This window comes from Denticeps clupeoides, chromosome 3 (assembly GCF_900700375.1).
Source record: "Denticeps clupeoides chromosome 3, fDenClu1.1, whole genome shotgun sequence".
In the NCBI taxonomy this organism is placed as follows: domain Eukaryota; kingdom Metazoa; phylum Chordata; class Actinopteri; order Clupeiformes; family Denticipitidae; genus Denticeps; species Denticeps clupeoides.
The window spans coordinates 23,404,919-23,520,139 of NC_041709.1; the positions used below are offsets into that span (position 1 = coordinate 23,404,919).

At 43.1% G+C, this 115,221-nt stretch overlaps 16 protein-coding genes across 35 annotated transcripts; 5 read left to right on the forward strand and 11 right to left on the reverse strand.

Moving 5' to 3' along the window:
* Positions 1-206: 206 nt before the first annotated feature.
* tmprss6 (transmembrane serine protease 6) lies at positions 207-13,588 on the reverse strand. Of its 4 annotated transcripts, XM_028974453.1 has the most exons (19): positions 13,453-13,574; positions 12,683-12,731; positions 11,827-11,980; positions 11,597-11,739; positions 11,283-11,350; positions 9,871-10,058; positions 9,735-9,776; positions 9,089-9,293; positions 7,861-7,997; positions 6,572-6,684; positions 5,558-5,667; positions 5,307-5,449; positions 5,100-5,198; positions 4,701-4,814; positions 4,344-4,460; positions 3,665-3,833; positions 3,326-3,597; positions 2,185-2,321; positions 207-794 (listed from the first exon to the last, which is right to left on the reverse strand). In XM_028974453.1, exons 2-19 carry the CDS (start codon positions 12,683-12,685, stop codon positions 633-635), a joined length of 2,376 nt encoding a protein of 791 aa, XP_028830286.1. In that variant the 5' UTR covers positions 12,686-12,731; positions 13,453-13,574; the 3' UTR covers positions 207-632. The 4 variants fall into 4 exon arrangements, with proteins under 4 accessions (XP_028830286.1, XP_028830288.1, XP_028830285.1 ...); XM_028974455.1 differs by lacking the exon at positions 12,683-12,731 and having other exon boundaries at positions 207-660; positions 2,296-2,321; positions 13,453-13,588; XM_028974452.1 differs by lacking the exon at positions 12,683-12,731 and having other exon boundaries at positions 13,453-13,588.
* A 325-nt stretch (positions 13,589-13,913) lies between these two features.
* LOC114785156 (interleukin-2 receptor subunit beta) lies at positions 13,914-25,865 on the reverse strand. Of its 6 annotated transcripts, XM_028970970.1 has the most exons (11): positions 23,539-23,740; positions 19,924-19,980; positions 19,645-19,767; positions 18,281-18,463; positions 18,069-18,195; positions 17,910-17,976; positions 17,218-17,308; positions 17,006-17,130; positions 16,599-16,873; positions 16,376-16,460; positions 13,914-15,847 (listed from the first exon to the last, which is right to left on the reverse strand). In XM_028970970.1, exons 4-11 carry the CDS (start codon positions 18,357-18,359, stop codon positions 15,113-15,115), a joined length of 1,584 nt encoding a protein of 527 aa, XP_028826803.1. In that variant the 5' UTR covers positions 18,360-18,463; positions 19,645-19,767; positions 19,924-19,980; positions 23,539-23,740; the 3' UTR covers positions 13,914-15,112. The 6 variants fall into 6 exon arrangements, with proteins under 6 accessions (XP_028826803.1, XP_028826807.1, XP_028826805.1 ...); XM_028970974.1 differs by lacking the exons at positions 19,924-19,980; positions 23,539-23,740 and adding an exon at positions 25,617-25,865 and having other exon boundaries at positions 17,910-17,973; positions 18,075-18,195; XM_028970972.1 differs by lacking the exons at positions 19,924-19,980; positions 23,539-23,740 and adding an exon at positions 25,617-25,865 and having other exon boundaries at positions 18,075-18,195.
* Positions 25,866-26,241: 376 nt separating this feature from the next.
* On the reverse strand, positions 26,242-45,796 carry LOC114786282 (3-mercaptopyruvate sulfurtransferase-like). Of its 2 annotated transcripts, none has more exons than XM_028973273.1 (3): positions 45,773-45,796; positions 27,617-28,389; positions 26,242-27,145 (listed from the first exon to the last, which is right to left on the reverse strand). In XM_028973273.1, exons 2-3 carry the CDS (start codon positions 28,188-28,190, stop codon positions 26,847-26,849), a joined length of 873 nt encoding a protein of 290 aa, XP_028829106.1. In that variant the 5' UTR covers positions 28,191-28,389; positions 45,773-45,796; the 3' UTR covers positions 26,242-26,846. The 2 variants fall into 2 exon arrangements, with proteins under 2 accessions (XP_028829106.1, XP_028829108.1); XM_028973275.1 differs by lacking the exon at positions 45,773-45,796 and adding an exon at positions 28,581-28,599.
* rps19bp1 (ribosomal protein S19 binding protein 1) lies at positions 30,006-31,082 on the forward strand. The gene is made up of 3 exons (XM_028973276.1): positions 30,006-30,300; positions 30,396-30,493; positions 30,873-31,082. Exons 1-3 carry the CDS (start codon positions 30,060-30,062, stop codon positions 31,014-31,016), a joined length of 483 nt encoding a protein of 160 aa, XP_028829109.1. The 5' UTR covers positions 30,006-30,059; the 3' UTR covers positions 31,017-31,082.
* On the forward strand, positions 31,218-35,206 carry LOC114786278 (uncharacterized). 3 transcript variants are annotated; one of them, XM_028973267.1, is made up of 10 exons: positions 31,218-31,556; positions 31,650-31,757; positions 32,587-32,655; positions 32,742-32,807; positions 33,366-33,470; positions 33,664-33,798; positions 33,876-33,953; positions 34,043-34,082; positions 34,242-34,281; positions 34,365-35,206. In XM_028973267.1, the coding sequence occupies exons 1-10, from the start codon at positions 31,521-31,523 to the stop codon at positions 35,104-35,106; spliced, it is 1,419 nt and encodes a 472-aa protein (XP_028829100.1). In that variant the 5' UTR covers positions 31,218-31,520; the 3' UTR covers positions 35,107-35,206. The 3 variants fall into 3 exon arrangements, with proteins under 3 accessions (XP_028829100.1, XP_028829101.1, XP_028829102.1); XM_028973268.1 differs by having other exon boundaries at positions 34,242-34,275; XM_028973269.1 differs by having other exon boundaries at positions 31,218-31,405.
* Positions 36,011-38,534, forward strand: atf4a (activating transcription factor 4a). Its single transcript, XM_028973270.1, has 3 exons — positions 36,011-36,178; positions 36,806-37,219; positions 37,293-38,534. Exons 2-3 carry the CDS (start codon positions 36,916-36,918, stop codon positions 38,195-38,197), a joined length of 1,209 nt encoding a protein of 402 aa, XP_028829103.1. The 5' UTR covers positions 36,011-36,178; positions 36,806-36,915; the 3' UTR covers positions 38,198-38,534.
* LOC114786281 (uncharacterized) lies at positions 38,658-43,725 on the forward strand. Of its 2 annotated transcripts, none has more exons than XM_028973272.1 (2): positions 38,658-39,476; positions 41,885-43,725. In XM_028973272.1, the coding sequence occupies exon 2, from the start codon at positions 41,886-41,888 to the stop codon at positions 42,816-42,818; it is 933 nt and encodes a 310-aa protein (XP_028829105.1). In that variant the 5' UTR covers positions 38,658-39,476; position 41,885; the 3' UTR covers positions 42,819-43,725. The 2 variants fall into 2 exon arrangements, with proteins under 2 accessions (XP_028829105.1, XP_028829104.1); XM_028973271.1 differs by having other exon boundaries at positions 38,658-39,472.
* A 1,392-nt stretch (positions 45,797-47,188) lies between the features above and the next one.
* LOC114786909 (lysophosphatidic acid receptor 4) lies at positions 47,189-49,385 on the reverse strand. 2 transcript variants are annotated; one of them, XM_028974488.1, is made up of 2 exons: positions 49,318-49,385; positions 47,189-49,160 (listed from the first exon to the last, which is right to left on the reverse strand). In XM_028974488.1, the coding sequence occupies exon 2, from the start codon at positions 49,093-49,095 to the stop codon at positions 48,226-48,228; it is 870 nt and encodes a 289-aa protein (XP_028830321.1). In that variant the 5' UTR covers positions 49,096-49,160; positions 49,318-49,385; the 3' UTR covers positions 47,189-48,225. The 2 variants fall into 2 exon arrangements, with proteins under 2 accessions (XP_028830321.1, XP_028830322.1); XM_028974489.1 differs by having other exon boundaries at positions 47,189-49,087; positions 49,318-49,372.
* A 4,906-nt stretch (positions 49,386-54,291) lies between these two features.
* On the forward strand, positions 54,292-81,274 carry rbfox2 (RNA binding fox-1 homolog 2). 7 transcript variants are annotated; one of them, XR_003749056.1, is made up of 13 exons: positions 54,292-55,028; positions 60,714-60,764; positions 68,579-68,761; positions 68,838-68,996; positions 69,175-69,228; positions 70,096-70,188; positions 75,239-75,326; positions 75,416-75,484; positions 75,663-75,816; positions 76,282-76,324; positions 76,584-76,626; positions 78,989-79,086; positions 79,581-79,618. XR_003749056.1 is itself a non-coding variant. In XM_028971555.1 (13 exons), the coding sequence occupies exons 1-13, from the start codon at positions 54,813-54,815 to the stop codon at positions 79,783-79,785; spliced, it is 1,320 nt and encodes a 439-aa protein (XP_028827388.1). In that variant the 5' UTR covers positions 54,292-54,812; the 3' UTR covers positions 79,786-81,274. The 7 variants fall into 7 exon arrangements, 5 of the variants coding, with proteins under 5 accessions (XP_028827388.1, XP_028827386.1, XP_028827387.1 ...); XM_028971555.1 differs by lacking the exon at positions 76,584-76,626 and adding an exon at positions 79,741-81,274 and having other exon boundaries at positions 75,416-75,472; positions 79,581-79,659; XM_028971553.1 differs by lacking the exon at positions 76,584-76,626 and adding an exon at positions 79,741-81,274 and having other exon boundaries at positions 54,293-55,028; positions 79,581-79,659.
* Positions 81,275-81,638: 364 nt separating this feature from the next.
* LOC114785380 (retinal cone rhodopsin-sensitive cGMP 3',5'-cyclic phosphodiesterase subunit gamma-like) lies at positions 81,639-83,518 on the reverse strand. The gene is made up of 4 exons (XM_028971558.1): positions 83,385-83,518; positions 82,551-82,669; positions 82,341-82,381; positions 81,639-82,237 (listed from the first exon to the last, which is right to left on the reverse strand). The coding sequence occupies exons 2-4, from the start codon at positions 82,655-82,657 to the stop codon at positions 82,161-82,163; spliced, it is 225 nt and encodes a 74-aa protein (XP_028827391.1). The 5' UTR covers positions 82,658-82,669; positions 83,385-83,518; the 3' UTR covers positions 81,639-82,160.
* A 4,545-nt stretch (positions 83,519-88,063) lies between these two features.
* Positions 88,064-90,133, reverse strand: LOC114786417 (retinal rod rhodopsin-sensitive cGMP 3',5'-cyclic phosphodiesterase subunit gamma-like). Its single transcript, XM_028973533.1, has 4 exons — positions 89,999-90,133; positions 88,961-89,079; positions 88,510-88,550; positions 88,064-88,406 (listed from the first exon to the last, which is right to left on the reverse strand). The coding sequence occupies exons 2-4, from the start codon at positions 89,065-89,067 to the stop codon at positions 88,330-88,332; spliced, it is 225 nt and encodes a 74-aa protein (XP_028829366.1). The 5' UTR covers positions 89,068-89,079; positions 89,999-90,133; the 3' UTR covers positions 88,064-88,329.
* A 4,891-nt stretch (positions 90,134-95,024) lies between these two features.
* On the reverse strand, positions 95,025-96,843 carry LOC114786545 (retinal cone rhodopsin-sensitive cGMP 3',5'-cyclic phosphodiesterase subunit gamma-like). The gene is made up of 4 exons (XM_028973737.1): positions 96,691-96,843; positions 95,705-95,823; positions 95,495-95,535; positions 95,025-95,391 (listed from the first exon to the last, which is right to left on the reverse strand). The coding sequence occupies exons 2-4, from the start codon at positions 95,809-95,811 to the stop codon at positions 95,315-95,317; spliced, it is 225 nt and encodes a 74-aa protein (XP_028829570.1). The 5' UTR covers positions 95,812-95,823; positions 96,691-96,843; the 3' UTR covers positions 95,025-95,314.
* Positions 96,844-98,556: 1,713 nt separating this feature from the next.
* On the reverse strand, positions 98,557-100,374 carry LOC114786527 (retinal cone rhodopsin-sensitive cGMP 3',5'-cyclic phosphodiesterase subunit gamma-like). The gene is made up of 4 exons (XM_028973709.1): positions 100,222-100,374; positions 99,237-99,355; positions 99,027-99,067; positions 98,557-98,923 (listed from the first exon to the last, which is right to left on the reverse strand). The coding sequence occupies exons 2-4, from the start codon at positions 99,341-99,343 to the stop codon at positions 98,847-98,849; spliced, it is 225 nt and encodes a 74-aa protein (XP_028829542.1). The 5' UTR covers positions 99,344-99,355; positions 100,222-100,374; the 3' UTR covers positions 98,557-98,846.
* Positions 100,375-102,087: 1,713 nt separating this feature from the next.
* On the reverse strand, positions 102,088-103,905 carry LOC114786757 (retinal cone rhodopsin-sensitive cGMP 3',5'-cyclic phosphodiesterase subunit gamma-like). Its single transcript, XM_028974182.1, has 4 exons — positions 103,753-103,905; positions 102,768-102,886; positions 102,558-102,598; positions 102,088-102,454 (listed from the first exon to the last, which is right to left on the reverse strand). Exons 2-4 carry the CDS (start codon positions 102,872-102,874, stop codon positions 102,378-102,380), a joined length of 225 nt encoding a protein of 74 aa, XP_028830015.1. The 5' UTR covers positions 102,875-102,886; positions 103,753-103,905; the 3' UTR covers positions 102,088-102,377.
* A 1,713-nt stretch (positions 103,906-105,618) lies between these two features.
* Positions 105,619-107,446, reverse strand: LOC114786758 (retinal cone rhodopsin-sensitive cGMP 3',5'-cyclic phosphodiesterase subunit gamma-like). The gene is made up of 4 exons (XM_028974183.1): positions 107,295-107,446; positions 106,299-106,417; positions 106,089-106,129; positions 105,619-105,985 (listed from the first exon to the last, which is right to left on the reverse strand). Exons 2-4 carry the CDS (start codon positions 106,403-106,405, stop codon positions 105,909-105,911), a joined length of 225 nt encoding a protein of 74 aa, XP_028830016.1. The 5' UTR covers positions 106,406-106,417; positions 107,295-107,446; the 3' UTR covers positions 105,619-105,908.
* A 1,713-nt stretch (positions 107,447-109,159) lies between these two features.
* Positions 109,160-110,950, reverse strand: LOC114786756 (retinal cone rhodopsin-sensitive cGMP 3',5'-cyclic phosphodiesterase subunit gamma-like). Its single transcript, XM_028974181.1, has 4 exons — positions 110,795-110,950; positions 109,831-109,949; positions 109,630-109,670; positions 109,160-109,526 (listed from the first exon to the last, which is right to left on the reverse strand). Exons 2-4 carry the CDS (start codon positions 109,935-109,937, stop codon positions 109,450-109,452), a joined length of 225 nt encoding a protein of 74 aa, XP_028830014.1. The 5' UTR covers positions 109,938-109,949; positions 110,795-110,950; the 3' UTR covers positions 109,160-109,449.
* Positions 110,951-115,221: the final 4,271 nt, after the last annotated feature.

Genomic DNA, 115,221 nt, shown 5'->3' on the forward strand with positions numbered 1-115,221 from the left:
CTGCTGAGCAGCTCCTCCACCCTGGATTTCACTTCGGTTTCATACATAATTTGAGTTTCATAGAAAAGTTCTGCAAACCGGATTCATGGCACCGATGAACGAGGTCTCTGCATGTGAGAGAATCCATGCAGCTTCTTTTAATAAAAACTCACATTTGTCGTCATTTGTTCGCTGCAGGTTGGTTTTTAGGATCTGAATTGAACAGGTGAAAGTAGCACAAGGATTTACTTCCTCTTCATTTCATTGTAGCCCAGTGACTACCTGTTACTATGGTCAACAAGTATAGAACAATGATCCCAGAATTGAATTTACTACAGTGATCATGAAGAAAAGAACATCAGTATTATCATATACATCATCTGCATTCAAACAGGAATTAACTACTCATTTGGCCCAACATCCAAGTTGAATGAATATAATAAAATCACACATAAACACATAATTTTACATAAAAAAATTATTAATAAAAAAAATAATGTGAACTGTGACATATCAGTACTGTTTTCAGTCAGTGTTAAATGAAAAAATGAAATTACGAGAATATGAATTATTGAAATAATTCGCAACTTCTACATGTGGCTCAAGGGCCTAACGCTGGATATGTGCAGATGCTCTGCCAGAAACAGTGTCTTTCAGGTGGAGATGAGCTGCTTCATCCAGCTGGTGAATTTGGTTACGCGGGTGTAGACGCCGTAGTAGTCGGGCCGGGCGCAGCCCCTCCCCCAGCTCACCACGCCTGCCAGAAACCAGCGGCTGGACTGTTCCTGGCAAACCAGCGGACCGCCAGAATCGCCCTGATACAGAGATACAGAGAACAGCAGCAGGTTTCATTTCTGTTCCCTCATATCTATGCAATATAATCACCAAAACCTGTCTTCTCTGGAGTTAATTCAGACAAGATGTGGTGTGCATCCATAAAAAGGGGCCGAAACAGAGAAAAACATGAGAGTCAACGAACCAGTAAATGGACTATCCTGTAAAGGATGAAATGATTAATAAATGCAGACATGGACCATGATGCCATATCAGAATCATGGCAGAATTCTGTACTGAAGATCTATGTACCTGGGCCAATACCATTTACCATCTCACTGATGGCACCATGAACAAGAAGAGGGAAGAGATGGACTGGATCCAGCTTGACCAGAAAGGGGTCAGGAGGGACAATTATGGGCTGGGGTCACCACCATAGAACTGTTAAAAAGATTTCCAGAAATTGACACCAGCTTCTGGATACCACCTTCCTGGAGCAGAAGTACTGAATGAAGCTGGCATCATTCATGCTGCTGCAAGGCCATTACAGATTTTATGTCATGATCCAGTCCGGCAGGGGCTACTCCAGTTTCTGGGATTCGGACCAGAGTTTCATGTTGGTCCTGTGCTATTATATTTCCTATATATTGTTTTCATCTGTGTCTGATTGTATAAAGCTGCCCTATTGTGTCTGTTCGCAGTCTCCCCTGCCCTGTTCACCATGTATTAAAGCCCCGTTTAATGACGTTGTGCGTATAAGTCCTCTTTCCTCGCCATGTCCAGCCAGCGTGACACATTACAGCACAACCAATGATTCATTAATCAGGTAAAAAAATAAACCTTCCCTCAGAACTTCTTCAGATAAAACCCATTCTTAACATATCCTTTCCAGCCTCAAGAACAGCAACATGTGAACCATAGAAGCTCTTCAGGAAAACCTAGTTTTAAAGGTCCCTGACATAGAAATGTGTGAGATTATTTAACATTAATACGAGTTCCCCTATGGTTACTGTCTATGGTCCTGCAGTGGCTAGAAATGGCGATAGGTGTAAAGAGTGCTTTTAGCCATTCTTCTCCGCTGTTCAGAGAGCAACATCTCAGACAGTCAGATCTGTCCTCATAAGGTTACACAACGGCCTGTCGGTTCCAAACATTGTGGTGGGCGAGTGGTGTTGATGCCAACATTTATGCAAATGCCCCCTCAACTTCTATAGTCTGCTCTCCTCCTCGACCCGCCTCTCTCCTCCTCATTAACATTTAAAGCTACGGCGCATCCTGGGAAAATCTCATTGTGGGACTGGATCAAAGTGGCTGTAATTCGGCAATGTGGCTGAATTCCAGAAAGAGACTTCAGATACAGTATTAGGGGACCAGTAAGATCTATATAAAACCTTAAATGTTGTGCATGAGGTGAGAAGATGTCTCTATCACCTGACAAGCGTCTTTCTTTCCACTGCGGTATCCTGCGCAGAGCATTCTGGGAGTCACCATGTATCCATAGGAACGAATGCAAGCTTCCTGACTCACCAGCCGGACGTCCACCTTCTGTAAAATGTCACTGGGGACACCTGAGGTTCACAAGACATGAATATTATTTTAATGCACCTAGACTCAAGTTCCATTCTAAAGGACACCCAGGACGTCAGGACCTTGTTTGGCTTTCTGATCTGGGGAAGTGCTGACCAGAAGTCAGTTGTTGGGACTGTGACTCAGGCCTTCAACACTCTCTCAGTCTTGTCTGGTGGCCAAACAACAAATGGAATGCTGAATTTACAACTGGTAGTGACAGGGACGCTCCCGCAAGTGACACTCTTGCTCAGGGACACAATGGTAGTAAGTGGGGTTTGAACCTGTGCTCTTTTGGTTCATAGTCGTGGTGAAACCCGCTAGGCTACAACCACCCTAGACAGCACGGCCCACCAATGACAGCATGTCTGTATTTTAACAGAAGAAAGGCCGCCAGTCAGTGCCATGCTGCAGTAAGGAACCTGTCCTGAAGCTACAGAGACTTGCAGATGCTGCAAGCACCATCAGCCTGTGGTTACCGTCCTTGCCTCCCACTGAACCTTGTGGCTTTGAGATTAGCTGAGAACGGATGTGACTCTTGTTTTTGACTTACTTGGGCTCCAGGCTTAAAAATATTAATTGTGTTTTTATATCTTCTGTAAATTTAGAAGTCTGTTTTTTATTGCCAGAATGTGATAAAGGGTGTCTGTGTGAATATGCATAGTTAAGGGGTGGTTAGTGGGTAACACGCTCGCCTACGAACCAGAAGACCACAAAGTCAAAGGTTCAAACCCCACTTACTACCATTGTGTCCCTGAGCAAGACACTTAACCCATGTCTCCAGGGGGGGACTGTCCCTGTAAGTACTGATTGTAAATCGCTCTGGATAAGGGCGTCTGATAAATGTCACAAATGTAAATGTAATTATAAATATTTTACTGCGTGTTTGTGGCTTTATAGGTTTAGGCTTTGTTCCACAATGCTGGTTGGAGAATTATGATAGCCTAGCCCATTTCTTCTGAAATATCTAAAGAAGAATGAGTGTGTGTCCATGGTAACACCTTACCCCCTTCCCTCAGTGCCCCCCAGCCGGTGACCCAGCAGAGTAGGCCGGGCTCATGCTGGTGGGTAGGGGAGGGCAGGCAGATGGGCAGGGCCAGGGTCCCTGGGGAGACGGGCCGCTCCAACCGGAGCAGGGCCAGGTCGTAGTCGTGGGTTTCCGGGTCATAGTACTGGTGCAGCCGGATCTCAGACAGGCGTATGGCGTCCTCCGTCTGAGAGCTGCGGCTCAGGTGCAGCTTGCCCAGATACACCGTCCACAGTGGAGGGTCAAACAGACTGCAGGCACCAGACAGTCAAACATAGAAACAACGAATAAAACTGGACAGCGAGCTTGATTACTTACCGCTCATCATAGAAACAGTGGGCTGCAGAGACTACCCACTGGATGGAGACTAGCGCTCCACCACAGATGTGCTGACCTCTGACCTTCAGACTGGCCTGCCAAGGCCACTCCCCCTCTGAGGCATTAACACCACCCACTATGCGACTGGAGAACTGCCTGAGACCACAGTCTAGGAATGGACACACAAATGAGCCTCATTAATTTATTTATAACAAATTGCCTGTATGACATTTTTTGCCAGCCAAGATGGGTGCTAATACTTTAGTGCAGTGCCTCTCAAATAGGGGGGCGATGCCAGGGGAGCAAGTAACTTTTTTGCCGCAGGTAGTAAGTTTTTCTTTTTTGCACCGAGCAAGAGCAGAGGATATGTGAAGAGCTGTGAATAAACCCGCGGAGGTGGGGGTGGAGAGAATCTGAGATAATAAACATAAGTCTCCCGAAAGCTAAGACCAGAAAATATGACGATAATTGTATCTTAATATTAAAAGAACAAGATCACAGAAATGTACCTTATTAAGCCTATTAAATAGTAGTAGTAGTAATAATAATGATATGTTATCATTACGTTATGTTTATCAGTCTTCCTAGGGGGGAAGAACCCGTCGTAACAGAACCTCTCGTGCACTTCCTGGGTGCCCCCCTCCCTCATTCCAACTTTTTTAGGGTCATCACATCTCACCACAGTGCTTCTCATCAGAGGCATCTGGGCAGTCAGTTACAAGGTCACACTCGGGGTTGGGCTTCTTCAGACACGTTCCGTCTGCACATGTGTACGTCATGCTATTACACTTCACACCTACAAACACCCACACAGAGTGAGATCAGTTGAAGGCAGGTCACCTCATGTCCAACACAACAACAGCCGCATGTGGGTGATAGACAAAAGTGGACAGTGGACAAACATAACAAGTGACATTTCACCCGTTTAGACAGGAATTAGGAAATGAAGGCCAATTCAACACTGATGGACAGGTAGAGACAGTGAATCATCATTACAATGCAAATTATGGTTTTATAGTGTTTGTGTGGGTTATACCGTGTGTGCAATTATCCTCATCCATCCCATCAAGACAGTCCGGGTGCTCGTCACACACTTTGTAGTAGTCCACACACCGGCTGTCCTCTGGACACTGGTACTGCGCTACACAAACTAAACACAAATACAACATACAGGCACACACACACAGTCACTGAAGAAAAAACGGCACCTGAGTACCATCATTTAGGCTACATCTGGTCACGTGATGTCATAACTATGGCAGTGGGTTAAGGAAGTGATCTCCTAATCATAAAAATGGTGACTGATTTAAAATATTTAATGTGTTAAAATGAATCAACTGAAGTGGCGAACAATGTTTCATGCTCACTACAACATAGACACTTAGCCAATGTGTTCACATTCAGGAAAATGCAGAATGTAGTGAAGATACTTCACCGCAATTTCTCTCATCCAGGCCATTAGGACAGTCTTGGATGCCATCACAAGCCTGGACACAAAGTCCATTCACAGTGCAGAGGAACTGGCCTGGACATGCTGAAGCACACACACACAGTCAAAGCACAAAACATTAGTTAATATTTCATGTTTCATGAGATATATATGTGATTGTGTCTCATGTGTACTTATTTGTGAACAACTGACGCTCTGATTGGTTGAAGAGACTATAGTAAACTTGGAGTCCAGGGCTGGTCAAGGACACCTCTGATGACATGGCAACGGAGATGGATGGATAAAGGAGATACAGGCGCTCTGCATATGGCTGCCCACCACGAGTCCCACAGAGTCTAGACACCGGGGGGCGGGGGGTAACACACAACCCAGACGTCAGCAAAGATCAAAAACTTTCTGCTTCACCATAACCATGCTGAGGCGAGTTCTGGCATCTGGCACACCTGCGGTTCTGGATTACCCATAGTCCTTGGGTGCAGGCTTGGTTGTAGTTGGCCCGGCTCAACTCATAACCCTCAAAGTCCAGTGTCAGACCGTACTCCACAGATGGCACCTGGAACAGAGTCCAAAGTTCTGCAGGTACCAACAGCTTTTACTGAACTTATTACTGAACATAATTAGTATTTGTCGCATGCTAAGTCCTGGGTCTACAACCCACCCTGTCAGGATTGGCTCCAGGTGATCGCTACAGCTGAAGCCAGTTCTGACAGCTGTGAAAAGTATGTGACTCCGCCCCCTTCTGCAGCGGCGGCATTTTAGTGGACTCAGTTGAGTGAACTCTGTCATGAACTTGACTTTCCTTCTTTACATGGCAACCTTTTGAGTTCTGGCAACCACCACACACCTGCGAGCTAGTTTATGTTGTTCCCTATTTTTGTTTCACTGTTTTAGGTCATCGTGCCTTGTTTATTTGTGTTTAGTAATAAATCTATTTTCTAGTTTTTCTTTAAGCACAGCTAAAAATCCCCTGTTTTGCTAACATAGTTCCCATTTAATTAAGTATTATTGACAATCCAGATGTTTTGAAAAATTATGATCCAAATTCAGAGGAATGAGAAAGAGCTGGGCATGAAAACTGTCACAGTTCCACCTCCGTCATGTTCCACCTCCCCACCCACAGGGTGTGCTCGAACATGGAAGATGTGAATGTGGTGTCCGCTCTGCTCCCGATGCTTACAACCACCCTACCCACCGTGGTGTTCTGGACTTCGCTGTTGCTGACCCTCTTCTGAAGACTCCTCTCTCGCCTGCTGCCTTCCACTATCCACCAGCCATGGTAAAGACTAATCTCATGACCCCACAGCAGGTTCTCTGGGTCGTCACCCGCTGCTGCAAGCCTGCACTCCAGCTCTCCCTCAGCCATCACCCCTCCTTCCCTACTCCTCCTGCATCTCCCGCTTCAACAGTCATGTCTGCGAATGCCCCCCCACGTGACAAAGACCCATCTTGGTGCTCACAGTGAAGTGCCAGGTGCAGTTGGTGTTGGGTGGGTAGTAACTGGGGTAGAAGGGTGTCTGCAAGCTGCCCTGGATTCCTGTTACTGGCTGGAGCTCAACGTGGGAGGAGCATTCTGGAAAAGAGAAGAAATAACTAATTTTAGGTGATCTGTCCGAAATCATACATTTCTGAACTTTTCACACATATATAGTTATTGTGATATATTCTTTCAATTACATATTATTTTCTGGTTGAAAGCAATGTGATATGATCACCAAATAATTTTATAATCATTATGGATTGTGGGATTAATTTTGGACTCATGCCCTGATTAAATCTGTGCAAAAATACTGCATTAAATCGATTGCTGTCATTATGAACATGTTAATCACTGCTATTAGTTTTAAATAGTTTATGTTTGTTGATTCTACACTCACATGTACACATTACATCAAAGCTTAAGCGTGCACATGTCTGCATGCAGGGAGCACGGGAGCGGCAACCAACTTGCAACAATAGAGCCACCTGACGGCCATAAAATCAAAACGAGTGAATGTGAAGTGAGTGTCATTGTGAAACACTGCACTATAGCACACTGTGACACAACAAAATGTGTCCTGCTTTTAACCATCACCAGTGAGCAGTGGGCAGCCATGACAGGCGCCCGGGGAGCAGTGTGTGAAGACGGTACTTTGCTCAGTGGCACCAGCGGCATTCAAACCAGCAACCTTCTGATTACGGGGCCACTTCCTTAACAACTAAGCCACCACTGCCCCAGTGGCAAATTAGACTGGCATAAATTAATATTATTAGCCGTTCCTTTGATCCACACTTACAAAACTTTTTTTTTACTTTTTGACACAAGCAACGCAAAGTGACAGAACTTCTGTTTTAACCTGTTGTAGTCTTAAATATTGCAGATTAATTATTGCATTGTATCTACTGTCTGATATTTGGAGTTTTTCTGTTTACACAAAACAAGCAAGCAAGCAGATTCCACAATAAATCCTTTCACCTTTTAGAGATTGTTACATTTATTTGATGCCACAAGATCAATAATTAAAATAATTAACAGATTCATGATAGTATTCTTATTCCACAGACGTCCAGCACTGGCTATGTCTCTTGAATCTTTGCTTGCTTCTTTACAATCTTTCCATGTATTTTACAAAAACCGACACATCTCTTCCACGCATGTGTCATTCGATTTTTATCCTGAATCCCCGTGAGACGCGACTCTCCAGCTACAGGAGTCATGGCAGCAGGCGGCTCCAGGCAACCTTCTTGTCCCTGAGCTCAGCAGACCTACCAAGGAGAGGCCAGGCCTGAGCAGACAGTGAGAAGGGGTCTTGGTAGAAGTAGAGGCCCTGCTTCCACACCACCGTCATCCACTCAGCAGAAGACAGCAGCTTCACCACCTGCTCATGTCTGCTGCACCCGTAAAGACTGGGGGCGTGGTAAACATAGTGCAGTGTGGCAGGAGAAGAGAATAATAATTAGTCCAAGTCATCTGTTCACAACTTAGTAGAAACGTGTACAATTTACACACTGGTACAAATGTTACACAGTAAAAATTGTTATCATTATAATTATTCTATTTGGAATTGTATGAATTTTTGTGTGGAACAAGTTAATTTACCATCTCTAGGGATTGACTTTTTTTTATGTGTGCAAATAACCTCAACGTGTTATTACAAGGTTTTACACACACACACACACACACACACACACACACATGCATGCATATTGGTGAGTGCTGATAGGCTGGACTAAGCCCTGCACATTAATGCGTGAGAAAATCTGAGAAATTTTACAATTTAATGCACAAAATTATCTTATTTCAGATTTGATGCTTGCTACAGATCCCAAGATATTTGGGATATGGGCATGTTTACCATTGTAAACATGACATGACATATTTTTTGTTTTATCATGCACTACATGTTCTCTATATGTGGTGAAAGATCTGGACTGGTTTCTGGACATGGTCCTGGGCCAATTTAGTATTGATGAGTGATGCAGTGTCATCTGACGGCCCAAAGACCACAGGCATCCAATAAGACTTTGGTCTTGTCCCTTACACACAGATATATTGCAAGTTTATCAAAATCTTTTGATTATGTTTTCCACTGTAGATTATGAGATTTGCAAAGTCTTTGCAATTTGAGGTTGAGGAACATTGTATTCGACAATTTTTTTACAGAATAGTGAGCCTCTGCCCATTTTAATTTTGGTTTAACTTTTAACTTTTTGGGGGCCTACAGCAGGAATAAATTGCAAAATGATTGTTATGTTATCTCTGTTTTGTTGTGAATATATTGGCTAATGTGATTTGAAAGTCTTTTAGTTTTCATTTTAATTAAGGAACTTTGAATGCAAGCTTAAATCCGGATTGCATTTCCATGACTGTTATAGTCCTTGTAAAGGTTAGTAAAGGTGAAATTGCTTATATTTTGTTAGTTCTTGTCCCTGTTGAGCTTCATCATTTGAATGAAACAGCACACAAAAAAAAGCTCATAAAAAGCCTACAAACTCACGAAGTGATGAGGTGTGAGTCGGAAGGTGTGAGAGCATCGTAGACCGCCAGGCGATCGCGGCACTCCGGGAGGAGCCACTCTACGCGCAGCTCCAGCTGAGAGCCCTGGGGGGCCTGGAGGTGCCACAGGCAGGAGGACAGCTGTGTGTTGGGACCCCTAAGCTTCACCGGCTCTCTGGAGACCACAGACTGAAACCTGTAGCAGTCTGAGAAGGAGAACATCTCCACGGTAACACCACCTCAACAAATTCCCAGAGGGAGCGGCAGTGATTCAGCTCTTCTCCGAACACGGATCACAAAACAGTGAACAGCCACAAGATTACAACCACCAAGCACTTCACAAGACATCTGATGGTGTCCTCTGGTATCTGTATCTGGTAGCAAGACTTTCACTGGAGAACATGGGTCACATGACCAACAAGTTTGTGCTGCAGTAATCTCATATATCCAGAAAATCAGTGATCTAGAATTTACCTGTCAGTGGTCTAAATGTTCTGGCTGATCAATGGTCTACATGCTAGAGCCAGGAGCTCCCGAAACAATGAACCAATTCTAAATGAGATTATAAAGTTTCTATTTTGTTAGCACAAAAGTAGAAACTTGCAAAACAACTGAAAAAAGACAAGGACAAAGGAAAAAAATCCTACCAAAGGAAGCCTTCAAAAGCTCTAAAACCTTCACGTCAGATTCTGCAGAGGGAAATAAATGTGAGCAAAAGAAACGAAAGGAACCCAGGGCTAGCCGAGTAAAATGAAGATGAATGTGGGCGTGGCCACGTCTCACCGATGATGGAAATGGAAGGAAGGTGCAGCAGGTATCCTTCGAAACTGGCGGCCTCCTCGGACGCTCGGCTGGTGAAACCTGCCAGGTGTTTCTGCAGGCTGCTGTTCAGCCGACTCAGGGTCATCGTGGCAACATGGCTCTCCGGCACGGACAGTATCAGCCAGAAATGGGCCACCAGGCTGCCTTCCCTGCCATAGGCCAGCAGCGTCACTTAACATTTTTATGTTTTTATGTTTTAAGTTGTTAATAAACCAGAATCTTCAACTCCGCTTCATTTATTTATAAAGTGCATGTTGAACAGCATTACATGATTTTATTAAAGTCACCATACAGTATAAAACAGTATTCTGGGCAGAGGTGGACTGGTGAATTGTTCTACCAAGAGAAAAAAATCCCACAAAAAGCGATTTGTTCATTTCACGCCGTAAAGACGTCAGACCGTTGAATGGAAGTGGTACTGCTGAAGAACTACTTCTCAAAAAGCAGCTACTTAGGAGCAAGGGTGGGCGATATATAATACATGCTCCGAGTTTGTTCCACGTGCAATGTAGTAAATAGTAGTAACTGAGTACATCAAGTATAAATCCTAATCCTTTGCTTCTGATGTTCGCAAATTTGTGGAGATAAGTGAGATAAGTGGGTGGTAGTAACCTAGTGGGTAACACACTCGCCTATGAACCAGAAGACCTGGGTTCAAATCCCACTTACTACCATTGTCTCCCTGAGCAAGACACTTAACCCTAAGTTGCTCCGGGGGGGACTGTCCCTGTAACTACTGATTGTAAGTCGCTCTGAATAAGAGGGTCTAATAAATGCTGTAAATCTATCTAATAAATGCTGTAAATATAAGTGAGGGGAAAAACCCACATCTTCTTATACCTGGAGACGTCATCACAACATGGGCATCCTACACCCCTTTTTATGGCCGCAGTAACAGAATATTAATGATATGCTCCCAATTAGTATAGTGGAAAAGTCCAGATTCAAAAATCTCATAAGGACACTTGACCTAAAGTATCAACTTTCTGCTCGCAGTTGTTTTCGCTGATAAAGTTGTCCATTTCATTGATAGAAAATGTGGCCTTTTAATAAACCGCAGATCTGTGGTCCAGTAGAACCTGTGAACCTCATACATATTATACTGTTGTTTAAAATATACGCATTTACAAGGTTAAACGTTTTGTTAAATTCATTGTACTGGATTCATTTTATGCAATAAGTGGCTGAAGTTACCATTTATACAGTGAATTAGAGGAAATTTCAAGATATCGCCATATTTATCATATAATGCGATATTGCATAAAAATTTGAAAACACATTTTACTAATGCAGGCACACGTCTGGTTTGGATTATATCTTTCCTAGATAGACAGTCAGACAGACAGAGAGGATGAGGGGCAGGCCTCACTCACGTGAAAGCGAAAACGGTCGTGGAGTTGAAGTAACGTGCGACGTCGGTATTCTTCACAAGCTTTGTCACCTTATGTCCACAGCAGGAATTTAAACAAAGGTTAAAAATTCAGACAAGCCTTTACGAAAAAGTCACGGCCCAGTCTAAAATGCGATCTAATCACGGCTAACATCAACTATTTCCCTACGGTTTCTGCATAAAAAATGGAATATTTCAAAAGACAATGCAAACGAGAATCTCTATGTCAATCATGCCTACAGGCTCCGCCCCTTTCAAATCTTTCAAAAGACAGAGGAAGCCAGCGTCTCTACTCACCATGGCCTGGAAACTTCTGGCTTCATCCCGGAACTCTCTGGTTGTGTGTGAGGAGAGCCTGGTGGAGAAGTTCTTGTTGAGAACGCCGAGTGAGATGGTGTACCTCTGCTCCGTCCGCGACTCCAGCAACCACACCTTGTACTCTGTGGTGGAACAGCCAAGGACATTCATCTCATCGTCAACTACACACACACACGCATTACACACATAACCACACCCTCACATCTCACCTAGAAAATACCAAGCCAGCAGCCCGCCACCGGCCACCACCAGGAGAAGGAGGAGGGAGGAGGCCACCAGCAGCCACCTGGGGAAGACCTTTTTGTGGGGAGGGCCAGGAGGCTCTGGTTGGTCTGGCTGCACACATTCTGAGCAGAGTTCATTCTGTATGTAAATATGAAGGCATATTTCAAATCCTGACCCCAAATCTGCCAGCTCCAGCAGTCAAATATTTTCAATATTATCAGCCACACTTACTGACGTTCAGTTTGCACTGCATATATACGTAAAAATTAATGCCAAATGTATTTCTGTCTATCATTTCATATATCTATACATCTATATCTATCTACATACAGTACAGGCCAAAGGTTTGGACACACCTTCTCATTCAATGTCTTTTCTCTATTTTCATGACCATTTACATTGGTAGATTCACACTGAAGCACTCAAAATAGCCGCCCTTTGCTCTGATTACTGCTTTGCACACTCTTGGCATTCTCTCGATGAGCTTCAAGATGTCGTCACCTGAAATGCTTTTCCAACAGTCTTGAAGGAGTTCCCAGAGGTGTTTAGCACCTGTTGGCCCCTTTGTCTTCACTCTGGACCGCTCACCCCAAACCATCTTGACTGGATTCAGGTCCGGTGACTGTGGAGGTCAGGTCTCCACTTTTTGTTAAGTACATAACTCATAACTGTTAAGTTCATTCATAGTTTTGATGCCTTCAGTGAGAATCTACCAACGTAAATGGTCATGAAAATAAAGAAAACACATTGAATGAGAAGGTGTGTCCAAACTTTTGGCATGTACTGTACACACACACACACACACGAATACATATATATAACCACGCCCTCACATCTCACCATTTCATCTAAAACAGGGTGATAGTAGCCTAGTGTGTTAGACTCTTGCCTGTGAAGCAGAAGACCAAAGGCACAGGTTCAAATCCCACTCTTACCATTGTGTCCCTGAGCAAGACACTGGTTGTGTCTCCAGGTGGACTGTCCCTATAACTACTGATTGTAAGGCGCTCTGGATAAGGGCGTCTCCAAATGGAAATGTAAAAATAATCTGACAAAACTAAACAAGACAAAACTCAAAAAGAATAATAAGTGAACAACTTTAAGAGAACTTGAAAAAACAAACAAACAAACAAACAAACAATAAATCCTGTTCTCACTACAAATATGCTGTAAAAATAAAAAAAAATATGTTTTGTCAACTCCATATGATATGATGGAATTGACATTTAGGCTGACGGAGGTGACATAACTCAAATTTTTTTATGGTTAATTATCTTTCAAATGTTATAAATTGTAATTCCATTACAACTGAGGCTATCTACAAAAAATGTAAGTTGTCAGATTTCTAATGGTATTAATTTCCCACATTAAACGATATCAAGTTTTTTAATTGTACAGCTAAGAGTACAGCAAGTACATCTTGTATCTAATGCAACATAAAGCATGAAACGCTTCCTGTAATTTTCAGATAAACGCTGTCTAAGAAAAACAAGGCGTTCTGCGGTTCAAAATGTGTTTCCCCAGCACGACCGAAGACTAAAAGGTTCCTGTCCAGCCCCCGGACAGGAGCGTCTACATCACACGAGTCGCGGCCGTCGCGCAGGAGGGACCTGTCTGCTGTCTGCGGGATCCATGGCTCCTCATCTCAGCTCGTCTGGAGCCTCCGGCGCGGACATGTTCGCCGCCTGTGTTTGTCAGTCCGAAGGTCGCGCCGCTCCTCGGCGGAGTAACGGGACGCGATGCGCGCCACAGGTGGAGGAGCCGCGCATGCGCGATGCTGACTGCGAGTCGTCCGGATGTCGCTATTGGTCAGACGCTTAAAAATCGCATTGGTGCACGCGGGAGATCTTAGATCTATAGTTTTGAATTTATCTCATTCATGCAGTGAAGTTGCATAGTCTCACAATTTTTTTATTTTTATGGGCATTAAACACACAGAGGGTAAAATCCAAAAGGCTTAAAATCAAGATTGAGGCTACCTTACCTCTAAATTCATTTTATCATCTCTTCATTATTTCTATAGACAGACTGACAATTGAAAAAAAAAAACTGACCACAGTCTGAAGTGGGAGTTAAAAAACAAACAATGGAACTGTATCTGACCAAAGCACATCTCATGCTACACAAAATACACCTTATTAAAAGATACCAGCATATACAGTTACAGCATTTTAGCAGACGCCCCTTATCCAGAGCACCTTACAATCAGTAGATACAGGGACACTCCCACTGGAGACACTTGTTGTGACTTTGTGGTGTTCTTGTTCATAAGTGAGTGTGTGTCAACCATTCCCCTCGCTTCTTATTTTACAATAAGACACAGTAAAAATGTAAGATATTACGTTAAATTTAATGGATTTTAATTGATGGTTTTAAAATGTGTTGATTAGTTGATTTTCTGGTTTTTCTGTCCTGGGTCGGCAGCCAGGTGATACTGGAGGTTTCTCCTGAGTAACCACGCGTTTTATTACCTTGACTTGCTGAGCAGTTAGATGAGAGCTGCAGGATCAGTTCTTATAGCTTCTATATTCTCAGTCTGACCAGAACTTGAGCAGCAGATTACACGCATTCTGTAGCATCAGGGAACGTGGTTTTGACATTCTGTCATCCTTTTAAATATCCCTTAAAACATATCCCTTACTTCCTAAAATTCAAGCTACAAACAGACAGGAAATTAAATGAAAACCCCAACCTCAATAATAAAAATGAATGGAAATTTCCAAAACTGTGAAATTGCTTTTCTATTTGGGGCATAGCTCGGTGTAATAATTTGTGTAGGAAGAACAGGGAAGAACATCTTTCTCCAAAATCCCCACCAGAAAAGTCTGTCACAATGCACGGCATGCTGGGTTTTTTATAATAACTGTATGTTGGATGTTTTTTAAACAACCAAATGATAACATCCTGTCAACGTCCAGCAGTACGTCACAGTACATACACATGAATATTCAAATGAGAAAGCATGAGAAATGTCACAAGAACAAGTTTTACTTTTAGAAGAACTATTAGCAGGATAGCTTCACGTGATGAAAAAGACACAGGCCATGACATATATTTAACAAGAATGAAAAAATAACAGCATTAAGAGCAGTAACTACAACAAAGAGAAGAGTGGTTGACAACATCTTCACATGTTATGTGGTGAAGGTGATCGAACGCAACATAAATAATGTGCAGCTTCTGTATTTTTTACTTGGCAGATATGAAATAGCTATAATTGCATTAACTGTCTGAAGGTGAAGCGCCTGACAGTGGACCTCATTCACGCTTTCATTTCTGTACCGGCATGTAGCCATCACCAGAGGGCTCTAGAGGTTCTCCCATATACAAGAGAGCGGCATCCACCCCCAGCAATCTGCTGCAGAGAAGCGGGTCGAAGCTGAGCCCTGGGATGGGCAGGGTGGAGAAACAGGGTGGTGGGTTCTGGAGACAGAACTCTGGAGGAAACAGCTTTTTTGCTATGGTCTCAGAGCACATCTCGGAGACAGCCAGGGGCACCAGCTCTTTGAACCCCAGGCCATTGCCCTCCTGCTCTTCCTCCTCTTCCTCCCAGCTCTCCTTGTCTGTGGTTCCCCCAGAAAATCCAGAATCAGGACTCTGAGCCTCCACCCTCAGCTTCTCCAGGTCTTCATAGGACCAACAGGTCTGGATTGCGCCAACTACGGCCTTCATGTCAAAGCTGTGCTTTCCATTCCCATGGTCCAAAAACATGTCCATTTCCCTCTCTGTCCCTGAATTGCCTCCTAGGGGCTCGTGCGGTGAGGGACAAGGGTCAAGCTTGTCAAGGTCGGCACTGGTGGAAGTGTCCCGGGTGAAATATTGCATGTTGGAGAAGCTGCTGGAGGCGCCTTTGTCATGGTCCACTCTCAGCTGCTTCTTGCCGCTGACCTTCTGTACAGAGAGGCTACTGACGTCCATCACTTTGAAGACCTCCACAGGGTAGGTTGTCTCAAACACCAGTCCTGAGCCCAAGGACTTAACAGACATGATAGAACCAAGCCAAGACTAAAGTGGGATGAATAAAACAAAGATCGGCACGTTAGCACTTCACTCTAGTCACAGTAATGGGGACATTAATACTGCAGTCGAACAAACAGCAAGTGAGGACAGGAACTACCATCTCATCTCACAGTCTCCTGTACCATGCAGGCTCGAGTACTACAGTTCGAGAACCAACTGACTATTCTTATCTACAAGCAAGAATTGCTTGTGTACCTAAGATACAATGAATAATTCATTCAAGTCTAATAATGGCAATTATTGGGTTTTCAGAGCAGGGAATATGGCTGATATTTCACTCAAAAAGTGATTTATTCTTGTGTGACAGAATTACGTGGCATGTGGATCAAATTCAACAGAATCTGCATGTTGGTGTTGGTAGTGGGCTTCCCATTTTAAACTTTATTTTAAAAAAATAGTTAACGTTCATCTTCTGGGAGATAGAAATAATGTCTTAACAACAAATTGGGCTGGTTAGTTCCTCCTATCCAACATACATGTAACTAGCATGTACAGTCCTCAGTCACCTCTTACCTTCAAATTTCCACCGTGACCTGATTCCAAACCCTCAAAAAACTTTGATGGGTCAGGTATGTTTGAAGGCTTCGTTATGCCAACGCTGCAAAAGGAAATGGCAACATCAGCCATGGACAACATGTAGTGACTGACTCTCATTAATGCAGAAACTAAGAGACTGAAACTCCTTCACAGGCCCTGTTTAACAAGGTGCTATCATATCCTACATCAGCTCACTCACCAACAGGACCTCTTGAGCAGGATCAAAAACAAGAAGGTCAGAACCAGGAAGGAGCCTATCACACACACTCGAACAAGCCAGGAATCCGGATCCTCTGCAGGTCCAGGTCTTGGCGTTTGCCATGTGGTGACCTGGCTCCATTCGCTCCACTTTGGATCAGGGTAATTAGCCCCCTCTGGCCTGACTCGTACTCTAAACCAGTACTGCTTGCCTTTCCCCAGCAGGTCCTCAGGCAGCTCATATTGATTTTGGTTGATTGAAATGATCGTTTCATCCTTAAGTTTAAATAATACACAGTTATCAGTAAGGTCACCACAGTGATCAAAGAAGCCTACACAGATAGACATGGATATCAGAGTCTGATGTAAATGTACATTTAGGAGTCTAATCAAGTCCATTTCACTCACCTCCTTCTTCTCAGTGTCTCCGTACTGCAGCTCAAATGTCTTTTGGTCGACAAACGTTATGTCCGAAAAGTTCCAGGAAATTGTGGTGTTACTGATTTCTGGCTTCGTTGGCGCAGGCATTTTTACTGTGATAGTTTCAAAAAGGAAACATTACTAATGAAGATGTTAGAACACATTCGCACATTCACATTCACTTTTAGGGGGATACTTACTAGTGTGACGTATGGCGTAGTTCAATTTATTGAATGAATGTCCATCACATTTCACTTCCAAAGGCAGCACTGTATCGTAGCTAAATGGTCTCTAAAGACGAGACAGTAACATTTAGAGTCTAGAACAAGATATGCACCCACTGGATGAGGTCAGTCCTAACATCCAGAATTATAACTCTGTTTAAGGGGTGCTTGAATGAAAGTCATGGGTTCAAATCCCACTTAAAACCATTGTGTGCCTGACCAAGACACTTAACCTTGAGTGTCTCCAGTTGCTCGGGATAAGGGCATCTGATAAATGGCATATATATAAATGTAGATGTAGTACTGATCTAATTCCATGAATAAGACAAAAATGGTAAAAAGTGTTGGGGCGTCTGACCATTAAACCAGTAGGGACTTTTTTCTACATTGCATTAAAAAGCAGAGATTTTCACATGGAATTTATTCTACTCGGGCTACTCCAAGACATTGGAGACTTTCTGTGGGAATCAGGTTCATTTTATACACCTGGGTCTAACTAAAACCAAAAAAAAATGAAGAGGTGTGTCCCAATACTTTTGTCCATGTACTTCAATATGTTTCACTGTGTGGGACAGTGGAATAATTAATTCATGTATATGAATAGACTGGACCACAAGGCTTGAGTGAATAAAACAGAATGACAGTCATATTACGATTCAGGTCCTTACCCTGCCGTTGAAGTTGAGGGTGCATCCTTCATTTCTCGGAACCATCAGGCTACAATTTGAATGGCTGCTATTCGCAAACACAAGAGAAAAGACAAGAATGCAGTTTCTTCCCTGCTGTCTAGAGAGGAGCAGATGCTGACAGTCACATCGTCACATTACCTGTACCTGTTGCCAATCTTGAGAGTACCAGTCAGAATACATCTTCCACCTGAATTGTCGCACACATGTCCATCACAGTGCCAAACACATGTAACATTGCTGACAAAGTCATTGAAACACTCTAGACCTGTAAAAGAAATGAACCGTTTGTAAATGTTTTCTCTTGCCAGTTCTCGGTTCTCCGACCAAATACACTGCCTCACTAGTCTTACGTGAGGTTTCATTTCCCTGCTGGGCGTGGCTGGACGATGGGAACATCACCAGAAGAAGGAGGACCCACCACATCTCCATCGCAGCACCTTTTAATGCACTTTGCTCAGTCTGGCAGTTGGGCAGTTGTCACTTGTCCATTCACAAAGGCCACTTTCAGATTCCGATTTCTAACAGAAAAATCCCTGTTTTTGACAAAAAAAAAACAAAAAAAAAAAAAAACAATTATTTTGTCCGTTAAAATAACATCCAACCCAGACATTGTTCAGGTTGTAAACACCGCTAAACACCGTGTTAATGATGGAGTAACTGCGTACATGTAAAGAGGCTCATTATCTGCAGCAATGTCGAAAAGCGCCAGTACCTGCTACATCCGGAACCGTTATTCCTTGTGTCATCTCCTGTTTCTTGTTCCTTCGGTAATATTCTGTGCTTTTTTTTAGGGAATTTAAATCTACTAATACAGCTCAGGCTCCACAACATGTTAACAATGAAAAAGCCTTGATCAAAGTTTGATCCAGTATTTGATCATGAAACACTGCTTGAGTCTGTCTGACGTTTTTCACCATTAGACCTTAAAAGACATAAATGTTATTTGCCAGCTCCTTGGTGTGAAGAACTCTTCTTCCTCTGCTGGTTTCAACATCAATACCATAGTATGTCTAGATGTTCCACTGAGGTGTTAATGAACTAAGAGTCCAAAAAGTCCTAAGCCAGCAGATGTTAGAACTTTTAAGCTGGAGAACCAGGAGAATATTGCACCAGCGCACGTTAGGGCGTGTTTATCAGATCTATGCCGATCGCGTTTAGATGTTTAGAGGAGTCTGGTCTTCAGAAGACAGGATGAGGGTCAGGTGGGTCGTCTTTATTTAGAGAGTAAGGTCATTCAGAAAAGGGGAAAAAAATTTTTTAAATGAGACTGAGGCGCCCACAGAGGTGAAACTGAAAAGTGGCTGAGATAACAACAGGCTTCAGAGAAAAATCCCCCACATTCTCCAAAATAAAATCACCAGCCCCAGCCACATCCTCAGGCAGAGTCAGTCGTAGTGAAGCCGCTTCTCGACATCGGCGCAGGGTTTGTGGGGATGTGCTGCGTAACTCTGCTTAGATCTGATGGATCAAGTTCCTTTTACGTTCATCATTTCAAATCAAGGTGATTTATGAGCATCTTTTTCACTCATTTTCAAAATTGGGGAACATTTTCTATTCAGATCTAGAACTGCTTCACACTACATGTTCTGATGCTATTACGCTTTAGAATAGTCACGCTTTGTTTTTGTATGAAAACGCTGCCTTCAGCATCAACATTAATACTCTGCCATCAATAAAGCACAGATGATAAGAAACAATAATGCAGAGCCCTCACCTCCTTCATCCCTCTCTCCAATCTTCCTTCCTCGTCCCTCCTCCCAGCAGGTCTGATGATGAATGCTGGGTGATCGCCCGTTGCATGAGCTTGCTCAATATGACTGAACCACCTTGTTAAAGTCTAAAAGAAATGAGTTGAATTTAGTGCGGTGAGCGTACAACATAAAAAAGAGGAGGAGTCATCACAAACCAACAGCCACACTCACTGCTCACACACCCCCTGTAGTGACATTTCTCATAATCACATAGTTTTTTCCATTATGTTAATTTTTCTAACCTTTTACTCATATAGTGTCAAAAGCCTCGTCAGGAACCAGACCACCATGTCCGGTAGCTAAAGAAAAGAAATGTGCAGCAATTCATACTTTTAAAATTGTTGTAAAGCTTTTTACTGCTCCAGTGCCAGTGTTCATGTGTCCTGTTCACTGCTTTTTACCACTCCAGTGCATGTGTTTGTGTGTCCTGTTCACTGCTTTTTACTGCTCCAGTGCATGTGTTTGTGTGTCCTGTTCACTGCTTTTTACTGCTCCAGTGCATGTGTTTGTGTGTCCTGTTCCCTGCTTTTTACCACTGCAGTGCATGTATTTGTGTGTCCTGTTCCCTGCTTTTTACCACTGCGGTACCTGTGTTCATGTGTCCTGTTCACTGCTTTTTACTGCTCCAGTGCATGTGTTTGTGTGTCCTGTTCCCTGCTTTTTACCACTGCAGTGCCTGTGTTCATGTGTCCTGTTTCCTGCTTTTTACTGCTCCAGTGCATGTATTTGTGTGTCCTGTTCCCTGCTTTTTACTGCTCCAGTGCATGCATTTGTGTGTCCTGTTCCCTGCTTTTTACCACTGCAGTGCATGTATTTGTGTGTCCTGTTCCCTGCTTTTTACCACTGCAGTGCCTGTGTTCATGTGTCCTGTTTCCTGCTTTTTACTGCTCCAGTGCCTGTGTTCATGTGTCCTGTTCACTGCTTTTTACTGCTCCAGTGCATTTATTTGTGTGTCCTGTTCACTGCTTTTTACTGCTCCAGTGCATGTGTTTGTGTGTCCTGTTCCCTGCTTTTTACCACTGCAGTGCCTGTGTTCATGTGTCCTGTTTCCTGCTTTTTACTGCTCCAGTGCCTGTGTTCATGTGTCCTGTTCACTGCTTTTTACTGCTCCAGTGTATTTATTTGTGTGTCCTGTTCCCTGCTTTTTACTGCTCCAGTGCATGTGTTTGTGTGTCCTGTTCTCTGCTCTTTACTGCTCCAGTGCATGTGTTTGTGTGTCCTGTTCCCTGCTCTTTACTGCTCCAGTGCATGTGTTTGTGTGTCCTGTTCCCTGCTTTTTACCACTGCAGTGCATGTATTTGTTTGTCCTGTTCCCTGCTTTTTACCACTGCAGTGCCTGTGTTCATGTGTCCTGTTCACTGCTTTTTACTGCTCCAGTGCTTGTGTTTGTGTGTCTTGTTCCCTGCTTTTTACCACTGCATTGCATGTGTTCGTGTGTCCTGTTCCCTGCTTTTTACTGCTCCAGTGCATGTATTTGTGTGTCCTTTCCCTGCTTTTTACCACTGCATTGCATGTTTTTGTGTTTCATGTTCCCTGCTTTTTACTACTCCAGTGCATGTGTTTGTGTTTTTATGACTCTACTGCCTGTATTCATGTGTCCTGTTCACTACTTTTTAATGTTTCAGCCACTGTTTTTGTGTGTATGCTTTGTATCCTGTTATTTGATTTGTTTTTTTCTTTTGAAGTCATGAGGTTCACAGTAATGAAAAGCTGAACGCATGCAGAAGCTGTTTTTTAGAAAGGTCAGTGTGGTCTCTGACAGAGGAAGTAGAAACCGAGTTTCAGGTGTTTGTTAGGGCCAGGTGACACCTAAATATACAAACTGTCACGAAGCTGAACATTGTGTCCCATTTCATGCAGTAAGACATCACAGCACCACCAGCTACAGTACATCCACAAATACATCAGCGTTCAAAAGTTCAATTACAAACATTACATAAAATTTTGAGGCTTAATTTCATCACTAGTAATCAACGGTTCTCTGCTTTAAGGAGTTAGTTCAATCAAATCTGTGATGTGTTGCATTAGTGAGCACAGTATGGTTCTACAAGGGGCTCTTTAGGCCATGTATCAAGAAGAGCTCGCACATACACTACTTATTCCTTGAGCATCTACATAAAAAGCTCACACTACTTTTTCTTTTGTATATTGAACACTTTTTGTACATGCACTTATTCCTTGCACACAAAACACTATGTCCTTCAATAATGTAGTGTGAGATGTGTGTGTGTGAGGTAATATTTTAATGAAGACCATGCAGAGGACATGGCCGGCTCACCCAGCTTGTCCAGCCCAGCTTTCTCAAAAGATCTGGACATCAAGAAAGCACAGCAACTGAGGAGACTTCCATCCTGGAAAAATGGCAGGAGCCACTCAAGAGAAAGCACAAGTCATTCATTAAATTAATAATATAATGGCAGGGACCAGCTGGGCCAATGGTAATGCTCTCTGCATGGTCCTCATTGCACTAGAGTAACTTTTTGCACTGGTGCACTGTACCAGTACATTTATCGCTGCATGTAATGTGTTTTATAGGTGCATTGTGCTTTTTCAGGTGATGGATTTTGATTAGCGTGAAAATGGAAGCTGAGGTGCTGAGGTGGAGACTAGTCTGGGGTGTGGAAAAAAAGTTATACCATGAAAAATTATGCTAAAAATTAATAAATGGCTAGTAATGTGCATGAAGCATGTTGGTATAGTCATGTTGGTTGGCATCCATTGCCACAATAATGTCGGGTTTGGGCTTTTAAAAATCTGTACTTATCAGGCTCGGGTCAATACAGGACTATATGGACCACAGCCAATCAGAGGCTGGCTCGCCCTTCACGATCTCTGATTGGTTTAGAATACAACATTGACCTAATATGTGCTTGTTGCATGAACCACATTGACAGTGTTGCAGTCGAACAAAAGTTATTGTATTTGAACGATAATTTTACCCTATGTACAATGTACAATCAATAATTCCGAAAATCCCATAATATATGATAACTTTACCCCTTCATTTCATTAGTTAATTTTTTTTTTATTACATTTTTGGAAATTTGCCAGCAATTTTACACGTTTTAACTCGTTTTTACACAAGAACATTTGGCACAATGTTCTCATATGGGCGGGGCTTTGCCTCATTGGCCAGCAGGTTTTTAAGTCAGTGTAAGAGGGCGGGACTAATGCTGATTTTACCTGATCTTGTACAGACTATTGGTTTGGTCTGAGCCAGAAATGTACTTGCTGTGAGCTATGTATGTGTATCCATACACAGTTGTGTTGTTAACGTTTGTGCTGTTAAACTTGTGTACGTACTGTGCATCATAATCTGTATTGTGAACTCCTTACCACCAGGAGTCAGTGTTGAGGCCGCAAACCATATGAATGAATGAATACCTGCATCTTAAAATCATCATCTGTTGAATGCAGATTTCACAACACTGCCCCTATAAAGTAACGCAGGTATTGCATTCGTATCCGTTCTGTTGATTTTTGAGTATGTGCACAAAAACCAACGCAAAGAACGCAGAAGACAGACTGTGGCTGTTTGAACGTACAGCAAGTATATTTCAGCCTCAAAGAGAACCTTGTTCTGCCTTAATAATGTTCCCAATTCAGCCTCCAGCATATGGTCCAGAAACATGACAGGAAGGACGTGGTGACCGTGTAGATTTCTAGTTATAGATAAAAACACCTGCTTTTACTTTCCAGTCTTTATGGTCCTAAAGGGACCATAAAATGAGTTAAATAGGTCAGCATGCCACTGTGGTCACAACCACAGGAGATGAGTAAAGAAGCCACTGTGACAGGATCTACGAGAAACAGTGCGAAAGAGTGCAAAAGGATCATGTACCCCCTAACCAATTCACCTCCAGCCACATGTAGAGTATGGTGGATAGCTGAAAGAATTTTCTGATGACACAGAATGAGTAAATGGATGTAAATGATGTAAATGGAGTAAGGTGAATGTCAGGCTATACTGGACAAGGCCTATGTCCCCTCTTCCATTGCTACCCCACCAGCCCCAGAGACTCACTTCATTCTAGAAAATAATAAGGTTTTAGAACAGAAACAGTCATATATAATTTGAAAAGGTATTATAAAATAAAGGCTGTAACAAGTGAAAAAATATATATATAAAGAAAAGCACAATTTTATTACTCCACAAGATATCTTGGGAGTGGTGGCCTAGCGGTTAAGGAAGCGCCCCCGTAATCAGAAGGTTGCTGGTTCGAATCCCGATCCGCCAAGGTACCACTGAGGTGCCACTAAGCAAAGCACCGTCCCCACACACTGCTCCCCGGGCGCTGGTCATGGCTGCCCACTGCTCACTCAGGGTGATGGGTTAAATGCAGAGGACAAATTTCACTGTGTGCACCGTGTGCTGTGCTGCTGTGTATCACATGTGACAATCACTACACACACATCTTAAACCCAACTAATAAACCCAATTGAGCGCTCTAGCACGTATCAAATCATTTAAACCCCTCCCTATATACTCCCTCCTCAGGGAATCAGAATTATAATATGCTATACCACTACACAACTCAACAGAGCAGACTCCCGCCAGTGGGTCGCAGGATCATGCAAATGTCCATAAGTAAAGGAGTCCAAGCAAATCAATGTCACCCTCGCTTTGCACAGGTATTAATGCTCCAGAGCTGTCCGGTCCAGTTCCATGGGAACTGTTCACCCGGTATCAGAAGGTTCCTCTAGGATCAGCTAATGACAGATAAACTTCTCCAGTTGTGCTGAAGCACAGCACACGGTGACACATGAAATGTGTCCTCTGCATTTAACCCATCACCTTAGTGAGCAGTGGGCAGCTGAGAAAGGTGCCTGGGGGACATTACCTTGTGTGTGGAGACGGTACCTTGCTCAAGGGGACCTCAGTGGCACCTTGGCGATTTGATGTTTCTTTAGGCCACCACTGCCTCTGACCTGTACTTTATTGTACAGCAGGTACATCACTCGCATTGGAAGACATGAGGATCTTAGCCCTCTGGGTTGTAGGAAGGAATTAGGGTGCGTAAAGGGCTGAAACATATGCCTGAAACCTACACAGGCTTCTTTCATTTTATTATCTCATGTACAGCAATTATGCTGTTATCTGGCTCACTTTATTTCACTGGCTTCTCTGGAAGATCCTCTTACTTTGGATTCCCTAGTTTATATAAGTTTTAAAATACTCAACAATGTTACCTTCCTTTCACTTATATTTCAGCCCTTCATTTGTCATATTGATACACTGTAATACAGTAGTTTTAGTCATTATTAGTGAATCTTAGTGACTCTTCCTAACACTTATTTTTAAATATTTCAGGAAGGGACCTGAAAGTCTAAAAGTGTAAAACATAAATAATATTGATTAAAAAGTGCACGCGTCACTAATGTTCCTGTAGATGGTGAGTTTTACAGAAAACGCTGTAATAAAATAATGACGTCTGATGATATTTTATTAGAACTGGGTGAAGTATATGAACTTTTTGGGAACAAACAGCCGTACACCACTGATCAACAGTTTCCCTTCTTGTAACATTACACATGATGCATTATGGGAAGTTCTCTAAATGAAAGCTTCTGAATGGTCTTCTAGACATATGAGGTTCAGACCTTCCTTATACTGGTTCACCCATTTCGTACTCAAGTCAGGGTCACATGGAATCAATTGTCAGTAGCCTCGTCCCACCTTCGGCCACTCCATTATCCAACTGTAACCACGCCTTCTCCACAAATCATAACTAAATGATGAAAATAACGTCAGGAAGGCCGGGATTCGGTTTTCCAGCCGAGCATGGTGGCATTTCATTTCATACAAATTCATAATCAACATTGTGTCATTTCAGGCCCACTGTAAAAATATCCTGTACTTTTATGGTTCAAATTGTATAAAAAGTAGTCAGTAATACTGTAGTGAACTGTAGTGATGTAAAAGAGAAAAGCTCACCTCTAACGTCGATCTGGTTACTCCAGCGAATCGGCTTCAGCTCCTTCTAATCTCCTGAGCGGTAAACCAAGCAAGACCAGATACGGCTCCACACCAGAGCTGCTCTGAACAGAAATCTGACAAGACTTCCGAAAACGCAGGTTTCCGTGGCTTGCGAAAAAAAATAACACCTAACCACAAACATGACTCCTGCTTCACTTCTTGTAATAGCAGAGCTGAGAAAATCCCCTTTCAGCTTGGTGCTTCACTCGATTTCGTTCTCCTTTCTGTCACTACTGCTTCTTTTTAAGCTCATTGAACCTGTTCTGAGCTCTGACGTTAGACTCTTGATGGGGTTGTAGGTGCTATACGTGTTCTTTTAGAACACTGTTTCTCAAATCCACACCTTGGACCTACTTGCAGGCCTGACTTTCATTTCCCCTTTTCCGTTTTTTTTTTTTTACTATAAAAAAAAAAAAAAAAAAAAAAAAAAGTCCCATTTTGTCTTATTTTAATTCTGAAATCCCACATTCCACATGATAGCAGGACGCGTTCAAGCTAATCACCACTGAACCTCTGTAATTACCAGCTATTACTGCAGCAGTTATAAAATAAATGGAATAAAGAGAAGCTGGACATTTTCACGTTAATTAAAAGTCTGTTTATTAAAATGTCTTTGTTGGACTTTGCTGCCATCTTGTGGCAGTGAGACAATAGCCCACCATAAATTACCAACAACAATTACATCAAATACACAGAATCAACTTCATTTCATGCTGATCCAGTTCTACCAATAGAACAGAAATATTATTCCTTATATGGATATGCACATTATACCTGTTTGGACATATGAGGGTTCTAGTTTCCAGTGCCTGGTGGACACGCCCTTGAAAAGCAGCCTGCAGGCTTATCTGCACGGGTGCATGATCAGATGCGGTCAGGGCTGCAGACCTCGGATAGTGGAGAGTGGACCTTCTCTCATCCATCATACCTCCACCGGTCCACTGAAGACATCACGAACGTCCGGTCTGTAAAGTTTCAAGTTTGTTGTCATAAGGACAAAGTACATTTTTTACTTTTGTACCATTTCTACAGACAAGACATATAAAACTTCAAACTAAGATATGGAAGACATAATAGAGCACAAATACCAAAAAACTTTCATCAGCTTATAAAACACGCAGTAGTGGGAAGATATCGATATGAAGATATGGAAATATGACAGTATGAAATCCAGGTCTCTGATGGAGACTAGCGGTGCTTCCCGAGTCCCTCGGAGATGACATTCTCAGGCGTGGCCTTGGTGTACCACTCTGACCACGCCCCATCGTACACACTGACGCCTGGGTGGCCACACAGATGTGCAGCGAGGACCACGTGGCAGGCGGTCACCCCCGAGCCGCAGGTGGCGCACAGCGGGCGGCCCAGATCCACGCCCGCCCGCTCAAAGAGCTCGGTCAGCCGCTCGGCAGGCAGGAAGGTTCCGGACGGGTCAAGGAAGGAGGTGAATGGCATGTTGATGGAGCCGGGGATGTGGCCAGGCTCAGTGTCTGTCAGAGAGGGAAGAGAACAAATGTCATTAAACACAGTCCAGGAGGACGCACAACATTGTCATGGCAACGGTGTGACACCTATTTTAGATCAGGAATATGAATGATTTTACAGACACCCTTTATCCAGAGAGACTTACAATCAGTTGTTACAGTGACAGTCCCCCCCGGAGCAACTTTTAGGGTTAAGTGTCTTGCTCAGGGACACAATGGTAGTAAGTGGGATTTGAACCTGGGTCTACTACCAGGCTACTACCATCAATGATGACGTCTCCTACAGGTGATCAATGACAATCACAGCAAACGTTCCAGAGAGAGAACTTTTGACCTCTGACACAACTCCTAGTGTCAACATGAGTGTTTCTAACTTGTCCTGTCACTTTCGACCAACTCCTAAACCAGGCCCAGCGTGAGGAACCCTGCCTGTGGATCATCCACGTCCAAACCCACCCGAGCTCACGCAGAACTTACTGTCTCTGGGCTCGGGTTCCAGCCCCCGGAATCTCCCCGCGGGACGCGCGTCCACCACCTGGAACTCCCTGCTGTCCACGTTCCTCAGCACGTCCTCGTAGGTCTTCACCCGCGAGCGGTCGAGCCGGCCGGAGAACTCTGCGGGCTCCGGGCCGCGGTGGGCGGCCGTCACGGGCCGCCCCTCGTCCAGCCACCTCCTCAGACCCCCGTCCAGCACCGAGACGGACGCGTGTCCGAACACGCGGAACATCCACCAGACGCGCGGCGCGGAGAACGCCCCGAACTCGCTGGCGTCGTACACCACCACGTGGGTGTCGTTCCCGACGCCCAGACGGCCCACGGACTCCCGAAAGCGTCCCTCGGGGGGCAGCATGTGGTCCAGCGGGGTTCTCCTGTCGCTGCACCGGTCCAGGTCGAAGAAGTGCGCGCCGGGGACGTGGCGCTTGGCGAAGTCGCTCCTGCCGTCGCGAAGGAGTTTGGGCAAATACCACGAAGCGTCCAGAACCCGGATATTCCCTCCGACCCGCCCGCTCCGGACCGCGTCTGCGAGCCACCGGGCCGCCACCAGAGCCATGGTGACCGGTCCTTCTCGGTTCTTCTGCAGCACTACGCGCTATGGCAAGCCTGTTACTGCGTGGCCTGTTATACCTGAGCGGGGGCGTGGCTGCAGAGGGCGGGGTCTCACGGCAGCCACTCCCACACACACGTTCACAGACGCTCATGTCCAGAGCTACGTACAGCAGCACTCTGCAGTCCACGTCTCATTTTCACATCTGTAGCCGAGCAAAAAACAGCAACATAGACAATCAGCTATTTCACATGCCATCACAAACCCTACTAAAGTGCAGAGAACCGAGGCGCAGTACAGTAATGGAAACATGTACTGTACTGCATGCATACGTCATCATGAGGGCGACGAACATGTGTTGTCAAAAACAAGAATGAAACCCCGACATTTACATACCTTTGTGCTTGTTGGGTTTTTGACCGTGTTTGATCATGTATCTGGCAGCCGCGCGGGTCCCATGCCACCCTTTACGGATGCTGCAGACAACGTTATTTAAATGATTATAGATATGATGATGACGTTCCCTTTGTGAAGTTGATCTGAGTTGATACATTTAAGTTGATATTACCTGGCATGTCTGCTGTACATCCTAATACTGAGACAGTGCTGGTTAAAGTGTGTCATATCTCACCTTAAAAATATTGCAAAAATAACAAATATGGTCTCAATTCATGACTCAGAAAAGTTGGTCCACGCCTTTATATCATCAAGGTTAGATTAATGCAACGCATTACTGTCTGGTGTAAGTGCATGATTTTTTCTTTGTGTCCAAGTTTGAAGGGTGTTGTCTCTAGTGGCTTTTAAGTCCATTGAGACACTGTTTACAACATTTAGGTCTTAAACGTAATTTTGTGGTGCAAATGCAAATCCAACATTTTAAATATATGGCATTTTATCATGATTTTAAGCTTGTATGCAGTAATGATGTATTGAGGTTTGCATTAAATGGGTTTTTATAAATGGAGGTTACATTTTTATGGGGTGACATACCTGCCTAAGAACCATGGCCCAGTTCTTTAAAACGTAATCTGAAAGGAATTGTGGATAACAGGGAAAAGGGGGATTCTGAAAACAGACCAGACACATGCTTTATCTGGATTAAACCTCCACTCTGTGGTTTTCAAATGTTTTTGGGTGAATTTGGATGTTTTTGGGTGGATTGTGTGCAAAGGTCAGGCACAAAATGAAGTAAAAATATGATATATAGCTATAGTTTGGACAATTGTTGAACTTTGCAGTGAAAATAAACTTATAAGAGCGTAATAAATCCACCTGTCGGGATAGTGAAGGGATACTAGATGTGAAATATCTGTACTGAAACTAAATTTGAAAGCTCTAAAAACAAAAGATCGACTCTCCATTGTATTTTAACAAAAATATGGCTCTGTTTCAATGTGAGAACCTGGCGGTATAAAAATGAACAAGTTTGTTTTCTGTGGTGTTTCTTCCCAATATGGCTATTTGGCTCCTAGTTCTTTTGATCCGCCTGTTGTTCTATTAGCCAGAACTGTGTGTTTTGGGATTTATAGTAACAGCAATCCTGAAATGTCTGTATTTGGATAAGAGCGATCTAATCACTAGTGTTGCTTTGCTTTGAAAAAAATTGAATTACCAGACTGTGGAAAGCACAGCAAGGCATTTCAAAATCAAGATTCGGCAACCCACAATAAAAACAAACAAATAAAGCCAGACAATATTGCTTTGGTTTATTTAATTGTCCCGGTCTTTTCTGGTTTTGATCCAGCTCGGTAGAACCGAGCTTTCACTCTTCACTGTTCCGTCGCGTGACGCCAGTCCGGAACCAACGTGCGCTGTTCCTTTGTTTCCCGGCCGAGCGAGTTTGGCGGCTGCGCAGATGAGAGTTCGGCGAGAATCATGTCCGCGTCCGTGATACGCAGGGGACTGGAGCTGTTGCGCGACGACGTCAGGGGTGAAGGCGCGAAATCGCGTTTAGTAAATGTTAACAGTTCCACCCGCCGTGTTTTAGACGGGCCTGGGCTGAAGTCCCGGGGTAAAGTCAAAGGCGGAAAAGGCCCCGGTGGTACCAGGCAGATCCGCCGGGATGCGAGCAGGAACGTGGCCACCGTCAAGAACATGCGCGTCAAGTCGGCTGTCGGTACGTCTGCGTCCTGACGTGATCCCAGAAAAGAAAACTTCGCTGGCCCCCCTGATACCCATTAAACAGCAACCTGTAAATCTCCTCTTTTCCAGACGCATACAGGCAGAAGCAGAAGAAAAGCCAGCTGACGTCCAACCTGCAGTACCTCCTGAGCACGAACTACACTGTAGAACCCAAGACCACGAGCAAGGTTCCCTCAGCCCGCCCTTCATGCTGTTCACCAGGGACATCGCTCGTTTTGGCCCTGATCCTCACTTATCTTGATTTATTATTGCCTGTAGCCTCGTATTTTTGCCTTACTTGGCGAATGTGGACGTCTTGTGTGTTGATGAAGGCTAAAACGTGATGCTGCAGATGATAATAAGTAAAGTAAAATAATAAATGAAGAGCTGGCACTTCCATCACTATTTGTCAGGGAACCTCTTTCTGTTTTGTGAAATAGTTTAGTCTTTGGCCAGATCTATAAAGTGTTTTAGGGATAAACAGAATAACAGTCATAGTGTAATTGTGTGGAGGTGTGCATTTCCAGCTTGTGTTCAGACCTTTTTCTTCTCCTTCCTTTAATTCAGATTCTTCATCAGAATTCTGGTCGAAAGTCTCAGAACCAGACGGAGCGTCCAGCTGCAAAGCCGAAACAGGAGAAGTCTCTCTTCACTGAAGAGGAATTCCAGCGCTTCCAGAAGGAATACTTTGGCCAACCTGTGGACGCGTGAACTGACGATCAGCCGCGGGGTTTTACTTCCAGCGTGAAAAGGAAAAAATAAAGAGACTCTACCTTCTTCCTGCTTCTTGTGGATTCATAAGATGTGACTGTTTTATGATGTGAATTTTTCAGCAGGTTTTTTTGGAACTGTCAGAATTATCAGTTATTGTCGGTTATTTTCCTTTTTAAAAAAATGTTTTTTGTTTTTTTTTTCCACTTGAAAATGAAACCGGTTTTGACAAAGTAAATGGACTGGATTCTTGTACTGAAGTTGCCGCGCTCGCTTTTCCTGTCAGTCCGCGATTTGCATTGCGTGCGTGGTGAATTGGAAGTTAAATTAGCTGGTAGTGATCCTCGGTGTCTGCCCCGACTTACTGCTGACCCAACAGCATGGCAGATGTAAGTAATTCAACTTTTTAAATGTTAAAAAAAAAAGACCATAAGCAGTAAACTGGAATTCCAGTAGCAGACAGTGATCTTCAGTGTAGGGTTTCTTTTCTGCATTGATGTGACAATGATGACGCGTACAGGAGAAAAGAAAATGGGACGGGTGGGTGCTTGACCTGTGGTTACTTCATACTTCATGTGACCGCGCACACCACAACGAGGTTCTTAAACTCTGTTCTGTCCAATCTCCTGCTAGACCCGACCTGTGGCCAGAGCTCGAGGTAAACTAGTGCCCCAGCATGCTGTAGAGGAAGGCAGACATGAAGATCACATTTATGAGAACGATGCTGAGGCAAGGATTAAGGTGACTGGATGGTTTAAAAGGTTTTACTGAAAATTCTTTTCTTGAGTCTTGACTGTCCTCAAACTTCCTCTACTTTTGGGCCATATTTGAAGCTTCTAGAAATCAGGCAATACTAACTATACTACCTGAAAGCGCCAGGTCTGGGTTTCGGTTCAGTGGCCAGATTCCTGAAGGCCTTATTGACAGTTTTGCGCAATTACTTAATTAGTGTGAGATAATCATGTGAAAAACACATGCAAATATTTGCTGCATTTATCATTTTATTTATCCTTATATTTAGGGGCAGTGGTAGCCTAGGGGTTAAGGAAGCAGCCCCATAGTCAGAAGGTTGCCGGTCCAAGGTGCCACTGATCAAAGCACCGTCCCCACACACTGCTCCCCGGGTGCCTGTCATGGCTGCCCACTGCTCACTAAGGGTTAAATGCAGAGGACACATTTCACTGTGTGCACCGTGTGCTGTGCTGCCGTGTATCTCAATGACAATCACTTCACGTTATCCAGAGTGGCTTACAATCTGTAGTGATAGGAACAGATTCAAATCCCGACCCACCAAGGTGCCACTGAGCAAACCACCGTCCCCACACACTGCTCCCCGGGTGCCTGTCATGGCACCATGGGTGATTGTTAAAAGCAGAAGACACATTGTGTCATTGTGTGCTGTGCTGCAGTGTTTCACAATGACTTCACCTTCATCTTTACTAAACCTGACTAGTTTACACGACAGGGTATACTCATCCGGCTCTCATGAGGCTCATATTCTTCTTTCTTTCTGTGATGTATTTGCTCACTTTAATGTAAAATATTTACCATTGCTGCGGTTCTGCTGCAGCGCCCACCCCCCGTAGCTGTAAAAACCAAACGGCCTGTTATCACGCCAACCGGAGAGCTGGATTTTCAGGTTTGGTCGTTTTTTTTCTCCTCTTGTGTGTTTCCTGCATGCTTCCCCCAGGCTGCAGCTTCTTTTAAATACTTATTTGTCTACAGAGCATAATACCGGACAAGAACAGAAGGACGACTGTGAGGGACCCAGAGGAGTCTGGACTGGGAAAGGTACCATTTAGGAGACCATCAGAATACCTCTGCATGGACCTCAACCCAGTAATGGGTTCTAGCAGGATGTCCTCGATCACAGCAGTAGAGTCATGATTAACATTATCAGGGGTGTTTCTAGGTCCCCGCCCATTCCACCCTTCTGGCTTCGTAACTGAAACCAGTCAGCAAAAGCACTTCCTGCTTCTGGTTATAAACTGGTTCTCCACCAACATTCTTAACGAATGTCGTTAAACACGGCTAACTGAGTTTTTATGCTCCAGGGGCAGTGGTGTCCAAAGGGGCAATCAGAAGGTTGCCGGTTCGAATCCCGATCCGGCAAAGTGCCACTGAGGTTCCACTGAGCAAAGCACCGTCCCCACACACTGCTCCCCGGGCGCCTGTCATGGCTGCCCACTGTTCACTCAGGGTGATGGGTTAAATGCAGAGGACAAATTTCACTGTGTGCACTGTGTGCTGTGCTGCTGTGTATCACATGTGACAATCACTTCACTTTACTTTAGGTCAGTAAAAAAAAAAAAAGGCAATAATTTATTATCCCTGTAAATATCCCCTCAGGCTGGAAGATCCAAGCCCCCTCTGCTGCTCGAACCGGAGAACTCCACCAAGAGTCTCTATGTGGAACTGTTCGGGGACACGCAAGAGCTGAAGAGCCCAAAAGAGGTACCGTTTCACCTGAAATGTCACTCACCCGCACCTGAAACTGTCACCAGGTTCTTAAATGCGCCTTTCTGCTTGAATAAGAGGGCGTAGTCAACAGATACACCTCGCAACCTGAAAATGTCAAGGAAACTGCTTTTAATGCATTATTTCATTACATTTACATTTTATGAAGAGATCTGTCAATCGTCCACAGGCTGGACAAGCCAGAGGTCCTCTGCCTCCCCCGCCGCTGCCTCCCAGCAGAGCTGCCCTGCACCATGCAGCCTCAGACAGCTCCAAAGAGATGTTCTACATGGACCTGTACAAGACCATCACGAACCCACAGCAGGTATGGAACCGCTGCTGCATCCATACAGATCCATGTGAAATTTGGCAACCAGGATCCCATCTCTGTCTTAACTGCAGAACAGACAGCCTTTGCCGCACCAGAGCTCAGTCCCTGCGGAGTTTCCAAACCCTCAGATGGAGGAATTCTCCTCACAGGTACGGAGTGGCCGCATCTGATGTGGTGTATCTGTGTGTGTCACATTGAACTTGCCTGCCATCGTGTCAACGGCATGTGTCGCTTTCAGGAACTGGACATACTTCTGATGTGGTGGGAGAACTTGAGCTGTGAGTATTATTATTAGCAGTATTATTATTATTATTATTATTATTATTAGCAGACGCGGACCTTGTTTTCAGTCACACAAACAAACTGAAGATCCCTGCTGTAAATGCTGTAGATGTGTAGCCACCCGGCATGTTCACCGCTGTGGATTTGTCTTTCAGCATGTGAGCGATGTGAGGTGGACACATGTGAACGGTACGTGTGAGTAAATGACTCCAAATCCTCTTTCTATAGCTGTATGAGGGATGTTTGAATATTCTGTAATGATATCATCCGTGGTGCAGATTGTCGCTGGAAGCCCGTCGTGTAAAAACAGCTCTGCGTCTTTTCACCGGCCTCCTGATTCACCGCACCAAAGTCTTCAGTAACCTCATCACGGAGTTGTTCTGCATCGCTGATGACTTGGACAAAGTCCACAAAGGTACGAGGATTGCGGGCATCACAGGAGGCGCGGCTGCAGTGGGCGGCGCCGCCGCGGTGGCCGGCATCGCCTTGTCCCCCATCACGTTCGGGGCATCTCTCGCCATGACAGTCATTGGCGTTGGGGTGGCCGCCGCTGGAGGCGTCACTGGGGCATCAGCTGCCATCGCCAAGAAGGTGTGTAAGAATGTAGACCGGAAGAAGGTGGAGAGAATCCTGCAGGACTACCAGAACCAAATGGAAGTCGTGGAAGGGAGTCTGAGGTACATCACAGCGGGAATGGAACACTTCCGGAACGCTGGCGTCACCGCCCTACACGGTGCAGGCGAGGAATCTCTGCGGATCGCGAGGATGGCTGATGTGGTGGCCAAAAAATCCACACTTGTGCCATCAGTGAGCAAGTCCACTGTCCTTCTGCAGGGCTTTTCCTTGGGGCTGGACATTTATTTCACCAAAGAGGGCCACCAGAAGCTGAAGAAGGGCTCAGAGACAACATTTGCCAGAAGCATACGGGAGATCGCCACGCAGCTAAAGGACGGGCTAGACGAGCTCCTGGAGGCGCGGAGAATGCTCTACTTGGCAGAACAACAAACTCTCGAGCTATAGAACTCTTCCACCAGGACCATTTAAGAACGTGCTGCCAGAAGGTGGAAACCTTCTCGCCCCCTGATATGCTTATGCTTTTTCACGAACACAGATTTCTTTACATGGCATGACTGTAAATACTATTCATAAAAATAATAATGTTTAAACGTTTTTGTTGTTATTAATATTAGTATTTTTCATTAATAAATTTTAATGTATTATTAAAGTGTTTACTAATTGATTACAGTTGATTAGCAGGCTCATATACTCATATTGAGGTCACCATATTCATAACAAGCAAAGTAAATAATTAACATTTTGGAATTGTCAGCCATAGGAATCTTAACAAAAGGAAAAGCCTCTAGACCTCGTTTATTTCTTTTTAGACTCATTTTATTCTTTGGAACGGGGAACTAAATAATAGTAGGATATGAAGAGAATGAAAAAGCAGAAGGAAGTAAATAAAAATGTTTCCCCCCTCTACGTAATAAAGAGGAGTGGTCGGTGTTATATTTTCAAATTCACCTCAGATTAAGCCCGCCCTTCCCCAAGGTTGACGTTCGGGACACGTGTTGCCAGATTAACAGGAATTCGGGGTCTCTAAAAAGCAGAATTTCTCATTCAGATAATTTGTTAACTAGGTGTATTAACCGACATTCATTAGTCTATTCTCTAGTGGGATATGTAATTATGGTCTGATCTTAATGTGTGTCACGATCTGGCTTGTCTCAAAACGCTTTTGATTACTTAATAAAGACGGTACTGGCAACACAGCTCATCGTAGACCTGAGTACTACGCTGTTGACAAACGTACATGCGCCAACCAATCGGATCTTCGCCCTGCCCGGCGGATGGATATCAGAGGGCAGTGGTCGCGGCGGAACAAGTTCGGGTGTAGCGCGTCCTTATATATTGCCATGTGACCGTGGCACGGCGTCTATTTTCGTCTGGCGGTTCTACAGGTTTTGCAGTGTTTCGAGCGGCCCGCTCTCCCGCGCAAAATGGCAGTGTAGAGGCTTGCAGCGGCCAGATCAGCAGCGGCAAACCCGGCAGTGCACCAGCGAAGCGCACTGGCCCTTTTAGGCAAAATGGCGTAAGTACTGTTTTTTTTTTTATTATTTATATACAATACACCGTGATTATTCTCCTGTCGGAGTTTACACAGCTAAAACGGGGGCTTTCTACGTGTTGCAGGGGGGATTTGTGGTTTCTTGTTATAGCGGTGCCGGGTAACAAGTGTTTCCGAATGCGGTTTTATCGCGACATAAATTACAGAACTGTAACCTGCCAACGTGGCACTTTCAAAATGGCGACTGTTTCCTATTTTCATAGCAAACATTTGTGTTGTGGAAATGGCGGCAATGACGCCTCCCTGGTGTCTTGGGGCGGGGCTTCCCGTCGAACCATGCCCATATTAGGAAATGTGGTGATGCGTGTGGGCGGGGTGTTTAGTCGTGCGCTGTAGAAGGCCTGGCCATTAATAGACTGGAGGGGAAGTCCAGTTTTGTGGAACTTCCACCAGTCATATTACTTTGAGTTTTCGTAATCGTTCTCTTGCACTTTCAGATGAATTCCATGAAAATGTTTGTGAGCATACATACATTTATTTATTTTATTTGTTTATTTATTTGTTTTATTTTTGGTCAAATGTTGAGAATCGTTTCCTCTGGTCGTTTATGCACACATTTGCTGAAAATTCATTTTCTTTGTTTCCTGGCAGGTCTCTCAAGGCAAAACCAGTCAGCTTTGCTGCCGTCGACAGCATAGAAGAACTGCTCGACTCTCTTTTGTCAGAATCCTTGCTCATCGTGTCCCTGACCGGTGACCACTATGGCGCTGAGTTCACAACTGGTCCTGGAGGAAGTGGGGGCCCTGCTCTTGGGGCCCTCACTTCTGACGGCTGACCCTCTGGGGCCCCTTCTGGATGACGATGAAGAGAGAAATCTGTCGGAGGGCCTGTCTTCACCCCTCCCTTTCTCTTCCTATGCTGATCCTTCCGCCACCTCTTCCCCCTTTCCTTGCCTGTCCCCCTCTCTCGCCCCTCCCTCTCCTCTGAAGGCTGACCACCTGCCTCTGCCATGGTTGTCTGCTGACGAGTTGTTCAACTCTCATGTAGGTGCAGACAGTGGCAAAGGTGAGTTTCTGAACATCACAGGTACTGTAGAATTAAGTAATGCGTTGACGTCTCACCATGTTCTGTTTTGCAGAGGATTCTTTCTCTGGCATGGACTGGATGGCAGAAAAAATTGACCTCAGCGACTTTGACTTGGATTCCCTCATTGGGTCCTGCGATTCAGAAGAGCCACCTAGTTCTCCAGAAGAGCTCCTGGCCTCCTTAGGCTCCCGGATGGATTTGGATCTGGACCCTCTGCCCTTCTCCTCCGCCCCTGCCCAAGAAGACCTGGGGCTCGCCCCGTTGGCCCCGCTCCCTCTCGATGTTCCACTTTCAGAACCTGAGGTGCCTGTGCCTGCCACCCTGGAGATTGAGATCAAATCAGAGCCGCCTTCTCCAGTGTCCTCCCTCTCTCCTGCCTACACCCTAGAGCTCGGAAGTGAGGTTGATGTCACAGAGCTGGAGAAGGTGACCTCTTTATACGCAGCTTCGGAAGCTATCCAGACCTCCAGCATTGTGCTCGCTTTACCTCCGACCCACATCGTGGTGGTTTTGGCGTCCAAGGAGGAGCTGAGTGGTGAGCAGTCTGACAGCGACAGTGGTATTGGGTCCGTCTCCGGCTCCCCCGGCCGTCACCCTAGCCCTCCATCATCTCCCCGACCTGTCTGCTCATCCAGGACCAAACCCTACTCCAAGCCTGATCCAGACGCAGATGTTCCTGCCGCGAGCTGCAAGGTCAAAACTGCTTCAGGCCCATCCAGGACTGTGGAGAAGAAGCTGAAGAAGATGGAGCAGAACAAGACCGCTGCCACCCGCTATCGTCAGAAGAAGCGCGCAGAGCAGGAGGTTCTGCACTCTGAGTGCACAGAGCTGGAGCAGAAAAACCGCGAGCTGGCTGAGAGGGCTGATTCCATCAGCCGAGAGATCCAGTATCTCAAGGATCTCCTGGAAGAAGTGCGGTCCGCCAAGAATCGCAAGACCAAGAGCACCTCTGCCTGAAGCGGCACGTTCCTCAGCAGAATTAGCCAGGACTAGATGTAGTTCTTCAGCATCGGTGGCTGGGTGCAGAAGCATCCCGTACTCTGGCTTCCCAGTCCTTCCCACTTCATCCATGCAGTTCTTCCCCAGTTCCCTTCCCAGCGTCGCTCTCCAAAACGAGTCCAGTAAGGGGCCTCGATCACAACGCACACTGAATCCCTGACGCTCATAGTTGTACATAGGCGCTCTATGGTTTTATTTAATAGCCAGTTTTTATTATTTTATTTCTGTTTTTGGTGTAGGTATGTTTGTGGAAAAATGGTTTGCTAATGTTTTCTATTAAAGCTACTCACAAGCGGAACGTGTGATGTGAAATTTTATGTTACGAGTCAACAAGTTTACTTGGGTTGCGTTAATTCTATTTCCGGGTTAGATTTGCATGCTTTTGCTGATACAGTGATCACCCCACCAAATATTCAGCAGCCTGCATAAAGTTACGCTACAAATGCAGTTCTTGCGGTCTAGGCCGCTTGACTATACATTTTTATCCATGTGGCCGTGTGGGACAAAATTAGAATTAGAGCTGCTAAGTGGAGTAAAGGATCTACGAGTCTATAAAAAGCAGGTTAATCCCGGTCAATTACTGAAACCTGACCTCCTTCCAGCAAGGTGACACACTTTACAGAAAATATAGTACTTATATGGTACATTTCTCCAATTAAAAACTTACACGTTTATTCAAATTTTTTTCGTCCCTTACACAACACAAAGTAATATTAATATATTTAAATACAGTAATCAAAACCCAATATTTAACACATACTCAACATTTCAGATGGCTGTAGTAACAGGTATATTAAACTGTTCAGTGGAATGTGTAATTATGCACATTTAGATATATATATATATAGGTCTGCTATTTCAGCGCCTTGTGTCCACTGGGATGAACATAAAACTATGAGTATTACTGCGCTGTATCTCTTTAAAATATATTAACATGAACCTGAAATGCTGTAATCAAAGTAAAAAAAAATAATCTGCCATACGTAAAGTGCTCATGCTCGTCGTGATCGGGTCACAAGAAACAAAGCAGAAACATTCACAAAAACTTTATTAAAAATGCGAGGATCGCCGGACTTCCTTTTAACGAAACGCGTCACTTCCGCCTTGCCGGAAAAGTTTCTGCGTTTTAGGCGTAACTAAAAAAAAACGTGATTTCTCTAGCCGTTCTGTTCATTTCGTCACGGACAACCGACATCTTCCTCTTTATACTTAACACATGATAGTTTTCCGAAGGTGGGTAAGTGTGATTTCCGTGTTGCGGTCCCAATGGACCTAACGTATAAAATACCTTAAGAATCGTTTGCAATATAGCTGTAATGTGCAATAAATAGACAATCCTATAAAAATAATGGCGGAGAGCCTATTTCCGAGTTACTTCTTGGTCCTGTTGAGGACAGCTCAGTAAAGTCAGCAGTGAGTTCTGTGTTCGACAAACATTCATAGATTCGCTGCATTTTCCCTTCCTCGTTACACACGAAGTCACGTGCGTCTGTGAACTTGCACGTTGGTTTTTCAAGTGCTGCAGCCGAGAAATTGTGAAAAGGCGAAATATTACAGACGCTCCTCCAATCGCTGTGCTTTTGACGGCATGCGACGTTTCAACCCCAAACCCCCCTAACCCTATCATCACATGGATTTACACATGTAGAAAATATTTGTTGTACGACTATAGTTGTTAAGGGGCAACAGCTGGTCGTGTGACAATGCATGCTGCCTGAGACCTGCTGGATGTGAAGCATGAGGAAGTAGACCTTAGAAAGTGCTTGGCATGTTGACAATGCATTCTGTACTATTTAAGAGATTCTTAATTAACAAAGCGAAAAATAAGGTCAGGGACCTTACAAAGACGCTTATAGTGTCGTAGCTATATTACAGGAATTCATTATCAGCATGGCAAGTATTGTATTGGTTCTTCCTCGTTGTTCACGAAAGCTAAAGAAATCCATTTTTAAATTATGTAAGGCATTTATCCCTGTAATGATCTCCTGCAAAAGAAATTTGGTAAAAATGACAATTCCTGTGTTTTCTGTATCTCTAATATTGAGACATTAGAACACCTCTTTTTTTTTATTTGCAATGCCACACATGTTCAAATGCCACACATTTTCAAAACTGGAAAATGTGTAAAAAATCAATTCCACCTTTGAGCTTTGAGATAGTAAGGGTTGGTCTGATAGGAGATGAAGAATCAGAATACTGTAATAATAACTTAATTCTTCTGGCAAATTTTTTGAATTCATAAGTCTCGATTTCTAAAAAACACCCCATTTTCAAGATTTTGTTACATTAAATAAATGTGCTAAGTCATTGTAAAAATATTAAAGCCAAATCATTATACCAGAATATAGCCAATTTAATATAATTTGTTTTTCATATTAAGCTATGTTTTTTATTTAATTGTTTGTTGTTGTTTTTTTTTTTATGGTGCTATAGGATGTACCATTTTGTACTATCTGTGCTCAGTTTATAATGTTCTGATAACATTCCGTAAAATGTGAACTGTGCCTTGTAATTTGTGATACTAAATAAAGTTTCAGGAAAAATAAATAAACAAAATTCCTCGTTCTTCACATCCAGCAGGTCAGAGATCAGGCTGCTTGCATTGCTTTTTGACCTTTTTTTTTTTTTCAATACCGCTTTTCAAAAACTAAATTTAGTTTTTTTTTTTTTTTTTTTACTGTCTTTCCACTTGGAACTTTTATTTTGAAACCGTCAAAAGCGCAGCCAGCGAGCACCTGGATTATTTAGCATTTTCTCAATTAATCGGCTGCAGCAACTGAAAAACCAACGTGTGTGTGACCTACATGACCTACATGACTTTGTAAAAGTGGAGATTTCAAGGTGTTTGTTTCATTAGTAAGAGGAAACTCACTGCTAAATTTACTGAGGTATAAAGAACTTGGAGGGCCCTACATCGAAATAAACTAGTTCTGGTTTACGTTTTGAAGAAACATATATTATGACTATAATATATGCTATATTGCAAATGTGACATTAGAACATTGACTACAGTCATGGCCAAAAGTTTTGAAAATGACACACATGCTGGTTTTCATGCATCTTTTTGTCAGTCAAGTTTATTTAAAGAGTCAATATTTGCAGTGTTGGCCCTTTAATTTTTTTTCAAGACCTCTGCAATTGTCCCTGTCGTGCTGTCAATCAACTTCTGGGCCGAATTCTGACTGATGGCGACCCACTCCTTCATAATCAGTGCTTCGAGTTGATCAGAATTTGTGGTGTATGCCCACCTGCCTCTTGCCCACACAGTATTTGTGTCATTCTCAAAACCTTTGGGCACAAATTTACATTTATTTCTATGGTGGTAGTAGCCTAGTGGGTAACACACTCGCCTATGAACCAGAAGACCCAGGTTCAAACCCCACTTACTACCATTGTGTCCCTGAGCAAGACACTTAACCCTGAGTGTCTCCAGGGGGACTGTCCCTGTCGCTACTGATTGTAAGTTGTTCTGGATAAGGGTGTCTGATAAATGCTGTAAATGTGTAAATGTGTTTACATTTCAATCTGTACATTGTAAAAAAGCTAAAAAAAAAAAAAAAAAAAGGTATTATTTATCATTTAAGTTTCCTCCTAAATGAAGGATAAAGGGAACATTTAGTGAGATTTGTCTTGTTCACGATACAGGATGGCAGCAGCAGCTGGGAAACATGTGATATGGGAAAGTGAGACACTGGTGGCCTACCTGCATCCCAGGCCCTGGACGCCAGGAGCCACTGTGCTCACCCAGAAAGCAGCTGGTGGGCCGGGCAGCCTGTTCCACCTGGCGGAGGGCGAGTTTCTAGGTCTCATGATGGCCGCCCGGGTGGTCGGCTCTCTGCTGTGCGAGAGGCTGGGCGTGCGGCGCTGCGCCGTCCTCCACAGGCCTGCCTGGCCCAACCACGGCCCTCCTCGGCTCCGCCTGCTGCCCTTGTATGGCCTTCAGGCCGACTGGCAGCCCCATCTAGCACCACAGGAGGAGTTCGTGGTGCACGATCCGGGCTACTGTACCTCCAAGAGTGGCCCGCGTTGGGACAGCGTCCGACTGGAGGCACTGCGTGACCGGATCCGGGCCAAGCTCCCTGAGCCAGGCGCAGCTCCCAGTTATGCTTTTCATGGTGAGGACCCCGAGCACCCAGGACTGTTCTCGCGCATTGTGCGTGGAGAGGAGCAGCAGTGGCGCGTGTGGGAGGACCGAAGCCACGTGGCCTTCCTCACGCCCTTCCCCAACACCCCAGGTCTCACTGTGCTGGTCCCACGCCGGCCGCTCACCAGCGACGTCCTCAGGCTGGAGGAACTGGACTACCGCAGCCTTGTCCTGGCCAGCAGGCGGGTGGCGCAGCTGCTGGAGAAGGCCCTGGGCTCATGGGCTGTAGCGCTGATCTTTGAGGGCTTCGAAATCGACTATGCTCATGCCAAACTTATCCCCCTTACCAAGGCGGAAGGCGAGGGAAGCGGCTGTCTCGCCTGCCCTTCTGCAGAGTTTCACTCGGAGTATCCAGGATATGTGACTTCGGTTGACGGTCCTCCTGCCAGCCTCGAGACATTGAAGGAGATGCAGGCGAAGATCACCCTAGTTTAGCATCCCAGCCACAGTCTCACCACCTCAGAGATGTGGATCCTTGTCCTCATTCCAGACCTTCAGAACCAAAGTTTCCAAATAACACCAATCACTGTTGTGTTCACTTCTCGAAAGGAAGAACTGGCAGAACCTCATGGTGAACTGGACCTTTTTTGCTCCATTTGAATTGTCTAAAATTCTCACCGTTAAACATTTCAGTACAAATCTGACTAATGAAATGTGTGTCTTTTGTTGAGGCCGGGGTTAGTTAACACTTTTGCTTGCTTACCTGATGATTATCCTACAGGCTGCCTTACATGCACGTTCCACAGCTCTCTGGACCACCATACTACATCATGCATCATTATTATTTTTTAAATATATAAATTGCCGCTTCTACATTACGATAAAGTGGGATTTAGTACTTGCTGTCTGAACTGACACATAGGAGATTCGTTTTATGTTTGAGATTATATTATATGTCAAACGTTTAATTGCTTATTATCTGTTACAATTTGAAATGTTTGTGTTAGAGTGCCTCGCCTTCTAAGAAAACCAAGAAATCCAAAACCAGAATGTCTCAAGGCATTTTTAATAGCCATAAAGCAATGCTCAAGCAATCCTTTTAGGATTAAAAGTCCACTTTGGTTTTGCTTGAGCTGCAGTAAACGCAGCTCTGTGCCATATTGTTGTATGTATGTATGCATGCAAGCATCACACCTCAGCGTCATTTTTTTGCACAGAATACAAATTCAGCAAGAACATTACTTGCACTAACAAAAGAGTTCTAATGTTGTAAATCTAAACCTGTATATCGTTGCTGTTGCTGTATATCGTCCTCCAGGTCCGCTGGGGAACTTTGTAGAGGAACTAGACACAACTCTCTCCTCAATTATAGATGAGGAACTGCCCCTTGTGCTACTAGGAGACTTCAACCTCGATCTCCTCAAGCCACAAACCACTGACTTCCAACACTTCATCTCTGCTTCCAACTTCACACTTCTCTGCACGCCCGCAACGCACAGAGCTGGAAAACAACTAGATCTCGTACTCACACGCAAATGCTCCACAGCCAACACTTCTGTCGTTCCTCTACATCTATCCGATCACTCTTTTATTCACTTCAGACTATCCCCCCTGGCACGCACCACACCCACCTCACACTTAACACAATTTCGCCGTAATCTCCGTACCCTCTGCCCTACTCAATTGTCTTCCGCTGTCTCCTCTGAGCTCTCCCCCCTAGACATCCTCTCTATTCAGGACACTAACCGTGCTACAGACATCCTTTTCTCCACACTAACATCTTGCCTCGAGAGACTCTGCCCTCTAACCTCAAAACCAACACGTGCGACTCCACCCTCACCGTGGATCTCTGACGAGGTTCGTCGCCACAGGTCCCACCTTAGAGCAGCTGAAAGGCAGTGGAGGAAATCCAAGTGCCCGCTTCAACTTAATAAGTATCAATCTCTCCTAAAATCCTTCTCTGCTGCTGTAACTACAGCAAAGACCAGATACTTCCAGGACAAAGTAAACAACTGCAATGACTCTCGAAAACTTTTCTCGACTTTCAACCGTCTCCTGAATCCTCCACCCCCTCCCCCCTCCACTTCTCTCTCATCTGAAGACTTCGCCACCTTCTTCACAGAAAAGGTGGCTGACATTAGCAAACAATTCTCACCACCTAACCCCAGACCCCGTCCTGCTGTTACCTCTGAAACCAAGAATCTGTCTTCCTTTACTCCCCTCTTTGAATCAGACGTGTCTACACTTCTCCAGTCTAGTCACCCCACCACCTGCTCCCTGGATCCAATCCCCTCACACCTCCTTCAGTCCATACAGCCCACCATATTATCTGCTCTGACACATGTCTTAAACTCCTCACTCACAACAGGAACATTCCCCACTGCTTTCAAACAGGCTGTCATTACTCCCCTGCTCAAAAAACCCACATTAAACCCATCTCTACTGGATAGCTACCGCCCAGTCTCCAACCTTCCTTTTCTTTCAAAAATTCTTGAAAGAGCAGTCCTGGCTCAACTTTCCTCATTTCTCCACAAGCATGATCTTCTTGACCCTTTTCAGTCTGGTTTCAGGAAAGGGCATTCTACTGAAACCTCCCTCCTGGCAATGATGGATGACCTTCGTGCTGCAAGAGCTGCCCGCAGATCATCCGTCCTTGTTCTACTTGATCTATCTGCTGCCTTCGATACAGTTAACCACGAAATTCTTCTCACCACACTCTCTGATTTAGGAGTCACAGGAACCGCACTAGATTGGTTCACCTCTTATCTCTACGACAGGTCCTTCAAGGTATCATGGGGAGGTGAGACATCTGTCCTCTCTAGGGTAACCACAGGGGTTCCACAAGGCTCTGTCCTTGGCCCCCTTCTATTCTCAATATACACTCTCTCACTTGGTCACATCATCCAATCACATGGCTTCTCCTATCACTCCTATGCTGATGACACCCAGCTCTATCTGTCATTCCCACCAGAAGATGCTACTATAGCAACAAAAATTTCGGCCTGCCTCTCAGACATATCGGCATGGATGTCTGAGCGACACCTCCAACTCAACCTATCCAAAACCGAGATTCTGATCTTTCCGGGCAACAATTCTCCTCAGCAAAACCTTTCAATTCAAATTGGATCGCTATTGTTAACACCCACGGCATCTGCAAAAAGCCTTGGGGTTTGGATAGATAACAAACTGAGTTTGAACCATCATGTTGCTGCGATCTCCAGATCCTGCAGGTTCACTCTCTACAACATTCGCAAGATTCGGCCTTTTCTCTCACAACAGGCTACGCAGCTCCTCGTCCAGGCAATGGTAATCTCCAAACTCGACTACTGTAACTCTCTCCTGGCTGGAGCCTCTGCAGTCACCATAAAACCACTCCAGATGGTCCAAAATATGGCAGCCCGCCTCATCTTCAATCAGCCAAAATACACCCATGTTACACCTCTCCTTACCTCCCTCCACTGGCTCCCGGTAGCTGCTCGCATTGAGTTCAAATCCTTGATGCTTGCCTACAGGGCTGTAAATGGAACTGCGCCCTCCTACATCAACACACTACTACCTAGATACACTCCTACACGCTCTCTCAGATCGGCAAACGAAAGGAGACTAAAAATTCCTTCTTCACGGGGTCTCCGATTCCAATCATGTCTGTTCTCCGTTGTTGTCCCTGGTTGGTGGAACAACCTACCCTCCTCCACACGACTAGCCGAGACTATCACCACTTTTAAGAAGAAGGTGAAAACCCTCTTATTCCAAAAATATTACAGACAAATTTAACACATACACATGCATACACATTTAACAAACAAATACAAAATGTATAAATACATTATAATTTTTCTTAGTCTAGCACCCAACACTCTCCGAGCATGTTCTTCAATGACAAGTCTAAGCCTTATCAGGGCTCTTAGTTTGTATACTTGATATTCTATAGAAATCGAACGAGAATTGCTGGTGTCTTCCCATTGTAAGTCGCTTTGGATAAAAGCGTCTGCCAACTAAAGTAAAGTAAAGTAAAGTAAAGTAAACCTGTGAGAACTGGCAAAAAATCAGTTTGACCAAATAAAGGTTTTTGTAATAATCTGTTTTTGTAATAATCTGAAAATATCTTTTGTATCTTGGTTGGTATGTGCACTGTACGCATAAAGAAATAGAAGCACAAATTTGTACTTGGTATTACTAAAAATTGAATTAAAGTGGCTGTTATTTTTCTAATGAGTGATTGTGGATTAGAGTGCATGGCAGTTCAGGCAAATTGCCACCAGATGTCGCTGCAACACAGCATACCAGTCCAGCCAATCCTGTGGCCTCCTCCCATGATGCACAGGTTGGTAGCAGCCTAGCAACCTGCTTGCCTACTAACCACAAAGTCACTGGTTCAAACCCCACTTACTACCGTTGTGTCCCTGAGCAGGACACTTAACCCTGAGTGTCTCCAGGGGGACTGTCCCTGCAACTACTGATTGTACTGAATTCCATAAATGTCCTCACATGTCTACTGTTGTTTAATTCAGTGGTCATCTTAATAACACTGTACTAATTGTGTGTATTTCAGCCATACTGTACCACCAAGCTTAGGAGGATTGTCTGGCGGCTATAAAACAGAGGCAGCGCTTTTCCTTTGATTGACCGTGCTTTCAACAAGAGATTTGATTAATGCAGTCCTGTGCATGGAAATATTACAAATCATATTACATGAGCCCGAATGTGCTTACTGTCATGATTCCTTTATTAATTCATCCAAACAGTTTTACATTATTAATGAGTACATCAGAAACAATCAGCCTTACACTGTAGTGGTGTTGCAATGTGGATTATTTCTGCTATTGTTTTCTGTAATACCGGCTACTGATCTGACCATTGGTGGCTGTCAAATCAAACATTTAACAATTAAAAGCTTTGGTGTGGACAGATAATTGGATAAATTATGGATAATTTAAAAAACACAGCAGCCAAAGACAGCAAAATAAATTAGTGTAATAAAATTAAACATTTAGACCTAATTGCAGATAGCTAATCCTAAACGTGCATTTTTCGAGAGAAAAATCTTACCGTTAAATGAAGAATAATGCCAGACGGGGGTGCTGTAATTTTATCCCAAAAGTGCATCTAATATTAATGTCAGTGTAATGATTATAATACAAGCATGGAAGCCAAGCCTTTTAATGCACTAAAAATGCACTTTTAATGCACTTTTTATTTTTTTAATTCCATATTAACATATTATTTAATATGCCAAAGCGTATTTTTTTTTGTAAGAAACTAATTCAGTACTAATGCAACGCAGGAGTAGCATCATACTCAGTGCTAGATATCGAAATCAGCTGGAACTGCTGGACTAAACCCTGTTTTTATTCAAGTAATGTAATGATTATCTGGCAACAAAGACATTAAAGTGGTTCACTTGCGGCCCGCATTTTCTAACCGCCTGCCTCACTCCACCCGAGGTTCTCAGAAAATGATCCTGAAAGGATGCACTCACGTTTATTCTACCAAAAGGACGCAGAACTAAATGTGATTTGGATGCATGGCTAGTGCTGGATTGTCTTCCCGCAGCCTGCATACTTCTGTAGTAGAACGAAACCATCTGTGGCCACTGTATCTTTCCACTTTACATTCAACTTTGCTAATTGTTTAATAAATTAGCTTTGATTAGTTACTTCCTAATTAGCTACATTGCAACATCTGCCACCCTCTCAGGTGCATCTATGCCAGCCTCTAATGAGCCTCACTGCATTTTAATTATCGACTCTAATAGAGACCAGTTCAATTTTTTTCCTTCATTTAAATGTACAGCACGACCATCAAGAGTTGGAGTGGAATGAAGGTGAGGGGGTAGATCTTGTGGGGAGTCTTTTGGAATATTCTTGGAGGCCACTGTGCTAATTGAGGCAGAGCTCTGACTTCATTTCTGCTGAACTTTGCAGCAGGCAATCTGCTCCAATTTAGAGATGTAGAGCAGAGGTTCAATGCTGCAACTAAGGTCCATGATGGAGAAGACAGTGATGCTGATTTGGCACTTTAAAGTCACAAAGCTGTAATAGGACGCAAAGGGCATGAGTGCCACTGGTAGATAGCACACTGTGGTGATGCCCAGCACAATCAGCACCATCTTGAAGGCTTTCTTCTTTACTGGATTCATATTCTCTTTTCCTGCCACTGACCTGCGCAGCACCCACATTATGTTCAGGTTGCAGAAGACCATGAGAATGAAGCCAGAGAGGACGAGGCCACTGAAGACATCATTGACACTCATTGCGCCCAGGAAGGATTTTGTGAGTCCATGTGCAACAATGAGACCCCACATGACTGCAGTCACCACAATCCTTATCCGGTTGTCTCGAAGGCCAGTAAAGAGGATGGGAAACACCACAGCAAAGTACCGGTCTAAGCAGATGCACATGAGGAAGAGGGGGGCCACGTCCTTCACACCATATGCAAACCGCTGGAAGTACCAGATGCCGCTGTCGCCCAGCACCAAACGGTTGACCATTTCAATGGGCGTCATGAGGCAGAAGTAACCATCCAGCACAGCTAGGCTGAAGATGAAGATGTCGGAGCTTGATCCGCTCTTGTTTGTAGCCACCAGCCACATCACCATTGCATTGGCAGGAAATCCTATGGCTAGGTTGAAGACTTTTACAGCGAAGTAAAAGACGAAACCGTACGGCGCCGCGGCACATGCTTCATCCTCGTACCAGGGAGGTCGGCCAGGGGAGCCCAGCATGCTTATGTTTAGTGGGAAATCAACTGAAGTGTCGTTCATCCTGAACATAACGGAACAGAGAACACGTCTAGCGTTGAAACATTGTCTTCAGTGTTTCTTTCTAAATTTCTGTCCTTTTGATAGTCAACAAACAAAATAGAAAGCAAGAATAAGTAGAATAATTACATTTACCTATGTTATTTCATTTGCTATTATAACAGCTAATGTTGGTCATTAATATAAGATATTGCTAAATGGCTCACTGAGAATTGAGACAAAAGAAAAAAGTACCTGTAAGAACTTTTGAAAGAAGTTCACAGATGTTCATAGGCTCATGAAAGATGTCTCCAGAAATGGACCCTCATCCAATAAAGGTCGAAGTCACTTGGGGCTTCAACATATAAAGGCGTCACAATGGGAAAACCGATTTAAGACGACAGCCAATCAAAACAATGCAGATAAGATGTTGTGCAACCTGCTGTATGCTTTCTTAGCCGTGATTGGTCAGTATTTGCAGGCCTGGGGCCGGAAGGCGGAGGGTCCAGGAAAAAGGGTGGTTCTCCATGGGAGCTTTCATCCACTGAGTAGAGTTACTGGAGGTGCATTGCAAAACAGATGATGCAAGCAGACACTGGAGTTCAGAAGTGAGCAAATCTGGTGTAACATCTTACAGCTGCTAGAGTCACTTCAGTCAAAGCAAACTCTTCTACTGATGAAGGGACTTGTTTCTTGTATATGTAATTTTGAAATTAAGTACCATGCATTAAACATTTCGGACACAGCCCTAATATTACTGTGTGTTTGATGTGAATGTCACAATAATAAAATGTCCTACCGAGCAATATGTCCTTGATAACGTCAATGATAACGTCGTATAAAAAAAACTCAACAACAACAATAAAACCACCCGGCTAATATGTTGTACAACAAGAGATTTCTAGGTGTCTTGTAGCAGATTTTCTGTCACTTGTGGTATACATGGATAGGACTTGTTCTTCCAGTAAATGCCACAAATGCATACATAAAAGCCAACGCTTTTATCTCTTTGTCATCTTAAGCCATTCATGAACAGTTTCTCCATTTTGGTTTGATTCATCATGCTGGTAAAAGGGAATAATGTTACCATGAAGGTCTGCAGGTGGTCTATGACAAGGTTTAGGTGTTACGGGTCAAAGTACCATCCACATGAATGCAACACTAATTTTCAGTGCATCCGGAAAGTACTCACATCACTTCCTGAGGGTTTAAACTGAGAAAAAAAATTAAAACTGAGCTCAAAATTGAGCTCAGGTGCCTCCTGTTGTCCCTGATCATCCTTGAGATTTTTCTACAGCTTAGTTGGAGTCTACCAATGGAAAAAACAAAAATGTCCCCACACACTGCTCTCCGGGTGCCTGTAATGGCTGCCCACTGCTCACTAAGGGTGATGGGTTTAATGCAGAGGACACATTTCACTGTGTGCAACATGTTCTGTGCTGCTGTGTAGCTCAATGACAATCACTTCACTTAAAAACAGTTAGTTGGAGATGATTTGGAAAGGCACACACTTGTTTATATGCAGTTGACAGTTCACGTCAGAGCAAAAAAACAAGCATGAAGTCAAAGGAATTGTCTGTAGACCTCCGAGACAGGATTGTCTCGAGGCACAGGTATAGGGAAGGATACAGAAAATTCTGCTGCTTTGAAGATCCCAATAATCACAGTTGCCTCCATAATCCGTACGTGGAAGAAGTTCAAAACCACCAGGACTCTTCTTAGCGCTGGCCGGCCACCTAAACTTGGCGACCAGGGCTGAAGGGCCTTAGTTAGAGAGGTGACCAAGAACTTGATGGTCATTCTGTCACAGCTCCAGAGATCCTCTGTGGATAGAGGAGATCCTTCTAGAAGGAACCATCTCTGGTAGAGTGGACAGATGAAAGCCACTCCTTTGTAAAAGGCACATGGCAATCCATCTGGAGTTTGCCAAAAGGCACCTGAAGAACAATCAGACCATGATAGGCAATATTCTGTGGTCTGATAAGACAAAAACTGAATACTTTAGTATGAATGCCATTGTGTCACATTTGGAGGAAACCAGGCACCGCTCATCACCACGGGGTAGTGGTGGCCTAGCGGTTAACGAAGCGGCCCCGTAATCAGAAGGTTGGCTGTGTGAATTCTTTACTTCATTTAGCAGACGCTTTTATCCAAAGCGACTTACAAGAGGAAGACACCAGCAATTCTCGTTCGAGTTCTATAGAATTTTGAGTTTACAAACTAAGAGCCCTGATAAGGCTCAACTTGTCAGCAAAGAGCATGCTCAGAGATTGTTAAGTGCTAGACGAAGAAAAATTATAATTTGTGCAATGTGTACGCATGTGCGTGTTAGATTTGTCTGTAATACTTTTTGAACAAGAGGGTTTTCACCTGCTTCTTAAAAGTGGTGGTAGTCTCGGCTAGTCGTGTGGAGGAGGGCAGGTTGTTCCACCAGCCAGGGACAACAACGGAGAACAGAGATCCCAGACCGGAGTAACCCCTTTTCAGACTGGATTGTGACAGGAGAGAGGTAAGAAGAGGTGTAACATGGGTGTATTTTGGCTGATTGAAGATGAGACGGGCTGCCATATTTTGAATATTTTGAATTCCTCACACACTGCTCCCCGGGAGCCTGTCATGACTGCCCACTGCTCATTCAGGGTGATGGGTTAAATGCAGAGGACAAATTTCACTGTTTGCACCATGTGCTGTGCTGCTGTGTGTATCACAAGTGACAATCACATCACTTTATCACTATCACTTTGTCACCAGGCTAATACTGTCCCTAAAGTGAAACATGTTGGAATAAGGCTGTAGCATAACAAAATGTGGAAAAAAGGAATGCGCTGTGAATACATTCTGGATGCACTGTACATTCACAACCCTTATCCAGAACAACTTTCAGGGACAGTCCCCCTGGAGACACTCATGGTTAAGTGTCTTGGTCAGGGACACAATGGTAGTAAGTGGGGTTTGAACCTGGGACTTTGGGGTCTTTTGGTTCATAGGTTGTTCTGGTTGTTTTGGTTTTTATTGACTGTTGTTACATCACTTTGCTTACAGCCCACAGTCTGCATACTTCTGTAGGAGAACCAACAGAACAGAACCATCTGTGACCACTGTAGCTTTCCACTTTATCGTTACCTTTTCTAATTGTTTAATAAATTAGCTTTGATTAGTTATTTACCCAATTAGCTACTGTGCAACATATGTGACCCACTCAGGTGCATCTATGCCAACTTCTAATGAGTTGCATCTTAATTATGGACCATAATAAAGGGGCAGTGGTGGCCTAGTGGTTAAGGAAGTGGCCCTGTAATCAGAAGGTTGCCTGTCAAGAAAGTGAAGTGAAAGTGATTAATTGACAACACAGAACAGCACCCAGTGCAGCAATGTTTTGAAGGAACCTTCTCAGATGCTTATAAATAGCTCCTGTGTCACTTTGATGATGCTTTCAGAACATCATCAACAGAGTGCCAAGTCACCTATGGATCCACCATAAAAAGGGATCACTAATGGAAATCAACAATAAATTACTCATCACCATAGGCAATCAAAGTAAGGTGGTTAGCAGCACAACGTGTTGGCTCTGTGCCCAACATTGTGGTTGGTGAATGGTGTTGATGACGTCATTTCCACGAATGACCCCTCACTCCCTTTAAAAGCTACAGACGCCGAAACGACGCATTCTGGGCAAACCTCATTGTGTGACTGGATAAAAGTGACTGTAATTCTGCACCACGACTAAATTTCGGACAGAGACGTCAGATAGAGTATCAGGGGTTCACTAAGACTTATTAAAAAAAATCATGTCAGGGGATTGGTTCATCATCCGGGTTTAACGCTGGATTATTTCTGCCTTTCTACCCATCAATATCAAAGTAAATATGACATGCATTCATTAACTGACTCCATCACTAGCATGCTAACTAGCTACAAGGTTAATGAGTGACATTTTGTGCACACAATGCTTTCGCGAAAGCATGGACTTGTTTTCACAGGAGATGCGCAACCAGCGGATAACATTTGTCATGACCACAAGGTGAAGTTGTTTCTGAATACTTATCAAAACCTAACTTACATTTACATTTACAGCATTTATCAGACGCCCTTATCCAGAGCGACTTCCAATCAGTAGTTACAGGGACAGTCTCCCTGGAGCAACTTAGGGTTAAGTGTCTTGCTCGGGGACACAATGGTAGTAAGTGGGATTTGAACCCGGGTCTCTCTGGTTCATAGGCGAGTGTGTTACCCACTAGGCTACTACCACCCTACCACCCAACTTAAATCAATCTATTCAAACAAAAACCTAAATAAAATTTTGATTTTAAAACATACAAGCTATCGTGTATTCACCAACTGACTCATCAGTAGCAGGCTAATTAATTAAAATAAGATTAATGAGTGGATACTGTGGTGCTACAGACTCATTTTTGTCCATGACCACGAGATGGCGCTTTTGTTTTGTTTCTGAGTACTTGAGTTATCAATGTTGAAATGATAATATTAAAACATACAAGCTAGAGCTCCATCTTGTGGTTATGGAAGACCTTTCCCATGTGTGCACCTACTAGGCACATTTTATGCTTCTTTGTAATGACAACGTAATAACTTTTTGTTATTGACAAAACACATTTTGTAGACGAAACGTCTTTCAGCTGTTGACAAATTGACATTTCTCAATTAAGTGATTTTCTTTGCTTTACAGATTCTGTCCACAAAGTGACAGGCGTTGATGTTTGGTGCACAAAATTAGCCCAAAACAAAATTATGGCTTCTTTCTTCTGTGTACTAAATCAAACGGGGGGTTTCATAATGTTGATTCATCATGATATCGTTCATTTCGTGTCATGGAATGTTTTTTGCGCATTTGGCGCCTCATAGCGCCCCGCCCTGCATCCAGTGTCCCCGAGTGGGAATAAGTGTGATAGTGAGTCAGTCTATTATTTTTAACGTTGTATATTGTGTTTCAGTGGGCCTTTACCATTCTAATGACGCATGGCCAGTTATGACCAGACTGATTATCCGAATATTATATGTAAAAAGGAAATAAAAATCTAATGGAGTGCTTTAATTCCTCGTGTGAGCTGACAGCAGGTTTTATTGTGCGGATCTCGATCCTATGAATAAGAGAGTTATTTAACCTGCGTCGGTCGGAATGGCCAGATGATCGTAAAACGTGAGAAAGTAGGGAGCGCGGCAGGGGAGGTCGGCGGAGAGTAGTAAGGAGGGAGAGGAGGAAGGAGGAAGGCGGTTCTCCGCGTCACTCGTTGGAAGCGAGAAGGGAAAACTGAGCGGCCGACGCCTTTATTTAAAAGGATTGGGATGGTTTCCACCCCCCCAGTTGCCGGAGGAGGACGTGGTTAGGGGGGAGTAGAACCTTTTCCGGCGAGGTTGGACAAGATTCTGCTCCAGCAAAAAAAAAAAAAAAAACTGTAACGCGCACGCGCCGTCCCGAGTCCGCGTACACGCGTTATTATAATTTCGCGCGCACGCGTAAAGGCGCCTGATGGACCTGCGTAACGCCTGGCGGTCTCGGTGGAAATGAGTGCTTTTTGTGTTCGGACGGGACGTCTGCGGAGGCCCGCGCTGATCCGCAACGTGCGTCGCTCCGCGGTCCCGTTTTACGCGCCACGCGTGGATCCGTGTGAGTGAGTTGCGCGGGGGAGGCGGGAGCAGCTCGGCTCGTTTGAATAAAAAAGGATTCACGCGCGTTGGAAGATTGTCCGGAGGAGGAGGAGGAGGAAGAGGAGGAGTGGGGCTGAGTTTCCATGTTAATGTCGACCGACGTCGCGTCGATCATGCTCCCCGCGTCCCGGCCGCTGATGGACCGGGACAGAGACCCGGACGCCATGGCGGGGGTGTCCGGCCCGTCCGCCCTGCGAGGCATGAAGCGCGGAGACCCGGAACCGGACGGCCTGGCGGCGGGGGCAGAGTGCAAGCGGCCCCGCATGGACGGAGCCGCGGTGGTGGCGGATCTGGGGCAGGTAAGATGCCGGATAACCAATGATTGGTTATTATAATTATTATCATTATTATTATGTCAGCAGTCACCTCCATAGTGGACGGGGATCAATACCAGCAAATCATTTTTTTCAAAAGTTCCCCTTCAAGACTCAAATATATTTAACTCCATTCTGTTGAAATATGGAAATATCATGGAAAAATAGGTTATGCCCTCGAAAAAGAAACCGACCAGTGATCTGGACATATGAAGACAGCCCGTGTTCCCAGGACCTCCCTGCCGCAGAGCCATCAGATCTTCCACGTTTCCACACCTAACCAGAAATGTTACCATCACACTGTTGTCCGTGATGAAGATGTCACTGTTGATGCTCGAACGTTACAGTTAGCTACAGGATTTAGTTTTGATATGATTTTGTATCTTAAATCACTGCATTTTTAAACTAGTGTATTATTTGAATGTGTTGTGTGTTTAATATTTGGATACTGCTGTTTCAGTATTATAACAATAGAGGAACATTAGCCTAATCGTGTATACTGATTTTTTATTCCACCTTAATTTTAAAATATTTGCAATTTAAAAATGTGACGTTCAGTGTTATAGTATATGAGCCTGAATCCCGTCATCTATCCACTAGGGGCAGTGTAATGTGTGCTAGGGGCAGTATAGGCGAATGCATGTGGCCACTCAGGGCAGTATAGGGGAATGCATGTGGCCACTAGGGGCAGTATAGGGCAATGCTTCTGACCACTAGGGGCGCTATAGGGAAATGCATCTGACCACTAGGGGCAGTATAAGGGAATGCACACGGTCAGTAGGGGCAGTATAGGGGCTGCTATGGGCAGCATAGGGGAATGAATGTGGGCACAGGGGTCAGTATAGGGGAATTCACACGGCCAGTAGAGGCAGTATAGGGGCTGATAGGGGCAGTATAGGGGAATGCATTTGGCCACTAGGGGCAGTATCGCAGAGTGTTCGCTGTTTTCAGTTGTTTAAATCAGTAATTCTACTCACACAGTTGAGAATATCAACAGCGGGCAGTTTATTGTAACCTGTGGTTAAAAGAGGGTACCTCTCAGGCCCCTGTAGTTCTCTGCAGTGGTCCATTCACCAGGAAGCAGAAGTGTCCATAGGTGCAAATCACATTGCATTATTCATCGGTCCACCAGGGTTAACCGATCCATCAACTCTGGAAATGCTGGCAGGATAATTGAGGGAATGTGTGCTGTAGAGTTCTCACATTCTAGGGAGTCTAATGGCTCGTTTTCATGCTCTAATGGCCCCCGAGGTTCTGCATAGCTTCCCTCCTTCGCTGCTGAACAGCAGGATGAAGGCCCGTAATACATTTAGACGGGCGGAGGTCTGCAGTGTTTGTACTGCGGTGAGAGGTGGTGCAGATCCAGCTCCAGCAGAGCCCAAAAAAGGTATTGATCTTGCACTGTGGATGCATTCTGGAAACAGGCCTGAGGCAGAGAGGGATGCAAGAATGGGGGAGGGGGCGTTAAAACAAGCACACAATTTACTGCATAGTGAATTCGCTGAGAGTTGGATGCGAAATAAAATTGCAACTGTCGAAACATCCCTAGTGTAGATCTCGGCCTCATCGCTCTTCATCTAATCTGATTTACCCTATCACTCACAGCAAAGAGGCTTTCTGTTGTGCTAACAGGATCTCAACTCATGTAGAAGTGGGCGTTATCCACTGTAATCTCTTATTACATTAATCCACCCGGGGGAGGGGATTAACACTGAGACACACGTTTGAAAAATCTGTATGTATTTGTATGTAATTCAAAATGAAGTAAGAAGGCTCTTTGTGCGCTCTGCTTATTCATTTTACAGAAAATGTTGAGTTGTGCAGAGAACGTTATGTTCTTGTTAGATCATGGTCACAAACACGTGGACGGCAGGGACTGGAATTATCGCTTTGTCTGTCATTTGCGTAACATTTTTAATATAATGTTTCATTAATAGATTTTTAATGGCTAAGGACCTGCGACACCAGGATAATTATAATGAAAGATCTTCAACAACCCTACTGGGGAAAAAACCTATTCTCAGTCAACCTAGTTACTGGTCTAGTTAATTTAGTTACTACTGATTAGGGGTGTTGAAATGAATCTCATAATCGATGGATCGCGATGCAGACAACGACTATTCCGCATCGATACCAGGCAGAACATAATTGATTATATCATAATGATGTTGCTTGTAGATTTTTTTTCCTGGCGAGGGCATGAGAGGCTCCAAATGAACGCCATTTTGGCACTTTGCAAACGCGCTTTGTAGCTGTTTAACGCTCATCAGGATTTTGTCGACCGAACTCTGGTGGATGCTTTCATTGTGGGCAAGTGGTGGCCAAGCGGGTAAGTTGTCGGGCGCGTAATCAGAAGGTTGCCGGTTTGAATCCACGAACCGCCAAGGTGCCACTGAGCAAAGCACTGCCCCCACACGCTGCTCCCCGGGCGCCTGTCATGGCTGCCCACTGATCACTAAGGGTGATGGTTAAAAGTAGAGGACACATTTCGTTGTGTCACCGTGTGCTGGGCTGCAGTGTTTCACAATGAAAATCTCTTAATTTGCTCCATTGACTAGAAAAAATGGTCTGCGCTCACCTGATGCCATGAATACCAGAAAAAAACAAGGTTCAGACATCCATGTGAAAGAGGCCTTAACTTAAACATAATGTGAAGTAATGTAGAAAAAATATGGGTTAAAGATTAGTTAAAACTCAGTGTCCACCATATGGTCACACTTTTGCCAAATGGCTCTGCAGTCGGACCATGTTCATCATCGGATTATTGTCATCCATTTTTCATCTTTATGTTGGATTATCGACCTTCTTTCCACATCCTTCTTGAACCGAAGTAGTTTTTTCCAGAGTTCAATCTTCAGATTCGCGAGAATAGAAATGGTGTCTTTCGGTGTCAGTTTCTCCCTCATGGATTAGTCCTAGATTAAAGAGGGCTTCAGTTTAATTCTCCAGTTAAATAGTCTAGAGCTTAATCCATGAATGGGAAACAGACCCTCAGTGCCTACAAATGGATACTGCAACAGGCCGTGAGGGATTGAGGTTTTGCTCACTCATAACCAAGCAGTTCCATCTAGTGGAGCTTCCGGAAATAATACTGACTAGACACCAGTTCCTTTCTAATAAAGAACAAATTTCAGATTTACAGAGGCATCATTCCCAAGTCTTGATCCTCGGTAAAGAGTGGTGATGACAGGTGTTCCCTTTCCCTGCTCACCCCTGTTCAGTTCCTCTCATTCAGGATGGACGCTGTGGTTGAGGGAAGCACCTTCTACGGAAACCAGTGGGTTCTGTTCCTCTGCCATCACAACCAATGGCTTCCAAACGTAATGGTTTAAGAAGCAGGCGGGTCATGGACCCCAAGAGGGTGCCACCAAATGCATATAAACCTGGATTTCCCACACGGTTATGTTATATGTTATGCCCTGAAGGTCATTTTCACCAGACACCAGAAATATAGTATAGCAGAATTGTCATCGTTATTGTGGACGATTGCTGGACTTTCTGTGATTCTCCGGTTCTGTGGTCCTATCAGCCTGGTTCCTCTGAAGTCACAGAGTGACATGACCACATCAGCTCTGCCGATGTAACTCGTTCCAAATTAGATCGATATTGACAAATCCTACTGAATTGGAAGCGTGTATGGCTGACATGAAGGGTGTCATTTCAGGTTCCTCCTTCATGGAAACTCCTGCATCAGACCTTCAGACATCCCTCTGTCCCTCTGTCACCATCTGTTGTCTGTTTTTTGTTAACCTGAAGTAGGGCTGCACGATTTGGGGAAAAAGTCATATTGCGATTATTGAGATCAATATTGCGATATGCGATTGCGATATGATAAAGGACACTTGCTTGTATATCAATGAAAAGTCGCATACTAATAGTGAAATGTTTAATTTCAAAGTGAAACATACAAAATACTTATAACATCCTGAAATGCCCAGTGCTTTCAAAATACAGTAAATCACAAAAAACTCTTTTACATTACTGTCGAACTACAAACCCTGGTAAGGCTAAACAACTGTTTTGATTATATTTGGCCATTATAAAATCCCGTATTATAGTTCTTACGTTTAACCAAAACGTTGTTTGGAGGCTGACTTGAACACAGGGATGCATAGATTTGCTAGCTTAGCTAAGGTTAAGATTTGTAAACTGAGGTGAATTTCTTTAGGAAACCTTCAAAATTTGAGAAAAGTTAACTAAACAGCTATGCATATCTTCGCTATCTTAACCTAGCTTAGCTAAGGTTAAGACTTATAAAACGGGATTTTAAAATGGCCAAATATGTTCAAAACAATTGTCCAGCCTTACCTATGAAATGTAATCCCCCGGGATCTGGTTTGGAGCGTACAGCGGTTTGTACAGCCCCAAGCAGCACAAGAGTGAGGCATTTTTATTCACTTCTCTCCATAGACATGTATATGCTTCACGCCACAGCAGAGCTTATCACAATATGGCGGCCACGTTGACGTACGATGCTGACATATGATATGTCTCTGAATCGAAAGTCATGTGACCAAACACATCACATCCGACTGAAGTGAGACTTCAGTCAGCTCGCAAACTTTGAGAGAATGGATCGGATATGTTGCCGATCCAATCCATATACTACTCATTTAAATTGCAGCTTTTTGCGTTCATGTAATCGTACAGACTGACATCGCGATTACGATTGCGATTAGATTAATTGTGCAGCACTAACCTGAAGCTTATCTCATTATCATCATTATCAATCCTTAGTAAACATTTTGATAATTCTGATGAAATCTAATGATTTTTATGGCAGTTGATACAGGAGTTTGTGTGTGTGTGTGTGCGTGTGTGTCATTAAACGCATGACCTTGTTCTGTGTGTGACTCAAGAGTGACTCTTCTTTCACTCTTCTTTTCACTTTTTCCGTCTGTCTGGCGTGTGAAGCTCCACCCAGCTCCTCACCACCTTCATTTCATCCCTCCTTCCTTCCTCTCCTGACGAGCGTCCACATTTCCTCGCTGGGTGGGGAACTCCAGGAATCTAGACACCACGCTGAGATAGCGGAATATAGTTCCATGCATAGGGGCTGTCATGCAGTTAGTGCACTTTGACCTTGTTTCTGTGCCTAGATGTGCCTTGCATTTCTATGTCTGAAACTGTAATATTATGTCCTGTGTAATTAATTAAACATTCAATGTGTTGCACTTAATGACCGTTCTACTCATGACAAGCACTAATGATACACATACACGGGGTTCAAAGGGTCAAAGGCTCTGTATTTACACAGAAGCTACTAATGTTGTGAATTCGTTAACTCTGTCATCACAAATAATCTTAGTTCTTGCTAATTCTAAGATGCTGTAGCATAACACGTCATGGTGATCCGTCCTATCTGATTTTCTATACATTTCTTATGCTTTTGATTGATTTGATTGTATCTGTCCCTGCTCTTCTTCTTGCACTGAGAGAGGAGGTCACAGGGCAGGCAGCCCTACTGGAGGAGGGTCGAATTAATTAAATTAGTGGCTTTTTTGCAGCAATTAACCAGAAGCCTGGGGCCCAGCTGAGCAGGCATGTGATTGGGGCCGTGGGGGGTTGTGGGAAACGTAATTGAGCCATTTTCACCTACACAGACATGGCTCAGATGGGCCAGCAGTCTGATGGTCATGTTCCTAAAATGCTTTTTTTCACCTTTTACAGAATAACGATCCCCTGGCAATGGGTTACCATGGATACCTGCCTCCGAGCCAGGTAGGAGTATGGTATTGTTGAAAATGAGTCTATTTATTTGCGTATTAAGTGCAAGATTATTAAACTTTAATTTTTATACTGCTGAATTATGATGCACTCATGATACCAAAAATGGTATCAATTTAATCAGCTCATTCACATATTTCATGTGTTGCCATACAGCAAAAAACATGATTTTAAAAAGTAGCTGTGATTTACAGTATTTTTGCTGTCCATAGTCTTTGTTGCCAGATTGGGTGTGTTCCCACCAGATGAGATGTTTTAAGTAAGCAGTCAGAATATCCGTGATGTAATGGTAGTTAATTGTGGATGTTTGAGCGTCCATGAAGGACTGGCTGTATTTAAATGGTTATTTGCCTGGACTGGAATCATGCTGGATAAATAATTTTATCAATAACTTTCATTCTTGACTACATATTTGAAAAAAGAGAGTTCAGCGCTTGGGACCCTTTGTACCGTAAAATTGCTGCCTCCTCTTTCCGAAGCAAAATAGGTCAGTAAAATAGCCCCATTCCCATATCCTGGGCCGTTTCATAATAGTGGTGACTAATTAATATTTACACCCCACACCATGCCCTCGCGAAATGTTGGGAAGAGGAGAGTCCCCACCCCCCTCCTCTACCACACCATAGGATCTGGCACAGTGAGGCCTGCAAAGCAGTATGATATATATAAGAGATTATGTATATATTATATATGATAGAGATAGATGCTACTAGTCAAAGGCTTGGACTCATCTACGGGTCTTGCATATCTATGGGTCTTGCATTTTTTTAGCATTATACAACAAAACTGAAGACACAGGACTATGACGTAACACGTGAGGTTATGTAAAAAAAAATAAAAAATAGCACACAAGGTACAAAGAACGTGAGAGTCTCTCCAAATCAGGGAGCTTTTGCTGTGATGGCAGCATTTCACACTCCTGTCTTTTCTCCACCACCTAAAGTCAGACAACAAGGACAGTTTCCAATAGTCCTGAAGGTTCATGCTGAACACTTTCTTATCATTCACTCATGTTAATGAGCATCTCATCAAGCGACTTTTGATGACGACAATACTGAAACAAGTCGGCGACTCTGAAAAAACAGATTCATCAAAAGGGATTCATCAAACAACTTAATTTTCTCTTGCTACAAAAAATACTAAATATGTTTCCTGCATTCGTTTCTCAAAATGGCTCCATCTTTGACTCTATTATCACCACAGAGTACGTATGTCATAGTTTTTGCCTGGTAGTGTATACAGAATAATTCTGAATTCCAGATTTCCTGTCCTGTAAAGGTGACCTTAGTTGAATCACACAGATCCATAGTTTATATAGGAGCTGATGCATCTATAGGCTATACAGGGCAAACCCAAGGTTACTCACTGGAATGGAAACTGGATTCATAGTGGGAATGGGGATTACCTTATATAGTATTCCTGTAAACGTAGAGCATTTCATTGTTTAGGCCCCGTGTCGTGCCCTTGGGAGCTCTTCCTTTCTTAGCATTTCCCCTCCATGCAGCAGGGCCTCTGACTCAAGCTCATCTACATCACGTTCTCAGATCAGATAAGACCACCTGCTGTATTCAAGCATGTAAGCAGAGGAAAAGGAAGCTGACCAGTATTCCCTCAATAGCTGGACGAGCAGGGGAACATTGTGCTGTATTACTATTGCTTGCCTGTGCAGACTGTAACACAGCAGGGATGTGATGTTGTCAAATGAATAATGTGACTCACGTAAAATCATAGAGATCTACAAATTATAGTTGAGCTGCTAAGTGCAAGCATGTTTGCATTGAACTTGAGCTCAACAAACCCGCCTCCACTACACAATACTGGAGACTGTGGAAATGACAAGGGCCTGAAATTAGATTATAATCCTTTCCCACAAGTGGGAAATTTGCATAGTCATGGTGGAAAGTGGACAGTAGAAGATAAGAGTAGCATAAATAAATAGTATAAAAAGTATATCTTAAAAACATTATAACATTTAAATATGTATGAGACTATTTAAAAAATATAAATGTATTTGTGAATATGTAAAGGATATATACATGCATTGGACATAAGAAACTACCATGAAGTATTAGATGTGTGTGAGTGTGTTAGTCTGTATATGTGTGTGCAAGGCCTTTGTTGTAAAGACAGCGGCTGGAAGGAAAGACGATTCACGATGTAGGAGCCTGCCAATGAAGGAGCTGCTCAGTGCTGTCAGAGTCTCCAACATGGTGTGGGAGATGGTATCCAGCATGGATGCCAGCTTACTTTGACTCGCTGCCTCCTCTGTGTCCAGAGAGCATCCTAGAACAGAACTGGCCCTCTGGATCAGCCTGTTCAGTCTCTTTCTGTCACCTGCAAACCGCACCGGTAAAAAAGGGCAGATGCCACCACAGATTCATAGAAGTTATTTAGGAGTGGCCCCTGCACTCCAAAGGGGCTGAGCCTCTACAGCAGGTACAGCATGCTCTGACCTTTTTTGTAGATTGCATTAGTAAAAAGGAGTCCAGTCCATTTTATTATTTTAATATGCAAAGTTATGACCATAACCTGCCCTTGCATCTTCACAAACCGTTTTTAAATGTGCAATGTGTACAATTTGGTCACCAGCCAATTAATGTGATAGGGGGCAGCATTTTACCATAAATTTTAAATAAAAATGTCCCCCCCTGGCTACATACTACAAATAAACATTCTACATCCTAGTTTTTGTATAAAAAGTGTCTATTGTTCCAGTCTCTGCCACCCATCTTATTTTCAGCCTTTTTTCTGCCAATCAGAGTGTGTCTTATTAAACATAGGGTCATATGGTTGTAAAAGGGAGTCTAATAACCAATCTGGGTGCCCCCACCCCAACAAGCATTCAAGTAATTCAACCATTTCAACACTGAACTGAAATATGCCTTCATTATATCACAGTTTTACATTTTCCTCAACCCGTCAGGTCAAAACCACATCATTGACATATCAGAACCCACATGAATACAGTGACTAACGTCCTGCTGCGGCTCTCTCAGCAGACCAGAGGTGGCCTGTGGCAGAATAAATGCTAAAAGACGGCACACGGCGGAGAGCAAGGTCTCACCACAAGAGACGAGCGAGGAACACTCTGCTGGTGTCGCAATCCACTGCAGCTTACTCACCTAGTTAGATAAAGGGAACAGAGGGAGTATGGGAGGGAGGGGAAGAAATGTGGTGAGCAGGAAGACAGACGGGCAGAGACAGTGGGAGGGAGTGGGAGATGACGACAGGGCGAGGGCGCTGCACTGGAGCAGGAGGTTTGGGTTAGAGGGAACGAGTGGAGTGGGAGAAAAGAGAGAGTGACTGGGATAGAGGGAGCCGGGAGGAGGGAGGGGAATGGAGCAGCACTCGGAACGACATTAGCAGAAAAGAGAGGGAGATTTTGAATCTGCGAGGGACAAGTGGCAACTCTTGACGAAGCACACAAGGTGACCGTGCTCGGTCCGAGAAAAAGAGAAGGGTAACCAGTTGTGCTTGGGTCCGACTATGATGATGGGCCTGTACTATCCTTCTTCTGTGTGGTCGGTAAGTCCTTAATGACTTAAAGGTTTCAGGGTACATCATTTAGCATGAAATGGTGTGAGGTCGACCAGCCGCATTGTAACATCGTTTGGTTTAATTGCATGCATTTGTAAAAGGTGGGGGTATTGCTGGGCATGTTTATCTGTGCCGTGAAAATGCCCCGGGCGCAGTGCAGCTGCTCGGAATGTGTTGCGTTAAAGTGAGGTAGTATAAGAGCGTGCTAAGCTGCGTGTTTTAATCAAAGATTAAAAAATGGCCATTCTGCATACTCTGCCTGGGTGTGTGTGCTAGTGAAAGGGGCCGGTGGGGGTGGCACGAACAGCCACGTTGACAGACAGGCCTGGACTCCTCGCCTGCTGAGTGCACGCACACTTGCACGCTCATGACTTAAGGCAAAAGGGACTGGGGGGCGGGTAGGAGGGAGGAGGTAAAGCGAGTCTTTGTTGTGGCCCAGCTGTCGCTGTAATTCCTGCCTCGTCCCGTGAGCGAAAGGGGCAGGTGCCAAGGAACAGTTGTTACTTTTCCCCCTCCCTTGCCCTCCCGTGTCTACACATTGCTCACTTGTCTGTCCCTGCTACTGTCAACAGCTCTAGTGGTTCTGCCTACCTTTACACCCCTTACCCTCTTCCCAGTCGTACCTTTTGGATCCCTGCTGTCCTTACCGTTTTGACCTCCCCCCGCCGCCTGCGCTCCTCCCGGTCCTTCTCCCTGGGGCTCCCAGCAGCTGTTTTCTGTTTTTCTTTAAAACTAGAGGGGGAGGAGGAGAATGGAGGTACTGGGCAAGCGGTATGGAAGAACGAAGTCACAGCGTAAAGGTGACAAACGACACCTCGACTGACCAAACTCTTGGGTATAATTTTTTTAAAAGATGGACTGCACTGATCGCAGCGGCCCATATCTAGACGGTACGAGGTGTGTGCAAGGAATTAGGTTGCAGTAGTATGGCTAGTGCTGAGTTGGCTCTTTCTGCAGCCTTTACCCAGAATAAAGTAAAGCGTGTACGCTCTGTGTGAATGCAGTCATATGGGAAATAATGGCTACAGTTGAACACTAAAGCAACACCCTTCGAATAGGAGTTTGCGTTATATTAATATTTAGCCAACACCGTTTTACAAAGACTGAATGTACAGCTGGCACCCACTTCTACACAAGAACCTTAATGACAAGCTTTAATGTGGGACACTGAAAAGAACAGTTTGTCTCTGTGGCATTCTTGCACAACTCAACAGAATAAGACGGTTAATAAGACGGGCAGATTTCTTGTAGCTGAATAGCCTCGCAGACGTTTTTTCTCATTCTTTCTGACAAATGTGACTGATCAGAGTGTACATCTGGCTGTGCTGTGGATATGTCTTCATGAACTGTTATGCAACTGTAGGGTTTTTGCACAGAGGCTGTGTGTGCTAAGCTAACTACAGAGGGAGAGATGGAGGTCTGTTCAAATATTTGGAGAACCCCGCCCAAACGCGCACCCTTAGGGAAGGGTGGGACATCTACCTGCAACATGCTGAAGTTGCTCAAGAGGATATGAGTTGCACAAAATTCAGTCATGTGCAGGTTATTATGTATCATTATAAATGCACATGTTTGGCAAATTACAAATAATAAACACACTTTATCATGTTTAGTGAGGGTTGGATGATAAATTAATATAGCAATAAATCTTCTAGTGGTGTGGTAGTACTATAGAGTATTTGTCCAGTGGCCAAATACCTTTTAAGCACATATTCTTGCATTAATAGAAGAATGAGATTCTATGACCAACTGGTCAATAATTCATTTTTTAGTCATATTGGCAGCAATATGATTAAAGTTACTCATCAATTGTTACATTGTCACACCTTATTATTGTAGTAGAATTTAAAAAAGTCATCCACTCTTGGAATGTCATAAATATGTATGTAATATTTTTTTTAAATCAAGTGCATTATTTTTATTTCCAAAAAACATGCTTATATGTAAATGATAATATTCAGATTCTTGATGCATGGTGGGCTGTGGTGGGCTGTAGTTCTGTTCAGGGTGCGGCCCTGCCCTGTGGCCAATGTCCCCGGAGACACTCCCAAGTGTTTGGCATTTATCATTTATGAATATTTTACTGAAATATTAAAGAAATTGATTCAAATTCCCAGGTTTTGCAAGTCACATTTAGAATCGGATTTGGGCAACGTTTTCTGCTAAAACAGCTTGTCAGGGATTCTACCTGGCACCCCTTGGCTGTTTTTCCCTGCAGGGATTTCTGTTGCTATGTGTGGGTGCTCTCTCACAGGAGGTGCAGTCAGAGGTGTTAACCACGACATCCTCTCCATGCTGGGGAGGACAGTCCATAATGAATAAAAAAAACCTCACAGGTCTCCTGTATGCTTTCTTCATTGATGGTAACAAGAAAGCACGTTGTAAGTCGCTCTAGATAAGGCCCTCTGCCAAATGGCATAAATGTAAATGTAACATAAATCTGTGTCATCAGATGAAGTCACCAGTTAGGTTTCCTGGCCACAGTTCCATCATACTGGAGTGGTGGCTCCAGCTCGCTGTCCAGAACATGCATGGTATCACCTTTCTAATAGCCCTCTGAGTGATTCGTCTGGTGCTGGTGTGGAATTAGTCCGAGTCCGGTTCTGCTTGCTATTGACTTTTTGATCTTTTCGGTCCCACACTGAAGAGCCCTTGTGCTCATGTCAGTGTTTTCAGAGAGATTTATATGATTTATTACCGCGGCTTAGTTAAACTGTGTTCCAAACGAGACAAACCCGTTTCCTGGCCAGTGCTGAAGAACTGAGTGTTGGGTCTTAGTGCAGCATGTTGACTGTCTGCTCAGTGTTTGTTAAAGTAATAATGTTCACATGAAATATGTTAGCAGAACGGTGTAGAAGTGGTGTGGAGAACAGTGGTGTTACCTCAGTGGTTTTTATTCATCGTGTATGATGAAATGTTCTCAACAACCAAAAAAAAAAGACAAACCTAATTTTAACATTTCCAATCTGGCAACATTGAATCTGAACTTACGCGGCATAATACAAACATGAAATATTTTAGTGGAATGATTATAATTGGTTGAGGCTATACAGTCTATAAATGTATTAAAAATACGTCAGCATTAGGCTCTGAGGCGTGATTGGCAGCAGTCAGAAGGTCCCATCTGGGTTTTGCAAGTTGAGATGTTCATGCCGGGTCACGACACAGCGACGTCATCGTCACCAACGTTGTGTAAACGTTCTGTACTCGGGTATTTTATGAACGTGGAGAGAACAGAAGTTGTTCGGGGGAACATGTTGAGATGCTATTTGTTATCTATCTATCTTTTTATTATTTTTTTTTACATGCTACTCTTTTAGCTGGATGCTAACTGACCCGAGAGTAATACAGACACTACTTTTGTGCCTTTTGCTCTACTGAGCATTCAAGCTTATGAAAGCGTACACACACACACACACACACACACACATTTACACACACAAGATGATGCGCAAAAGAGCAAGACGTTTCACTGCCAAGCGTCTTTGTTTGATTAATTGTTGCATTTAACAAATGTTGTTATTATTGTTACCATAGTATACGTATAGTATATATAATATACTATAGTTTTAATTTTGTACTTCATCTTTATTCAGATGAAACAGCTGAACTCTGCAGGGTTCATAACCTCATTATTCAGAAATCCCCTCTACCGTTCCGTCCACTCTCTCTCTCTCTCTCTCTCTCTCTCCATCTTTCTCTCTGGCCCCCCCACCCCCCGTTGGACGAGTGAACACTACTACCTTGTAGGGTAGCGCTGCTCTGAATGCCCGTGGGCAGGAATGTGCGTCTGGCAGGTCACGGCCATGGCCGGGCTCCGTACCGATCGAACGCTGATCTTGGATGTGCCGTAGATCCTGGGTCCTGGGAGAGAACTTGAGACCTGCGTTCATACGGAGTGGAAATGAAGTAAAAAGTCCACTGCATTACAATAATAACAAATGTGCAGAAGAGGCGTCCTCTTTTCCGTATATTGAGATGAAATGTTGGTGTTAGGGTAAAAACCTTGTCTGCTCTAGCTGAGTGCGTATCAGCGCCTCGTTCTCTCAATAATTCATGCTCCGCTGCTGAATATTTCATGGCCGCCTGAATCCACTTGTCACTACAGGGACATGTTGGGGGGGGCGGGCAGGAGGGCGAAATCTAATCTCGCTTCCTCAGAGCAGCTTTTAGTAGTAACGCACACGTGCTCTCATTTCCATTCACAAACCTGTTCCAGAACCAGAACCCCCCTCCGACCCTGAACGCGTCTGTCTTTCCCGCGGCTGCAGGGCCCCCAGGAATCCATGAGTGGCCAGGAGGGGCTCTTGCCTGCAGCCTTCTCTACCTTTGCCCCTCCACCACCACCACCCCCGCCCCAGAACGGCCTGCCGCTGGAGTTTGGGGGCAGCTTGCTGCACATGGACGGCCCAGCAGGCATCAGTGCTTCTGCCCCCACCCAGAACACCAGCCAGGTGGGCGTAGAGGTCAAGTTCTTCAGATGTACAGAGACAGCTTCTGTAGATACCGATAACATGTCTTCTGCCCCAGCAGCCGGACGGGTCTCCACAGACGGAGGGTCAGTGTGGATCGGGGTCAGGGGTCACTGGTGGGGACGACAGCTTGGAGGATAAAGGGACCCCGAAGCGCCTGCACGTGTCTAACATCCCCTTCCGCTTCCGAGACCCTGACCTGCGGCAGATGTTTGGTGTATGTATGTTCCTCCGGAACTCCGCATTCTGTGTGTGTGGTTTAGTGGGGTGACACCACCCCCTGGTGTCCAACAGTGGACATAGCACATCTAGACTGTACATAATATTTACATTCATGTGGATACAGGAAAGGTTTCTAAAATGTGCACTAAGTCTTTCCTTTGCTCTTTTTATAGCAATTTGGGAAAATTTTAGATGTTGAGATCATATTCAACGAGAGGGGGTCAAAGGTGAGTCAGCCCATCATGTCTGCTTGATTAACAGCAGTTGATGAGTGAAATTTCTCTAATTACTGTTTAGATGCTGTTCTTGCACATAGTATAAAATAATCACACACACACACACACACACACATGCTCACATATAAGCAGGTTCTTTGACGGCCACCACCCACATGTTACTCAGGTCAGTAATCTGAGGTGCCAGGGTGACTCTGAAGATCTCGCCCGGAGCGCTTGCCATGAGTCAGTGTATTAGATCCGGCGTGACAGCGAGATAATGCTCCGGCGAAGACATCCATTGGGGATGGGGCTTGTTGTGTAACATTTAGCACCAGCGGTGAAATAAAGAAATGGCGGAAATGCATGAATTTTGGAATGCAGTTTATATAACATGAGTATAAATGACGTATTGAGAGTATTGAGCAGCTCAGTGCAGTCTGAGGGCAAAACACTTAAATGTTTAAATGAGTTATACAGTGCTTTTATACAGGCACTGTATAGGCACACTGAGTGCCATTTAAGGGCACTTTTAACTTTAAAGCCCAAGGCTAGGAACCGCTTCCTGTTGAACTCTATGTTTAAATTAATAATTAGAATGGATTTCTGACCTCCACATTAACTAAAAAAATCAATGGTCACAAAAGGTTCTTTTTGTTGCGTTGCGTTTAAATGATGTTTGAAACATCCTTTGTCTTGCATTAGCAGCCTCCTACGTGTCCACGCTTCTTCCTGCGCTTTCTGAAACCATAATTTCATGACCAGGCCAGGCAGAGCGGGTTTAGGCGCTTTTAGCTAGTGAGGTGGTGAAGTGAACAGAAGCTGTACAACATTTCGTCAAGTGTGCAGTCTTGACATTTGTCTTCTTAACTTTTGCAGGGCTTTGGGTTTGTGACGTTCGAGTTGAGCGCCGATGCCGAGAAGGCCCGCGAGCGGTTGCATGGCACCGTTGTGGAAGGTCGCAAGATAGAGGTAAGTCTTTGATTTCCGCTGGAGCTGAATGTTCTCGGAGATCTTGTAAGACCTTGGCACCCAACTCGGTCCATGAACGTAATTGCATGGAGTGTATTGAGTACCAACGACTTGTCAGTGGGCCACAGAGTTGAAGTGACACACTGGTTCCATTCTTTTTTCAATGTGTTCGGTTTGTTCAAGCATGTTCGGTAGGCTGCCGGAAGGGAGGACCAAGCATGCTGACATTGATGCAGTTAGCCGTTCGTCACATGCCCTCACTCATGCTCTCCTCCCTGGTATCTTTTGGTGCACTTCCATGGGAATGTCTTTTCCACATAAAAAGGCACGTTTGAAATCCAAAAAAATATATGTGGAGGTTGCTTAAACTTCTAGACAGAGAAACACCCTGTACATGAATAAAAGCATTGGTGGGTCTCCGGAATGACCAGTGACTGTGCCATATGTGGAGATGAAGCATGGAGCCCTGTCTGGTCTGTCTTCTGTGCATGAGGTTGGGAATCCCCTCTTGCTTGAACAGATACCCAAAATGCTGATGTTGATTTCGTGTCTGTCGGGCTGTATGGGTTGAATGCCGTGTTTGACCAACGTCACCACTCGCGTGCTCCTGTGTGTCGACCTCTCCACCGAATCAGCTGTTGCGTTTGGCAGTGAGTGTTCGAGGAGTCTGGGGAATGTCTGCATGGAGACTAGTTAGGATGGTGGTTGTGTTTGTTGGATGAGGCCAGACTTGGGAACCAGAACTGGCTTTTGTGGTCCTTGTCGGGTTGCTTTTTAACGACATTCACTATTCCCAGCGATTGCTGATATTTTAACCGTCACTTCCTTGCATGGCCGCCAGAATTTCTTTTAGTGTCCAAGAGAGTTTTTTTTTAAGAGTTTTCCCCCCAGATAATCTTGCATGGCTTCAAGTATATGGCTTTTGTACCAGTAGACATGTAAAACTTTTTTTTGCACCTTCACCTGAATTTAGCTGTTTTTAGCTTTTGACTTTTTCTTTGTCTTTGGTTTGGTCATGGATTCTTACATTTTAATCGGAAAGCTCTGCTCTATTTGGTTCCTTATCTTTCTTGGCCAGTCTCAAATTTTCCATCTCCACCAATCCGTTTCTTTTTCTCATTTATAGACAGTGTCCAAACGGCCCCCCATTCTCATTCATGTAAATGACTGTAGGATGAATATATTTCCAGCTGTTAAATATTTTATGCTCCCATGGCCTCCATTCTTTTTTTTGAAACTATCACAGGCACCAGAAAGTAAAAAGTAAAAATGTTTTCTACACACCTCTTTAATGGTAGCTTTTGTTCATTCATCATATCTCCTTATTTGCTTAATTATTACATGTTGTGGGTTATTTATTTATAATTTCATATATTTAATTTCTTGAAATCCTTCTTTCTGTTCTCTTGATGACGTCTGTGATGTTGAAATTATCGTCAGTCTCCACGGTAACTACTCGTGCGCCTTCACGCCGTGTCCAGGCTGATGGTAAGTTGTGTACGTGCCAAGCGGCCGTATCCCTGAATGAACCTTGACCTCCTCCCCACACGACTCCGGCCTCTACGGGTGTTAGCATGGCTATGCTATAGTAGTCAGATCTCGGCATGACCGTATGCAAAGTCTGGGCTATTTTCCCGGAATAAGCTGTCGACATTTTTTTTTTTTTAAGTGCATGTCTTGTGCATTTAGTGTGAAGAAAAGATAAAAAGACATCTGCCCTCCTAATTATTTCACATCTACTCTTTTGTAGTCTTGTGTCCATCTAAAAGCCGAATTCAGCCGGAATGTCGATGGAAATACATGCTTTAATGATGAAGTGCTCACTGTGTAGCCTTCAGCGTGTCTAAAATGAAACGAACGAATTACATGCAACTAGTGTTGTTTTCGTCGACGAGTCCCATCCAGTCGACAGACATAGTCACACATTATTTCCATTTCAGAATGCTTCTCTGGTGGTGGGTTAGAAGGCTTGGAGAAAAAGACCTAGCGAACACACCCTTTACAATGAAGTGGAAATGAAACCTGTGTTGAAAAACACTGAGAGAAATGCGGCCACTGGAATGGATGTATGGTGTTCTCGAGTCTATATTCTAGCAAAAATAGAATGATAAGATAACCTTGTTTTAATTGTGAAATGGTTTATTTGGTTAAATATAATTGCATTACTAAAAAAAATACAATTCACGTTGACTAGTCAACTCAAACTTGACTAGACTAAAATGACTCTGGATGTAAGACTAATAAATACTAAAAATGAAGACATACGGCCAAAAACAACTATACATGAAACAAACAAGCTGCTTCCAAAATAGATTTTAGTCAGATCTCAGTAGCCTATGTATTTCTGTTACAAACATTTCTTCCGTAATGCTCAATTTATTTATTTAGGAGAGCAGAGGTAGAAATTCAGACTTCAGTTGAATGGATGAATGGACACTAATATTTTGTCTAATAGTGGTATAAACGTCTACGTTAATTTAACCAAAGGTGTCTGCATTTGTCAAAAGGAGGTTAGTTACAACTAACATCTCCATATGACTCTTAATATATTTCCCCCAAAGGCTGCTGGGATTTTACATATAAATGTCTGTGCTGGGCCCGGAGGAACATGAAAATCTTCTTTTTTAACATGGCAACCATTTTGCTTTTGTGTTTGCCCACCACTGGTGTCCTCCCTCCTTTTCTTCATTAGCCTCGTCCTCCTCCCTCATGGACATTAAATGTCACTTGTTCCTCCTCTCGCCTCATGATCATTAACAGTCCCTCGTTCCTTTGTAATGGCAGGAGTGATTAGGTTCTTGCTCGGAACACACCCCCCTCTCTTTAAGCTTCCATCAGCCCTGTCATTCGTAATGACTGTAACCCATCATCTCAGCCCATTTCTTCAGTCCCATAATTCCTCTGCTTGTCAGTGCAAACAAATGAGAGCTTGTCGGAATGATGGAGAAAACAATGGGCTGTGTGTGTGTGTGTGTGTGTGTGTGTGTGTGTGTGTGCGTGCGGATTGTAATGTATTTCGAGTTTCAGTGTGCAGAAAGTCATTTTGATAAGTATAACTAGGTTGAAGTGTGTTAAATCTGTATAAACACAATCTTCCTCATTATCTATATACTACTATCCAGCATCCATGCAGTTTTTCATTTTACCGGAAATAAAAAAAGAAACGCTTGATACCTTTACACTATGATACCTTTAAAAACATACCTTTTTAGTACTGAAACCAACAATTATAATTATTTTGCATTTTAAAATTCTTTGAACACATTGTATGAAGTGACTGTGATGCCCACCCCTTCAACCTTTGTGCATTAACCTGTACGGCATTTGGCAGAAGCTCTGATCCAGAGCAACATGCATAAGTGCTTTATGCATGTCTCCTATTATGGAGATATTTTTGACACTGTGATCCAGTCCCACAATGAGATTGCCACAGGACGCACTGTTTCGGTGTTAATGCAAATGAGGAGGAGAGAGGCGGAATGAGGAGGAGAGCGGCCAATAGAAGTTGAGGAGACATACGGGAGGTAACCTTTCCCTTTACGACGTCATAAGAGGACAAATTCCAGATCTGAGCTGCCGCTCTTTGAACGGCGAAGCAGAATGACCAAAGCGCTCTTTACACCTATCATCATTTCTAGCCTCTGCAGGACCATAGACAGGCTAGGGCATCGTATTAATGTTAAATAACTCCACAAACTGAACACTTCACGATAATGGACATTTAAAGATATCTTATCTTTCTCTATTTATTTTATATAAATATACGTAAGTATTAGAGAACTAAATAGTTCCTAATTTTTTCCTCATTTTTTTAAGGTTTCATTTGAAGATCTTATTGATTCAGCTGTTTTTAACATCTAGTGGAAGTTCATTTTGTATTTATATTTATTGAATATATCTGATGGCTTTATCCAGAGTGCCTTGCAGTAGTTACAGGGACAGTCCCCCCTAGAGACACTCAGGTTTAAGTGTCTTGCTCAGGGACACAATGGTAGTAAGTGGGGTTTGAACCTGTGTGTTCTGGTTCATAGGCGAGTGTGTTACTCACTAGGCTACTAGGTAAGCATCAGTATTTTGAATCTGATGTGGGGGCAGGTACAGGGGAGCAGTGGAGTGGAGTGGGATTTGGGAAGGTTGAAAACAAGTCATGGTGCAGCTTTCTGGATCAGCTGGAGAGGTCGGGTAGTGCTAAGAGGAAGACCAGGAGGGAGTTACCGTTTGAGATGACCGGTGTAGCCTGTGTTGAGAAAAATTGGACATTCTTCTAATGTTGTAGAGAAGGAACCGACATGGGTGAGGAGAGGAGATGTGCATCCTTTGAAGTTTTGGGCAATCTGGACACATTATGTTGTGAATTGTAGAGATGTAAAGTTATCATCTCAGGTATTTCCCACAAAAAAGCTGGTCAAATTAATACATAAAAAAAAAAACAATTCTATACCTTGCATTTTTTTTTCCATTTCTCTGTGCAAGGATTCCAGGAGTTTGACATTCCACCTATGTAGCTGATGAAGTTCTGATTCAGAACTGTAGTTTGGTTGTGATGAAGCTGCAGATCCACACCCGCACTCGAGATGGGAACGTGACTCTGAATTGCGTGACTGTTCCGTGCTCGTCTACATGATCAGGGACGTTTCATGATGAGGGGATGCCTTGCAGATGTCTTTTCTCCCGTCTGTGTTGTGGTTCCTGCTCTTGTCCATGTCCTCCTCCCTCCACATCCTTCATTCGGACTCCACAAGTACGGAGGCCTGCAGAATGGCGAATGGTTGGAATGACACTTGCTGATTGGCTTCTGCTTGTTTTTTTACTTTTTACTTACTTTCTGGTTATGGGACAATTTTTTTCTGTTTCTTATTTCCCCTCCTTATCCCCACTGCTGCTGTGTTTCTGCTCAATTTCAGTTGTGCAAGCAGCTCAATGTGATTTAGATGCACCATCATAGCCCTGAGACTCATCTGGCAAAGAATGAACCTGATCAGCGTTACTGTAGCTCCAAATCTGCAGGGTAGTTCATGATTCCGACGAAGGTCCTTCTTCTGCTCTCCAGGTGAACAATGCTACGGCCAGGGTGATGACCAACAAAAAGTTGCTGAGTCCGTACACTAACGGGGAGGGTCTCGCGGCGCTCCCCTATGGTAAGACTTCTTGCTGAGTCGTGTGTGTGTGTGTGTGTGTGTGTGCGCGTTCGTGACCTGATGCTGTCTCTCGGTCTCTCCCCCTCTAGCTGGGTGGAAGTTGAGTCCTGTGGTGAGTGGGGTCTACAGTCCAGAGATCTACACAGGTGAGACTCTCGGTATGTTCCACAGGCATTTTCATTCTTTCTCCCCTGCTCACTGCACATTTATTCTTTTGATTTAATGAACGTAACGGACTTTTTATGCGGCGATTTTGGAATTTTGCAACCGGCAGAAATGAAGCGGCCTTTAGAAACGGTCGCCTGGCGTGTCACCCGTACTGACCCCATCTCTCAGTTCCAGGCTTCTCGTACCCTGCGGCGGCCGCTGCTGCTGCCGCCGCCACCACTGCGGCTTCTCTTCGGGGGGCTCATCTGAGGGGGCGTGGCCGACCCTTGTTTGGCGCGGTTCGGGCGGCGGTGCCCCAGCCTGCCATCCCTGCTTATCCCGGGTATGCCTGGTTATTCAGCAACGTCCAGGCTCTGTCCAGAGCGCCACTGCAACTGTTTATTCCTTAAACCCTGGCCTGCAGTAGCCATGAGCTGAAAATGCTGTTAAACGTGTGTGTGTGTGAGTGTGTGTGTGTGTGTGTTTCTGCCTTGACTGATTTTTAATCCAATGGCGCATGAGCTCAACACGTTTTGTGCACAATTTGGCTGCGGTCCTGAAATGCCATTTCCACGGCTGTGATTGAATTATATTTGGCTTTTATTGCAGGTTTGTCTTTCATGCGAAGTGGAAGTGGCATTTTATTCTGAGCTCTGCATGTGTGTGTAATAATCTCCATCTCTTCTCTCTCTTCCTCCCTCTTTCCTCTCTGCAATCGTCCTGCACCACTTCCCTCGCTTTTAAAACATCCACATGGTGGCGCCCTTTTCCTTCTCTTCTTCCCCTCTTCATCCTGGTCCTCACTCAGCATGGTGTATCAGGAGGGCTTTTACGGTGCTGCAGACCTCTATGTAAGTAAAGATCTTCCCCTAATTCCTCTCCTCCCACCTCACAGCCCGTCTTTGACCATTCCAACACTGTGTGTGTGTGTTCAGATGATTTTTCTCTCTCTCTCTGTAGAGTGTGTGTGCAGATGATCATTAGCTCTCTCTTCTCTCTGTAGAGTGTGTGTGTGCAGATGATCATCAGCTCTCTCTCTGTATAGTGTGTGTGTGTGCAGATGATCATTAGCTCTCTCTCCCTCTCTCTCTCTATCTCTTCCCTCTGTAGATTAGTGTTTCAGGACTCTATGATTAGTACCAGTGTATCACAGGTAGGGCGATTTTGAGACTCTGAGCAGCAGCGAGTGTCTCTACTGCCTCCTTCTCCTTTAACCCACTGCTGTCTCACATGGGTGACGTGTGGAAGGGGTAGAACTTGATAAAGAACTGACAATGGTTCTGCAATGTTCCTAACGTAGCTTTGACAGCGAGAGAAGGTCATGACCTTCGTTAGTGTCCTGCCACCTGTGGTGCAGACATCTAGATACCAGCAGGTCACTGGCACATGAGCACTGAGTGACAGTCAGAGCAGGATTCATGATGCCCAGATGATGTACCCCTTCCTGATATCTCCCTCTGTCTGGTTGACCTGTGGCATGTTAATCACACATACTTACACATGAGCACGTTTGTCTGGGAGTTGGGTAATGTATCAGTGTTTGATATTGTGTCAGACGGGATTTAACGGTTCTTTGCCGTGTCCGTGTTGCTCAGAATGTGCATCTGAGGCGCTGCGTCCTTCTAAAGCTCCTCTTAAAGCTCAAGTGCCTTTCAGAGGAGCAAACAAATCAAGATTTTCAAATTATGCTTTAAAAAAAATTTCCCCTAAGTTGCACTGTGCACAAAAAACAGGAAATTGTTTGTAGTGTCTCATTTAAAATCATTCATATTAAAATAATTCTTCACAAAATACCACATAACACAAAATAATTACCAGTTAAGCTCAGGTCAGTTTCCCTTGCGCTTCATCCCAGATCCCAACTCCGAAGCTCCTTCCGAGAGTATCAAGGAGAACATCTCCAGCACCTCCACTTGTTTTGTTCATTCTCTGTGACTGTAGTTAAGGATTAGGGACATATGTTGACTGATAAAACAAGACACTTGCTTTTAGTTTTTCATTGGCGTCCCGTCAACAGGGAGAGGCTTCTGGAAGTGCCTCCCGATCAGAGGACACGTGCACCGGCATCCAACGCTCAAAAACTTCCTCAGGATTGGTCAGAGTATCCCCATTCCTGCAACACTTGGCCAAACACCTCTTGTGCCTTAACTTTTGCTCTGGCAGCTGCTTTTGCTGCAGTCCTTTTGGCCTGTCTAGAGTTGAATCTGGAGAACCTTCATAAAGCATCTCCTCCAACCTTGACTGCCACCAACTGTTTTTTGACCACAGTTTTTAGCATCTGCCTCTTCAGTTGAGCCCATGAATGTTCAGACTAAATGTCCCCAACTCTTCTGCAGACTTTTTCTTGGACCTCCTCTTGCACAGTGGGCTCTGACAATCTTTTCCAAAAGATCCTCACAGTTCACTTGGGTCTCCACTCAAGGCAACAAGTCCAAATCACCATCAGGTGGAAATTAGTTGACCGCCTGCCCTCGCTTCAACGGAGGCCCACAATCCCCATCTAAACAGCACGATATGGCGATAGTCCATTGATGGTGGAGTAATTCTACTTTTACAATAATTTTTCTGATATAACTTACCCAATTCCTAAGGTTTCTTTTAATGTCATTTACCTTCACTTTATATTTTTCTTTCTGTTTTGTCCTTTTGATATGTCTTCTTATTTTTCTGCTCATCTCAGATCATCATTTCCTGAATTTCTTGATGAAGCCTTTCCTTGCTGTGTGTGAAGAAATGTATTGACTTGATTTGGTTGGTTGTGTGTGTCTGGCAGCATTATCCTGATATTGAGTTTTGGGATGCATGCTGGTGGTGTGTGTATGTGTGTATGTTAGTATGTGGAAGGTAGCACTGATCTGGACTAAAATCACTGTTTGCTTCTACCTCCATGACCAGAAATCATGAATGTTGTATGTCACATGTGTCAAGCTTGCGGTCCGTGGGCCACATCCCGCAAAATCACATTATATAGATATATTAGTATGGCCCGGCGAAGTGCTGATGACACACAATCCCATAAATCATTGTGCACTTTGCTGACAAACTGAGTGTGATACACCCTGAGTTCGCACGGTGCTTTGGTGACTTTGAAGCACCAAAAACAATTTTGAGCTGCTTTACAACCCATTTGCCGTCAACATGGAAACTGCTCCTATAAAGATTCAGCTGCAATTTAAAGGTCGCTTTCGGCATGGCAACTGATGCACTGCATTATGGGATCTGTAGTTTGTGTGTTATCACCACTTCATATCGCTGGGATCTGTAGATCTATATAAAGTGATCTCGCGGGATGTGGACCGTGGGCCACGAGTTTGACACCCTTGTTGTACATCGTGGAGGTGGAGATGCACAGTGATGCCAATCAGCAGCTTCCCCTGAGTGATTTGCATCTGATGACTGACTGTCTCTCATTTCTTTTTCCTTGTTTCCTCATCTTCCTGTTCAACATGAAGTGAAAAACATTTAACCTAAACCACTTTTTTTTTTGTTTTTGTACTTGTCTTTCTCTGCTGTAGGGTGGTTATGCTGCGTATCGGTACGCTCAGCCTGCCGCTGTAACTGGACCTGCGGCAGCAGCAGCAGCCGCCGCCGCCGCCGCTGCCTACAGCGACAGGTGAAGCTACATGGATGTTAATATCCTGGGCCACAGGAAATGAGAAATGAGCATTTCAGCAACCCATCATGAAATTTTGCACCGCACGAGACCCTACGTTATAACTGAGAGACAGTGAAAACGTGTGTTTGACAGCTGCAGCAGCCTCTTTGAGGAGGCTGGCAATGTTTATTACAAATTATTCTGCAGAAATTCTCCACTAATCAATAAGCAATTCCAACAATATCTTCAGTAATCAATAGGGCTATCAAAGTATTACGCATTGTGCAAGAAATTAATCATAATGAATCAACTAAAGTTTGCTATAACATTTAACAGAATCACAAATTGGCAGCCAATCAAATCCTTTGTTGTCAATTTACCTGTTCATTTTTTTATTACCGGTTAAGCAGCTATTTTGTCGCAAACAATATAATGCCAGACTGACCCATTTACTGCGGTAACTACTCACGTAACGATTTATCAGTTTATAATTAGTGGTCCTGTTTTTTTAGTTATGGACGAGTGTACGCAGCCGACCCATACCACGCAGCGTTGGCACCCGCAGCAGCGGCGTACGGCGTAGGAGCCATGGTGAGTCTCCACAACACAGAAACGCTCACTGTCGTTTCATAGTTCAGTTTTTGTGATGCGTTGTTGCTTTGTTGTTGGCAGGCCTCTCTGTACCGGGGAGGATACAGCAGATTTTCTCCGTATTGAAACTTTTGGATTGAAAGAGCTCCCCGTGTCACTTCAGAGTGGAACTGTGGACCTCATCCTTTGGATGAAACTTTATCAGATGCACATACAAAAAAAAAAAAAAGTATTTAATAAGAAACTGTTACTATCGGAATGCAAATGTTATAGTTTATGTGTTTTTAAGCAAGGACACCAGTCACCTCAGTTTCAACCAGAATGGCTGTTTTTTTATATATATATATATATATATATATATATATATATATTTGCACTGCTGCAAGTTCTACCATCTACCCTGAATGATCACCACTACACACATACGCACACACACACCAGACTCTCTTCTAAATCCCAGGATGGGAATACGCTGATGATGGATGAGAAGTGAACACCACACCGCTAAAGAGCTGAGAACAGCGAGTTTCTGTGCTTCCATGGAGACCAGTGGGAACTTCTCAGAATTTGAACTCCAACTGAAACACAACTCTGGAAAGAGAATCTTTTTTAAATTGTACATTTACCTCATGTTTTGTGCAAACCTTTAAAATGGAGTAGATCATAATATGCAATTAAATTAGGATTAGATCAAATAAATATAATAATTATAATTATTCATCATTTTAAAAATGAGATGAAAATGGCTCTTTAGACTTTTTCTTTATAAACTGTGATGTCTTTGTGAGGTAAAGACTGATTTTTAAAATGCATTAAAAGCCATAAATGTATAAACTGCAGCTCTGGACATGTTATTCGCTTTAAGATCTTTTTTTTATTCAAGTGTAGAATTCCAGATGTTCTGAGGATGCACGAGAAATGACTTCTGTCCATCAGAATGCAGAACTTTTTTGTTTGTCCCTTTTAAGCTTCCAGATTTCTTTATGACAGGTAGTGTAGCCATGTAATTATGGGAAAGCCATTATATATTTAAAATATAATGTCCTTATATCTAAATTATAATTTTCTCTGTTTGTTCCAATATTTTGTCATTTCATCAGCTTCAAATTTCTTTTGTTCTTGTCGCCTGAGGAGACTCTAGTTCAGACCTTTCTAAAGATCTTTCAGATCTTTCTCAGCCATATTTTCTGCTAGGGTGGGTGTAGAGTGGACATTCTCTGATGATGAATGAGATGATTTTTGATGTGTGTGTGGAGGTTTTTAGCTTTTTTTGTCATTTTGTGCATTCTATATACTATAGAGGTGAATTTTGATGTAAATTATTATCATGCTTATCATTAAGTGACGTGTGGTGTAAAATAAACCTTTTCTCCTCAGTGTTACAAAAAATAAATATCTCCATGTTCTCACTAATGAACTGCTGATACAATTCTAATGGCCACTTCATTCAGCTGTATATTCAGCTCTTCTCCTGCACCTTATTATTCAGTATACTGAGCATAAAAGTCTTTGTTTATGAAAAAATAGTTTTTTTATTTCATGATTTCTCTGTTAAAGATGATGCCATTTTCATTTTGTTACAGAATGTCCAGATAAACAATTTTTATAGACACTGTTTGCTGTGTTTGCGTTTTATTTTTTAGGATTGGCTTTGTTTTCTCCATTATTGAGATCAACAGAACCGTATTGATATGTGAACATGTTCATAAAGTACACACAAAAAACAGGTACATTTTTATGATCACGTCAGATTAATTCCAGAATATTCATTTTGTAGAGGGAATTGTTTCTGTTTGCTGTTGAATGGGGTCAGAAATGACCTTTCTGTGACCCCTTTAGTTGGATAATTTAAGTCAGGTAGATGTGAAACACTCCTATTGGCCTATCCTCTAGACTTTGAGACAAATCAGACCAGTCAGATGAAGATATGTGTCACGCTGGCTGGACATGGCGAGGAAGGAGGACGCATACGCACAATGTCACAGAACAGGGGTTTAATACACAATACACAGGACACAGGACGGGAAACATCACCACGCAATGACCCAACAGTGAACAGACACGAACAGGATAGTTTTATACAATGATACACAGGTGATAACAATCAGGGAACATAACACAGGACGAACGTGAAACTCTGGTCTGGACCCGGAGTATCCCCTGCCAGACCAGATCATGACAATATAACATGAAGAAGGCAACTTGAGTCATGTTATCATGGAAAAATATGCTTTTTATTTTTTCTCTAAAGGACCATTTGATGCTCATGGTGACACTATGGGAAACTACAAGAAAACTTTTGACTTGAAGATAAAAAAAATAGAAGTAGATAAATAAACTCTGATTATATGTGATCTTTTCTTAAACATTTGCGAAAATGACCGGGAGAGGGACCATCAGATCCCAACCCCACATAAATATGTTGCAAGTCCACATTGTGTGTTTCTGCGTCCAAATCCAGCGTGATTGAGTTTGAAGGGACGGGATGTTCAAGAGTGAAACTAGACTATTCCAAATTTTGCCAGGTCACTGAGCTCCATGTCACCAAAAGCCTCCCATGGACACACGACGGTGAAATCTGCAGGAGAAAAGCATAATCTTCATTCAATTCTTATTACTTACAAACAGCTGTTGCTATGGTGATGCTCAAATGCGACTCTAAATTAAGTTGAAAACGTCACCTGTGCCAAGTCCCTCCATTCCAGGGATGTCATCACCAAACCTGAGTGACACAAATGACAAAAACTTTAAATAACATCAGCACATAAAAACATTCAAACTTCAATTCAAACTTGATGCAGTCATCAACATTTAAACGCTTTCATCATAATCTGTTACGGCAACACCCATTCAAAAATTTGAATATATCTTCATATTCATAAAGGCCTTACCCTTTCTGACCAGGCCTGGGTGCCTTGCTCTTGAAGGTGCGAGTGGTCCTCTGCTTGAACCTGGGGGGTCCCTTCTTCTCCACAGGGGCAGCGACTCCGGTATCCATTACGACTGATGGCTGCAGGTCAGAAAGGTAGAGCCATTTATTCATCTGCCGCTGTTTCCCATATGATCTCCTCAAACCTAATTACTTCAGATTAATGTGTGTTTCTGACGGCCTTAATCCGGCCCATCAGTGTGGCTCCACCCCCAACCACACAAAGGCTAATATTAGGTCAGATTAGGTCAAATTCCGTTCAATCGCCTTTGTCTAATTCTGTCTAATTCACGTTCCCAGAATAACTCACATGTTTACTAAATGTTAGGTTCTAGACTGGCATCTCTAGAACATCACCACAATCTGACTTCTGTCCAAGAGAGTTTCTCTTAGCATGACCAGCCCATTTTTACTGGACTGGTCCAGCATGTGGACCATGTACATTCTGTACGGTTACACAGAACCAGTCCACACTCCAGAACATCTCTATGGATCTACACATCTTATGGTTCTAGACTCCCAAGGATCTGGTGTAAATAAGTACTATTTAGCACACAATGATTTCTCCCTGAGGTTAAGAATGTAGAATCTTATTCAGACATCTTCAACCTGAAGGTGTCTTTACATTCTACAAGATCTTTTTTCCATGTCCCTATCCACACCAGGGTTGCTGCTCAGAACCATGTTCTCGACCCAGTAACCTTCTAGAACTCTCTGTCTACCGCCTGTTACATCTCTACCTGCCTCTTTTTTACAGAACAGTAATGTGGAGAAGATGCAAGAAGATGCTTCTTACCTAGAATTGGTCCTGCTCCTCCTGGAAACAAGTGCAGAGATGCAAAACAAAGACGAGTGGAGAACTCCTCTCTCTTTCTGCAGTCTCTCTGTTCCACCTTCCTTCTGCCGCTCAGCACTTCCCTTTATACCCCCCAGGCTAATCCTGCTCTGATCATCTCCCTGTTAGTTCACATGTTTCTAAGCTCACGTCAGTGAGAAGGTGTATTTTAAGATGAACTCAGGCCAGGTTTAGTCAGCATGTCCTGACCAAGCACAGATCTTCCCATCAGGTCAGTTCAGGTGATACCAGTAGTATGAGTGCAGTATGAGTGTAGATGTAATCTTGGCTGCTCGCTGAACAACACATATCAAGTGTGAAAAAATTAGATACGTTTTAATGGAAGAAAAGGGCTGACAGCGTAAATTCATTTTAAAACAGGCAAGGCAAATTTGATTTATAGTGCACAAATTAATTCAATTTGAGGACAAATAAAATATAAATGGTTAGTCAAGAAAAAGAGCAGAAAAAATAAAACTAGTCTTATAAATGAAATGCCATAAGAAAATTAATGTAAAATAAATAAATAAACAAACAGCAACAACCTTTAAGTCATCTATCATGGGGTAGAGTGTTGAGGGTCTAGGGCGTTGGCTAAATGAGGCAGCGAGGAGACAAAAATAAACTTATACTGAGTCTTATACCTCATTGTCCACACAGTGAGTGTTGGCAAACTGATGGCAGTGGGTAAAAATCCATGGCAAAAAGCAAAAAGAAGCTGCCACGGCTACAGGGGGAGAGGGGTTGGCGACCCGAAAGCAGAAGAGGATGAGGTTGGTGTCCCGTGGAAAACACAGATGGTCATGTTGGACGCTTCATTGTTCACTTTTTGCTGCTCGCCTTTACCTTGTTTGTACTTTTCTTGATAACAAGTGCTTGTCTTCGCTTCTTGAACACCCCTGCTGGATACGAATGACACCAACCCACTGCTCCGACCCTGACCGCCCGATTGCTTCGGTCTCTGATCTGCCAGCCACTCCTGTGGATGACCAAGACTCTCTTACGATTCGCAGGTGGATATTCACCTCTCTGTCGACCAACCCCTTATACTGCGGACACATCCTTTTTAAAGGGTGTCAGAAAAGCTCACTATATTACATTATAATCAGCCCTCTGCTGTAACAAATCAAGTCCTTTACAACCTTTAACATTTTATACAGCCATACTAAACATGTATGAATAATGACATGCATAAATATATCTTATAACAGACAGGCCTTGTGAGGGTGCAGCCGTGCCACAGCGATCAGTAAGTAACATGTACACATGCAACCTCTTTCAATTAATAGCATTTGTTTTTACCCAATGAGGTGCCACTGAGCACCTATAGGCTTCTCATTGGCTTTTCCTGCTCTGATGATATTAATAACCTGCTAATTCAGCAGGTGACCATGATTGAATCCATCTCTATCCTCAATAGCCATCTCCATAATGCAGAAACGTAACGCTGTCAATTTATATTTCTGTTTTTGTGTTGTGTGACTTGTTGACAGACCTCTTGATACGCCCCATCAGTCAGTCGTGTACTAGATTAAAAGCAGTATATTAATTAAAATACCAGTGCTGTTTTTTATGGAAGCAATTTCCACAACCCTGTGTCTACAATCAGCTATCACTTCATTTGTCACAGTAACAACCTCCTAGATCCTAACCAGTCTGAGAAGCTACATGCGGCCAGATTGGCAAAACTGTCATCTGTACTTATTCTCCTCGACCTCTCTGCAGCATTTGACACTGTTAACCACAATACTCTCTTGTCTATCCTGAAGAGGCTTGGAATTCAGGGCTCAGCGAGGCAGTCGTTTGCTTCCTACCTTGATGAGCAATTTTACCAAGTGACTTGGAAAGGATCCACCTCTACCTCATGTAGACTCTCCACTGGTGTCCCTCAAGGCTCAGTACTCAGTCCTCTCCTTTTCTACCTCTACACGAGATCACTTGGTGAGGTTATTTCCTCACATGGATTATCCTACCACTGCTATGCCGATGACACAAATCATCTTCCCTTTTCCTCCCTCTGTCTAACTGACATCCGTCTAACTGACATCTCATATTGGATGGCAACCCATCACCTCAAACTCAATCCCACCAAAACTGAACTAATATTCATTCCAGCAGATTCTTCACCACATCAGGATCTTGCTATTTACCTGGACAACTCACAGCTCTCTCCTTCTAAAACAACTCCTTCTTGACTCACATAAGCAATCTTTCCTGCTTATGTAGATTCCTTCTCTACAATATCAGACGAATCCATCCTTATCTGTCAACACAGGCCACACAGATACTGGTTCAGTCCTTAGTAATCTCTAGTAATCTCATGACTGGACTACTGCAACTCCCTTCTAGCTGGTCTACCTCTATGTACCATCCGACATCTACAACTCATACAAAATGCAACAGCATGACTGATCTTCAACCTTCCCAAATTCTCCCGCACCACCCCTCTGCTATGTTCCCGCCACTGGCTCCCAGTAGCTGCATGCATCAGATTCAAAATACTGCACCTCGTATACTCCGAGCCTCCAGTACTGCTCGCCTGGTACCTCCATCTCTAAAGGTAAAAGGAAGACACTCGTTCTCCGACGTAAAGTACAGCCAGTGGGCGAGCAATCGCTTAAAGCACTGCTCTCACATGCTGGATGCCTTGCATAGCCCGTAGGGAATAACTAAACTCTCATGATGGCCAGTGGGATTGATGAAGCAGTGGGTTCCGATGGTGGACCAGGTTGGGGCTGTTGGCAGTGGGGCTGACAGTGAGGCCCCCATTCAAGCACCAGTCCAACTGACCAGGAGAGATGGGGGACATGTTGAAGTGATGATGGGGGTGATCAGTAAATGGATGGTCTCATGATGGGTGTCCGGGGGAGAGGTGGTTGGGGACAGTTTGGAGAGAGATGGGCCTGGAAAGCAGAGGCCGGCCATCCCCGGAAGGTCAGTGGTGGCTAGAGGGCCACATCGGTCATCGGTCACCCTTTTTCCCGACAGGGCGGGGCCAATAGCCTGGTGGTGAGTCATGGAGGCATAATGAGCACAGAGGGTCTCATGGTAGTGTGTTCCCATTTCGTGGGGGTGAGGGCCAAGTTGCATGGGTTCCCCTGGGTCCTCGTTGCAGGTGCCTATGATGGGGCTGACTGTGATGGGCCATGGGACTGAGGCCGTTAAGGCGTTGTAGACTGTGAGCAGGCCACTAGCCTGTACTGCATAACTAGGTGGTGGTCAATACAGTGTTTCATAGGAGAATGGTACTTCTGACCCTACTGACCATTTCATTTCGCATCTGGGGTACCACCAAGACAGGCCCTGGCATAGTTGGTACAGATGGGATGACATAGCCCCTTCACTATCAGGATGACAAGACACTGTTTGTGGGAGGCCTGTGGAAGATTCTGTGATTTGAGACTAGCTGGAGACTTTAGTTCCAAATGAAAGATTATTCTGGGAAGAGAAACTTTTTTAAACTGTAGATTTACCAACACCACGGGAGGACACACACAGACACCGTATACAAATAACCATGCGCACCTATACTCTGCAGACTCATGCTCACACACACCACGTTCACACACACACATAGTGACAATGACGGACCAAAAAGACCAGACCCAGAACACTAGTGCAGTTTAAATGACTACTTTAATGCACTGAAAGCCATATTTCTATGAACTGCAGCTCTGGACACGTTATTCGCTTTAAGATTCTTTTTTTTTCATGTGTTTTCATGTGAATCCCAGATATTCTGAGGAGGAACAAAGATGTCGGTCTGAACACAGAACTTTTCTTTTTTTTTCAGATTTATTTATGACAAGTAGTCGATCTTATATCATTATATCTAATATATAATTATTTTCGTTGTTGATTCCAATGTTTCATAAGCTTCAAATTTATTTTGTTCTTATTGCCTGTGGTGAGGCTCGTTCTGCATTTAAAGTTCCCTTTTGAAGTTTTTGAGTTTTCTGCCCAGGTTGGTGTAGAATGGACATTGTCTCCTCTCTGATGATGATTTAAATCATTTCCAATCTTTGTGTAAAGGTTTTTTGCATTTTAGAATTGTGAATTATGATGTGAATTATTATTATGCTATGAAGTAATGTGTGGTGTTAAGTAAACCTTTTTTCATTACATTTTTTATCATTATTGTACTCCTCAGTGTTACAAAAACAACATCCACATCCTCACTAATTAACTGTTTCACAATTATATAACATATAAAGGCTATAAGTTCTCTTCTCCTGCACCTTATTATTCAGTATACCGAGCATAGAAGAGTTTATGAATAAGTAGATTTTTCATGATTTCTCTGTCAAAGATTATGCCATTTTCATTTTTGTTAGTGAATGTCCAGATAAAATTGTTTCTAGACACTTTATGCTGTGGTTGTGTGTTTTTTTTAATCCCCATTATTACTATCAGATAAATTGCATCAAATGTGTAATCCAACACATGCTCATAAAAACAATTTTTATGTTTGCATGTAAAATTGATTTTGGAATATTTATTCTGTATAGGGAATTGTTTGTTTGCTGTTGAATGGAGTGAGGAATGTTATATGACCTTTCCGTGACCTTTTGAGTTGGCCATGAGAGAATTCATATTGGCCTATTCTCTGGACCAATCAGATGAAGATATGACATGAAGAGTTATCATGGAAAAATAAGTATTTTATTCATTTTTCTACAGGACAGTTTAGAAAAATAAAATTTATAAGTAGGGAAATAGAACTCTGATTATAGATTGTCTTCTCTTAAACAAACTTGTCTTGTCAAGATGACCGGACAGCATGAGAGGGAGCATCAGACCCCAACCCCACTTAATTATGTTGAAGTCGTTTAAAGTCCAGATTGTGTTTTTTGAGTCTGGATGCATCATCACTCACTTTGAAGGGACAGGGTGGTCAGGGGTGTAACTAAAGTATTCCATATTTTGCCAGGTCACTGAGCTCCATGTCACCAAAAGCCTCCCATGGGCACACAACGGTGAAATCTGCAGGAGAAAAGCATAACCTTCATTCAATTCTTAATACTAACAAACAGCTGTTGCTATGGTGATGCTCTAATGCGACTCTAAATTAGGTTGGAAATGTTACCTGTGCCAAGTCCCTCCATTCCAGGGATGTCATCACCAAACCTGAGTGACACAAAATATAAAACATTTAATCTTCAATTTAACTATAGTTCAAATATAGTTCAAACGTTTAAAAATCTTCATAATAATCAGTTGTTATGGCAACATGGAGTCAACACCATTCAAAAACGGTGAAATATGAATATATCTTCACACATTCATAAACATTGATATTCATAAACATTGTTATTATTTTATAGTATGTATTATTGTGATATATTTCAACATACTAATAATTGATGATTAAAACAGTTGGTCTTCATGCTGAAATTTCCCCAATTTTTCCACTTAGACTTCAACAAATTGTCATTTATTTAGCTATTTTTCTCATTTTCATTCGAATTGGCACTTTTCACTTCTTTTTTTATTTTCAGTACTGATGAATTTAGATGCTGTATGATACACTGGCCTACCCTTTCTGACCAGGCCTGGGTGCCTTGCTCTTGAAGGTGCGAGTGGTCCTCTGCTTGAACCTGGGGGGTCCCTTCTTCTCCACAGGGGCAGCGACTCCGGTATCCATTACGACTGATGGCTGCAGGTCAGGAAGGTAGAGCCATTTATTCATCTGCCGCTGTTTCCCATATGATCTCCTCAAACCTAATTACTTCAGATTAATGCGTGTTTCTGACGGCCTTAATCCGGCCCATCAGTGTGGCCCCAACCCAACCACACAAAGGCTAATATTAGGTCAGATTAGGTAAAATTCAGTTCAATCGCCTTTGTCTAATTCTGTCTAATTCACGTTCCCAGAATAACTCACATGTTTACTACATGTAAAGTTCTAGGTTGGCATCTCTAGAACATCACCACAATCTGAGAGTTTCTCTTAGCATGACCAGCCCATTTCCTTTAACCTGTGAAAGCTGTTTCCAGCGTTCACTGGACTGGTCCAGCATGTGAAACATGTACATTCTGTACGGTTACACGGAACCAACCCACACTACAGAACATTATGTTCTCCCAAGCTAGAATCATCCCTGTGCTCAGAGGGTCTACTCATCTCACACATCTCTTATGGTTGTAGACTCACGAGTGTCTGGTGTTACTAAATCTAATGGTTAATGGTTAGGAATGTAGAACCCTGGTAAAATAGACATGTTCACCTTGAGGGTGTCTTTGCATTTTACATGGTCTTCCTGACTGGCCCTGCCCACCTTATCTATGTCTCTAACCATACCAGGGTTGCTGCTCAAAACCATCTTCTCACCCCCAAAACAACAACAACATTTTATGTGTAGCCTCATTCACAGGACACACCTAAACTTAGACCTTTATGACTTCAAATTAGTATTTGATTCGTCCCTGTCCAGATCCAAGAGAACTATTTTATACTTTTTATCTAATGAGTAACAACTCATCAGGAAATTTTCTATCTACCACCTGTTATGTCTGTACCTTTCTCTTGTTTAAAGAACAGTAATGTGGAGAAGATGTGAGAAGATGATTCTTACCTAGAATTGGTCCTGCTCCTCCTGGAAGAGCAAGTGCAGAGATGCAAAACAAAGACGAGTGGAGAACTCCTCTCTCTTTCTGCAGTCTCTCTGTTCCACCTTCCTTCTGCCGCTCGTTGCTCTTTTTTATATCCCTCTGGGCTAATCCTGCTCTGATCATCTCCCTGTTCCTCAACACGTTCCCAGGATTTAGCGAGTCTAAGCTCATCTCAGTGAGAAAGTGTATTTTAAGATGGCTGATCAGACCACAGATTCTCCCATCAGGTCACTTTAGGTGAAACCAGCAGCACAGGTATGAGTGCAGATGTGATCTTGGTTGCTCACTGAATAACACATATCAAGGATGAAAAAATGAGATAAAACAGCATAAATTTACTTTAAGAAAGGGAAGGCAAGTTGTATTTATAGCGCACATTCTAAATATAAATTCAGTTTCAGGAACAATAAAAAATAAAAGGGTAGTCAAGAACAAGAAAAAAAGAGTTAATAAAAAAATAAAACTAGTCATGAAAATGAAATGCCACATTACTGCCCACACATTAAGTCAAGGCAAACTGATGCCAGTGGGTGTGTGTGTATATACAGTACAGGCCAAAAGTTTGGACACACCTTCTAAGTCAATGTGTTTTCTTTATTTTCATGACCATTTACATTGGTAGATTCCCACTGAAACTGAATGAACACATGTGGAGTTATGTACTTAACAAAAAGTGGAGACCTGGCCTCCACATTCACCAGACCTGAATCCAATCAAGATGGTTTGGGGTGAGCTGGACCGCAGAGTGAAGGCAAAGTGACCAACAAGTGCTAAACACCTCTGGGAACTCCTTCAAGACTGTTGGAAAAGCATTTCAGGTGACGACCTCTTGAAGCTCATCGAGAGAATGCCAAGAGTGTGCAAAGCAGTAATCAGAGCAAAGAAAGTAGAATATAAAACATGTTTTCAGTTATTTCACCTTTTTTTGTTAAGTACATAACTCCACATGTGTTCATTCATAGTTTTGATGCCTTCAGTGAGAATCTAACAATGTAAATGGTCATGAAAATAAAGAAAACACATTGAATGAGAAGGTGTGTCCAAACTTTTGGCCTGTACTGTATATATACTTACATACATATATCTGTCCACCCCTCCCTATGATTCTCCAACCATTAAAAACGGTCACCAAATTCCAATTGTCATTATATAAACACAACAGCACCATGTTTTGGCCTCAGAGGGTCTGGGCGTGGTTCTGATGCCTGGACTCTGATGGGATAAGCGGATTGGCTGTAAGTCTGTTTGTGCTCTTTAGATCTTTAGAAAGTTTTAAATAAAGTCCTATGTCTGGAAACCTCTCACCGATATTACGTGACCATCAGTGAATCCAGCACTATTCTCAGTTTCTTAATGAGACATCAATGTCTTAAAACAATTCCAAACAACTTAATACTACACTGACCCATTTCCTGCAGTTCGAGACTGACGAGGGGGACAAGGTGGACCGCCTAGGAGAACTGTTCCATGATCATGAGTATGGTGTTTTTGCCTCCAACACCTGGCAGTCAGAAAATCTACTGCCTGTTGCATCCAAGAGCATTGTGGTACTGGTAAAGAATGAAGGGGTCCGGCTGATGGACCTCCACATAGCCCCTTTCGTCCAGGGTGAAGGTGGGCCACCAGAAAGCCCTACAGATGAAGGAGAGTGTCCTCTGATGCCCCATGGTAACTCTAAAGAGCGGAGGAATGTCCCCAGTGCAGGACCGCTTGGAGGCAAGATGTTGGTATGTCTGGGGTCAGAGTCCTAGGCAGTGTGGATCTGGGTCTGTAGGGTCCAGCGAAGGGGCCCCAGTACTCTACATGGAGGCAAAGAGGGCCCCAGGGCATACGTACCATGTCTGACACATCCACCACGACAATGAAAGAAAGAGTAAGGTCCAGGTTTTGAAGATTTGTTGTGGTGGTGAAACGTTCACCGAGGGAGTTGAAGGCTAAATGGATAATGGACAAAACGCTGATAGAAGTTGGCGAACCTCTGATGCTGCTTGAGTGTTGCAGGTAAGGGCCACAACGCCACTCCATCCAGTTATTTAGGATCATTAATGAACTGCTGGAAGACGCCGGGGGCATAGCACGTAGGGAATAACTAAACTCTCGTGATGGCTGTCCACTAGGTCTAAAGGAGTGGGATCCCAGAAAGATTAAGGTGATTATTATAGGGAGATGGGCCTGGAAACCAGAGGCCGGTTGTCCTCTGAAGTGTGAATGATGGGAATGCCAGAATCGATAAAGGCTGTGGTCTTCTTGTGTTTGGAGATCAGTACGACTGGCAAGGGGCCAGCCCATGGCATAGGCAACATAGGGAAAGCATAAGGGCGACATCCCAGGATAAGGGCGCCACAAAAAGTGTTTCCTAAAACTACTTGGTCTTCATGTGTCTAGATATTGAAAAGAACAAGTCCACATGAATTTTCCGGCATAGCAAAGCCTATTAAGTAATACTAGTAATAATAACAATAATGATAACAAGTTTTTTAAGGTAACGGTTAAAAATCGATGGTCAAAGGAAATCTTAAAAAGTTCTGTTCTGGCTGCGACAATGTTCCCCCGCATCTCCATAATGAAATGGCTTTCTGTCAGACCCCCCTTACCCCCGGCATTCTGGCTGCATTCTGGGGTGCAACCTAAAATCTTGCCTAGGGCTCCAAATTTGTTAGGGCCAGACCTGCCTACTGACCATTTAGTCAGTCGAGCTGCAGCCCACTCCACACTACTGCCTGTCCAGAAGGCAGCGGCAGTGGTGACCTAGTGGTTTAGGAAGCGGCCCCTTAATCAGAAGGTTGCCGGTCTGAATCCCGATATGCCAAGGTGTCACTGAGGTGCCACTGAGCAAAGCACCGTCCCCACACACTGCTCCCCGGGTGCCTGTCATGGCTACCCACTGCTCACCAAGGGTGATGAGTCAAAAGCAGAGGACACATTTCGTTGTGTCACTGTGTGCTGTGCTGCAGTGTTTCACAGTAGCAGTGCAATTTGGGCTGGGTACAATAGCGTGTGGGCTATAGCTCAAAAATAAGAATACTTGAAAAAAAAAAGAAACAAAGTGGTTAGTCGGATGTCACACTTGTCATTGACCCCATTCCAGTGCACTTGGAGCACCCAGTGGGTTTTTGGCGAGAACAATGGAGGCGGGGCCACTTGGCAGTCAGATCATGTACACCCTGATGCAGTCAGCGTACCCCCTGTTACAACTGGTCACAGACTGGTGCGAAATAGTGTCATGTGACAGACTCTGTCTTTCATGGAGACCAGCGGGAACTAAAACACGAGAGGACTTTTATTTACATGTTTTGCGGTTGAAGTCATATTTTTTACCCAGGTGGGAGTAAATTGGAGGTGTCCCCTGACATTTTCTAATCTCTGACGATGAATGAAATCATATTGGATGTGTGTGTGTGTGTGTGTGTGTGTGTGTGTCTGTGTGTGTGGAGTAGGGGTGTGTATTGGCAAGGATCTCATGATATGATACATATCACGATACACGGGTAATGATATGATTATATAACGATATATAATTTAAATAAAAATTTTATTTGTCACGTACACAGTCATACACGGTATAATATGCAGTGAAATATGTATAACATATGAAGTGTTATACATATGCAAATATTGCAAATATAAATAAGTATTAAAAATGTATGTTTTAAACATAAATTATATGTAAAAAGTAGGGGGAAAGTGTGCAAATGTGTAAAGTAAAGCTGTGCAAATGACTGGAGGGATTAAGTCCATAAGTGATTGAAAGTGATGGAGTGTATTAGAATTCTGTCCTATGAAGTGTTGTGGTTGTTGAGAGCTGTTATATCCTGTGGGAAGAAGCTCCCTCTCATTCTCTCTGGGTTGAACTTCAGGGAGTGGAAGCGCTTCCCTGATCGCAGGAGAGAGAACAGTCCATTGTTGGGGTGGCTGAGGTCCTTCACTATTGTCCGGGCCCTGCTCCAGCACCGCTTGCTGTAGATCGATTGAAGGTCAGGGAGCTTGGTACAGATGATGGGTTCAGCTGATCGAACCACCATCGGGCTCGCCTGTCCTGCATGGTGGAGTTTGTAGTGGCTGTAGTGGCTGTCTTAGGTGTACGGAGTACAGTAGGGGGCTCAAAACACAGCCCTGGGGGGCTCTAGTGCTGAGAGTGAATTTTTTTTGATTTTGTACAAATTGCGATATTCTACAGAGATGATTCTCATCTCTGCTGACTTGACTAAAGAAAACGCTCGACAGCACCATCTGGTGCACGAAATATGTAAACAAAAATATTGATATTAGATGTCCCTGTATCGATACAATATCACCATGTAAAATATTGCAATATATTGCTGTATCAATATTTTCTAACACCCCTAGTGTGCAGCTTTACATGATGCGTTATTTTGCTCTAAAGTGACGTGTGGTGTAAAAACAAACTCTTCTCCTTTTTTTTATCACTATTGTGCTATTGTAGAACTATTGTACTATCACTATTGTACAGTTGTACTGAACAAAGTACTATTCTAAATGACACCTTATTCAGCCGTATAAAAGGGTATACGTTTTCTTATTATTCAGTATTCTAAGCATAAATGTCTTTGTTTTTATTTAATGATTTCTCTGTCAAAGATACCATTTTCCTTTTATTACTGAATGTCTATATGAACTAATTTTATTAACACTGTTTGATGTGGTTATGTGCTTTTAACATCCATTATTACCACATTTGAGATCAATTGCATCAAAAATGTAATCAAACACATGCTCAGAAAATACACACACAAAAACAGGTACATTTTTATGATCACTTGTAAAAATGATTCAGGAATATTTATTTTTTAGAGGGAATTGTTTCAGTGTTTGTTGTTGAATGGGGTCAGGAATGACCTCTTTAATCGGATAATGTAAATCATGATTCCAAAAAGGTTTTAGGCATGAAAAATTGGCGTATCCTCTGTAATTTGAGAAGTCAGACCAGTCAGGTGAAGATATGACATGAAGAAGGCAACTTGAGTCATGTTATCATGGAAAAATATGTTTTTTATTTTTTCTCAAAAGGACCGTTTGATGCTCATGGTGACACTATGGGAAACTACAAGAAAACTTTTGACTTGAAGGTTAAAAAAATAGAAGTAGATAAATAGAACTCTGATTATATGTGATCTTTTCTTAAACATTTGCGAAAATGACCGGGAGAGGGACCATCAGATCCCTACCCCACATAAATATGTTGCAAGTCCATATTGTGTGTTTCTGGATCCAAATCCAGCGTGATTGAGTTTGAAGGGACGGGATGTTCAGGAGTGAAACTAGACTATTCCAAATTTTGCCAGGTCACTGAGCTCCATGTCACCAAAAGCCTCCCATGGACACACGACGGTGAAATCTGCAGGAGAAAAGCATAATCTTTAATCAATTCTTATTACTAACAAACAGCTGTTGCTATGGTGATGCTCAAATGCGACTCTAAATTAAGTTGAAAACGTCACCTGTGCCAAGTCCTTCCATTCCAGGGATGTCATCACCAAACCTGAGTGACACAAATGACAAAAACTTTAAACAACATCAGCACATAAAAACTTTCAAACTTCAATTCAAACTTGATGCAGTCATCAACATTTAAACGCTTTCATCATAATCTGTTACGGCAACACCCATTCAAAAAATTGAATATAACTTCACATTCATAAAGGCCTTACCCTTTCTGACCAGGCCTGGGTGCCTTGCTCTTGAAGGTGCGAGTGGTCCTCTGCTTGAACCTGGGGGGTCCCTTCTTCTCCACAGGGGCAGCGACTCCGGTATCCATTACGACTGATGGCTGCAGGTCAGGAAGGTGGAGCCATTTATTCACCTGATGCTGTTTCCCATATGATCTCCTCACACCTAATTACTTCAGATTAATGCGTGTTTCTGACGGCCTTAATCCGGCCCATCAGTGTGGCCCCAACCCCAACCACACAAAGGCTAATATTAGGTCAGATTAGGTCAAATTCAGTTCAATCGCCTTTGTCTAATTCTGTCTAATTCACGTTCCCTGAATAACTCACATGTTTACTAAATGTTAGGTTCTAGACTGGCATCTCTAGAACATCACCACAATCTGACTTCTGTCCAAGAGAGTTTCTCTTAGCATGACCAGCCCATTTTTACTAGACTGGTCCAGCATGTGGACCATGTACATTCTGTACGGTTACACGGAACCAGTCCACACTCCAGAACATCTCTACGCATCTACGCATCTCACACATCTCTTACAGTTCTAGACTCCCAAGGGTCTGGTGTTAATAAGTTCTATGTAGCACACAATGGTTTCTCCCTGGGGTAGAACCTTGATAATACATCTTCAACCTGAAGGTGTCTTTACATTCTACAAGATCTTTTTTCCATGTCTTTATCCATACCAGGTTTGCTGCTCAGAACCATGTTCTCACCTCTGAAATGACTACAATATTTCACTTGTAGTGTCATTCACTGGACACACCCAAACTTAGACCTTTCGACACGTTTTTTGAGTTGTCCCTGTCAAGGTCCATGAGAATTAATTTAACCTTTCATTTAATGATTAACAGCACCAGCCACTCCCCAGGAACCTTCTAGAACTCGCTATCTACCGCCTGTTATGTCTCTACCTGCCACTTATTTATAGAACAGTAATGTGGAGAAGATGCGAGAAGATTCTTCTTACCTAGAATTGGTCCTGCTCCTCCTGGAAGCAAGTGCAGAGATGCAAAACAAAGACGAGTGGAGAACTCCTCTCTCTTTCTGCAGTCTCTCTGTTCCGGCATCCTTCTGCCGCTCAGCGCTTCCCTTTATACCCCCCAGGCTAATCCTGCTCTGATCATCTCCCTGTTAGTTCACATGTTTCTAAGCTCACCTCAGTGAGAAGGTGTATTTTAAGATGGACTCAGGCCAGGTTTAGTCAGCATGTCCTGACCAAGCACAGATCTTCCCATCAGGTCAGTTCAGGTGATACCAGTAGTATGAGTGCAGTATGAGTGTAGATGTAATCTTGGCTGCTCGCTGAACAACACATAACAAGTGTGAAAAAAGGGCTGATGGTGTAAATTTGTTTTAAAACGGGCAAGGCAAGTTTTATTTATAGCGCATATTCTATAAATAGACGCAATGTGAAGTACAATAAAATATGAAAGGGTAGAAAAAGACAGATTAATATGAGAAGAAAAAATAAAACTGGTCATAAAAAAAGAGACAAACAAGAACAAATCAGTAAAAAATGGTAAAATCCTGTAATTATAGTTCTTTTTAAAACATCTATTAATGTCATCTAATGTCAAATTATATGTAACAAGTAGCGTGAAAGTGTGCAAATGTGTAAAGTAAAGCTGTGCAAATGACTGTGGGGATTGAGTCCAAAAGTGATTGAAAGTGATGGAGTGTATTAGAATTCTGTCCTATGAAGTGTTGTGGTTGTTGAGAGCTGGTATAGCCTGTGGGAAGAAGCTCCCTCTCATTCTCTCTGTGTTGAACTTCGTCCGGGCCCTGGTCCAGCACCGCTTGCTGTAGATCGATTGAAGGTCAGGGAGCTTGGTACAGATGATGGGTTCAGCTGATCGAACCACCATCGGGCTCGCCTGTCCTGCATGGTGGAGTTTGTAGTGGCTGTAGTGGCTGTCTTAGGTGTACGGAGTACAGTAGGGGGCTCAAAACACAGCCCTGGGGGGCTCTAGTGCTGAGAGTGATTTTTTTGTGATTCTGTACAAATTGCGATATTCTACAGAGATGATTCTCATCTCTGCTGACTTGACTAAAGAAAACGCTCGACAGCACCATCTGGTGCACGAAATATGTAAACAAAAATATTGATATTAGATGTCCCTGTGTCGATACAATATCACCATGTAAAATATTGCAATATATTGCTGTATCAATATTTTCTAACACCCCTAGTGTGCAGCTTTACATGAAGCTTTTTTTTGCTCTAAAGTGACGTGTGGTGTAAAAACAAACTCTTCTCCTTTTTTTTTATCACTATTGTGCTATTGTAGAACTATTGTACTATCACTATTGTACAGTTGTACTGAACAAAGTACTATTCTAAATGACACCTTATTCAGCCGTATAAAAGGGTATACGTTTTCTTATTATTCAGTATTCTAAGCATAAATGTCTTTGTTTTTATTTAATGATTTCTCTGTCAAAGATACCATTTTCCTTTTATTACTGAATGTCTATATGAACTAATTTTATTAACACTGTTTGATGTGGTTATGTGCTTTTAACATCCATTATTACCACATTTGAGATCAATTGCATCAAAAATGTAATCAAACACATGCTCAGAAAATACACACACAAAAACAGGTACATTTTTATGATCACTTGTAAAAATGATTCAGGAATATTTATTTTTTAGAGGGAATTGTTTCAGTGTTTGTTGTTGAATGGGGTCAGGAATGACCTCTTTAATCGGATAATGTAAATCATGATTCCAAAAAGGTTTTAGGCATGAAAAATTGGCGTATCCTCTGTAATTTGAGAAGTCAGACCAGTCAGGTGAAGATATGACATGAAGAAGGCAACTTGAGTCATGTTATCATGGAAAAATATGTTTTTTATTTTTTCTCAAAAGGACCGTTTGATGCTCATGGTGACACTATGGGAAACTACAAGAAAACTTTTGACTTGAAGGTTAAAAAAATAGAAGTAGATAAATAGAACTCTGATTATATGTGATCTTTTCTTAAACATTTGCGAAAATGACCGGGAGAGGGACCATCAGATCCCTACCCCACATAAATATGTTGCAAGTCCATATTGTGTGTTTCTGCGTCCAAATCCAGCGTGATTGAGTTTGAAGGGACGGGATGTTCAGGAGTGAAACTAGACTATTCCAAATTTTGCCAGGTCACTGAGCTCCATGTCACCAAAAGCCTCCCATGGACACACGACGGTGAAATCTGCAGGAGAAAAGCATAATCTTTAATCAATTCTTATTACTAACAAACAGCTGTTGCTATGGTGATGCTCAAATGCGACTCTAAATTAAGTTGAAAACGTCACCTGTGCCAAGTCCCTCCATTCCAGGGATGTCATCACCAAACCTGAGTGACACAAATGACAAAAACTTTAAACAACATCAGCACATAAAAACTTTCAAACTTCAATTCAAACTTGATGCAGTCATCAACATTTAAACGCTTTCATCATAATCTGTTACGGCAACACCCATTCAAAAAATTGAATATAACTTCACATTCATAAAGGCCTTACCCTTTCTGACCAGGCCTGGGTGCCTTGCTCTTGAAGGTGCGAGTGGTCCTCTGCTTGAACCTGGGGGGTCCCTTCTTCTCCACAGGGGCAGCGACTCCGGTATCCATTACGACTGATGGCTGCAGGTCAGGAAGGTGGAGCCATTTATTCACCTGATGCTGTTTCCCATATGATCTCCTCACACCTAATTACTTCAGATTAATGCGTGTTTCTGACGGCCTTAATCCGGCCCATCAGTGTGGCCCCAACCCAACCACACAAAGGCTAATATTAGGTCAGATTAGGTCAAATTCAGTTCAATCGCCTTTGTCTAATTCTGTCTAATTCACGTTCCCAGAATAACTCGCATGTTTACTAAATGTTAGGTTCTAGACTGGCATCTCTAGAACATCACCACAATCTGACTTCTGTCCAAGAGAGTTTCTCTTAGCATGACCAGCCCATTTTTACTGGACTGGTCCAGCATGTGGACCATGTACATTCTGTACGGTTACACGGAACCAGTCCACACTCCAGAACTTCTCTACGCATCTACGCATCTCACACATCTCTTACAGTTCTAGACTCCCAAGGGTCTGGTGTTAATAAGTTCTATGTAGCACACAATGGTTTCTCCCTGGGGTAGAACCTTGATAATACATCTTCAACCTGAAGGTGTCTTTACATTCTACAAGATCTTTTTTCCATGTCTTTATCCATACCAGGTTTGCTGCTCAGAACCATGTTCTCACCTCTGAAATGACTACAATATTTCACTTGTAGTGTCATTCACTGGACACACCCAAACTTAGACCTTTCGACACGTTTTTTGAGTTGTCCCTGTCAAGGTCCATGAGAATTAATTTAACCTTTCATTTAATGATTAACAGCACCAGCCACTCCCCAGGAACCTTCTAGAACTCGCTATCTACCGCCTGTTATGTCTCTACCTGCCACTTATTTATAGAACAGTAATGTGGAGAAGATGCGAGAAGATTCTTCTTACCTAGAATTGGTCCTGCTCCTCCTGGAAGCAAGTGCAGAGATGCAAAACAAAGACGAGTGGAGAACTCCTCTCTCTTTCTGCAGTCTCTCTGTTCCGGCATCCTTCTGCCGCTCAGCGCTTCCCTTTATACCCCCCAGGCTAATCCTGCTCTGATCATCTCCCTGTTAGTTCACATGTTTCTAAGCTCACCTCAGTGAGAAGGTGTATTTTAAGATGGACTCAGGCCAGGTTTAGTCAGCATGTCCTGACCAAGCACAGATCTTCCCATCAGGTCAGTTCAGGTGATACCAGTAGTATGAGTGCAGTATGAGTGTAGATGTAATCTTGGCTGCTCGCTGAACAACACATAACAAGTGTGAAAAAAGGGCTGATGGTGTAAATTTGTTTTAAAACGGGCAAGGCAAGTTTTATTTATAGCGCATATTCTATAAATAGACGCAATGTGAAGTACAATAAAATATGAAAGGGTAAAAAAAGACAGATAAATATGAGAATAAAAAATAAAACTGGTCATAAAAAAAGAGACAAACAAGAACAAATCAGTAAAAAATGGTAAAATCCTGTAATTATAGTTCTTTTTAAAACATCTATTAATGTCATCTAATGTCAAATTATATGTAACAAGTAGCGTGAAAGTGTGCAAATGTGTAAAGTAAAGCTGTGCAAATGACTGTGGGGATTGAGTCCAAAAGTGATTGAAAGTGATGGAGTGTATTAGAATTCTGTCCTATGAAGTGTTGTGGTTGTTGAGAGCTGGTATAGCCTGTGGGAAGAAGCTCCCTCTCATTCTCTCTGTGTTGAACTTCGTCCGGGCCCTGGTCCAGCACCGCTTGCTGTAGATCGATTGAAGGTCAGGGAGCTTGGTACAGATGATGGGTTCAGCTGATCGAACCACCATCGGGCTCGCCTGTCCTGCATGGTGGAGTTTGTAGTGGCTGTAGTGGCTGTCTTAGGTGTACGGAGTACAGTAGGGGGCTCAAAACACAGCCCTGGGGGGCTCTAGTGCTGAGAGTGATTTTTTTGTGATTCTGTACAAATTGCGATATTCTACAGAGATGATTCTCATCTCTGCTGACTTGACTAAAGAAAACGCTCGACAGCACCATCTGGTGCACGAAATATGTAAACAAAAATATTGATATTAGATGTCCCTGTGTCGATACAATATCACCATGTAAAATATTGCAATATATTGCTGTATCAATATTTTCTAACACCCCTAGTGTGCAGCTTTACATGAAGCTTTTTTTTGCTCTAAAGTGACGTGTGGTGTAAAAACAAACTCTTCTCCTTTTTTTTTATCACTATTGTGCTATTGTAGAACTATTGTACTATCACTATTGTACAGTTGTACTGAACAAAGTACTATTCTAAATGACACCTCATTCAGCCATATAAAAGGGTATACGTTTTCTTATTATTCAGTATTCTGAGCATAAATGTCTTTGTTTTTATTTAATGATTTCTCTGTCAAAGATACCATTTTCCTTTTATTACTGAATGTCTATATGAACTATTTTTATTAACACTGTTTGATGTGGTTATGTGCTTTTAACATCCATTATTACCACATTTGAGATCAATTGCATCAAAAATGTAATCAAACACATGCTCAGAAAACACACACACAAAAACAGGTACATTTTTATGATCACTTGTAAAAATGATTCAGGAATATTTATTTTTTAGAGGGAATTGTTTCAGTGTTTGTTGTTGAATGGGGTCAGGAATGACCTCTTTAATTGGATAATGTAAATCATGATTCCAAAAAGGTTTTAGGCATGAAAAATTGGCGTATCCTCTGTAATTTGAGAAGTCAGACCAGTCAGGTGAAGATATGACATGAAGAAGGCAACTTGAGTCATGTTATCATGGAAAAATATGTTTTTTATTTTTTCTCAAAAGGACCGTTTGATGCTCATGGTGACACTATGGGAAACTACAAGAAACTTTTGACTTGAAGGTTAAAAAAAATAGAAGTAGATAAATAGAACTCTGATTATATGTGATCTTTTCTTAAACATTTGCAAAAATGACCGGGAGAGGGACCATCAGATCCCTACCCCACATAAATATGTTGCAAGTCCATATTGTGTGTTTCTGCGTCCAAATCCAGCGTGATTGAGTTTGAAGGGACGGGATGTTCAGGAGTGAAACTAGACTATTCCAAATTTTGCCAGGTCACTGAGCTCCATGTCACCAAAAGCCTCCCATGGACACACGACGGTGAAATCTGCAGGAGAAAAGCATAATCTTTAATCAATTCTTATTACTAACAAACAGCTGTTGCTATGGTGATGCTCAAATGCGACTCTAAATTAAGTTGAAAACGTCACCTGTGCCAAGTCCCTCCATTCCAGGGATGTCATCACCAAACCTGAGTGACACAAATGACAAAAACTTTAAACAACATCAGCACATAAAAACTTTCAAACTTCAATTCAAACTTGATGCAGTCATCAACATTTAAACGCTTTCATCATAATCTGTTACGGCAACACCCATTCAAAAAATTGAATATAACTTCACATTCATAAAGGCCTTACCCTTTCTGACCAGGCCTGGGTGCCTTGCTCTTGAAGGTGCGAGTGGTCCTCTGCTTGAACCTGGGGGGTCCCTTCTTCTCCACAGGGGCAGCGACTCCGGTATCCATTACGACTGATGGCTGCAGGTCAGGAAGGTGGAGCCATTTATTCATCTGCCGCTGTTTCCCATATGATCTCCTCACACCTAATTACTTCAGATTAATGCGTGTTTCTGACGGCCTTAATCCGGCCCATCAGTGTGGCCCCAACCCAACCACACAAAGGCTAATATTAGGTCAGATTAGGTCAAATTCAGTTCAATCGCCTTTGTCTAATTCTGTCTAATTCACGTTCCCAGAATAACTCGCATGTTTACTAAATGTTAGGTTCTAGACTGGCATCTCTAGAACATCACCACAATCTGACTTCTGTCCAAGAGAGTTTCTCTTAGCATGACCAGCCCATTTTTACTGGACTGGTCCAGCATGTGGACCATGTACATTCTGTACGGTTACACGGAACCAGTCCACACTCCAGAACTTCTCTACGCATCTACGCATCTCACACATCTCTTACAGTTCTAGACTCCCAAGGGTCTGGTGTTAATAAGTTCTATGTAGCACACAATGGTTTCTCCCTGGGGTAGAACCTTGATAATACATCTTCAACCTGAAGGTGTCTTTACATTCTACAAGATCTTTTTTCCATGTCTTTATCCATACCAGGTTTGCTGCTCAGAACCATGTTCTCACCTCTGAAATGACTACAATATTTCACTTGTAGTGTCATTCACTGGACACACCCAAACTTAGACCTTTCGACACGTTTTTTGAGTTGTCCCTGTCAAGGTCCATGAGAATTAATTTAACCTTTCATTTAATGATTAACAGCACCAGCCACTCCCCAGGAACCTTCTAGAACTCGCTATCTACCGCCTGTTATGTCTCTACCTGCCACTTATTTATAGAACAGTAATGTGGAGAAGATGCGAGAAGATTCTTCTTACCTAGAATTGGTCCTGCTCCTCCTGGAAGCAAGTGCAGAGATGCAAAACAAAGACGAGTGGAGAACTCCTCTCTCTTTCTGCAGTCTCTCTGTTCCGGCATCCTTCTGCCGCTCAGCGCTTCCCTTTATACCCCCCAGGCTAATCCTGCTCTGATCATCTCCCTGTTAGTTCACATGTTTCTAAGCTCACCTCAGTGAGAAGGTGTATTTTAAGATGGACTCAGGCCAGGTTTAGTCAGCATGTCCTGACCAAGCACAGATCTTCCCATCAGGTCAGTTCAGGTGATACCAGTAGTATGAGTGCAGTATGAGTGTAGATGTAATCTTGGCTGCTCGCTGAACAACACATAACAAGTGTGAAAAAAGGGCTGATGGTGTAAATTTGTTTTAAAACGGGCAAGGCAAGTTTTATTTATAGCGCATATTCTATAAATAGACGCAATGTGAAGTACAATAAAATATGAAAGGGTAGAAAAAGACAGATTAATATGAGAAGAAAAAATAAAACTGGTCATAAAAAAAGAGACAAACAAGAACAAATCAGTAAAAAATGGTAAAATCCTGTAATTATAGTTCTTTTTAAAACATCTATTAATGTCATCTAATGTCAAATTATATGTAACAAGTAGCGTGAAAGTGTGCAAATGTGTAAAGTAAAGCTGTGCAAATGACTGTGGGGATTGAGTCCAAAAGTGATTGAAAGTGATGGAGTGTATTAGAATTCTGTCCTATGAAGTGTTGTGGTTGTTGAGAGCTGGTATAGCCTGTGGGAAGAAGCTCCCTCTCATTCTCTCTGTGTTGAACTTCGTCCGGGCCCTGGTCCAGCACCGCTTGCTGTAGATCGATTGAAGGTCAGGGAGCTTGGTACAGATGATGGGTTCAGCTGATCGAACCACCATCGGGCTCGCCTGTCCTGCATGGTGGAGTTTGTAGTGGCTGTAGTGGCTGTCTTAGGTGTACGGAGTACAGTAGGGGGCTCAAAACACAGCCCTGGGGGGCTCTAGTGCTGAGAGTGATTTTTTGGTGATTCTGTACAAATTGCGATATTCTACAGAGATGATTCTCATCTCTGCTGACTTGACTAAAGAAAACGCTCGACAGCACCATCTGGTGCACGAAATATGTAAACAAAAATATTGATATTAGATGTCCCTGTGTCGATACAATATCACCATGTAAAATATTGCAATATATTGCTGTATCAATATTTTCTAACACCCCTAGTGTGCAGCTTTACATGAAGCTTTTTTTTGCTCTAAAGTGACGTGTGGTGTAAAAACAAACTCTTCTCCTTTTTTTTTATCACTATTGTGCTATTGTAGAACTATTGTACTATCACTATTGTACAGTTGTACTGAACAAAGTACTATTCTAAATGACACCTCATTCAGCCATATAAAAGGGTATACGTTTTCTTATTATTCAGTATTCTGAGCATAAATGTCTTTGTTTTTATTTAATGATTTCTCTGTCAAAGATACCATTTTCCTTTTATTACTGAATGTCTATATGAACTATTTTTATTAACACTGTTTGATGTGGTTATGTGCTTTTAACATCCATTATTACCACATTTGAGATCAATTGCATCAAAAATGTAATCAAACACATGCTCAGAAAATACACACACAAAAACAGGTACATTTTTATGATCACTTGTAAAAATGATTCAGGAATATTTATTTTTTAGAGGGAATTGTTTCAGTGTTTGTTGTTGAATGGGGTCAGGAATGACCTCTTTAATTGGATAATGTAAATCATGATTCCAAAAAGGTTTTAGGCATGAAAAATTGGCGTATCCTCTGTAATTTGAGAAGTCAGACCAGTCAGGTGAAGATATGACATGAAGAAGGCAACTTGAGTCATGTTATCATGGAAAAATATGTTTTTTATTTTTTCTCAAAAGGACCGTTTGATGCTCATGGTGACACTATGGGAAACTACAAGAAACTTTTGACTTGAAGGTTAAAAAAAATAGAAGTAGATAAATAGAACTCTGATTATATGTGATCTTTTCTTAAACATTTGCAAAAATGACCGGGAGAGGGACCATCAGATCCCTACCCCACATAAATATGTTGCAAGTCCATATTGTGTGTTTCTGCGTCCAAATCCAGCGTGATTGAGTTTGAAGGGACGGGATGTTCAGGAGTGAAACTAGACTATTCCAAATTTTGCCAGGTCACTGAGCTCCATGTCACCAAAAGCCTCCCATGGACACACGACGGTGAAATCTGCAGGAGAAAAGCATAATCTTTAATCAATTCTTATTACTAACAAACAGCTGTTGCTATGGTGATGCTCAAATGCGACTCTAAATTAAGTTGAAAACGTCACCTGTGCCAAGTCCTTCCATTCCAGGGATGTCATCACCAAACCTGAGTGACACAAATGACAAAAACTTTAAACAACATCAGCACATAAAAACTTTCAAACTTCAATTCAAACTTGATGCAGTCATCAACATTTAAACGCTTTCATCATAATCTGTTACGGCAACACCCATTCAAAAAATTGAATATAACTTCACATTCATAAAGGCCTTACCCTTTCTGACCAGGCCTGGGTGCCTTGCTCTTGAAGGTGCGAGTGGTCCTCTGCTTGAACCTGGGGGGTCCCTTCTTCTCCACAGGGGCAGCGACTCCAGTATCCATTACGACTGATGGCTGCAGGTCAGGAAGGTGGAGCCATTTATTCACCTGATGCTGTTTCCCATATGATCTCCTCACACCTAATTACTTCAGATTAATGCGTGTTTCTGACGGCCTTAATCCGGCCCATCAGTGTGGCCCCAACCCAACCACACAAAGGCTAATATTAGGTCAGATTAGGTCAAATTCAGTTCAATCGCCTTTGTCTAATTCTGTCTAATTCACGTTCCCAGAATAACTCGCATGTTTACTAAATGTTAGGTTCTAGACTGGCATCTCTAGAACATCACCACAATCTGACTTCTGTCCAAGAGAGTTTCTCTTAGCATGACCAGCCCATTTTTACTGGACTGGTCCAGCATGTGGACCATGTACATTCTGTACGGTTACACGGAACCAGTCCACACTCCAGAACTTCTCTACGCATCTACGCATCTCACACATCTCTTACAGTTCTAGACTCCCAAGGGTCTGGTGTTAATAAGTTCTATGTAGCACACAATGGTGTTAAGAACTGGGGTTAAGAACGTAGAACCATGGTAAGACATCTTCAACCTGAAGGTGTCTTTACATTCTACAAGATCTTTTTTCCATGTCTTTATCCATACCAGGGTTGCTGCTGAGAACAATGTTCTCGCCTCTGAAATGACTACAATATTTCACTTGTAGTGTCATTCACCGGACACACCCAAACTTAGACCTTCCGACACGTTTTTTGAGTTGTCCCTGTCAAGGTCCATGAGAATAAATTCAACCTTTCATTTAATGAGCAACAGCACCAGCCACTCCACAGGAACCTTCTAGAACTCGCTATCTACCGCCTGTTACGTCTCTACCTGCCACTTATTTATAGAACAGTAATGTGGAGAAGATGCGAGAAGATTCTTCTTACCTAGAATTGGTCCTGCTCCTCCTGGAAGCAAGTGCAGAGATGCAAAACAAAGACGAGTGGAGAACTCCTCTCTCTTTCTGCAGTCTCTCTGTTCCGGCATCCTTCTGCCGCTCAGCGCTTCCCTTTATACCCCCCAGGCTAATCCTGCTCTGATCATCTCCCTGTTAGTTCACATGTTTCTAAGCTCACCTCAGTGAGAAGGTGTATTTTAAGATGGACTCAGGCCAGGTTTAGTCAGCATGTCCTGACCAAGCACAGATCTTCCCATCAGGTCAGTTCAGGTGATACCAGTAGTATGAGTGCAGTATGAGTGTAGATGTAATCTTGGCTGCTCGCTGAACAACACATAACAAGTGTGAAAAAAGGGCTGATGGTGTAAATTTGTTTTAAAACGGGCAAGGCAAGTTTTATTTATAGCGCATATTCTATAAATAGACGCAATGTGAAGTACAATAAAATATGAAAGGGTAGAAAAAGACAGATTAATATGAGAAGAAAAAATAAAACTGGTCATAAAAAAAGAGACAAACAAGAACAAATCAGTAAAAAATGGTAAAATCCTGTAATTATAGTTCTTTTTAAAACATCTATTAATGTCATCTAATGTCAAATTATATGTAACAAGTAGCGTGAAAGTGTGCAAATGTGTAAAGTAAAGCTGTGCAAATGACTGTGGGGATTGAGTCCAAAAGTGATTGAAAGTGATGGAGTGTATTAGAATTCTGTCCTATGAAGTGTTGTGGTTGTTGAGAGCTGGTATAGCCTGTGGGAAGAAGCTCCCTCTCATTCTCTCTGTGTTGAACTTCGTCCGGGCCCTGGTCCAGCACCGCTTGCTGTAGATCGATTGAAGGTCAGGGAGCTTGGTACAGATGATGGGTTCAGCTGATCGAACCACCATCGGGCTCGCCTGTCCTGCATGGTGGAGTTTGTAGTGGCTGTAGTGGCTGTCTTAGGTGTACGGAGTACAGTAGGGGGCTCAAAACACAGCCCTGGGGGGCTCTAGTGCTGAGAGTGATTTTTTGGTGATTCTGTACAAATTGCGATATTCTACAGAGATGATTCTCATCTCTGCTGACTTGACTAAAGAAAACGCTCGACAGCACCATCTGGTGCACGAAATATGTAAACAAAAATATTGATATTAGATGTCCCTGTGTCGATACAATATCACCATGTAAAATATTGCAATATATTGCTGTATCAATATTTTCTAACACCCCTAGTGTGCAGCTTTACATGAAGCTTTTTTTTGCTCTAAAGTGACGTGTGGTGTAAAAACAAACTCTTCTCCTTTTTTTTATCACTATTGTGCTATTGTAGAACTATTGTACTATCACTATTGTACAGTTGTACTGAACAAAGTACTATTCTAAATGACACCTCATTTAGCCGTATAAAAGGGTATACGTTTTCTTATTATTCAGTATTCTGAGCATAAATGTCTTTGTTTTTATTTAATGATTTCTCTGTCAAAGATACCATTTTCCTTTTATTACTGAATGTCTATATGAACTATTTTTATTAAAACTCTTTGATGTGGTTATGTGCTTTTAACATCCATTATTACCACATTTGAGATCAATTGCATCAAAAATGTAATCAAACACATGCTCAGAAAATACACACACAAAAACGGGTACATTTTTATGATCACTTGTAAAAATGATTCAGGAATATTTATTTTTTAGAGGGAATTGTTTCAGTGTTTGTTGTTGAATGGGGTCAGGAATGACCTCTTTAATTGGATAATGTAAATCATGATTCCAAAAAGGTTTTAGGCATGAAAAATTGGCGTATCCTCTGTAATTTGAGAAGTCAGACCAGTCAGGTGAAGATATGACATGAAGAAGGCAACTTGAGTCATGTTATCATGGAAAAATATGTTTTTTATTTTTTCTCAAAAGGACCGTTTGATGCTCATGGTGACACTATGGGAAACTACAAGAAAACTTTTGACTTGAAGGTTAAAAAAATAGAAGTAGATAAATAGAACTCTGATTATATGTGATCTTTTGTTAAACATTTGCGAAAATGACCGGGAGAGGGACCATCAGATCCCTACCCCACATAAATATGTTGCAAGTCCATATTGTGTGTTTCTGCGTCCAAATCCAGCGTGATTGAGTTTGAAGGGACGGGATGTTCAGGAGTGAAACTAGACTATTCCAAATTTTGCCAGGTCACTGAGCTCCATGTCACCAAAAGCCTCCCATGGACACACGACGGTGAAATCTGCAGGAGAAAAGCATAATCTTCATTCAATTCTTAATACTAACAAACAGCTGTTGCTATGGTGATGCTCAAATGCGACTCTAAATTAAGTTGAAAACGTCACCTGTGCCAAGTCCTTCCATTCCAGGGATGTCATCGCCAAACCTGAGTGACACAAATGACAAAAACTTTAAACAACATCAGCACATAAAAACTTTCAAACTTCAATTCAAACTTGATGCAGTCATCAACATTTAAACGCTTTCATCATAATCTGTTACGGCAACACCCATTCAATATATCTTCATATTTATAAAGGCCTTACCCTTTCTGACCAGGCCTGGGTGCCTTGCTCTTGAAGGTGCGAGTGGTCCTCTGCTTGAACCTGGGGGGTCCCTTCTTCTCCACAGGGGCAGCGACTCCGGTATCCATTACGACTGATGGCTGCAGGTCAGGAAGGTGGAGCCATTTATTCATCTGCCGCTGTTTCCCATATGATCTCCTCACACCTAATTACTTCAGATTAATGCGTGACTCTGATGGCCTTAATCCGGCCCATCAGTGTGGCCCCAACCCAACCACACAAAGGCTAATATTAGGTCAGATTAGGTCAAATTCCGTTCAATCGCCTTTGTCTAATTCTGTCTAATTCACATTCCCAGAATAACTCACATGTTTACTACATGTAAAGTTCTAGACTGGCATCTCTAGAACATCACCACAATCTGACTTCTGTCCAAGAGAGTTTCTCTTAGCATGACCAGCCCATTTTTACTGGACTGGTCCAGCATGTGGACCATGTACATCCTGTACGGTTACACAGAACCAGTCCACACTCCAGAACTTCTCTACGCATCTACGCATCTCACACATCTCTTACAGTTCTAGACTCCCAAGGGTCTGGTGTTAATAAGTTCTATGTAGCACACAATGGTTTCTCCCTGGGGTTAAGAACGTAGAACCTTGGTAAGACATCTTCAACCTGAAGGTGTCTTTACATTCTACAAGATCTTTTTTCCATGTCCCTATCCATACCAGGGTTGCTGCTCAGAACCATGTTCTCGCCCCTGAAATGACTAGAATATTTCACTTGTAGTGTCATTCATCGGACACACCCAAACTTAGACCTTTCGACACGTTTTTTGAGTTGTCCCTGTCAAGGTCCATGAGAATTAATTCAACCTTTCATTTAATGAGCAACAGCACCAGCCACTCCACAAGAACCTTCTCGAACTCTCTACTCTCTATCTAACAGTAATGTGGAGAAGATGCGAGAAGATGCTCCTTACCTAGAATTGGTCCTGCTCCTCCTGGAAGCAAGTGCAGAGATGCAGAACAAAGACGAGTGGAGAACTCCTCTCTCTTTCTGCAGTCTCTCTGTTCCGGCATCCTTCTGCCGCTCAGCGCTTCCCTTTATACCCCCCAGGCTAATCCTGCTCTGATCATCTCCCTGTTACTTCACATGTTTCTAAGCTCACCTCAGTGAGAAGGTGTATTTTAAGATGGACTCAGGCCAGGTTTAGTCAGCATGTCCTGACCAAGCACAGATCTTCCCATCAGGTCAGTTCAGGTGATACCAGTAGTATGAGTGCAGTATGAGTGTAGATGTAATCTTGGCTGCTCGCTGAACAACACATATCAAGTGTGAAAAAAGGGCTGATGGTGTAAATTTGTTTTAAAACGGGCAAGGCAAGTTTTATTTATAGCGCTTATTCTATAAATAGACGCAATGTGAAGTACAATAAAATATGAAAGGGTAGAAAAAGACAGATTAATATGAGAAGAAAAAATAAAACTGGTCATAAAAAAAGAGACAAACAAGAACAAATCAGTAAAAAATGGTAAAATCCTGTAATTATAGTTATTTTTAAAACATCTATTAATGTCATCTTTAAGGTGGCACAATTTATAAAACGTGCAATCTAACAATCAGTTAATCATTTAATGTTTGGTGTTATTGAAGTGATAAAATGTTGTTCAGGCCTTCGAGGTCCTGGGTGTGGTTCTGAGTCCTGGTCTCTGATGGGATAAGAGGATTGGCTGTAAGTCTGTTTGGGCCGGTCTGTTTAAGACATACTTTCCCCACTGTGTTTGCATAACGATACAGGTCTTAAATAACGAGTTTTAAATAAAGTCCTGTCTGTGGAAGGTTCTCGCTGGCTTTTCCGGCTTCGGTGATATTAATAACCTGCTAATAGAGCACGTGACAATCAGCACTATTCTAAATTTTATTGATGAGCTCATTATTTTATAGACCAAGATGTCTAAAAGCATCGGCTATGCTGATTATTTGACAGCTGGTTTATCGGGCACCTCTATCTTGTGGTGCTTTTTTTTTTTTCAACATTAATACAAACAGTAACCTCAGTCCTGAGATTGGGCCCGAGCTCTCAAATAAAAAAATATATGTTTACAATAAAGATCTGAGGAAAAAAAATAAAAATAAACAGACAAACTTCAAGCAAAAATATAAACTTAAAAGAGACATAAGTGGCCTATCCAGCAAGGCTTTGATCTGGTCTCCATCTTCTTTCAAAGAGTCTTCAGCTGTAGTTGTGCTGTCAACTGTTCCATTAAATATAACTGTCTGTTTTTTTTGTATCCACTGTGAGACTGTGGGTGGTTCAGGTTTCAACCAATAAGTTGTTATAATTTTTCTTTCAGATATTAGTAGGAGATTTAACAAAGATTTCTGATCCTGGGACAGATAACCCGGGAATTTGTCCAGTAGACACGTTGAAGGGTCCCAGGAAAGATTCACTTTAAGTAGCTTTTCTACGTGCCCCTTATCTTCAGTCCAAAAGTGTTGAACAGTGGGACAGTCCCAAAATATGTGCATTTGATCACCCACAAGTCCACAGTTTCTCCAGAACTTATTACTACCCCAACTCCCAGAGCGGAGAAGTGGTGCTTTTTACAGCGGTTAATTCTGAAACATGTCCATTATATTATTATCTTATTTTTTGTGCTACTATTACCTTCTGCTTCCACTTTCTGCCATGACAATTGCAATTTCCCACTTGTGGGACTAATAAAGGTTGATCTTATCTTATCTTATCTTATCTTACTCATTGTTATATTTATTGTCATTAACATGGTAGTAGCCAGGTGGGTAACACACTCACCTGTGAACCCGAAAACCACAGTCACAGGTTCAAACCACTTTTACTACCACTGGGACTGTTCCTGTAGCTACTCATTGTAAGTCACTCTGGATAAGCGCAGTAAATCTACATTCATGTGTTTACTGTGCACCAGCTTCATCAGTGTGTAAATATTCCAGACACAGTGGACCTGTGTGTAAATGTTGACTGATCACATGAACTAGTTATTTTCTGCCAAGTTTGAATTACTTTTGCAATTCTTTTCATGAATGTGTGTATAAAGCTTGTCAAATGAGCAGAGATGGGAAAAGGCCCACGGTGACGTGACTGACTCTGCACTACTGAACACCTGGCGTATCCCACGTCAGCTATGTGCCAAGTTCACTGGTTCACTTATTACAGGCTGCCTGTGTTACAGCACACAGTGTACATGCACGCTTGTTCAGTAACGCGCTATTCCTCCACCAAGCATGTAACGGACAGACATTAAGCTCTGAAATGTGCTGGAAATTAGTTAGGTGTGCACCAGCCAGATCATCAAGCAAACCAAAAAGATAGACCAGAAGCCAAGACCTGGAGCAGTTGTAATTCTTGCCTAAAATATTTGAACTAAGTACAAGTGAAGCGATTGTCCTGGTGAAACACTGCCGCACATCACACAGTGGCACAGTGAAATGTGCTTTTAACCATCACCATTGGTGAGCAGTAGGCAACCTTGACAGGCACCCGGGGAGCAGTGTGTGGGGACGGTGCTTTGCTCAGTGGCACCTCAGTGGTACCTTGGCAGTTCAGGATTCAAACCAACAACCTTCCATCTACGAGTCTGTATCCTTACCCGCTAGGCCACGACTGCCCCGACATTCTTGAGGTTCTTGATGTTTGATTCTGTAGAGACCTTGTGGATGACTGTTGATTGTTTTCATCCGATATTCACCCTAAACAGCTAAATATAGTTCTGGCAGTGGCACCTGGAAAAACCTTGCATAACTAGTACGCATTACAGAGGAGTGACATGTTGAACTGTTCCCCAGGCTGGGGCTAATCCTCATTACCAGCTCTTTTAACTCCTGACCCTGAACAGGATCATCTCAGCTCTCTGCACTTCTCTCAACTCATTGCATCATGTGTGATCTTATCATCAGAACACAATATGCTGGAACTGGGACATTTGGTCCAGGTTAACCGGCACATTGTGTCGTGAATATCGACACATTGTCAGGTCAACTACATTATCTACTACATTTCTCACAATCACAAAACAATGTGCATTTACACAATCATAATTACTATGTTCATGTTTTCTGGACAATCATCAGTAATTGTCTGGATTTTTTTTCTGTGTTCTCCAAATGCCCGTTTGAAACAATTCATATTTTATGAATTCATCTGCAAGCACGATTTGAACGTTTTGAAGTGTGAGTCTTGTTTGTGTCGACAGACTTTATATAAATAAATTGGTAATCCATTGATAATGCATGAACTAATGTGCGAGAGAGCTGTCAGTCATCAGGCTCCTCCCATTTTAAACTGTAAAGGTTGTGTTCTGGGTGACAGAAATCACAGCAACAGCAAAGGTATTTTGTTTCTCTTCCTCAAGTTACACACGACTACAGCGCTTCTTTCTCCTTTTATCTCCTTATGTAAAACCTGAGCATGCCTCTGGACAGCGCCCCTTGCAGCTCAGTGTGTGGTGGACGTCTGCATGTCTTCAGCGAACGTTTCATCAGTCTTCTCCCCTCTCCCTTCCATCGCTTCATCTGACTCCTGTTCACACCGAAGCACTGCATTTCGACTTGTGGTGCACCAGTGAGACCAGTGTGGCTGAGCTGTGGCTCACCTCTGTCCCGTGGTGATTGGCTGCGATTTAAGAGACCGCAGTTGTTTACTCATGCATGTAACGGCCATTCTCACCACTTCAACCATATCCTGAGTTTTTATGGCAGAAACCGCTTATAATGGGACCCGTGACCAATTTGGGGTGACTGGTTGAAGAGTGGAGCTTGTCATGTGTTCTCACTCAGCGCAAACAGGACTGGTACTGTGCCGTATTGTGTAGGCCCACCTCGGACCATGAGGTCTTCCTCTACCTCTCCAGCACACCATGTGGATTCTTGGTGCAACTGAGATCTGCTGAATCGAAGCCAAATTGAGTCTTCTTGTCCAATGTGAACTCTACTTACACTGCATGAACCCTCCAGTCGACTAGATTCACATTTACATCTACAGCATTAAATATCTGGAGACACTCAGGGTTAAGTGTCTTGCTCAGGGACACACTGGTAGGAAGTGGGGTTTGGTTCATAGGCGTGTCTATGACCCCTATATAGCTATCCTACTATAGAAGACCTGTTTTTTTTTTTACATGATCGTACAGAATGAAGAAGAAAATGTAGTGTACTTGTGTCTTGATTTGACCACGTGTACATTCCCCCACTCGTGGTCAGAGCTTCTTCTGCCTGCTGCTATAGTTGGTCTGTGGTTGTCCAGGCTGTAGATGCCCAGAATCAGATTTTTCCTTATTTATGGCCACATGGCAACAGCTTTGCCCAAGAAAACAATCGCTTTATTTATATCACTCTATAACATGCACACTCGCTGCTGATTATTAGCAT

What these genes read in the sequence shown, in the direction of transcription:
- tmprss6 (XM_028974452.1), bottom strand. Translation starts at nt 13,476, where the DNA reads ATGGATCCCGCAGACAGCAGACAG. An exon ending in CCAGAAGTTTCCAGGCCATG is followed by an intron (nt 11,351 to 11,596) that starts GTGAGTAGAGAC and finishes TGTGGACATAAG; the next exon opens with GTGACAAAGCTTGTGAAGAA. An exon ending in CCTGGATGAGAGAAATTGCG is followed by an intron (nt 4,815 to 5,099) that starts GTGAAGTATCTT and finishes ATTTGTGTTTAG; the next exon opens with TTTGTGTAGCGCAGTACCAG.
- LOC114785156 (XM_028970968.1), bottom strand. Translation starts at nt 18,359, where the DNA reads ATGGAGATGTGGTGGGTCCTCCTTCTTCTGGTGATGTTCCCATCGTCC. An exon ending in GCAGGGAAATGAAACCTCAC is followed by an intron (nt 18,196 to 18,280) that starts GTAAGACTAGTG and finishes TTTCTTTTACAG; the next exon opens with GTCTAGAGTGTTTCAATGAC. An exon ending in AAGATTGGCAACAGGTACAG is followed by an intron (nt 17,977 to 18,068) that starts GTAATGTGACGA and finishes GTTTGCGAATAG; the next exon opens with CAGCCATTCAAATTGTAGCC.
- LOC114786282 (XM_028973273.1), bottom strand. Translation starts at nt 28,190, where the DNA reads ATGGCTCTGGTGGCGGCCCGGTGGCTCGCAGACGCGGTCCGGAGCGGG. An exon ending in GGAACCCGAGCCCAGAGACA is followed by an intron (nt 27,146 to 27,616) that starts GTAAGTTCTGCG and finishes CCTCTCTGACAG; the next exon opens with ACACTGAGCCTGGCCACATC.
- rps19bp1 (XM_028973276.1), top strand. Translation starts at nt 30,060, where the DNA reads ATGTCCGCGTCCGTGATACGCAGGGGACTGGAGCTGTTGCGCGACGAC. An exon ending in GCGCGTCAAGTCGGCTGTCG is followed by an intron (nt 30,301 to 30,395) that starts GTACGTCTGCGT and finishes CCTCTTTTCCAG; the next exon opens with ACGCATACAGGCAGAAGCAG. An exon ending in AACCCAAGACCACGAGCAAG is followed by an intron (nt 30,494 to 30,872) that starts GTTCCCTCAGCC and finishes CCTTTAATTCAG; the next exon opens with ATTCTTCATCAGAATTCTGG.
- LOC114786278 (XM_028973267.1), top strand. Translation starts at nt 31,521, where the DNA reads ATGATGACGCGTACAGGAGAAAAGAAAATGGGACGG. An exon ending in GAGAAAAGAAAATGGGACGG is followed by an intron (nt 31,557 to 31,649) that starts GTGGGTGCTTGA and finishes ATCTCCTGCTAG; the next exon opens with ACCCGACCTGTGGCCAGAGC. An exon ending in ATGCTGAGGCAAGGATTAAG is followed by an intron (nt 31,758 to 32,586) that starts GTGACTGGATGG and finishes GTTCTGCTGCAG; the next exon opens with CGCCCACCCCCCGTAGCTGT.
- atf4a (XM_028973270.1), top strand. Translation starts at nt 36,916, where the DNA reads ATGGCGCTGAGTTCACAACTGGTCCTGGAGGAAGTGGGGGCCCTGCTC. An exon ending in AGGTGCAGACAGTGGCAAAG is followed by an intron (nt 37,220 to 37,292) that starts GTGAGTTTCTGA and finishes TCTGTTTTGCAG; the next exon opens with AGGATTCTTTCTCTGGCATG.
- LOC114786909 (XM_028974488.1), bottom strand. Translation starts at nt 49,095, where the DNA reads ATGTTCAGGATGAACGACACTTCAGTTGATTTCCCACTAAACATAAGC.
- rbfox2 (XM_028971553.1), top strand. Translation starts at nt 54,813, where the DNA reads ATGTTAATGTCGACCGACGTCGCGTCGATCATGCTCCCCGCGTCCCGG. An exon ending in TGGTGGCGGATCTGGGGCAG is followed by an intron (nt 55,029 to 60,713) that starts GTAAGATGCCGG and finishes CACCTTTTACAG; the next exon opens with AATAACGATCCCCTGGCAAT. An exon ending in GCCATCCCTGCTTATCCCGG is followed by an intron (nt 75,817 to 76,281) that starts GTATGCCTGGTT and finishes GTCCTCACTCAG; the next exon opens with CATGGTGTATCAGGAGGGCT.
- LOC114785380 (XM_028971558.1), bottom strand. Translation starts at nt 82,657, where the DNA reads ATGGATACCGGAGTCGCTGCCCCTGTGGAGAAGAAGGGACCCCCCAGG. An exon ending in CCCAGGCCTGGTCAGAAAGG is followed by an intron (nt 82,382 to 82,550) that starts GTAAGGCCTTTA and finishes TGTGTCACTCAG; the next exon opens with GTTTGGTGATGACATCCCTG. An exon ending in AATGGAGGGACTTGGCACAG is followed by an intron (nt 82,238 to 82,340) that starts GTGACGTTTTCA and finishes TTTCTCCTGCAG; the next exon opens with ATTTCACCGTCGTGTGTCCA.
- LOC114786417 (XM_028973533.1), bottom strand. Translation starts at nt 89,067, where the DNA reads ATGGATACCGGAGTCGCTGCCCCTGTGGAGAAGAAGGGACCCCCCAGG. An exon ending in CCCAGGCCTGGTCAGAAAGG is followed by an intron (nt 88,551 to 88,960) that starts GTAGGCCAGTGT and finishes TGTGTCACTCAG; the next exon opens with GTTTGGTGATGACATCCCTG. An exon ending in AATGGAGGGACTTGGCACAG is followed by an intron (nt 88,407 to 88,509) that starts GTAACATTTCCA and finishes TTTCTCCTGCAG; the next exon opens with ATTTCACCGTTGTGTGCCCA.
- LOC114786545 (XM_028973737.1), bottom strand. Translation starts at nt 95,811, where the DNA reads ATGGATACCGGAGTCGCTGCCCCTGTGGAGAAGAAGGGACCCCCCAGG. An exon ending in CCCAGGCCTGGTCAGAAAGG is followed by an intron (nt 95,536 to 95,704) that starts GTAAGGCCTTTA and finishes TGTGTCACTCAG; the next exon opens with GTTTGGTGATGACATCCCTG. An exon ending in AATGGAAGGACTTGGCACAG is followed by an intron (nt 95,392 to 95,494) that starts GTGACGTTTTCA and finishes TTTCTCCTGCAG; the next exon opens with ATTTCACCGTCGTGTGTCCA.
- LOC114786527 (XM_028973709.1), bottom strand. Translation starts at nt 99,343, where the DNA reads ATGGATACCGGAGTCGCTGCCCCTGTGGAGAAGAAGGGACCCCCCAGG. An exon ending in CCCAGGCCTGGTCAGAAAGG is followed by an intron (nt 99,068 to 99,236) that starts GTAAGGCCTTTA and finishes TGTGTCACTCAG; the next exon opens with GTTTGGTGATGACATCCCTG. An exon ending in AATGGAGGGACTTGGCACAG is followed by an intron (nt 98,924 to 99,026) that starts GTGACGTTTTCA and finishes TTTCTCCTGCAG; the next exon opens with ATTTCACCGTCGTGTGTCCA.
- LOC114786757 (XM_028974182.1), bottom strand. Translation starts at nt 102,874, where the DNA reads ATGGATACCGGAGTCGCTGCCCCTGTGGAGAAGAAGGGACCCCCCAGG. An exon ending in CCCAGGCCTGGTCAGAAAGG is followed by an intron (nt 102,599 to 102,767) that starts GTAAGGCCTTTA and finishes TGTGTCACTCAG; the next exon opens with GTTTGGTGATGACATCCCTG. An exon ending in AATGGAGGGACTTGGCACAG is followed by an intron (nt 102,455 to 102,557) that starts GTGACGTTTTCA and finishes TTTCTCCTGCAG; the next exon opens with ATTTCACCGTCGTGTGTCCA.
- LOC114786758 (XM_028974183.1), bottom strand. Translation starts at nt 106,405, where the DNA reads ATGGATACTGGAGTCGCTGCCCCTGTGGAGAAGAAGGGACCCCCCAGG. An exon ending in CCCAGGCCTGGTCAGAAAGG is followed by an intron (nt 106,130 to 106,298) that starts GTAAGGCCTTTA and finishes TGTGTCACTCAG; the next exon opens with GTTTGGTGATGACATCCCTG. An exon ending in AATGGAAGGACTTGGCACAG is followed by an intron (nt 105,986 to 106,088) that starts GTGACGTTTTCA and finishes TTTCTCCTGCAG; the next exon opens with ATTTCACCGTCGTGTGTCCA.
- LOC114786756 (XM_028974181.1), bottom strand. Translation starts at nt 109,937, where the DNA reads ATGGATACCGGAGTCGCTGCCCCTGTGGAGAAGAAGGGACCCCCCAGG. An exon ending in CCCAGGCCTGGTCAGAAAGG is followed by an intron (nt 109,671 to 109,830) that starts GTAAGGCCTTTA and finishes TGTGTCACTCAG; the next exon opens with GTTTGGCGATGACATCCCTG. An exon ending in AATGGAAGGACTTGGCACAG is followed by an intron (nt 109,527 to 109,629) that starts GTGACGTTTTCA and finishes TTTCTCCTGCAG; the next exon opens with ATTTCACCGTCGTGTGTCCA.